Below are 144,179 nucleotides of genomic sequence, written 5' to 3'. Positions count from 1 at the left end.
GCCTGGTCCCTAAATTGAGACAACCGCTCCCTATAAAGGACATCTTGGGAACAACTGAGGATATTTGAGAATGATCATTTGGTCAATGCCATTAAATTAGTGTTGGTTTTCTTAGGTAGTACTGATATGGTTTTGTAGGAGAATGACCTTGCTTTAAGAAGATAAGGTTTTTAAATGTGAAGAGTTATAATGCCTCAGCCTACTACTGCCTTTTGGCAGAGAGGTGAGGGGGGAAAAAGGGAGGAAAGGGAATGAGGATGGGAGGAGAGGAAGAAAAAAGAGAGAAAGAAAGAAAACTAAAGAGCAAGAAAGAAAGAGGGAGATAAAGTAAAGGGAAAGAAAGAGAAAGATCAAAAGATGGGAGTAACTGTGACAAGGTGTTATGAACTGATAAAACTGTTTAAGAAGTGTTTTATTGTGTTATTTATCAACTATTCTGTAGACCTAAACTATCTCAAAATAAAATGAAATAAATGTTTACAAAAGAAAAAATAATATGCATTTAAATAGTTTCTCAGTTTCTTTAATCTTAGAACATATATAGTAAAAAGCACGATACGGGCACTATGCTCCTATTATTATTTATAAATATGATTCCAGATTGTTTAGATTCCAAATTGTTAGTCTCAATGAGCCCAAAAAAGATAAAACATAAGAAAATTTAAAAATAATAGAAATCATATTTTATGTCAGGAAAGCACAGGGGAAGGGGAGACAATTGAAGAGAGGTTTGTTGATAAATATTTTAATTGAAACAGATAATGCATGTGTCTTCTAAGGAATCAAAGAATGTAGATTGTTAAAATTATTGTTACAATAATGATATCTGAATCATCACTGACAACTTTATTCATAAATTTGAGACCAGCAGGGAAAAAAAATGGAATTTTAATAAAAAAATCTTGAGAATCTACTATATGCAAAAACAGAAATTATGTTATGAAAGGAATGATGTGCAGCTAATGTTTCTTATATAATATATTTAATATGTGCTTTGGAAATAAAAAATGAATGAATACTCAATATTTTGTGCTCCACTTATTAAATAAAACCAGAAAAGAGTCTCAATAAGTAATTTACATTTAGTTAACCTAAAAATGATGAATAATATTTTAAAGTGGAACTATTATAAAAATTGGACATATTTGGTTCAGATATTTTCCAAAATATAAGTACTTACAAATAGTCATAACTTTCACCAAGATATACAAGCAATGAACCAAAATAACCAAATCTGTTACTTTGTTAGAAAAGTGTATATGATACAGAAACCCACCTTAGAGTCAGTCTTTTTTTGATATTCAGAATATAGATCTCTCACTTATTATCTGTTAATCACTGCAATTTACATATATCTCTCAGTCTTAACTCCCTCTTCTAGGAAAAAGAATAATACTTCTAAATTTTTAAACACAGTGTGTCATATAAAAAGTACTCCATGTTATTTATATTACTGTTGCTATCCTTATTGAAAAGCAATCTTTAATCATTAGACCCAAAATATAAATAAGAAGAGTTTTAAAGGAGGTGATCGGAGAAGGCAATGGCACCCCGCTCCAGCACTCTTGCCTGGAAAATCCCATGGATGGAGGAGCCTGGTAGGCTGCAGCCCGTGGGGTCGCGAAGAGTCAGGCACGACTGAGCGACTTCACTTTCACTTTTCACATTCATGCATTGGAGAAGGAAATGGCAACCCACTCCAGTGTTCTTGCCTGGAGAATCCCCAGGGACGGGGAAGCCTGGTGGGCCGCTGTCTATGGGTTCGCACAGAGTTGTACACGACTGAAGTGACTTCACGGCAAAGGAGGTGATATAAAGCTTGTCACAATATGAATCACTTTATATGAAAACTATTAGCAATTACTTATATATGCAGCATTGGTTTCTTATAAAAATATATATTCTTTAATGGATAGAAGTATAAAGGCATAAATAAAACTTTCTCTAGGTTTCTTTCTGTTTTTATTGCCAAGGAAGAGAAGAGACAAAAGTTGAAAAGTGAAAGTGTGGAACAAGTGTGGTCATTCTAACTACAGACAGAAAGCTTATACTGGGCTCCAGCAGAGAGGGGTTATACCTACTAACAATCACCTTTTCAAGTGGCAGGAGACAAAAACTTCCCTAGGCTCCTTATGGTCTTTAAAGCCATTTCAGAATCTTTCACCAGATTACCATTATGTGCTTATGTTACAATAGTGAATATGCAAAAAGAAAAACAAGCTTTTGTTGGAGTGACATTATTTATAACCTTTAAATTAGTTCAATATTGTATTTTTCTTATATTTAATAATATTTAGAGAAGTTTATGTCCTCTTATATTTAGATTCTTTCTACTTGTGTAGAAAAATTAGTACAGAAAAACATAAGCTGAGCTGGACTGAAGGATGTTCTTTCATGTCCTCTATAATCAGCAATACTTTGTTTACTATGACCATGCACCTTTTTCTTCAGTTTTCAGAATTACTACACAGAATCTGCTATTATAGTATTGTTTCCATTCATTGTAAAAATGTTAACTGATTTATACTTTACAATATCCATGATATTTTTCTCACTCCCCTCAGAATGCCAGAAAACAGGGGAGCCTGGCATGCTGCAGTCCATGGGATCGCAAAGAGTAGGACACAACTTAGCGACTGAACAAGCTCATTGGATCCAGTAGAATGAGTGACTTGATCGGTGGAGCAGTAGTGGAAAGAACAGTGAGCAAGTTTTCCATAAGGTCTCTTCTTTTTGTTCAGATTGATATAGGTCCAAATTCAGAACAGAATAATCATGTCTATCCAATCCTAAGACCTCTATTTTTTAATATGTTTATATTTCTGAAATCAGACAATGTATAATGCCAAATAAACTCACTGGCCATTTTCTTTTCTTTTTTTTTTTCCTAAAAGGCTCTTTTAAAATAAATGAACATCATGCAATTGATGTTTTCTGAGTATCAGGAACTACGGCTTGTAGGTTTCTATGATTACTAGTTAAATAATCTTGTCATAGGACATACTTTAGAGAAGTAATTGCTTTCTATCTTAGAGAATTTATTGGCTTTCATCTTCTAGTTAGTCATACCCAAGGTACCCTTCTGAATAATCCAAGATTGCTTCATACCCTAGGTTGCTGTATAAATAGATGAGGCCAGATGAATGACTGAAAGCAACTAAGTCTAGGCCAGCCAACAGCTGGCCTACTACGTGATAAGACATGATCTGCTCCCAGTGCTTTATACAAAGTTACCAACTGAACCAAAAATATCTCCTTTTTTTCTTTTTTTGGCTGAAGAGAAAGAAACTCTGTGGAAACACTCAGCATACAGCAGGGGAAAAAAAAGGAAGGCAAAAGACGTGATGAAAAGAGGAGAATAAAGAGAAAATGAGATAGATATGGGAAAAGAGAGCCAAAAAGAACCAGACTCTGTCAGTTAGAACAACAGCAGCCTACTTCTGAAGAGGCAACTACAGATATGAATGCTGGGCCATTAGTCTGCTATTGGACTACCAGAGTGATATGTGCCCTGAATGACATTCCAGTTCTTTCCAGTTCCTAACTAGCTGATTGTGCAGATGTTCTAAAGGATGCTCCTGTTTCTCATGACACCCTCTGAAAAAAAACGCTTCCTTCACTTTCTTATTTATCCCAAAGTTAGCTCCTATTACCTAGGCTGTCTAGTTATGACTACAGAGGAATAAAGTGAAAGTGAAAGTGTTAGTCACTCAGTCATATCCGACTCTTTGTGACATCATGGATTGTAGCATACCAGGTTCCTCTGTCCATGGAATTCTCCAGGCAAGAACACCAAAGTGGGTTTCCAGTCCCTTCTCCAGAGAATCTTCCCCACACAGGGACTGAACCCAGGTCTCCTGCATTGCAGGCAGATTCTTTACCATCTGAGCCACAGAGAAGCCCCACAAAAGTGAGAAAATAGTATTATTAACATACATAACTCAGCTGAGTTAAAGTGGGGAATACCAATGTGTGCCCAAGAATTTTTAATCAGTCTTCATAACCCTAAACAAAAGGTTCTATTATTGTGATATATTCTGGCCAGAGCCCACAGTAGGACACTGGCTCAATTCTAGTGATGCTTTTCATCCATATACTTTGTTACCTGTAACTGACAACCAGGATTATAAAGTTTTGATTTTCCCTGGCTATGAAACCAGATGCCATTTGTCTGAGAATTTCAGGTTAAGTTCTTAGACAGAGAAAAATAGGAGATTAGATGCTTCTACATTTAAAGAGTGTTGTGGCATCAGTCAGTATAGTGCAGGAAAGAAAAAGTCACTCCAGGGATTCAGAATGGGAGGAAATTTAAGATTTTTCAGATTTCACAACTATCAGAATGGATGGGAGAATAATATTCAAGAAAGCCACTACTAATTTTCAACAAATTTGGAAGGACAAGTATTACAAGGAAAAGGCCATCAGAGACTCCATCTACCTACAGCACCAAAAGGAGGAGGAGGATGCCTGAAGGTGCTAGAAAACCTCTCATCTGCCAACTGCCAAGACCCACATACCTACATTAAAGCTCTCACCAGAGAACAATGGCTTTCTCTCTCTTCAGTTTTCCTAACCTTCTGTGAGTATTGGCAGAGTCAAACTCACACTGTGCTGAAAAAGGATTCTGGGAAATATGCTTCCCAGATTTCTTCCTTCAAACCCAAGGGTGAATATAAAAGACAGGAGATGGGAGGATATTGACTTGACAGCAGACAGTCCTACAAAGCAGCTAAGGAGTTTCCAGGCTTCGGAGCTTAATAAGCCTTATAGGGCTCTCAAAGGTAGATAAGATGTTCCTGAGATGACCAACTCATCAGTGGTCTTGAGCCTTTAGAAAGCTAATTATAGACTTAGAGAGAAAATGCTTTTTCTCTTCCTAATAGAGGAAAAAGGTAAGTGCTTGATCCCTCCCCCACCCCACTACATCCACTTGAAGAGTGCTTACTGGAGCTGCACTTAACTGCATAAGCACCTCACACCCTGGCTCAATGCTTGCCAAGCAGTCAAACCAGACAGGAAGTGCTGGGTCTGCCATTTCACTGAAGAAAGTGAAGTTAGAGAATTTATTAATTAAAAAATTGGTGTGTTTGGCCCTCTTCCTTAACCCTTGGCATATGCCTGCTTCCCAACAGAATCTGAAGGTAGAATGTTGGTTGAGCAACAGCAGAAAGACTAGGGAAACCAGTGATAAGCAAAACGTACACACAGCATTCACATGGCAAAGATGAGTGAATTTCCCATGGGTCTGAATGGAGGTCATAGAGGTAAGCAGGCTGTGAGCCATTGTAAAAGAATTTTGCTTTGAAGATAGCCCATAAGTGAGGGGATACCAGTAGTACAGAGTAATGGATAGATCTCTGGGAACAGAAGCTGAGGTTGTACCAATATATCAGGCAGAAAACACATTGCACATATCAGTGATGTGTGGCCTATTAGAAAACCTTCAGTTGATCATTTAAGATGCTCCACATAAAAGAGACCAGCAGCCAAATGATACACCATTTTGCCATTTTTCTCCTATTTCTTCTCCTTAACTTCAATATATCAAAGAAAGAAGAGAAAAGCAGAAGACTGTGGAAGGAAAAGAGAGTTAAACACGGCTTTTAAACCCTTCCCTGTTATGGGTCTCTTAGCCACATGTCAAACCTAAGCATAAGGAGAGGAGAAAGAGTTGAACTGAATGTGAAATTTAGAATTAAATTCGAAAATCCTGGGTATTTAATATTTAAAATGCATTAATATTAGGTGGCTCAGTGGGTAAAGAATCTGCCTGAAATGCAGGAGATGCCAGAGATGAGAATACAATCCCTGGGTCAGGAAGATCCCCTGGATGAAGGCATGGCTGCCCATTCCAGTATTCTTGCCTGGAGAATTCTATGATCAGAAGAGCCTAAAAGTAAGTAAAGGATGGGCTCATTACATAAGTAAAGAGAGAGTGAGGGGCCACTGAGTGTACATATTTGAAGACAGGAGTCAAAGAAAAATTAAAAAAAAAATTTTGTTTACACTCCACTGTGCTCTGTGTCTTCAATAAAAATGTCTATTCTTATTCTTTAAGCATTTCTCTTCCTTTTTTGTAACTTCTATATATTTTTACACATTTGAGACAAATTTTACATACAGTAAATTTCCCATTGTGGGTGAATTTTAACAACTGTATGTGATCATGTAACCTTCATCATAATTAAGTCACAAATATTTTTAATACCCTAAAATTTTTCCTTGTGCCTCTCTGCAGCTTAGTGTCTGAACTGAGCCCATCACCTAATTTCTGATCTTTCTGCCACCTTTTCTAGACGGTCATACATCTGTACTTAGAAAGAATATAGTATTTTATGTTTGACTTCACTTAGAAAATATTTTTCAGATTTATCTAAGTTGTTTAATGTAACTGTATTTTGTACTACTTTATTGTTGAGTATATCACAATTTGTTTGTCCATTCACCAACTGAGGAACACTTGAGTTCTTTCCAGGTTTGTATTTTTAAGAATAAAGCTCGTGTGAACATTCAAACACACAACTTTATGTGGACATAGGTTTGTATTTTTCTTGGGTGAGATTGTTGGGTCATGTTGCTAGTTATGTCCTTGTTTTTGCATTTATAATTAATTATAATACCTATCCCTATTGGTTTTACTCCCTTATAGTAGAAATCATTTACTTAACAAACAAATAATTATACAAAATTACCCCCCCATTCATCTTAAAGTAATAGCTTTTTCAACTAATATTTTTTCCCTTTTTTCCCCCAAACTTTTGAAAAGTCCACAATTACTTAACCTACAGACATAGTGAAGTGTCTCCTTACTGTTGTGATAACAGTGTCACATTTATTCTGATGAAGTCTATTAGCTAATAAAAGTAATTTATTGTCAATTAAATGACCTCAGTGTTCAAAGTTATATTTTTACTTTTAGGGAAATAATCTACATTCATGCATTTTAAAACTCTGTATAATGAGAACTGGGCATCAGAGAAATTTGTAGGCATCATCAAAACTTGTGGGACTCAGGAAGGCTCTCAGAGATGAAGACTAGACATTGTGACTCTACTACAGTACATCTGAGCTGATGTGGCACACCCAGACTGAAAAGGGGATATTCTTAACTTTCTCTATGGAAAATGCTCAGGCAAGTTTTGAGAAGTCCTACATATATCAACTTAAATTTTTTTAACAAGCTTGCAAGATATACACAGTTAATGAATTTCTAAAGAGGCTAAAATATGAAGCAACTGAAATGAAGGAAGTAATGCATCACACAGCTCTGCCTCTTGTCTGATTTCTACACTGAGAATGACACATGTTCAAACATGTGAACAGAAATCCAAGTAGCACCTTTATTACTGACTATGGCTAATTTGAACACATGGCTTAAGGATTGTTATTCATATGGACTTTCTAATAGTACTTCCCTGACAAAGACATGTCTGCCCTCAGAAAAACACAGTCCTTTCCAGGCAACGGTGGAACTTTTACTGCTAGACTTACCAAAAGGTCTAGAAAGCAGGTAAAAGCTCAGGCTCTTATTAATAAGTTCCCAAAGAGAAAGCAGCAGAAAATCATCTAAGTTACACTCATCAGATCATTCACATCTTCTCCCCTGGAGAGCTGAGGGTAAGGAAGCTGAAAGCAACAAAGAGAGTTAGTTTCTACTTGGAAGCATAAAGCCAGAAGAAGGTGGGTTCCCCATTCCTAATTTCTTCAGCTTTATATTTGTTTTACTTCTTAAGACTATGGCTAACCAAAAGTTTGGCTTTACCAGTTGGGGAGGAAGTCAGCTGCTTATTAGTGCAGTCCTGTAACTATTTCATCATACTGTTGTTATAATCCCAACCATTGTTTCCGTATGTATACTCTTGGGTCCCACTATCGAATAAGTTTGATTTTGCTGCTGGATGGCTTGGAAATAGGTCAAAAGAGCACTTTTATTAAATTAACAACAAGGCCACTCTACCCTAGGCTGAACTTCTATTCCCTAATCTATTTCCCATCTCAAATTAAGTCTATCTATGCTGTTCAACACATTTTGAGAGGTCTATTTATTTACTATTTTACCAAATATGAACTGGGAGCCCATGGCAGGCACTGTTAGAGTACAAGACATTAAAAAGTAAATAAAACATCATTCCTGCCTTCTTGAAACGTGTATGTTGTAGGAGAAAAACAGAACATACCTATAAAGATGTAAATGTACAGTATGTTAGGCTGTGATTAGTGGGACAAAAAGAGGGGAATGGGAGAGAGGGAGAAAGCAGGAAAGTTACTGAACGATAAATCATTCAAGGAAGATTTCTTTGATGGAGTGACATTTGCACAGAGACTTGAAGGAAGAAAGAGAGAGTACCCTGTGTTTGTCTGGGAAGGGTTCATTCATAGCACAGGAAACAGAAAGTACAAAGGCCCAGAGTGAATGTCTGGAGGGGAGTGACTAAAAGGAGCTGAGAATGAAGAGGTGGAGAGAAGGTGAATCACACAGAGCTGTGCAGACCCCCCTGAGGGCTTCTGCTGTTACTTGGAGTGAAGCTAAAATGAGAAGCTATTAGAAAGTTTGAACATATAAATGTCATAGTGAAACTTGCATTTTAAGTGAACTGTACTGACTTTGGTTTGGAAAAAAGGTTGTGATGAGGTAAGTATAGGAATAGTTAGAGGTATGCGAGGGATTTGGGGGCTTGGATCAATATATTCATAGTAAGGGTGATGAAAAGTGGTACAATTTCTGGGTCTATTTCAAAGATAAGTGAGTAGAATATTCTAATACTCTGCTGTGGATGATGAAAAGGAGAGAAGAATTAAAATTCTAACCTAGGCAGTGAAGAAAGTAGCACTTCCATTTTCTACAACAGGGCATACTACTAGAAGAGCAGGTTGGGTGATGGAGCTGATGGGGTGAAAATCAGATGCAATTTCAGAGATGCAGTACCTGATGTACCTGTTAGATAGCCAAGTAAATATTTTGAATAGATAATAAGAGTTCGCCAGAGAAATAACGGGACTCACTAAAGAGATGGCATTTAAAGGTGTGAGCTCAGATGAGAACATGAAAGCAACAAAGACAGAAAATGATAGGACCGATCAAGACCTCCAGGACACTTTATCATTAACAGGCTACACTGAAAAAGATCATTCAGCAATGGAGCAGAAACATGTCAATCCACATCTGGTTCATAGCTCATGTTGCCCAGGCCAGTGAACCAGCTGAGGCTTGAAGGAGCTGGCAAATAATACCGAGAGGCAGAAGAGTCAGACATATTGAAATAAAAGCATCTGAGAGAGTTGGGGAGTATTGCTCAAGTATGTACAAATGATAAACTACCTAATATTGACCCTTAGCTAGCACAGAATCCACAGACTTTGAAGGAAAGATTTGCTACGTTTAATTTATCATGACTTTAAGAATGGTCCAATGCACATACTGTCTAAAAGCAAACAGATCCCAAAGAAGAAAAGGTAGAAGCGACCACATTTTCCCCAAACTCACGTATTAGACAATTTCTTTTGTCATTCCCTAATGCAGTACTTTCAAATCATTGGTGAAAGGGGGCGACTTTAACCACCAGAAGACATTCAACAATGTTTGGAAACATTTTTTGGTTGTCACACTGGGTGGAGGTGCTACTGGCATACTGAGCAGGTAGAGGTTGGCCTGCTGCTAAACCTCCAGCAAAGCATAGGATATCCCCCTAGCCCTTCACAACAACAAATTATCTGGCCCAAATGTCAGGAGTGCTATGGCTTAGAAACTGCCCTAATGTGAAGGCTTAAGGAGTTATGTAGAGTTAGTTTTCATAGTTATTTATATTTCTAACTTAGAGAAATATATTATTTTTAGATTTCAGTTTTTCCCCACTCAGCATTGTTTTTTAATATTGTGGTAAAAAAAGTGTATATACATATATATATATATATATGCACATAGAGAGAGAGAGAAAGCTTCCCTAGTGGCCCAGTGGAAAAAGAATCTGCCTGCCAATGCTGGAGATACAGAGGATGTGGGTTCCTGATCCAGGGTCAAGAAGGTCCCCTGGAGGAGGAAATGGCAACTCATCTCAGTATTTTTGCTGGGAAAACCCCATAGACAGAGGAATCTGGCAGACTACAGTTCATGGAGTTGCAAAGAGTAGAACACAACTGAGCATGTGTGAAAATATACACAACATAAAACTTACCACTTTAACCCCTTTTAAGCATACAATTCAGTGCCACTGAGTATGTTCACATTGCTATTGTGTGATTCCACTTATATGAGGTATCCACAGTAGTCAAATTCAGAGTAAACACTGTTTTGAGTATACATTTATTTCACTAAATACTATAGGAGTCATTTCATGTAGCAGGGATATAGAAAGAGTTAGCTTCAACACTTCTGGAGGATCAAAACACACAGAGAGACAAAAAAGAGGTTATCCATGCATAAGACCCATCTATCTAAAAGGTAACTCATATGGAAGAAGATGAATCTTAGGGCTAGAGCAATAAAAGGGGAAAGAAAACAAGGAGCTTAGAGGAAAAGATTTCATGAAGCTGGTGCTCAGACTTCTCCGGTGGCGGCGGCCACCTAGTAGTAGTAGTGCTGGTCGCTAGGTAGTGTCCGACTCTGCGATCCCGCGGACTGTAGCACGCCAGGCTCCTTTGTCCATGGGATTCTCCAGGCAAGAATATGGGAGTGGATTGCCACTCCCTTCTCCAGAACATTTTCCTGATCCAGGGATCAATCCCGAGTCTTCTGCATTGCAGTCTGTTTCTTTACCGTTTAAGCTACAGGGAAGACTGGGGAGCCCACCCAGCCACTGCTAAAATCTGTAGGAGGGCTCAGGTACTGAGGATGCCGTGAGAAGCTGGAGGCTGACCCAAGAAGGCTTGTTGCAGTAACTATGACACATACAGGAAGATCAAGAAACCAGGATCAGGGAATACTTTCTGTCTTCCTTTTATCCCTGCCTAATCACTTCTTCTCCTGCTCATCCTCAGTCACTTCTGTCATGTTTGATTCTGTGGGACCCTATGTACTGTAGCCCTCCAGGCTCCTCTGTTCATGGAGCTCTCCAGGCAAGAATATTGGAGTGGATTGCCATGCCCTTCTCCAGGGAATCTTCCTGACTCAGGGATCGGACCCTCATCTCCTGAGTCTCCTGTGTTGCAGGAAGATCCTTTACCCACTGAGCCACTTGGAAAGCCCAATAATTTCTTCTAGTGTCTCCTTTTGTCAGAATCTAAGATAGAAAGATATCTTTCAAGGAAGAGCAGTTTGTAGCATCCTAGCTGTGGTATTACAGAAAAAACTGTAGAATGAATGTCAAGTTGAAGGATGAGGTATATAACAGCACAATACTTGTAAACTATTGCTATTAACTAGCACATAAAATACACCTTGCTATGCATCCACCATATTTCACTTTTGAATTTACCTATTCACTCTCTCAGATTGTCCCCAACTACCTGCCACCACAACTTATGATGAACATTTTACTCTAAAATAGAGCTAGCTACTAGATCATAGAGGTTATGAATATTTATTTTATTCAGTAGTTCCAGATTAATCTTTAGACTGTTTGAACTTCTTCAAAATCACACCACCCATCAGTAAAGTTGAATCTTTATACTGGCAATTTTTAATAGAAGTATCATGATGGCTTTATTTGATTTCTCAGCAGAACCTTTGAAAAAATTAGAACAATTATTTAACTCTATTGAAACCTAGAATCAATTGATGTTACAACTTTTCTGTGTTGCAGCTCCTCACCTCCAAATTTCTCACTTGTGCCTTTACCTAGAAAATATGTTCATCATCACGGTCACCACACTGGGTTCACTTACACCATTGTACTTGCATTTGTTTACCAGGTTATATCCAACAGTATCTACTGCATTCCCATACCCAGACAATTAACACGATGGAGAAAACACACAACCAAGCTTATTGGTCCCATTTAAAATTTTGATCACTAACTCAAATGGACTGGCTAACAACAGACATGTAGAGAATATTCACTGAACAAATTAAATTAAAATTTGCTAATAATATACTAAATTGTATAATCTATTCATAATTAAAGATAAGAAAGTTAAAATTATAAGATGCTATTGTTATTAAATTGGCAGGAGAAGATAACGCTTGATGACACTTGGTGTGTGAAACAAGCATTCTCTTATCCTTTCAATTCATTCTTTTGATAACACGTATTTACTAAGTTGCCTTCATATGCCAGGCATATTTCTAGGCAGTGTGAGCAGGAACCAAACTAGGTGATGTCTCTTACTCTAAAAGTTAACACTTTAGAAGAGAGAAGGAAAACAAACACATAACAACATGTCAGATATTGATAAAAAGAAACTAATCTAAGTCAAAGGATAGATAGTAATTAACAGAGCAGTATGTTCTCATAAGATGGTCAGGGCATACCTCTGTGAAACAGAAGCCTAATGAAATAAGGGAGAAAGTTATGTAAGACTATATGGCAGAATATCCCAGGCAATTAAGACAGCAAGTACAAATATCCTGAGGTAGTAGTATTTTGGGCCTATGACAATAGTGTGGTTATAGTAAAATGGATAATGGAATAACAGTATTTATGAGAGTAGAGAAATAGCAAAGGCCAAGTCAGGAAGGGAATGACAATAAACTTATTTAATTCAGATTCTTCTGGGATTTATAAGTTTGCTCTTCAGTTCAGTTCAGTCACTCAGGCATGTCCAACTCCTTGTGACCCCATGGACTGCAGCACACAAGGCTTCCTTGTCCATCACCAACTCCAAGAATTTACTCAAACTCATGTCCATTGAGTTGGTGATGCCATCCAAAAATCTCATCCTCTGTTGTCCCCTTCTCCTCCCACCTTCAATCTTTCCCAGCATCAGGGTCTTTTCCAATAAGTCAGTTCTTTGCATCAGGTGGCCAAAGTACTAGAGTTTCAGCTTCAACATCAGCCCTTTCAATGAATATTCAGGACTTATTTCCTATAGATTGGACTGGTTGGGTCTCCTTGCAGTCCAGGGGACTCTCAAGAGTCCCTTCTCCAACACCACAGTTCAAAAGCATCAATTCTTCGGCACTCAGCTTTCTTTATAGTACAACTCTCACATCCATGCATGACTACTGGAAAAACCATAGCTTTGACTAGACAGACCTTTCTTGGCAAAGTGATATCTCTGCGTTTTAATATGCTGTCTAGGTTGGTCATAGCTTTTCTTCCAAGGAGCAAGTATCTTTCAATTTCATGGCTGCAGTCACCATCTGCAGTGATTTTGGATCCCCCAAAATAAAGTCTCTCACTGTTTCCATTGTTTCCCCATCTATTTGCCATGATGTAATGGGATCAGATGCCATGATCTTAGTTTTCTGAATGTGAGTTTTAAGCCAACATTTTCACTCTCTTCTTTCACTTTCAGCAAGAGGCTCTTTAGTTCTTCTTTGCTTTCTGCCATAAGGAACCATGAACTTCCAGAGGTTCAAATTGGATTTAGAAAAAGCAGAGGAACCAGAGATCAAATTTCAACATCTGTTGGATCATTGATAAAGCAAGACAGTTCCAGAAAAACATCTATTTCTGCTTCATTGACTATGCCAAAGCCTTTTACTGTGTGGATCACAACAAACTGTGGAAAATTCTTCAAGAGATGGGAATGCCAGACCACCTGACCTACCTCTTTGAGAAATCTGTATACAGGTCAGGAAACAACAGTTAGAACTGGACATGGAACAACAGACTGGTTCCAGACTGGAAAAGGAGTAGGTCAAGGCTGTATATTGTCACCCTGCTTATTTAACTTATATGCAGAGTACATCATGAGAAATGCCAGGCTGGATGAAGCACAAGCTGGAATCAAGATTGCCAGGAGAAATATTAATAACCTCAATTATGCAGATGACACCACCCTTATGGCTAAAAGTGAAGAAGAACTTCTGGTTCCAGACTGGAAAAGGAGTAGGTCAAGGCTGTATATTGTCACCCTGCTTATTTAACTTATATGCAGAGTACATCATGAGAAATGCCAGGCTGGATGAAGCACAAGCTGAAATCAAGATTGCCAGGAGAAATATTAATAACCTCAATTATGCAGATGACACCACCCTTATGGCTAAAAGTGAAGAAGAACTAAAGAGTTTGCTCTTAGAAGAAGTATACACTGGTAGAAAATACTCAAAGGATCATTTGGTAATATTTATCAAAATTAAAAGGACACAGACTCTGAATCAGCAATTCTAATTCTTTACACTCAGAAATAGCCCCACAAGTGTGAAAGATTTCTGTACAAATATTTCTATTTCAATAATGTGGGGAATAAAAATGGAAATAAACTAAATGTTTATTTGTAGGTGGGTGACCAGACAATTTATCATCTGAACTGGGATAATTCCAAGAATTCATGAAAGAGCTGTTTGCAATAATGCAAGGATACCACACATAAACCAGAACTGTCCATGGAACACAGAAGTGTTTACTATCATGTATCAATAACAATTTATCTATCTTCATAGAGATTGCTTATATAAAACTTTGATTGAAAAAGAGATATACAGAGATATAAAGAGACATAGATACACATACATATAGCCTTATGCAAGAAAGCATTTCCAAAAAGATTAAAAAAAATTAGTTGTTTGTCAGTTGCTTCATTTGCTATTATTTTCTCCCATTCAGAAGGCTGTCTTTTCACCTTGCTTATATTTTCCTTTGTTGTGCAGAAGCTTTTAATTTTAATTAGATCCCATGATATGGGGTGGCAGGTGGGAGGGGGGTTCATGTTTGGGAACTCATGTACACCTGTGGAGGATTCATGTCAATGTATGGTAAAACCAATACAGTATTGTAAAGCAAAATAAAGTAAAAATTAAAATTAAAAAAAAAATAGTGAGCTCTGGGAAATGGGATATGGGGAGGAGGAAGAAGAGTTTTAATTTTTAAAACATTATTTTGAATTTTTAGAATTTTTGTCCATAAACAGAATAAAAAGCTAACAGATCATGTTATTTGAATGGTCTGCTCTGCATTAAGAAGAGCCCATTGAATGGCTCATTAATTTTTTTTCCCTTCTGTCATCTTTCTATAGCTACTGATTTCCTTTCCTCTCTGCCAAAAGCATGTTTTAATTTCAATTCCAATCATCTCAGGCCAATTAAATAACACCTTAACAATACTGTAGAAGATCTTTTAAACAATATCTGCTTAAGTGACCTGAATTATCCACATTTTCCATTTTGTTAATACAAATGGATCTTACTGCTAGCAGACAAGTCAGCAAGTTTCTAACCCACTTGCCCATTTCTGTTCCTGTGAATTGGGCTGAATGTTTCCTAAAGCTTCAGTTGTGTTTGTAATCAATTTAAATTAGTGGCATTTGTCTTAGTAATTACATAATTTTATTAAATAATACTTCAAAAACTGATGATCATGTGTGTGTGTATCAATGATACATGCTTTGAGAAATAAGGTAGACAGAAAAACAACAACACAAAACCCCCAATATATCAAAATGGGTAAGGACAAGAACTGTGATGAAACTTGTGGGAGAGTATAGAGAATTGTTAATTTTCCAGTCAGACTGCTTCAGGATATTTAAATTTCTTTACTTAAAAAAAAATCAAATTTGGAAATGATAAACACTGTCTTTATAAGCATAGTTTAGGTGAGAAAAAGAAAGATTCAGAATAAAAAGCCTTGGCCCTACTTCAAAAGCTCTATTTTTAAATTAAAATATGGAGTTTGAAGTGGCTATAAACTTATGATTGTCCTTTTTGGCTGACTGTTCCAATTAACAGTTTCAATCCAAGTTTCACCAATTGTTTTTTTCTCTTTAATCCTCCAACTCAAATATTCCCTTTTCCATGAAAAATTTCCTGAACTTTCATAATTGCTTCTAAAGAATCAATTATCTATAGATGATTTAGAACAATAGACAAGAACAATAAACTCTTTCTAGCCCCAGCCTCTCTATTAAACTTCATAATTTCACTTCTGCATGCTATATCATTCATTCAAAGAATGGCATTCATTCAGTCCTTTAAAGAAATATTTACTGAATGCCTACTGAATGTGAGGAAGTATACTATACACTTGGAAAACAAGGAGTTAAGTTCTTCAAAGAATTCAGTTTAGTGAAAAGACTAATTAATGAAAAAATAATTGCAATTATTAGTTGCAATAAAAAGTAGGCATTGCTATAAGATGAATAAACATGAGCTGATGGAGGTACACACAAGTCCATCCTTATACAGACATCTCAAGCAGAACACATCCCAAACCACACGTATTATTCAAGTTTTCTTTCTCTTCAGTTTCCATTCAAGTGAAGGGTACCACAGTCCACCCAAAGCAGAAAGCTACACATCCAATAACAAACCATGTTTTATCAATCACATCACTTAAAGATTACTTTACTGCACTCATCAACTCAAAAAGTCCTTAATTCTGGTCCTCATCATTTTTTCCTTGAATAATAAAATACAGTTATCTACCTTCTTCAAATTAAGCTTCTTTTCCTCTGGCTTTATAATTGACAAATAGAATCATAAAATGTTGAAAGTATACAACATGATGATTTGATATAGGTATATACTGTGAAAGGATTCCCACCATCAGGTTAATGGATACATCTATTACCTTATATATTTACTTTTTTTTAATGAGAATATTTACATTCTACTCTTAGGGAATTAGCTGTAGTCATCATGTTATACATTAGATCTTCATACCTTTTTACCTTAAAGCTGAAAGTCTGTACCCTTTTACCCACCTCTCTCTATTTCCCCCACCCCCAGGTCCTGGTAACCACTTTTCTACTTTATTTCTATGAGTTTGACATTTATTTTTCAGATTCCAGTTGTAAGTTACGTAGTATCGGCCTTTCTGTCTGGCTTATTTCAGTTAATATTTCCTTCTCATTCATCCAATTTGTAAATGACAGAACTTCCCTTTTTTAAGACTAAATAATATTCAGTTACATATTATAATTACATAATATTGGTATTTTCTTTATCCATTTATTTGTTGATATACACTTGGGTTGTACCTACACCTCGCCTATCGTCTAATGTGGCAATCAGCATGGGAGTACAGATCTCTCTTTCAGATAATAGCTTTGTTTCCTTTGGATATAAATCCAGAAGCAAGTTTGCTGGTTCATACAGTAGTTTTACTTTCAGTTTCTTGAGGAACCTCCATATTGTTTTTCACAGTGACTATTTAAGTTTATATTTCCACCAACAGTGCACAAGGGTTTCCTTTTTACCACATCCTCTCCAACATTGTTATATCTTGATTTAGATAATAGACATCCTAATAGGTGTGAGGTTGCAGTTTTGATTTTCTATTTCCTGACAATTAGAGATGCTGAGCACTTTTCATGTTCCCAAAGGCCACTTGTGTCTTCTTTAGAAAATGTCTATTCAAGACCCCTGCTCATTTTTTAACGTTTGTAGTTTTGGGGGTTTTTTTTGTTTGTTTGTTTGTTATTGAGTTGTGTGAGATCCTTGTGTATTTTTAAAAATTAACTCCATATCTATACAAATACCTTCTTCCATTTCCTAGGTTGACTTTTCATTTTGTTGTTTGTTTCCTTTGATGTGTAGAAGTTTTTTCATTTGATATTGCCTCATTTATTTTTGGTTTCATTTTGCTTTTGTTGCTTTGCTGCCCTTTTTTTTTTTTTTTTTTTAATTGGGCTTTAGGGATTGGGATGGGGAATGCCTCTGTTAACTTATGCCCCACTAGGAAGATGTCCATTCTAACTTTCCTGGGATAGCTTTCGGAGCTTTTTCTTTATCTTGGAGCTGCTGCTCTTGCTGGCAGCAGCCTCTTAAGGTCCACTGCTGAATGGTTCCTCATTGGAAGACGATTTCCACTTTTTCTTGGGGACCCTCTTGTTTTCTGACTCATCAGGGTCAGTAACTGGTTCCTCTTTGGGAAAAGATTTCTTCCTCTTGGGAAGACTTCCAGTACCAGCTGTCTCTTCAAAATCACTACTAATTAGCTCTTCCTTGGGAAAAGATTTCTTTTTCTTGGGTTTGGAAAGAGACAGATGGGTCTTCCATTCCATTCTCCTGAAGAGCCTCCTGGGGCTTTTGCTTTTTCTTCTTTTTGGGTCTTTTACTTGTCTCCTCACACTCCTCTGGGGCACTGCTATTTTCTGAAGAAGCCAGGGCAATTGCAGCCAGCTTTTTCTTTTCCTTCTTCAAGCGTTTCTTCTGTTTTTCAAGCTTTCTAGTAATCTCAGCAGCCGCTTCTTCTGCCTGAACCATTGCCTCCTTCATGACATCCAGATTCTTCCAGGGAATCTCTCCAATCTCATAGAAGGACAGCCACTCCTCAACTTGTTCTCGAAGCTTCTCCCAAAAAACACTGGTGGGCACTTCAGAGAAGCAATCGATTCGTGAGGCAATACTGCATTTGTTTGCCAGGTATCAGGAGATGCGACCTTTGTTCTTGGCAGCTGCTCGGCCAATGAATGTAGAGTGGAAAATGAGTCCATATTTTAGGGTGTTATCCCTTGTCTTCAAGGCTGTGGAAACTTGGTCCCTTTGCTGGGCCCAGGGAATCACTCAGACACCAGGACTGGCCATCACTGTTGCTTTGCTTTTGATGTCAAAAACAAACATCGTGAAATGAGTGTCAGGGAGCTTACCGCTTGTTTTCTTCTAGGAGTGTCACATTTGTAGGAGTTTAAATTTCATGTTCGAATCTTTAATCCATTTTTGACTTGAATTTTGTGCATGGTGTAAGGATCCAGTTTCATTCTTTTGCATGGCTATTCAGTTTTCCCAACACTATTGAAAAGACTGTCCTTTTCTCATTGTATGTTCTTGGCTCCTTTGTCAAAAGTGTATTGAGCATATATGCATATGTTTATTTCTGAGCTTTTTTATGTTAATACCACACCTCTTTGATTACTATAGTTTTGAATTATGATTTGAAATGAGTAAGTGGGATGTTTCAAGCTATGTTGTTCCTCAAGAGTGCTTTGGCTATTCAAGGTCCTTTGTGGTTTCCTAAACATTTTAAGACTCTTTTTTTTTTTTCTATTTTTGTGAAAAATGACATTTGAATTCTGAAAGGGATTATATTAAATCTGTAGATAACTTTGGGAAGTGTGGACATTTGAAAAATATTAATTATCATGAGTATCTTCTGATACCTTCTTCACTGTGGCATCTGGAATGTTTCTCCAAAGGGTAATTGTGGGCATACCTCACTCCTGTTTTCTCCTTCCATGACTCTGCATTGCCTTCAGGATGAAGGTCTACCTCATCTCTGATCATGCTTCTGCTTGTACCTTTCTTTCTTATGATTATACTAAATTTGATTGAGAATTAAACTTTAGAACATTCATAAACTAAGCATATTCATTAAAGAATGTTTTAAGTAGTTTTTCTCATACCTTCTGCCTCTCAACACACAGCACTGCAATTGCAATTTCCTCTAGAGCCAATCACAATGAATACATTGCAATCACAGATTTAGAAGCATGGCATGCCTTCATGGTTACATAGTTGACTGATTATGTGGTCCAATTTGGATTTAAGCCATTGTTTCACATGGCTCCCTTCCCTGAAATTAGGATAATAGCTCCTGGAGGGCAGACCTTCGCAGAATTTGATCAGGGCTTCTCTTAGACATAACCCAAACAGCAGAAGAATTAGTACAATCCTTCAATAGCTGGTATAAACAGTTATAAAGTACAATTTTGATATTTTCCTTTTAAATTATGAAGTTCATGCAACGCTTAATTGCTATTCACCTATAAGATATCTTCAGTGTCTACCATATAAGAGGCACTACTCTAAGTGGTAAGATTCAAAGATTAATAAAGTGTAGACTCCCTCCTAAGTGGAATAAGCATAAAGATAAGTATTGTCAACATTCTCCAATAATAAAGATGTGGGTAAATTATTATTTCTTATGCTAACATGTCTAATCTAAAAGCTACATATAGTTAAAATCATTTTAAAATTTATTCATTCAATTACAACATAGTCTTTGAATTTCTATTTTGTATTAGGTACTATATAAGGAACAATGGGAAAAGAGGTGAACAAAAAGCATAAATAATACCCTTGTTTTCACATTCAAATAATAATCAGTCTAGTCAAAGATTATGTTATTGAAATGGTTAATTCAATGAATACTCATAACTATGTTAAATAATCTAATGTAGAAACTCATGATCCTGGAAGAACATTTAACAATGGGATTAATCTCATCAACACTGGTCAGGGAGGGCATTCTTGAGGAAGTGATGATGGAACTTAGGTCTAATGAGTAGCTAGAAGTTGACTAGACAGGGAGGCGAGAGGGTGCTCCTGGTAAAGAAACCAGCTTGCACTAGGACCCTGTGAAAGGAAGCAGCACATTGTAAAAAAACCTCAAAGGACCTGATAGGCAATCAAGTTGGAGTAGAGAAGGCAAGGAAAATGAGGGTATGGAGCATTTCAAGGCACTGCTAATGGGTTTTATGCAGGGATAGGAACAGCATGGGAGATGGGTCTGAGGAGAAATGAATGGAGCTGGGAGTACTATAAACAGTTGTGTTCTGTCAAGATAACTGGCTACCCTAGATAGAAATGATGAGGAGGGACAACAGTAACTGTGGGGAGGCCTTCAGGGGGCTTTCACAAGGGTCCAGGTGTGAGGTGACAATGCTATGAAGCAAGATGGTACTAGTGCCTATGAAAAGAAGGTGAAATTATGAATATAATTAGGATGTAAAATTCTTAGAACTTATTGATGAATTAGTGAGGGAAAAGTAGATATCTTCTGATTTGGTAACATAAATGAATGGTGCTACCATTCTCTAAGATATGTGTAAAAAGTCTATCCACCAGATTCCTTTTCTCTTATTGTCTTTTTTTTAATGTCAAATGTCAAATAGGGTCAAAAATGCATTTTTAAATATTAACTCAATATTAATCTAATATATTTCTCTAATTTATCTTGTAAGAAATGAAATTAATCAACTTTAAAACACGAGAAATTACTTAACACATTACATTTGCACAAAGGGTAACAAGCAAGTGGCTTATCATGGTTTGGCATCTGACCAAGCCTACAATTCTATCAGTAGTTCACCAGCCTGATATCATCCAAACATAAAATATCCAGAGATGGTGCCTGAGCTTTGGCTGGAAGATGATGCCCGAGTTAAACAAAGGATTCTTAAATAGGACTGGTATCTTAGAAACCAACTTATGTCTTAAGCTTTGTACTCTAGAAGTTAAAAAAAAGAGTTAAGATTTGAATTAATTAATATGTCAGCTCTCATTCAGTTCAGTTCAGTGCCGTTCAGTAGCTCAGTCATGTCCGACTCTTTGCAACCCCATGAATCGCAACATGCCAGGCCTCCCTGTCCATCACCATCTCCCAGAGTTCACTCAGACTCACGTCCATCGATTCGGTGATGCCATCCAGCCATCTCATCCTCTGTCGTCCCCTTCTCCTCCTGCCCCTAATCCCTCCCAGCATCAGAGTCTTTTCCAATGAGTCAACTCTTCGCATGAGGTGGCCAAAGTACTGGAGTTTCAGCTTTAGCATCATTCCATCCAAAGAAATCCCAGGGCTGATCTCCTTCAGAATGGACTGGTTGGATCTCCTTGCAGTCCAAGGGATTCTCAAGAGTCTTCTCCAACACCACAGTTCTAAAGCATCAATTCTTCTGCGCTCAGCCTTCTTCATAGTCCAACTCTTGCATCCATACATGACTACTGGAAAAACCATAGCCTTGACTAGACAGACCTTAGTCGGCAAAGTAATGTCTCTGCTTTTGAATATGCTATCTAGGTTGGTCATAACTTTTCTTCCAAGGAGTAAGCGTCTTTTAATTTCATGGCTGCAGTCACCACCTGCAGTGATTTTAGAGCCCAAAAGAATAAAGTCTGACACTGTTTCCACTGTTTCCCCATCTATTTCCCATGAAGTGATGGGACCAGATGCCATGATCTTCGTTTTCTGAATGTTGAACTTTAAGCTAACTTTTTCACTCTCCTCTTTTACTTTCATCCAGAGGCTTTTTAGCTCCTCTTCACTTTCTGCCATAAGGGTGGTGTCATCTGCATATCTGAGGTTATTGATATTTTTCCTGGTAATCTTGATTCCAGCTTGTGTTTCTTCTAGCCCAGCATTTCTCATGATGTACTCTGCATATAAGTTAAATAAGCAAGGTGACAATATACAGCCTTGACTTACTCCTTTTCCTATTTGAAACCAGTCTATTGTCCATGTCCAGTTCCAACTGTTGCTTACTGACCTGCATACAGATTTCTCAAGAGGCATGGAAAAGAAATGCAAAAAAGCAAAATGGCTGTCTGGGGAGGCCTTACAAATAACTGTGAAAAGAAGAGAGGCGAAAAGCAAAGGAGAAAAGGAAAGATACAACCATCTGAATGCAGAGTTCCAGAGAATAGCAAAAAGAGTTAAGAAAGCCTTCTTCAGTGATCAATGCAAAGAAATAGAGGAAAAGAACAGAATGGGAAAGACTAGAGATCTCTTCAAGAAAATTAGAGATACCAAGGGAACATTTCATGCAAAGATGGGCTCAATAAAGGACAGAAATGGTATGGACCTAACAGAAGCAAAAGATATTAAGAAGAGGTGGCAAGAATACACAGAAGAACTGTACAAAAAAGATCTTCATGATCCAGATAATCACGATGGTGTGATCTCTAATCAAGAGCCAGACATCCTGGAATGTGAAGTCAAGTGGGCCTTAGAAAGCATCACTACGAACAAAGCTACTGGAGGTGATGGAATTCCAGCTGAGCTATTTCAAATCCTGAAAGATGATGCTGTGAAAGTGCTGCACTCAATATGCCAGCAAATTTGGAAAAGTCAGCAGTGGCCACAGGACTGGCAAAGGTCAGTTTTAAAGAAAGGCAATGCCAAAGAATGCTCAAACTACTGCACAATTGCACTCATCTCAGATGCTAGTAAAGTAACGCTCAAAATTCTCTAAGCCAGGCTTCAGCATTACGTGAACCGTGAACTTCCTGATGTTCAAGCTGGTTTTAGAAAAGGCAGAGGAACCAGTGAATAATTTGCCAATATCCGCTGGATCATGGAAAAAGCAAGAGAGTTCCAGAAAACATCTATTTCTGCTTTATTGACTATGCCAAAGCCTTTGACTGTGTGGATCACAGCTCTCATTAATGCAGTTAAAATCCCTCAAATTATGGACATTATAGGAGATATGCTTTCTTCTAGGAAATATATTTGTGTTAAGAATAAAATGAGTTATAATGAATGATACCCACTCTGCAATTTCATTTTTATTTTTAATTAATTTTTATTAGAGTATAGTTGCTTTATAATGTAGTGTTAGTTTTTGCTTTACAGCAAAGTGAATCAGCTATATGTATACATATAATATATATCCTTTATTTTTTGGATTTCCTTCCATTTAGGTTACCACAGAGCACTGAGTAGAATTTCCAGTGCTATACAGCATTCAATCTGCATTCCAAAAACTTTATAATCAATTTGGAGGACAGATTTAATTCCTAAATTCAAAGGCAAGGGTATCCTGTAAGTTGACTATCAGTGTTAAAGATTTTGTAAATGAATATTATATTTTTGGAAAAAAATTGAAAAATAATAGAAATTTAATATGAAACCATTCTTCCATATTAAACAGGCTGAATACAATAATTTTTTAGGCTAGTTTCTGATTTTGAAAGAAAGATGCTGCTGTTGCTGCTGCTGCTAAGTCGTTTCAGTCATGTCTGACTCTGTGCGACCCCATAGACGGCTGCCCACCAGGCTCCCCTGTCCCTGGGATTCTCCAGGCAAGAACACTGGAGTGGTTTGCCATTTCCTTCTCCAATTCAGGAAAGTGAAAAGTGAAAGTGAAATCACTCAGTCGTGTCTGACTCTTAGCGACCCATGGACTGCAGCCTACCAGGCTCCTGTGTCCATGGAATTTTCCAGGCAAGAGTACTGGAGTAGGGTGCCATTGCCTTCTCCATGGAAGAAGGGTAATAGGAATATAAAGGGAGGAAAAAGAACTTGATGGTGATGATGATGATATTGATGTTGATAACAGTAATGAACAATAGTAAGGCACTAACTACTAGAATACTATACATGGATTAGCTCCCAAGAACCATTAGGGGCAAACACTATTACTACTGTCTTACAGATGAGGAAACTGAGGCATAGAGACATTACATAGTCTGGTGTAAGTGAGGCACCTGGGGGAGTTAAGCAGTCTTAACCTAAGTAATCTTTACAAATCTGTGCTTTGAGCCACTAAAATCCCTTTCAGGTCTTCCCTGGTGGCTCATCTGGTAAAGAATCCACTTGCAATGTGGCAGACCTGGGTTCAATCCCTGGCTTCGGAAGATCCCCTGGAGGAGGCATGGCACCCACTACAGTATTCTTGCCTGGAGTGTACCTGTGGACAAAGGAGCCTGGAAGGGGTCCATGAGTTTGCATAGTCAGACACAACTGAAGCAACTAAGAAACAGCAGCACCAGTCTCTCTTAATGGTAACTTGATTTCAGAATCACTTAACTTTGGTGTTATCATGCTGTTAGAAGTTTTGAATGGAAATGGAGTGGGACAAAACATTCGTTTCCCTGATGTATCCTACTGTGAATCAGCCCCCCTACCCCACCCCCCACACACAAAATAACTAAACAGGAAGCAGTGTACTAATTCAGTTTGAGATGGATTTTCCCCCTTTAGGAAAAAGCTCCCCCATAATTCACTACTAGGCAGAGATTCCAGTGTAATTCAGGACAGATATATTTAAATGCAATAATTGAAAATTTGGACTTGACTTTTTATCTCTGTGGTACACTGTGCACTGTGGCCTGAAAGGCAACAGCATGCTGCTAGGAAGAATTTACTAGTGACTTTTTCTCTGGAAAAAAAAAAGAAAAAAAGGAAAAGCAAACTGTTGGGGCATCCTAAATGTAACATATTATTCCCAAAGGTGGCTTTGGGCTGTTCTTTATACTGCTCACCTGAGCTCATTAATTAGTGTTTCAGTATTTTTTTGGTTCCTGGGGATATGAGGCAATGTGGTGTAGTGGGGAAGGTTTGCTACCAACCTGACAAGATGGGCAGGTTAACTCCACCATTTAGCAGCTCTAGTACTTGAGCAAGTTATGGTAACTTCTCTATTATTTGCTACTCTGATATGCAAAATGGATATGTTAAATGTGACTAACATCTAAGCCTTTTTTGGAAGACAAGTTGTACATACATCAATAAGTGTATTATATTAAAATAATTATATATACATATATATTTTTTAAGTTCTTAAAATAGAGCCTGACACATAACAAATACTCAAGAGATGCTCACAATTACTACTATTATCTGACCTTAAAGTAATAGTGCTAGTGTCTGCAAATAAAGATCCAGGACGATATTTATTTATAAATAAATCCTAACTTTTGGAGAGGATAAAAATGTGCCTTTTTTATTTCCAGACTTTTAAAGAAATCATTTCGGGCATAATAAAAGCATCTGAGAGTGATTTAGATTTAACTATTTCATTTTTTAATTAAAAATTGCTCAGGGGTTATATTGACTGCAAACATGGTAAAGAGAGACTGCTTTCCAGACAGCAGCCTGGAGGTTATTGCTGAGTGGGTGTCCATGATCCCAGGCTATGTACCAAAGCTCTGACTGCTTTGTGTCAAAGTAGAAGAGTAATTGACATTCTAGTAAACACAGGTTGAAAAACGACCTTGATTTTCACTTTGTCCCTGACTCAGCAGGACAGTTGTTTCTTCTATCTTTTACCTGGATGAATAAAGACCATAAAATACGATTTTAAAACAAAACCAACAATATCCTCATGGGTATACGCTGATCAAAAGCCTCGTATGTGTTTGCTACCCTTTTTTTAGTGTTCTAATTTCATTTATTGATATGAACAAATATGAATGTAATTCCTCAGAGGTTGTCTGCCTCTAGTCTAAATAAAATACTTCATAAATTATATATACATGTAAAAAGAACATAAACTCAAAAGGCACTAGTATAATATACACTTTTCCATTCAAAGAAAGGTATGGAAATTCTATGACCTGATATTTTAGTGCTAAAATGAATGTTGGTTGTTTGTGTGCTAAATTTAATGATTTAATCATTTGTCTCTTTCCTTCTATCACCAAAATCTAGTATTCACTGACAATTTTCTCATTTGTTTATATGTCATACAACAGAATTCTTAAGAGTTAACGTCATAATGGGTTTTTCTAGACTGATTATTTGCAAGGCTGAAAGCACATTACCTTACTACTTTCCCTTGCAAATAGCACATCAGCCATCCAAATCTGGCATATTATCTGGATTCTTTGACGTCGTCTGATGTCTCTGCTGATGACTGGGTGCTGGTGGCAAAGTCTGCAGCTGATACATTTATTAATTTCTTGCCTTGGTAGGACCTTTGTTGACATGTAAGATCCAGATAGAAAGCCCCATCTTATCCATAATGGCTACTCTGTCAGGTGGTATTAAACAACCTTGTCACAACTGCATATAATGCAACTTGCAAAATATTTTGAAAATCATCATGCTCTTAATACGCTGGTAAACTTACGATTCAACGTAGTTTCAATTCTTCAGCTACTTTTTTGCCATAGTATCTCATCAACTTTATAAGAACAATGTCTTTTTCTTGCTTAAATGGTAAAAATAAAGCATTAAAATCATAAATTTAATATTATTCAGAGACTTTAATAAGCAAATATTTAAAATAGCCATTTGAGTAGATAGTCATTACGCAAAACTGCTAGAATTCCTAGAAACTTCAGACATCATTAAGACCAAGAGAAGCAAATTTAAGAGATAGAGGGCCCAGATGTAAATAGCAGGTAAGTGTGAGACAACATGTCCTATAATATGGTAAAGCAGAGAGTATGGCCAACAGAAGAGTTCACACCTCTTCTGAAGGGGCAGCCTCTAGTTACTTGTTGCCATAGAGAAATGCCAGCTCTTTGCGGCCAGCTCATTTAATTCTTTGATAGAAAGAAATTTTGAATCTGCGTGAAATTACTTATTTTTTTTAATTGCAGGTTAATTTAAAAATTAAACATTGTGAGTGTAAAAAATGAAGCTATCTTTAGGTATGATAAAGTTTATAGGTTGTCTGTTTATAGGTCACATTTTTAGAATAATATATTAATATTACATATGAAGTAACTAATAATCCCTCCCCCGAATTCAGTAACTTGCCTAAAGTAATGAAAATATATCATGGCAACCCAAGTTTTTCCAAATTACCATCTTCTGCTCATATGACTTCATTATACTGACCTTATCATTCCATGACATAATTTACAAGGTTATCGTTATAATAGCCAACTTGAATAAGTAACTATGTGTGTGTGTATGTGTCAAACAAGTATATGTCAAGTGAATTATCTTTATATATTGTGTTGAGTTCCTATATATTTCCTCATTTAATTCTACCAATCAGCATCTTTGTACTAGGAAGGAAAACTGGAAGCCAAAGTCTTATATATTCAAAAATGAAGAAGGAAGAGTATTAAGAACCAAGTACAGAATTTGATACATTTAAAGCCTAGGACTGGCTCTAATATGTTGTTTAAGGGAAAGATGGGTATATATTTCTTACTTAAAAGCAGAATCTGGTGATTGTCATAATACTAACCTACAGAAAGTTACTGCTTTTTATTTTTCAAGCTATCTTTATGTCCATTATCTTCCAGTATGTGGCTTTTTCTGTAAGAAATGGTTATCCTTTGAAACTCTAGTCTCATATTCTCTTACTGTCTTCACTATTTAAGTTTCCATCCTTTATGTGCTTCTCTGAAAAGTGAAAGTGTTAGTCATGCAGTTATGTCTGACTCTTGTGACCCCATGCGCTATAGCCTGCCAGGCTTCTCTTTCCATGGAGTGAGTAACCATTCCCTTGTCAAGGTGATCTTCTTTACCATGTGAACACCAGGGAGGCCCATATGCTTCTTTAGTATACTTTATGCTTATTTTTTTCATCACTTAGAGAATCCTCTAAATTTTCACTTAATTTTCTATCCTGCAATTTCTCAACTCATAAAAAAATTGTTTCTCCACTTTCATCAAGTTTACAGTCCTCCACTCTACCAGCTGAACTGTAAAGTAAAATAAAGTAAAAAAAAATTTGTTTCTCTATCAACTTATTTTAAAACTAAGGAAAGAAAAATAGAAAAATACATGGCATTTAAAATAAAACAACAGTCTGCAATGGTTGACAGGATATAGACATTGGGCAATGTAAAACTACATTGTGATGTTGCGATATGAACATTGAAGCTCTTCTATGTAATATGAGCATGCAAACACACAAAACAATAAAATTATAAGTATACACATATAATATACACGTAAAGTACATATGTATCTAACACTTAAAAATTGATTGGAATACACAGAAGAACTGTACAAAAAAATATCTTCATGACCCGGATAATCACGATGGTGTAATCACTCATCTAGAGCCAGACATCCTGGAATGTGATGTCAAGGGGGCCTTAGAAAGCATCACTACGAACAAAGCTAGTGGAGGTGATGGAATTCCAGTTGAGCTATTTCAAATCCTGAAAGATGAGGCTGTGAAAGTGCTGCACTCAATATGCCAGCAAATTTGGAAAACTCAGCAGTGGCCACAGGACTGGAAAAGGTGTTTTCATTCCAGTCCCAAAGAAAGGCAATGCCAAAGAACGCTCAAACTACCGCACAATTGCACTCATCTCACATGCTAGTAAAGTAATGCTCTAAATTCTCCAAGCCAGGCTTCAGCAATATGTGAACCATGAACTTCCTGATGTTCAAGGGGGTTTTAGAAAAGGCAGAGGAACCAGAGATCAAATTGCCAACATCCGCTGGATCATGGAAAAAGCAAAAGAGTTCCAGAAAAACATCTATTTCTGCTTTATTGACTATACCAAAGCCTTTGACTATGTGGATCACAATAAACTGTGGAAAATTCTGAGAGAGATGGGAATACCAGACCACCTAACCTGCTTCTTGAGAAATTTGTATGCAGGTCAGGAAGCAGCAGTTAGAACTGGACATGGAACAACAGACTTGTTCCAAATAGGAAAAGGAGTGCATCAAGGCTGTATATTGTCACCCTGCTTATCTAACTTATATGCAGAGTACATCATGAGAAACGCTGGACTGGAAGAAACACAAGCTGGAATCAAGATTGCCGGGAGAAATATCAATAATCTCAGATATGCAGATGACACCACCCTTATGGCAGAAAGTGAAGAGAAAGTCAAAAGCCTCTTGATGAAAGTGAAAGAGGAGAGTGAAAAGGTTGGCTTAAAGCTCAACATTCAGAAAATGAAGATCATGGCATCCGGTCCCATCACTTCATGGGAAATAGATGGGGAAATGGTGGAAACAGTGTCAAACTTTATTTTTTGGGGGGGCTCCAAAATCACTGCAGGTGGTGACTGCAGCCATGAAATTAAAAGACGCTTACTCCTTGGAAGAAAAGTTATGACCAACCTAGATAGCATACCGAAAAGCAGAGACATTACTTTGTTGACTAAGGTCTCTCTAGTCAAGGCTATGGTTTTTCCTGTGGTCATGTATGGATGTGAGAGTTGGACTGTGAAGAAGGCTGAGCACCGAAGAATTGATGCTTTTGAACTGTGGTGTTGGAGAAGACTCTTGAGAGTCCTTTGGACTGCAAGGAGATCCATCCAGTCCATTCTGAAGGAGATCAGTCCTGGGATTTCTTTGGAAGGAATGATGCTAAAGCTGAAGCTTCAGTACTTTGGCCACCTCAGGTGAAGAGTTGACTCATTGGAAAAGACTCTGATGCTGGGAGGGATTGGGGGCAGGAGGAGAAGGGGACGACAGAGGATGAGATGGCTGGATGGCATCACCAACTTGATGAACATGAGTCTGAGTGAACTCTGGGAGTTGGTGATGGACAGGGAGGCCTGGCGTGCTGCGATTCAAGGGGTTGCAATGATTCGGACATGACTGAGCGACTGAACTGAACTGATGCTCATGGTAAGAATTCCTTGGTAAAAGGGAAGAAAGTTTGGATTTATATTGGTTGTAAAGTGAGCTTTAGATATATTTATGTCTATGAATCTAAGTATCCATTAAAAGGAGAAAAAATTATATAAATATGGTAGTTAATTATTGATCATAGGGATATATGCTTGTTATATTTTTCATTTTTTTTCTGTAATTCTGAAAAAAAGTAAAGTTTTCATATAATTTTGAGTAATGCTATTATTTCTATGCAATCTTTTTTTCTCCATTAGACTTTAAAAAAAAGTCACCAGCAGTAAAAAGAACCAACCACAGGTTAAAGTGCTAGTCGCTCAATCATGCTTGACACTTGGTGACCCCCATGGACTGTAGCCAGCTACAGGCTTCTTTGTCCATGGAAATCTCTGGGCAAGAATACTGGAGTGGGGTGCCATTTCCTTCTCCAGTGGATCTTCCCAACCCAGAGATTGAACTTTTGTCTACTGTATGGCAGGCAGATGCTTTACCATCTGAGCCACCTGGGAAGCCTCAAAACGTTAGTCACATCTTGACTCTATGGTCACAAAAACGTCTATGTACCAACCTATGTCCAGATCTACTCTCTAGTGTAAAGTTTTGGCTTAATGCAAGCGAGATGGTAGACTCAGACATGATAATACTTTTCCTACAACTCAATAGACATACTAAAATTTATTTAAAAAGTAAAGTATATCAGTGTCAATACCACTCTTTCTAAGTAGTATAATAAACAACAGGCCTGAGCTCTCATTCAAACTACCCTCTTTTCCTTCTACTCTAGGAAGTGGGACTAATGGCCAGTGATCCCTAAAGCAGTTCTTCCATCCTGTAACATTCTGCTTTTCTATAAGATTCAGTAGCCTCTATGATAGATCCTTTTCCACTCTTGCCAGGTTTGGGGTCTTCCCTATAAATTTCTCTGGAATTCGGCAGGAAGTAAAAGAAAGGAGAGGGCTTTGCAAGTGGCTCAGTAGGTAAAGAATCCACCTGCAATGCAGGAGACACAAGAGATGCAAGTTCAATCCCTGGGTCGGGAAGATCCCACAGAAGAGGGCATAGCAACCCACTCCAGTATTCTCGCTTGGAGAATCCCATGGACAGAGGAACCTGATGGGCTTCAGTCCATAGGGTTGCAGATACAACTGAAGCAACTAAGCATGCATGCACAGAAGAGAGAGGAAAACTAATACGTGCTAAATAGTTGCATTGGAACTAACATTTTATACATGGTATTTACTCAGTTATTAAAATATTACTAAAAATATAGACACTGTTCTCTCCATTAATGAAATAAAGAACGGGGGTTCATGGAGGTCATAGCATTATTAGAAAGACTACAGTTCTTATCTAACTCCCAATCTGATATTTTATACAAGGAAAATGCTTTCAGTGTTCACATTCCAAAGCTGTTCACCAGAATTCATCGAGTGATCTTAGTGTTGTAATAGAGCTGTTAATTATCTTCTTACCCCTTACAAGTTAGCTTTCTAGGAAACAAGGATGACATATTTAAATATAAACCGGGTGTTCATTGGGACTTCCCTGGTCACTCAGAGGTAAAGAATCTGCCTGCCAATGCAGTAGATGAAGTTTCAATCTGTGGGTTGGGAAGATTCTCTGGAGAAGGAAAGGGCAACCTACTCTGGTATTCTTGCCTGGGAAATCTCATGGAGAGAGGAGCCTGCAGGGCTATAATCCATGGGGTCGCAAAAAATGTCAGACACAACTTAGAGACTAAACAATAACAAGTGTTCATTAAAGGGGGCAGCAGAATTCGCATTTAAAAAAAAATATCCGTAAGTGATTCTGATAGATGAACCTCTGCCTCTACCTTGTTGAGAATCTGTGATTTAGACAGAAAGGTTAGAGGCATGACTCTTTAAACACATTACCATCATCTGCTGCTGCTGCTGCTAAGTCGCTTCAGTCGTGTATGACTCTGTGCAACCCCATAGATGGCAGCCCACCAGGCTTCCCCATCCCTGGGATTCTCTAGGCAAGAACACTGGAGTGGGTTGCCATTGCCTTCTCCAATGCATGAAAGTGAAAAGTCAAAGTGGAGTTGCTCAGTTATGTCCGACTCTTAGCGACCCCATGGACTGCAGCCTACCAGGCTCCTTCATCCATGGGATTTTTCAGGCAAGAGTACTCTAGCAGGGTGCCATTGCCTTCTCCATCTAGTGATCCCCAAAAGAGGTAAATGACAAGGTGACTGAGCAAATTTAAGATCTCTCATTTCACTGAAAGCTGATTGCTCTTTTGCATGCTTTTGCTCACTATTTGCCCAAGACAAGGGATCATTTGATGTTGTAAATATTGTTTGTTTGGGTAACAAACCATGCACATACTTATTGCTCCTGTTGAGTGTAACTGAACCTCATTTGATGGGCAAAGTGGGGAAACAGTTCAGTAGGCCTTCTAGCACTCATCTCTACAATAAACTTTAAAGATAACTTTACATGGAGAAAGGTTAAATTATGGCAAGAGAACTGGGTCAGCTCAAGTAGTTGGCTTTCAGAGCAGGTAAAGTATTTAAGGAAGCAAATAAAATCATAATTTAACCCCATCTTTGAAAAGCATTATTTGCAAAGTTTTTAATTTGATGTCTACATAAAAATTGCTTACATATAATGAAACCTTAGATGTGCTCATTTTCACAAACAGTATAAATGAGAATATATAAGGCTTTCTTATTAGCAATTTACATATTTATCTAAACAAAAAAGATTAGACTTGTGTACTAAATTCTGTTCACTTTTGTTAAACCGGGTTGTGCATCCCCCAGTTCTCGATCATTTAGGATTCTTTCTTTTTTATCCTCCTATTTTTGAAAATGTGGGCTTATTAAAAGTAGTTTGCCAGTGACTAAGCCAGCACTCAAGGCATATTTGTCTTAGTCAGCTCCCAGTTCAGTTAAATCAGAAATCCGTGGGGGTGGAACCCAGGCAACTGGATTTTACAAATCACACTAGGTACAGCCAGTTCTAATGTGCAGCCAACATTGAGAACCATTCATATTTATCTCTACACTGACCATCTGAAGCCTGCCAGCTCAATAGAGTTTACAGAGACGCTGTTCTTGCCACAAGCATCTCCAAATAGCTGAATATTTTCTATGGCAAATATGAAGGGGAAGATCAATTAAGATCATTTTTCTGAGAACAGTTAGCTACATCTGTTGCATTAAAATAAATTTGAAAGGTGGATGAATCCCAAAGAAGAGATCATATTTATTTTTATCGGTCTTTTAATAGCCTGTTTTACTAGTGATGCTTTTGAACTGTGGTGTTGGAGAAGACTCTTGAGAGTCCCTTGGACTGCAAGGAGATCCAACCAGTCCATCCTAAAGGAGATCAGTCCTGGGTGTTCATTGGAAGGACTGATGCTGAAGCTGAAACTCCAATACTTTGGCCACCTCATGCGAAGAGTTGACTCATTGGAAAAGACTCTGATGCTGGGAAGGATTGGGGGCAGGAGGAGAAGGGGACGACAGAGGATGAGATGGCTGGATGGCATCACCAACTCAATGGACATGAGTTTAAGTGAACTCTGAGAGTTGGTGATGGACAGGGAGGCCTGGCGTGCTGCGATTCATGGGGTCGCAAAGAGTCGGACAAAACTGAGTGACTGAACTGAACTGAACCTACTAGTGAAAATTTTAATACGTTGTTTAATGAACCAACATTTTACAAATAAAAGACAAGAAATATTTTTTACAAAAGAAGACACTGCCACCTACCATTATTTCATATTTGCTTGTTAGTAGATGCCTTAAACACATCTTCCAAATGTATTGTTTTGAATGATATACCAGTACTACATGAAATATACTATTTATTTAAGTTTTCAAAAATAAGTCTCACCTCATTCCTCAAAAAATAAAATACATAAATACTATACATAAAATGTGTTGTTACATGTTTATTGTTCTTAGATTATAATTTTATTTGTATAGCATTATAGCTAACACCTTTAGAAACTTAAATATGATATTAATTTTATAGTATTACAAATATAATTATAAAGTGTCAATTTTTTTTTAAACTACAGAAATTGACACATTACTATTAACCCCCCAGATGTATGTATGTTGTAGGTTCACACACAAAAAAAAAACGCAGCCCCAGTTCAATAGAGTGAAAGCAAAGGCAACAGTTATTAAAAGGTAGATACGCTGGAGTCACATTTCTGAGACAGAGAGCGAGGGCTTGGAGAGAACACTGTGACACACACTGAAATATCAGCAAAGTGAAGAGATTTGAAAAATCATTTTCACATGTATTACCTCGTTGTGATTTCTATTATTTCTATAACCTTAATTTTATACAGTTAAGAATTTTAAGTATGTTTCTTAACCATTATATAGAATTATATAGATGACATTCTGTGTTGTTTTCTCCTTTTGTCGCTAATGACAAGACTGAACTATTGTTCTGGTTAAATTAGATGAAATTATAAATTATTTAAAACAGATGAGCAAAACTCAATGTAATGCTTCCCTATTCTATTCTTCTGAGGTCTACCTCCATTTACATGATGCTAAATATCTAGAGACTCAAAAAAAGTGTATTTTTATTGTTATTATTTACCTCACATCAACATTATTATAAGAGAAACTTAGAGTTTTTGTTTACAGAATAAATAATACAATAGGGATTCTAAACATTATTTGTAATTTTCTGAGTTCTTAAAATAAAATGCCACCAGAATACATGCGTTTCATTTAAAAGATCTTTTAGCTCAAGTACCTTCAGTTATAATTTGGCTTGGCTCAGCACTTGGTGGCAATACATTTAGAGACTGAGAAAAGGGATTTATTAAATTTTGAGCATTCTGCTTTATTTTTGTGACAAAATTTCAGTATAAATTTACATTTCTGAACATACATGTAAGAATTCCACCAGTAACAAAATCTATAATCACCTCTAAGCTTTCCGAGTGTTTCTAAATTATATGTCATCAGTGTATTTTTTTTAGCCACATCCTAAACTCCTACATTTGATTTATTTTTCAGAATCCCTCACCAATGTGTTGTTGGAAACCCTTTTGATCTCTGGATGTCTTTTTAATATATCTTTATGTAACTGTTTTAATTGCAACTAAGCCAATTCACCTATGAAAATACATTCTTAAATAAGCTCACTTTTCCTCTGAGGCTCTCATACTAAATTGGGGATGAATTATATCAGGGAATCATCCATGGCACATTAACAAATGCAGTACGATTATTTGGCATCTAAACATTACATACAGACCTCTGTTTATCCCAAAAGCATTTCCTAAAGATATCTTCACCTGACGAGGAGTTAAAAATATAATTCATCAGGAGATGGAGACATATCATTCAGAATCCAAACTTCCTAACAGAGGTAAACTGTTCTCTTGCTTTGAAATGCAAACAAAATGCACTAAGTACAATGGGAGGGCATTCAGTGTACTAAGTACAATGAGAATAGTCTAAAAGACATGCAAATATATCAGATGATTTATCAATTTCATTTTCCCATGGCAAGTTTTCTTAGAGTCTTCTTTCTGCTTCAAACTAGACTTTAACTTCTCTAAGCCTGGAAATATCCTCAGACACTGTTTGCAAGTCTGTTTGCAATCTCCTCCTCTCAATCGTCTTAATTAATTATTTAACAGCAACAAAAATTAAAAGATGGTTACACATGGACCGACAGTGAAAGTACAGCATAAACCAGTACTGATGATTAGTCCATCTATTCACCTGAGGGCAAAATATAAGTAAAAAAGGAAGTAAAACCATCTTCTCACAGTTACTTGACACTACATGATTTGTCTCCATTCCTACATAAAATTAGTTCTTCCGCCTGGAACCTTCTTCTCTTGAATAGAGACCCTTTGTTTATACCACGTATCCCTCCAGCTACCTCTTTCCATTGAACTCTTTATAGTAAAACACTGCCAAATCTTAAACATTGTCTATCTACAACTTACACAAATTGTTACACAGTTGAAAACTTCTTACTTTATGACACATTTTTCTTAACTTAGATTCTGAGATGCTTCTAGTTTTCTTCCTGCCTCTAGTCTCTTCCCTGAAGTCTACATTGCAGGTTCCTCCATCATGTCTGGACCAATGAATATCAAAGTGTTCCAAATAAGTTTTTGTTTTTCTCAAAGTACATATCTTCGTTGTCAATTTACCTAGATCTATGGTTTCACAAACTATCATTGTGCTAGAGACTCCCAACTGTGTATCTCTAGTCTTAACCAAATTCTCATTTTCCCAAAAAGGGATAACTTTCCCTAGGTTAATCTGCTTCACTTCAGTAAAATATGTTTCTGTTCTACCAGAAGTTCAGGCCAAACCTAACCTGTACACTCTTAATTCTTATCTTTCTTCTTCATATCCCATAGCAAAGCCTCTCAGCTCTGCTTTCCAAAGTAAATACCTTTTCTAAACTTTTCTTAACATGTCCACCATGACTTTAATCCAAATCTCTGTTACCTTCCATTCAGATTACTGCCAAATTCTCATTTATTCCTACTTTTTCTACATTTACCCCATTGTAGTAGCCATAATCATCCTTTAAGAGAGAGATCAGATTATTTTACAACACTGTTCAAAGCCATTCATGTTTCTCTACCATATTTAAGCTAAAACAAACTCCTTATGATTGGTAGAAAACATCCCTTGCCTACTTCAATAACCACTCATGTCTCTGCCTCTCACTGTTTGCTCGCTTGAAAACATCATTCTTGTTTCCACTTCAAAGATTCTAAACGTGTTCTCCCTTCTTTCTGAGCTTCTCCTTATTCCAATAGTCACATGATACTTTCCTTTTTACATTTATACATTTACATTATATCTTTGGGATTTACTGTGTAGAACAGAGCAGACCACTGACCTCAGACTCTTTTGAACCATTTACATAAGTGGGAAATAACTTTTATAGTTTTTGAACAATCGTATAATTTTTCAGTCTAATTGTACAACAACCTAACTAAAGAAATAGGTATCAAAGCTGTCCAAATTTCTGCCTTAAGGAGATGAATGCTAAACCAAGTACTCTTGTGTCAGATGAACATAGAGCATAAATATTATTATGAATTCCTATGTTTGCAAATATAAGCCTGCTGCTAAGCCTCATATGTTAAAGTATAGAGCTGTTACAGTTGTTTAATTTGCTTTGGGAGGAGTTGAGGAAGGACTCTAATCTCTTGTTTGGAATTTGGTAAGTAACCTTCTAATTGAGTAAAAGTAGAGAGGAGGCCTGGAAACCCAGCCACTCCAAATACACACTTTCAATCAATTCTCTGACATTTATCTCTGTGTATCATACATATCTTCTGAGATATCTTTGGCCTTTTAGGTTATTTTGGTAGTAAGCTGTTAATACCTTTGTGGACACTTGTTATGGCTTCCTCTTATCTACTAATTCAATAATCACTCCATTTCCTTTTTGGCTTAAAAAAAAAATCAAATTGTTCATCTGGTCTTGTCTATGTCACTATTTCCTTTGTCTTTTTCAGTTGTATCACTTTTGAGCCTTTACTATCTATTACTCTCATTTAAGTGAGGTTTAAGGAGAACAAGGAGATAATTGATAACTAGAAGTTACTAACTTCAAATATACCTAAACATCTTCCATCCTAAAGCAAAGCACACCCACTTGAAAAAAAGAAAGCCTCACAGGACATTATAACCCTTTCATGATGCCATTCAATTTCTCACCTTTCCTTTAGAGTGGTAGTTCTCAACTGGGGACAATTTTGTTCCCCAAGGGAACAACTCAGTTCAGTCAGTTCAGTCGCTCAGTCACGTCCAACTTTTTGTGACCCCATGGACTGCAACATGCCAGGCTTCCTTGTCCAACACCAACTCCCAGAGTTTGCTCAAACTCATGTCCATCGAGTCGGTGATGCCATCCAACCATCTCATCCTCTGCTGTCACCTTCTCCTCCTGCCTTCAACCTTTCTCAGCATCAGGGTCTTTTCAAATGAGTCAGCTCTTTGAATCCAGTGGCCAAAATACTGGAGTTTCAGCATCAGTACCAGTCCTTCCAATGAATATTCAGGACTGATTTCCTTGAGGATGGACTGGTTGGATCTCTTTGCAGTCCAAGGGACTCTCAAGAGTCTTCTCCAACACCACAGTTCAAAAGCATCAATTCATCAGCACTCAGCTTTCTTTATAGTCCAACTCTCACATCCATACATGACTACTGGAAAAAACATAACCTAGACTAAATGGACCTTTGTTGGCAAAGTAATGTCTCTTCATTTTAATATACTGTCTAGATTGGCTATAACTTTTCTTCCAAGGAGCAAGCATCTTTTGTTTCATGGCTGCAGTCACCATCTGCCGTGATTTTGGAGCCCCCCCTAAAAAAGTCTGACACTCTTTCCACTATTTCCCCATCTATTTGCCATGAAATGATGGGACTGAATGCCATGATCTTAGTTTTTTGAATGTTGAGGTTTAAGCCTATGTTTTCACTCTCCTCTTTCATTTTCATCAAGGGGCTCTTTAGTTCTTCTTCACTTTCTGCCATAAGGGTGGTGTCATCTGCATATCTGAGGTTATTGATATTTCTCCTGGCAATCTTGACTCCAGCTTGTGCTACATCGAGCCCAGTGTTTCTCATGATGTACTCTGCATATAAGTGGGTCTAGTAAGATCTTTACAACCATGAGACATTCTTTTGATTTACTGCAATAAATAACTTAAAAAGTATATAATTCCCTTGCTAACACTAGCAAGGTGGACACTCTCCATCCCTCTTCTGATGTCTGTGTCAGAAGCTTTCTCTGTCCCTTTTCACTGTAATAAACCTCTGCTATGCAAAATCTTTTGAGTGATCAAGCCTGGTCATGGCCCTACAGCTAAATCATCTTCTTCAGAGATCATAAATCTGACAACATTCACTGTAAGCTATCACTGGTAAGGTCATGCTTAAAATTTTGCATGCTAGGCTTCAGCATTGTGTGAACCAAACTACCAGATGTCCAAGCTGGGTTTAGAAAAGGCAGAGGAACAAGAGATCAAATTGCCAACATTCACTGGATCTTAGAGTAAACTAGGGAATTCCAGGAAAATCTACCTGTTTCATCATCTACACCAAAGCCTTTGACTGTGCGGATCATAATAAACTGTGGAAAGCTCTTAGAGAGGTGGGAATACCAGAGCATCTTACCTGTCTCCTGAGAAACCTGTATGGGGGTCAAGAAGCAACAGTTAGAACCCTGTATGGAACAAATAATTGGTTCAAGATTGGGTAAGGAGTAAGGCAGGGCTCTCTGCTATCATCTTGTTTGTTTAATCTATATGCTGAGCACATCATGAGAAATGCTGGGCAGGATGAATTACAAGCTAGAATCAGGATAGGAAGGGGAACAACAACAACCTCAGATATGTGGATGATATCTCTAATGGCAGAAAGCACAAAGGAACTAAAGAGCCTCTTGAGGAGGGTGAAGGAGGTTGAGTGCAAGAGCTGACTTAAAACTAAACATTAAAAAAAGAAAAAAAACTGAGTTCATGGCATCAGGCCCTATTACTTCATGGCAAGTAGAAGGGAAAAGGTAGAAGTAGTGACAGGTTTCCTCTTCTTGGGCTCCAAAATCACAGTGAATGGTGACTGCAGTCATGAAATCAGAAGATGTTTGCTACTTGGTAGGAAAGTTATGACAAGCCTAGACAGTGTGTTGAAAAACGGAGACATTACTTTTCTGACAAAGGTCCATATAGTCAAGGTTATGGTCAGTGGTCACTTATGGTTGTGAGAGCTGGACTGTAAAGAAGGTGGAACACCGAAGAATTGATGATTTCAAATTGTGGTGCTGGAGAAGAATCCTGAGAGTCCCTTGGACAGCAAGAAGATCAAATTGGTCAGTCTTAAGGGAAATCAACGCTGAATACTTGTAAGAATTGTTGATGAAGCTGAAACTCCTATATTTGGTCATCTGATGCAAACAGACAACTCATTGGAAAAGTCCTGATGCTGGGAAAGATTGAAGGCAGAAGGAGAAGAGGGCATTAGAGGATGAGATGAATGGATAGCATCACCAATGCAATGGAGATGAACTTCAGCAAACTTCGAGAGATGGGAGGGAAAGGGAGGCCTGGTGTGCATGGGTTTGCAAAAAGTCTGACCTGACTGGCTGACTGAACAACAACAGGAACAGTGATGGAAGCTGTAAACATTTGGTGAGTAAATAAAAGGGGCACAGAGATATAGCCACTGTCAAATTCAGCTTAGCATCCTATTCAGGAAATGACACTATCTTTAAAGCTAGGTGACAACAATTGGCAAAGATGGGTTTATGCTGTAGCAACATAATAAGAATTATGTTAAAAAGAGTTTACACTCCAAACAGTTATGTGTTATGGACCTCAGAACAAAGCACCTGGTTTCATGATGTAGAGCATTTAATTTATTTATTTTAATATTATAGATAAGACACACTACATATGTTATATAAGTAATTAAGAATGGAAACAAAGTATATAAAATAGAGTCAACAGATATTTTACAGATAAAATCGACTTCACTGGATAGGAAACGCTTAGAAATGGCAAACAAAATTGATCACCTCTAGGAGAAAAGGGGAATGACTGAAAAAAAAACAAAAACAACAAAAAAGACTTCCTAGCTTAAGTAAGTATATGCATTGGATCAGTCCTGAAATAATCTGCTTAGCCTATTTTAAGCCTCCTCACCTACACACATATACCCACACAATCTGACACACAAACAAGTGTGGCATCTTCCTTTCTAAAATCTTATTTTGATACTTCAGTACTTCAAACAATATTTGTCAATAGAAAAATGTCACCATCCCCATCTAAAATGATACTGGGAATCTTCTGCAGAAAAAGTTAGAAACATGGTTGGATTGTTCCCCCCTAAAATATCAGTTTAGCCGGTTGCTACTTTTGCCTCCAACTCTTGCCCATCTTGCTCATTATCTATCTGACATTCAATTGAATTACAAGTTTTCTTTGACCAATGAATAAATAATGAGTGAAATCCTTTCGGTTACATACAACTATAAATCAGAGTCAAACAAAGCAACCTTTTGAACCATCAGAATCACTGACTATGACCCACATGTCTCATGATCAAAGAACCAGGCTTTTAGTTTTCTTGTACTAACTATATTTAATATATTTTAGAGGTAAAAATCCATTGAAAACTATGAACAGAATATTAAGATGAACGTGGTATCCTCCATGGAATAAGCATATTATATCCACATGAAAATGAGCATTTGATAATAAAAAGAATATAAATATGAAGCTCAAAACATCAAAGTGTTTGATTTCAATCTGGGAATCAGTGCATATAGATAGCAATAAAGCCAGGGTTGTGCTTGAGACTGTCCAAGGATATAACCAGAAAAAGAAGAGAGACCGGCTAGACAGAAAGACAGACAGACACTAAGGATAGGCCTGTGTAATTTAGGCTTTGAAGGAATATGTAAAGGAATAAGGACAATTCTGAGGAGACTGAAGATGGAAAGGAGAAAAATTGTCCCAGAAGCCCAAGATAAAATTTCAAGAAATGTTCATAGGGGCATATGGAATTAAAAGACAATGACTTCTTTAAATGATCCACTAAAAGAGACAACTAGAGATTATTATTAGTAATCTTACCATGAAGATGAACAGTATAGGGAAAGATACTTTGAAGTTGTCTTATAGAGTGTTTTTTGCTGTTTTGTAAGTATGTTGTTTGATATGATTCAGTAAAAAAGGATTATGTAGGTTATAAAAATGTAAAAGTTAATACAAAGTAAATTAGGAAATTTCTTACAAAGTTTAACATAGATTTTCTACCCTATGTCTGAGTAATTTCATTCTTGTTTGTCAAAAAAATATATATTTCCATAAAAAAACTGTGATCATGATTGCTCATTAGTAACTTTATTTTTAATAGCTAAAACCAGACCCAACCCAGGTTTCAGTCAACTGGAGAAACAAACTGTGGCATATTTGTATGACAGAATAGTACTCAGCAATTAAAAAGAACAGAGTACTGATACATTCAACAGCTGGCTAAATTTCAAAAATATATGAAGTAGAAATAGTCAATGCAAAAGAACAGCTATTGTGTGATTCCATTTATGTGAGCTTTTATAATAGGGAAACCAAATGATCATGACAGAAATAAGAATAGTGTTACTTCTGAGGCTGTGAAGGATCAACTGAAAAGGGAAATTTCCAAGGATGGAATTGTTCTGTGTTTTGATAGAGGTGTGGGTTAATACAGTTGCATGCACTTGTGAAAACTCAAACAACTTTACACTTAATATTTCATTATACCTAAATTGTTCTTTTAATCAAAGGGAAAATAAACTAAATGTTAATGGGAAGATGATATTATAGACATTTATCTGCATTGAGAAGGGTAAGGAGAGATATCTAGGGATGAGGAATATCCCTGTCTGAGGGAAAGTTCCTTTAAATTAGGCTGAGGGAAAATTCCTTTATATAGTGTTAAGACCATGGAACTTGAACATGTTAATATTATAAAAAAGAGCAAGGGAGAGGGAAATGTCCATTTTAAAGAGAGGGCATTGATAGAGCAATATCCCAGAGTAGGCAGAGGGGAATTGAATTCAAATTACTAAACATGTTTTACTTTTCTGCTCTGAAAGGCCACAAAAGAGACAGAGCAGGCTCAGATTTAGGGACTTAGTCTAATTAATTTATAGTGGGTTATGTAACCAGTCATGAGAAGAGACTAAACATAAAAATTTCATTATTTGGGCCCCATGTAGTCCTCACAAGGATAAGAGGACCTCTGGGGCCTCTGTAATTGACTTCTAACAAGACAGATTATTTTGATCATGTTAGAGACTTGAATCTGAAATGGGCTCTATCCTGAGCTACTTCTTTGGTTAGGACTCAGCAATGGCAATGCTTGTCTAAAATTGTTTTTATAGAAGGAAAAGTCAAGCACTGCCAGAAACTTTGCACAGGAATTATAGTGGACTGTGGAGACTGATGCAAACCTAAATTGCCAGATGCATTTGGAAAGAGCTGATGTATCAGAATATGAAATGTTAACTTAAGCATGAGCCTTTTCATCTTATTGAGTTTAATGAAAAAGTTACTTGGGTATCTGTAAAACAACAGAAAATAAATGGGAAATATCTAGACAATCAGTAAGACATTTTGGCAAAGTTACATCATAGCCTCATAAACTTTGAACCTAATAGAGTATGTTGACCATAATTATTAGGGAGAAATGAATGGGTAGAAAGCACTCCACGTATGTTTGCAGAGTGCTATTTGAAATTTGAGAGTGTATGAGAATGACTAGATAATTTCAAAGAACAATACTGGTTTAAATAATGACGATAGGTCCAACACTCCAAAAACAATGCTCTGAAGTGGCTTCATTGAAAATTACTTACATTTGAAACTATGGATTAGGAAACTTCAGTAAATAGACTAAATGGAAACCATCTAAGAGGAGACTGGAAATTAGAAATAGGCTCAAAAACAAAAATATAATAGGAAGAAAACTTGCATGCTTATATTGAACATTTGGTCTCATTAGGAACAAATCTCTACATCATCATTTAAAAACCCTGGCTATGTTTTGCTGTAAAAAAATCCACTTTTAATTACTTATTTAAATTTTATTATTTCAAAAAAATTTCTGTCATTTCCACTTAGTAAAACAGACATTGAAATTCTATAGTATTTTTATATCACTTTTTCATATTACTTATGGCATATCATGCCGTTTTAAAACTACAGGTATAAATAATGCAATGACATGGGATTTTATTTTTATAATAGAGGATACTACAGTATATAAAGAATCAAGCCACTATAAATCTAGGAGGTTATGTTAGTCTGCTGAGGTTGCCATAACAAAACATCACACACTGGGTGGCTCAAACAACAAAAATTTATTTCTCACAGTTCTAGAGGCAGCAAGTCCAAGATCAAGGCATCAGTGGTTTTGATTTCCCCTCCTTGACTTGTAGACCTTCTCACTGTGGCCTCACATGGTGTCACATGGTGTTTTCTCTGTGCCACTGGAACCCTGGTAGCTTTCCTCTTTTTCTATGGCTACCAGTCCTGTTGGGTTAGGGCCCCACCCTTCCTTATGTCTTCACTTAACCTTAATACCTCTTTATAGGCCCCGTGCCAAGATACAGTCACCTCAGGCATTAAGGGTTTCTACATATGAATTTGGATGGGGAAGACAATTGAGTTCATAAAACAGGTTATGTCAGGTCCAATATTTGAGGGGCCTCTAAGACAACAAATAGGTAGTGACTAGGGACGGTTGAAGGGTGGATAATACAGCTAATATTAAGAAAATATCTTGGTTCTAGACCAAAATATTGGTCTACATTTGCTATTAGTCTAGGATTTGCTAATCCTACAGATTAGCAAATGTGTCTTTATAAGAATATCTTCTTACCGCTCACCCTATAAGAGAACTGTTTCAGACTACTCATTTCTTCCCACCCTGGAGAATTGAATTTTACCATTTCTCTAGATGAAAGCATATGAATATGAACTTTCATAACTTAAGTGCCTCCTACGTAGAGAGGGAAGTTTTCATAAGGTGTTATAACTGATCATGTTTTATCTTGGTACCTTTTGGACAATCAGATAGATTGTGATAAAGAGTGGGAGTGCCTTATAATTGCCATGTGATGGGTTTAGAAGTAAGCCAATCCAGTTGACATTTATAATTAGATTGTGATTTTTTTTTCAGCATCAGCTGGTAGACCCAGACACTCTGTCAGTCTTAGCCTCTATAATATTTCCTATGAGCAAGTACAAACTGGTTGAAGAAGACTAGAGAAGGAAGGAAAAATCTAGATTTCTCTGGCTTGAGATCTGAATGCAAGGTGAAGTGTATCACACTCTTTGATAGTTTAAAGCAAGTTTTCTCAACCTAAGCACTGGTGTCACTGGGCCCAGATAAGTATTTACTATGGAGGGAGGGGGGGTACTGTTCTATGTGTTATATGATGTTTAGCAGTATCTCTGGCTTCTGCTTACCAGATTCCAGTGGTATCTTTAGCCATGACAACTGAAATTATCTCCAGATATCAGTAGAATATGCAGCAAAAAAAAAAAAAGCAAGACTAGATGTTCCCTTTTAATATCATTTTTAATTAAAAAAAATGAAATTAAAAGATGCTTGCTCCTTGGAGGAAAAGCTCTGACCAACCTAGACAGCATATGAAAAAGCAGAGACATTACTTTGCCAACAAAAGTCTGTCTAGTCAAAGCTACAGTTTTTCCAGTAGTCATGTATGGATGTGAGAGTTGGACTATAAAGAAAGCTGAGTGCCAAAGAATTGATGCTTTTCAACTGTGATGCTGGAGAAGACTTTTGAGAGTCCCTTGGACTGCAAGGAGATCCAACCAGTCCATCATAAAGGAAATCAGTCCTGAATATTCATTGAAAGGACTGATGCTGAAGCTGAAACTTCAGTACTTTGGCCACTTGATGCAAAGAACTGACTCACTGGAAAAGACCTTGATGCTGGAAAAGATTGAAGGCGAGAAGAGAAGGGGATGATAGAGGATGAGGTGGTTGGATGTCATCACCAATTCAATGGACATGAGCTGGGTAAGCTCCAGGGCTTGGTGATGGAGGCCTGGCATGCTGCAGTTCATGGGGTCGCAAGGAGCCAGACATGACTAAGCAACTGAACTGAACTAACTGAACTGGGAGGCTAAGTAAAGCAGATTGTCATCCTCATTATGAGTAGGTCCTATACAATCTGTAGGAGACCTGAATAGAACAAAAGTCAAAGTAGGGGAGAATTCACTTCTCTGTCTGGGCTATTGTGTTTTCTCCTCCTTTCACACTGTTTTATAACTAGTACATTGGTTTGCTCCTCCACTCAGACTGGAACTTAAACCATCAGTTTTCCTGCTTCTCAGGCCTTTAGGATGTGAACTGAAACTATAGCAATGGTTCTCCTGGATCTTCAGCTTGCAGATGGCAGATTTTAGAACTCTACAGTCATTCTAGTGGTGTAAGCTAATTCATACACACACACACACACACATATATAATTCTATGCATGATTCATATAAATACATATAATTCCTATATATGTATAAAATTCCTATATGCATGCATATATCCTCTTTCAACCTCCATAATCACATGATCCAATTCTCTATTTATCAATAAATTTAAGAAAGTGGGGAAGGGAGATTCTTTACTTCTGGCATTTGTTGGCAAAATTACTAATTAACAAAGTGAGAAAAAATTAATAAACTGAATAAATTTTCTGTACCAAAAGTATAACCATACCTGACAGTAAATTTATTTCATCTTTTCAGAAGACTGGTTTTATAAGAAGAGGTAGCCAGGTGGTCTAGGTAAAAGTATTAGAGAGTATAATATGTTTTCCTTTATTTACAATTCTTTTATTCCTAAGGGAAACACTTTTCAAATAAAGCAAGATATACTCTTTCATTCCAAGAGTGAAAAAAGTATTCATATCAAAATGATGAAACTGGTATCTTCCTTCTTTTTATGCTTCAGGATGAAATGAAAATACCATTTTGGCATGCTATCTTCTTTCCATGCTTATTCTGTCATTCTGCCAGCTTATTAGTAGGTAAAAATTAATGGGAAATAAATTAGTAATATCCAACCTAGAAAACCTATGTAAGGAAACTAAGGTAAAAAAATTGGTATTAGTAGAGGTTTTTAAGGCACCCAGAAAATAATAAAGAAGACTGCAGTTAGAAGGAAAAAAGTTGCCCTGCTTTCTTTCCTTTTTTCACTTTAACTAGTAGTGTCCAGGTTGCCAAACAGAAATTTGGATGAAAATAAAATCTTATATTAAATGGCACCATTTTTCAAATCTACTTGTTTTTCATTCTTTTTACTGAAACTCACACAAAAAGAGCCTTCTATACCAATAGAATGAATTCTTCAGTTTTTATCCCTCACTAATCCATCCATCTAGTTGTCCAGTACTGGCTCAGTAAATTACAGTAAATTCATTTTCATTTTCAATGCAAAGTTTGACTGAAATCTGAAAGGCAGTTTCTAGAACTTAAATAATTATTTAGAGGAATGTATGCTAAGAGAACAAGATTGCAACCATATTTTTGCTCTGAAACTTTGTCCAGGTTCTTATCTCTTTAGTAAGATCCATTGACATCTCAAAGTTAGTAAAGAATACTGAACATAGTAATAAGCTCTGATATTTTAATGAGGCTTGCTAAAGTTTACTGAGCATAGTCAAATTTCTAATTAGGTATTTATTTTACAGAGAAAAAATGTCAATGATGGGGATAATTTCAGAAATAAATTTATGAGAGATTGAGATCTAAAAGTAAACTGATTACCAAAATCTATTTTTGGTTTAATGAAGGCTTTATCTTCAATATTAAGTAGTGCTAGCATTTGTTTCATGTAACTTCCTATACTTTATATGGGCAACCATGATGGCTCAGATGGTAAAGAATCCATCTGCAACGTACAGATCTGAGTTCAATCCCTGTGTCAGGAAGACCCCTGGAGAAGGGAATGGCTACCTACTCCAGTATTCTTGACTGAAGAATCCTATGGACAGAGATGCCTGGTAGTCTACAATGCATGGGGTCACAGAGAGTCAGACATGATATGTTCCTCAAAGCAATCATTATTATAATATCTGAGAAGTGACATTTTGTGGCTACCCATTTGGCAAATATTTGAGAAACTATAACAAAAAAGTGGCTTTTTGTTTTGTTTTTGTTGTTTATTTTATAACTAAGGTTTTTAGAGTTGAAAGGGATCTTGTGGCTAATTTGATTCCCACACTAATTTTACAGATGATGGAAAGTTAGCTTCCAAAAAAAAATTTTTTGATTTTATACATCACTGAGAATTCACAGCAGAACCAAGGGTATACTGCACTTTAAAAAAAAAGTCTATTACACTCTTATTTTTCTGTGGAAAATTCAGTCCTCTTCAAAGAAAAATGAGGCAGAAGTTTAAAGTTTCCTTTCCCTTCTTATCCCCCTAATTCTGGCTTGTGGTTATGTTTACGGTTAACTTGCGAATTCATTTGTTTTGTTCATCTGATTGCTTATTTTTCCTTGGAAGATTCAGTTTGGATTTCTTCTGAAGGTTTCATAAATGCATAACTAGGAAACTCTCCTATGATGAGCTTTTGTCAAAACTTAATTCAGTTGGAAATGTTCGTAAATAAGTTAATAGAAAAATCACCCCATTGGTGGGTTAAGGAACCATTCCCAGAATCACATTGTCAGTACTCAACCATGCGACTTTGTGCATGATGCTTTCCAAACTAAATGAAAAATGTTATAGCAGAATACCTATATATTCCCTTCTAGCTAACAGTTCTCTGATTCTATGAAATTGGCACTAATACAAGTAACTGTTCTTGAAAAGACAACATTTTGTAAATCAAGGTTTATCTATCATTCCAAAAGAATAATCTAGGTGCTCATTTAATTACCAGAGAAAAGAAGAATGAATCAAGAAATATTTTCTTTTAGGAAAAGTTTGCAAAGAGATACATATACATACAGAAAGAATGAATAGGCTGAACCAAGTGGAAATGACACCCAGAAGTTAGAAAAGGCAGAAGAACCAGAGATCAAATTGCTAACATACTCTGGATCATTGAAAAAGCAAGGGGATTCCCCCCAAAAATATCTACTTCTGTTTCATTGAGTATGCTAAAGCCTTTAACTGGGTGGATCATAACAAGTTGTGGAATATTCTTAAAGAAAGAGGTATAACAGACCACTTTACATGCCTCCTGAGAAACCTGTAGGTAGGATAAGAAGCAACAGTTAGAACTGGACATGGAAAATCACTGATTCAAAATTTGGAAAGGGGTACATTAAGGTTGTATATTGTCATACTGCTTATTTAACTTCTACAAAGAGTAGGTCATGTGAAATGCAGGGCTAGATGAATCACAAGCTGGAATCAAGATTACCAGGAGAAATAACAACAACCTCAGATATGCAGATGATATCACTTTGCTAGCAGAAAGTGAAGAGGAACTAAAGAGTTTCTAGATGAGGGTGAAAGAGGTGAGTAAAAAAGCTGGCTTAAAACTCAGCATTTAAAAAAACTAAGATCTTGGCATTTGGTCCTATCACTTCATGGCAAATAGATGAGGAAAATGTGAAAACAGTGTCAGATTTCACTTTCTTGGGCTCCAAAATCAATGTGGGCAGTGATTGCAATCACAAAATTAAAAAAACACTTGCTCCTTGGAAGAATAGCTAAGTCAAACCTAGACAATGTTTTAAAAAGCAGAGACATTACTTTGCCAACAAAGGTCCATAAAGTCAATGCTATGGCTTTACCAGCAATCGTGTATGGATGTGATAGTTGGATCATACAGAAGGCTGAGTGCTGAAGAACTGACAGTTTTGAACTGTGGTGCTGGAGCAGACTCTTGAGAGTCCTTTGGACTGCAAGGAGATCAAACCAGTTATTCCTAAAGGAAATCAGTCCTGAGTATTCATTGGAAGGACTGATGCTGAAGCTCCAATACTTTGGCCACTGGATGCAAAGAGCTGACTCATTGGAAAAGACAGTGATGGTGGGAAAGATTGAAGGCAGATGTAAAAGGGGATGACAGAGGATGAGATGGTTGGAAGGCATCACTGATTCAATGGACTGAGTTTGAGCAAATTCAGGGAGATAGTGATGGACAAAGAAGCCTGACGTGCTGCAGTTCATGGGGTTGCAAACAGTCAGACACAACTTAGCTATTAAGCACAATGTCTTTTACCACGGTATCTATTCATTTGGATCATGTGGAGCTTACTCATTAAGATTTCTCAAAGATGAGAATAAATTTTCTTTGTTCTGTTTTAAATTTACAATATAAGGAAAGGTGTCATATAAGCCAACAAATGCTGCTATTTATCTTTCCAGTCTAGTGCAAAAAAATCAGAAATTCCAGTAAAAATGTGAATGGATTTTCTGTAGAAACATTAGAAGCTGGAAAGTGTTGAAAAGTAGAATCCCATTTGGAATATGAGTACCAAGTATCTCAGTAAATATGATTATTTTTAATGTTGTTCAAACCTGAGTTCCAAAATGTTTTCAGCAATTTTCTTATGAATAAAAAATAGAGAAAAGAAAGAAAATTAAGTAAGACAAAAGGGGCTTAAATTTGGCAGTGCTGCTTTTGGTCATTGTTAGTTTATTCTATCCATACTGAAAAATGTAAATATTTTGAAAAAAATAGTGATTTAAAACACTGGTAGATAAGTGATTATACAAGTGATATATTCCTTTTGTCAAAATCCTAGTTAATTTTATAAGTAATGAATAATGTTTCTCCGAATGTAAAGCAGAAAATGCATAAATTAACACAACATATTCAGAGGATAATCGTCTTAAAATTATGGTTGGAAAATGATTGAAAAATATTTTAATTTAAATATTCAATGCCAGTTCTTTGAGAAGATAAACAAAATTGACAAACCTTTAGCCAGACTCAACAAAAAATAGAGAAGAATCAAATCAACATAATTAGAAATTAAAAAGGAGAGGTTACAACAGACAAAACAGAAATACAAAGGATTATAAGAGACTATTATGAACAACAATATGGCAATAAAATGGATAACTTGGAAGAGACGGACAAATTCTTAGAAAAATGTAATCATCCAAGACTGAACCAGGAAGAAATAGAAATTATGAACAACCCAATTACAAGTGCTGAAACTGAAGCTGTGATCAAAAATCTCTTAAAAATCAAAAGCTCAGGATCAGATGGTGTCATAGGAGAATTCTATCAAACATTTAGACAAGAGCTAATGCCTATCCTTTTAAAACTCTTTGAAAGAAAAATGCAGAGGAAGGAACACTTTCAAACTCATTCTATGAGGCCACCATCACCCTGATACCAAATCCAGAAAAAGACAAAAAAGAAAACTACAGGCCAATATCACTGATGAACATAGATGCAAAAATTCTCAACAAAATTTTAGCAGACAGAATTCAGCAACACGTCAAAAAGCTCATACATCGTGATCAAGTTGGGTTTATTCCAGGGATGCAAGGATTCTTCACTATATGAGTACCAATGTGATACACCAAATTGAAAGGTAAAAAGCATATGATCAGATGCAGAAAAAGCCTTTGACAAAATTCAGCACCCATTTGTGATTAAAACTCTTTTTTTAAAAAGGGCATAGAAGGAAGCTACCACAACATAGTACAGGCCATATATGATAAGCCTACAGCAAACATTATCCTTAGTGGTGAAAAATTGAAAGCATCCCCCGCTAAGATCAGGAACATGACAAGGGTGTCCACTTTCACCACTATTACTTAACATAGTTCTGGAAGTCCTAGCTTCAGCAATCAAAGAAGAAAAATAAATAAATGGAATCCAGATTGGAAAAGAAGTAAAGCTCTCATTGTTTGCAGATGACATGGTATTGTACATTGAAAATTCTAAAGATAATATCAAAAATTACTAGAGTTAATCAGTGAATTTAGCAAAGTTGCAGAATACAAAATCAATATACAGAAATCACTTGCATTTCTACATACTAACAATGAAAAATCAGAAAAAGAAATTAAGGTATCAATCCCATTTGCCACTGCAATAAAAACAATTAAATATCTATGAATAAATTTACCTAAGGAGACAAAAGAACAGTACACAGAAAAGTATAAGACACTAATGAAAGAAATCAAAGACCTCATAAACAGATGGAGAGATATTCCATGTCCCTGGGTAGGAAGAATCAATATTGTGAAAATGACTAAGACTCTTGAGAGTCCCTTGGACTGCAAGGAGATCCAACCAGTCCATTCTGAAGGAGATCAACCCTGGGATTTCTTTGGAAGGAATGATACTAAAGCTGAAACTCCAGTACTTTGGCCACCTCATGCGAAGAGTTGACTCATTGGAAAAGACTTTGATGCTGGGAGGGATTGGGGGCAGGAGGAAAAGGGGACGACCGAGGATGAGATGGCTGGATGGCATCACTGACTCAATGGATGAGTTCACTCGTCACTCGAGTGAACTCGAGTCTGAGTGAACTCCGGGAGTTGGTGATGGACAGGGAGGCCTGGCGTGCTGCAATTCATGGGGTCGCAAAGTGTCGGACACGACTGAGCAACTGAACTGAACTGAACTGAACCAAATGTAATCTACAAATTCAATGCAATTCCTATCAAATTACCAATGGGATTTTTCACAGAACTAGAACAAAAAATTTCACAATTCATATGGAAACACAAAAGACCCTGAATAGCCAAAAGCAGTCTTGAGAAAGAAGAATGGAGCAGGAGGAATCAAGCTTCCTGACTTCCATTAAACTACAAAGCTACAGTCATCATGACAGTGTGGTACTGGCACCAAAACAGAAATATAGAACAATAGAACAAGTTAGGAAGCCCAGAAATAAACCCATGCACCTATGGGTACCTTATTTTTGACAAAGGAGGCAAGAATATACAATGGGGCAAAGACAGCCTTTTCAATAAATGGTGCTGAGAAAACTGGACAGCTACCTGTAAAAGAATGAAATTAGAACACTTCTTAACATCATACACAAAGATAAACTCAAAATGGATTAAAGACTTAAGTGTAAGACCAGAAAGTATAAAACTCTTAGAGGAAAGCAGAGGCAGAACACTCAATGACATAAATCAAAGCAAGAGCCTCTATGACCCACCCCCTAGAGTAACAGAAATTAAACCAAAAGTAAACAAGTGGGACCTGATTAAACATAAAAGCTTTTGCACAGCAAAGGAAACTATAAGCAATGTGAAAATACACACAAAAATACACTTTTCTCCCTTAAAATGGGAGAAAATAATAGCAAGTGCAACAACTGACAAAGGATTAATTTCCAAAATATACAAGCAGCTCATACAACTCAATACCAGAAAAACAAACAACCCAATCAAAAAGTGGGAAAAAGACCTAAACAGATATTTCTCCAAAGAAGACATACAGATGGCTAACAAACACATCAAAGGACACTCAACATTGCTCATTATTCAAGAAATGCAAATCAAAACTATAATGAGGTATCATCTCACCAACCAGAATAGCCATCATCAAAAAGTCTACAAATAATAGATGCTTGAGAGGATGTGGAGAAAAGGGAATGCTCTTGCGCTGCTAGTGGGAAGGTAAAACTGATACAGCCACTATGGGAGACAGTATGGAGATTCCTTACAAAACTGGGAATAAAACCACCATATGGCCCAGCAATCCCACTTCTAGGCATATATCCTGAGGAAACCAAAATTGAAAAGGATACATGTATCCCATTGTTCACTGGAGCACTACTTACAATAGCTAGAACACGGAAGCAACCTAGATGTCCATCGACAGATGAATGGATAAAGAAGTTGTGGTACATAGACACAATGCAATATTATTCAGCCATAAAACAGGATGCATTTGAGTCAGTTCTGATGAGGTGGATGAACCTAGAACCTATTATACAGAGTAAAGTGAGTCAGAAAGAGAAAGATAAATATCGTACTCTAACACATATATACAGAATCCAGAAAAATGGTACTGAAGAATTTATTTACAGGACAGCAATGCAGAAACAGACATAGAGAATAGACTTATATATATGAGGAGAGGGGAGGAGAGGGTAAGATGTATGGAAAGAGTAACATGGAAACTTACGTTACCATATGTAAAATAACCAATGGAAATTTGCTGTTTGGTTTAGGAAACTCACACAAGGGCTCCTTATCAACCTACAGGGGTCAGATGGGGAGGGAGATGGGAGGAAGATTCAAAAGGAAGGGGATGTATGTATACCTATGGCTGATTCATGTCGAAGTTTGACAGAAAACAGCAAAATTCTGTAAAGCAATTATCCCTCAATAAAAAGTAAATAAATTAACCAAATTTAGGACAAGAAAAAAAAATCTATGAGCTATCTTACAAAATGCTATAACATCTGACTGCAGTGGGAAATTGTGCTTTCATCATATCTACACCCCATCACTTACAAAATGCTCTGTCGAAAATCTGTTTCAAATATTATCTAACAGAACATTTTGATATTTTAGCCTTTTTTGGTTTATTTTTGTACTTTTTTTGTTAACTGAGAATGGGTTAGCTCATTCTTGACCACCCAGGTTATATAACCACGTCATAGATAGCTGTGTAAATTCTTAAAAACAAAAAAGATAACTATCTGTTCTGAACAGTTCAACCCTAAGAAAAATTATTGGTTCTCTCAAGGTTTTTACAGTTTCATGATTTTTGTGTTAAAAAGCTTTAGGAAAATATTGCATGTTGATATTTAAGATAAAAATATTATATATTTGAAAATGTATATTTAATGTGACATTTCCTCATTGTTGGGTGGAACAGAGTTATGGGACTCCAGGAATGGTTATGCTATTATTATGCCATCTTTTTCTCTATCTAGAGGGAAATCACTCTGTATATATTCTCTTTTGTAGCCATATTTCAAAAAGACACCCTTAAATGATGAGGGCAACAGAAATAAATTTATTTTATGACTCTCTTCCTGTCTTTTGTATAACTGTATCCCTTATATATAGAAAAATATAAAGAACTCTCTGCTGAGAGATTCACAGCCATTTATGGAGTAGGGGTAGGGGTAGGGGTAGAAAATTTAATCCTGTAGTATGTTTCTGTTTTGCCTCAACTGTCAAATTCAATGCCTGATTTTAGACGTTTCAAATACTGAGCACCTACCCTCAGTAATTCCTTTTTAAACTTAAAAATATCTTCCTCTTTCTTTAATTAATGTGTAAGTACTTCTAGTAGATATGAATGGTGTAGTAGAGTTAGTATATAATTATAATAGTAATCAAAATGTCTAGTTTTTGGAATCCCTTTGTAAATTGAGAAGAGAAATGCCCTTATTAGAACAAATTATCTCTGATTTTAAATTCTAAGCCAGAATACAATAAGTATGATCCTTTGGGTTGTACTCAGGAAGTCTCCTGCATTGAAAAAAAATTGAAAGATACATCCTAAGGGCAGGTTAAAGTATAAGGCTAAATGATCTATTACAGTCTAAGGGGTGAAAACTACACACCAACATTATATGAGATGAAAGAAGTCAAAGAAGGGACGTTATCATGCTCTGGAGTCAAAGAGAACCAGCAGCAAAGAGCAATTCAGCCTGTGTTTAAGTAAGGATCTCTGCAACTTTTCCCATGGGAAGAATTGTGGTTAACACTTTGATGAATTTGTAAGACACAAAGAAAATTATCCTCCCATCACCTCCAAAATGGTTCTTGCTGCTGCACAATGCTCTTTACTTCCTACTTATTGACTTAATCCTATGTGGGTCTCTAAAATATAAATATTCCTATGAATGTATCAATAGTACGTAAGTCTGAATGTTTTCCAAGATGTCTTTACACTGAGACAGTGGCTGAGAACTTCAGAACATTTGACAGGGCATTGAGGAGAGTTTGAGGTTAGAGAGAAGTGAAAAAAGAGAAAAGAAGGAGGAAAGATGAAAAGAAAGGTGATGTTTATGGATGGCAGGCAATATGTTGAGAAGAATATTAGTGTCACACTCTTAGAAATGGTTCAGGTGTGAACTAATATTTCAAGTGTGAATGGTTCAGGTGTGAACTAATTAAACCTTGCTTTTCTAGGATAAAACTTACATTATCACCATGTACTGTTCTCATCACTCAGGATCTTAGTTATTATATTCATAAATGAGATTGACTCTGATTTTCCTTTATCATATTATTCTTGTCTAGTTTGATCATGCTTGGGGCTGGTGCACTGGGATAACCCAGAGGGATGGGATGGGGAGGGAAGTGGGAGGGGGGTTCAGGAGTGGGCACTTATGTACACCCCTGGCGGATTCATGTTGATGTATGGCAAAACCAATACAGTATTGTAAAGTAAAAAGAAAAAAAAAAGAAAAATAATAAAGCAAGCTACATAATTAAAAAAAAAGAATTTATAAGCTTTCTATTTCATGGAAGAGTCTGCATAGAACAGAGTTCATCTGCTCCATTAAGTTTTAGTATAATTCACCTATATAAGTTCTTGGATCTGAGAAGACAAACAACAAAACTTTTCAATTTCTTCACTTACCAAAGACCTGTTCTCAATATAGACTGGTTATAGGTGCCATTCATTCTACCTTATTGAACCTGGCAGTCAGTAGAAAAAGCTGCAAAAATAAAATAGAACATAATCAAGAATTTTAGTAGTACTAATGATTAAATAAAATCATATATTTGGTTATGCTTATGCTTTTCATTATGCAAACACTAGTGGGAGTTACAAAAGATTTAACCAAATATATAAACATTGAATTTAGTTAATTTTTTTCACTTGAAATATCACCTTGTTTAGTAATTTAGTTCTCACCAGCATTGTGATTTTGAAGTTTTCTAAGAGTTAGGCACATGCAGTCTTTAATCTAAGGCATTAAAATGCAGCAAAGTGGTTTTTTTTTTCAGTCTAGTTTGCTTTATTTTTTTAATTTTTTTAAAAAAATTATTTATTTATTTATTTTTAATTTTAATTGGAGGCTAATTACTTTACAATATTGTGGTGGTTTTTGCCATACATTCACATGAATCAGCCATGGGTGTACATGTGTTCCCCATCCTGAACCCCCCTCCCACTTCCCTCCCCATCCCATCCCTCTGGGTCATTCCAGTGCACCAGCCCTGAGCACTCTGTCTCATGCATCAAACCTGGACTGGCGATCTATTTCACATTTGATAATATACATGTTTTAATGCTATTCTTTCAAATCATCCCACCCTCACCTTCTCCCACAGAATCTAAAAGTCTGTTCTTTACATCTGTGTCTCTTTTGCTGTCTTGCATATAGGGTCATCGTTACCATCTTTCTAAATTCCGTATATATGCATTAATGGTTTTAAGTCAAACTTTCTGCTTTGAGATTTTCTTCACCCACCACCTTTATTGAACTTGAAATGTTTTTAACTTTCACATGGTATTAATTTTAGTATATTTATTAAATAGTTATTTTCCTTTTAATATAAAACATACTTCTTTTTAGAGAAGAGAAGAAATGAAAGATTTTTCCTTAAGTCATGTTAGAAACTAGAATAAAAAGGTTTGTGGCAAGGTAGAGAGTGTTAATATTTCTGGTATTTTGTTGGTTAGAATTTTCTTAATAAAAATAAACTTTTTGACATTATCCAAGGAAAAATAACATCACATTTTCTAGATGACAAAAAAGAAACTTTGAGAAAGTTATCATGATTTTTTTCAGTTTGTGCTTTTTTAATGTAATTACAATTAAGTGCTATAAAATTCTAAGATATTATCTTTATAATATGTGGAAGCAACAGTAAATACTGTGCTATTCAGATGTTTAGAAATTTGCTCGTTGCATGTCAGACTGTAACTGATTTGGCATTTTATAACTTTGATAGTAACATGAAATTATAATCTGAGTTATCCTTTGAATAGTACTTGAGAGTTTTCTATGATTTTCATTTTCTTTGTTTTACTTGATCCTCTATAATATATCTGTAGTAGCTATCTATAACTATTGATACATGTCATATCAAGTATTTCTAATGGTTTTCAACAAATGAAGAGAGTAAGATTGAGAAAGGTAAATCACATATTAAGTGGCAGAGTTTAGACTGGTATTATCATCACGTTTCTTCGAATTCAATGATTTCTATAAGACTGTAAGCAATGGTAATGCACTATAATGGCATGCAGAGTCAGAAAGGAATATGACAGTAATAATAGGAATGCTGCTGCTGCTGCTAAGTCACTTCAGTCTTGTACAACTCTTTTCAAAACTATGGACTGTAGCCCACCAGCCTCCTCTTCCATGAGAGTCTCCAGAAAAGAATACTGGAGTGGGTTGCCATTTTTCTCCACCAGGGGATCTTCCCAACCCAGGGATCAAATCCGCATCTGCCGTGGCTCCTGCATTGCAGGCGGATTCACTACCGATGAGCCACCAGGGGAAGCCCCAATAATAGGAATAGATATTAATAAAGTTTGTGTCCTGTGCTTTATATATCATATCTCCCTTCATGCTAATAATAACTGTGAGGGAGAAAAACTTATCACCAATTACCAGATGGGGACTCTAAAATGTTAATTAATTTTCCCATAGTCATTAATTTTCCAAAGTCAACCCAATCATTTTGGTTGTGTGACATAATATTTTCAACTCCAAACCAATCAAAATGAAGATGCTTAAAATATAATAGGAGGTCCAAGTTTTAAACATGAACATGTCAGTTTATCTGAGATTTGAAAACCATTCATTTCAAGTAGATATTTGAAGTTACAAATATGTTTCATATCCTTGATACTTGTCAATTTTTGACAGTCCAAAAAATAAAGGAAAAGGGTAAGAACAATATTCTAGAATTTTATGAAACTAATATCAGGATCAGCTGATTCTCAGTTTTATTTTTCTTAGCCAATTCATATTTAAATTAGTTCCATTAGCTCCATTTTCCTTATTAGAAGTTAGCACTAAAATTTTCTTGAACTCACATCTATTACTTTGTCCTATAAAATTAGAAAACAGAACAAAAAGAAAGGAGAAAGCTAATATATCCTGTTATATGGGATATTGTTGCTTTGAACATTTTAAGACAGAATTTATGTGGAACCAGATTAATTTTAAGGAACTCCCTGTGGGTTCTGTTTGTTGTTTTGAATTGCTTTAATAGTAAACTTGCATTATTTATGTTTATTAATATTTAGAATGCACTCTGCAAGGATGATTTTCATCTGAGTTATAATTAGTCTCAGCTGATGAATGCAATAAAATGATTATAAACAACTTTGTGAGATCATTACCAGTGTCGTGGGAGAAAATGTTAAAACACTGCTCCAACATTTTACCTTCAAAGATTCACTGAAATGAGCTTCAACCCATTTAAAACCTTACTGAAATCACATTAAATTCATTTTCTCCCTCATAAAGTTATTGAACTTCACATACTAGTTCACTCTTCCAAAATCCAACTCATATCTCTTCTGTTGAAAACCTTTAAACATTATGTTTGTTATGCATTCCTGAATTTAAAGGTACACTTTTTGTGAAATGTTTAGAAAATATAGAGGGATAAAAAGAACTACATAAATATTACCCACAAACTTATTATGCAGAGAAAACAATCACTGAATTTTTGGCCTATTTCCTTCTAATTAGGACATATGAAGATTTGAGTATTGGTGTACTATTAATATATGCATGGTCTATGAACTTTACATGACTCAGTTAATATTTGATGTAGAATATCCTATAAGTTATTTTCACTTAGCTAAAACAATATTATAAAACAATGCTATGTTTTTATAGCTTATTTATTTAAATAGTTTTCAAAACTTTTTGTTAACTAATAATACAGATATAGCATAGTGAAATTAATCACTTAACTGCGGTAACTTTAAGTGGTGTTTTAGTGTGTCAGCATGATGAATGATACAATAATGGTAATAGACTTATTTGAATATTTCTGTTGCCTAGATAAATAAGATTTTTGAATCAAAGCTTATCACATTAAAAATGTAGAGTTTTTGTATATATTATAAAGTTATAGTCCAGAGAAACCTTATTTATTCACATGACTACCAATATTTTGAGAGCACTTGCCTTAAGAATGCTAAATACCATCTTTAACAATATTTATATATTTAATAAATGAGTTTTACATATTATGCTTAATCTATTTTATTCAGCTATTTATAATAAGTGTTCTCTTCATATTTCAAATAACCACTTACTATTTCCCAAATATTTTAATATAAATTATGTTTATAAAAGTTTTTAATTTTTTAAGAATAGATTCCAGAATGTTATCTAATATAGTTTTGTTATTGATATTTTTAAAAGTCACATAATGGACTGATTTTTGATATTTTTTAGCTTCAGCACCATTAAATATATGTATGTTTCACTTTTGCTCTCTTTGTTTTTTTGTCATTTAATTAAAAGCATAAGTCTACATTTTTATTCATTCTATTTCATAAAAGAGTCTGTACAAAATGTAAACACCTCTTAAGTACACCTTTTGTGGTAGTCCTTGAATTCTGATAAGTTGGATTATTTCACTTTTTATGAGCTAAAACAATAATTTTAGTCAACCAATAGAATTTATTTGGGATTATTTGTATTTTTAGCCAATTTGCTTATATTTTGTTGCTACATCTGTAGCTAAGCAATGATTATGATCACAGAAAATGACATGGACAATTAGTTCTGTCCACTATCACACAAAATTATAATTTTTCTCTAGGCATTTTCTGGCTATTGTGTGCCACAAGCACAATTTATTTTATTGATATTATTGATTTTTTCCAACTATGTATTAATTTCTTTCTTGATAAACTCATTGCAACGTATTCTCTTTAGCCAAATCTCTTCATATTTATTTCATGCTTAAGTCCTGTTTTTTTCTGTCTCTCTCTTGCTCTCTCACACTCTGTTCCTACCTGAATTGCTAAAATCAGTATGGATATGACCACAACATTTTTATCTTTGGTCTTGATCTCTTCACTGAGCCTCTCAAATCTATTTGACATCTTTATTGGGATTATCAATCAGCAAACTTCAATGTACATGTTGAGAAGAGAATCCTTCTTCGTTCAACTTAAATGTCATTTTAAATTCTTGTCCTTTTTCCCCATCTTTTTTCACCATCTATATTCTGTGAATCAACATTACACTGTCAGTTCTATCACCAGATAATATTCCCAGCTTCCAGAATATACCTTTCTCTAATATTCCTTTTTCAGCCATTACAGTAAGTTAACTTGAACCAAGTCACCATTCTCTCTCTCCAGCACCTCTGAAAAATCCTCCTATATGATATCCCAGTTTTCCTTCATTTAGATTTTTTTTATGTTTTATACACCACTTCTACCAAACACCCTTCAACGGTTTCCCATTACATTTAGTATACAACCTAATGTTTTGTCTTGTCCTGTGTTATATCTGGTCTTCTTTGGTGACTTAGAGGTTAAAGAATCTGCCTACCAATGCGGGAAACTGGCATTCAATCCCTGGGTTGAGAAGATCCCCTGGAGATGGGAATGGCAGCCCACTCCAGTATTCTTGCCTAGAGAGTTACATGGATAGAGAAGTCTGGTGAGCTACAGTCCATGGGGCAGCAAAGAGCAGGACAGGACTGATTGACTAACACACACACTCGTGTTATTTCTAGAACCTGTTTATTCATTTTGTGTTATCTTTTAGCACTCCCACCTTTATTCTCTCGTAGGGAGTTTTCACTTTTTAACCTTCCCACTCTGACAATTCTTTCCCTAATCTTTGCACAATTGCTTTCTTTTCTTCATGTGTTTAGTTGCTCAGTCCTATCTGACTCTTCGTGACCCCATGGACTGAAGCCTGTCAAGCCCATGTGCCATGGGATTTCCTAGGAAAGAATACTTGAGTAGATTGCCAGTTCCTTCACCAGGGGATCTTCTTACCCTAGAGATCAAACCACTATCTCTTGCACTGGTAGGTGAGTTCTTTACCAGGGAAATCCCCTCTCATTACTTCAGTTCAGTTCAATTCAGCTCAGTTGCTCAGTACTGTGCGACTCTTTGTCACCCCATGGACTGCAGCATGCCAGGCCTCCCTGTCTATCACCAACTCCCAGAGCATACCCAAACTTATATCCATTGAGTTGCTGATGCCATACAACCATCTCATCCTCTGTCATCCCCATCTCCTTCCACCTTCAATCTTTCCCAGCATCAGGGTCTTTTCAAATGAGTCAGTTCTTCGCAGCAGGTGGCCAAAGTATTCCACTTCAGCCTCAGTCCTTCTAATGAACATTCAGGACTGATTTCCTGTAGGATGACTGGTTGTATCACCTTGCAGAACAAGGGACTCTCAAGAGTCTTCTCCAACACCACAGTTCAAAAGGATCAATTCTTCGGTGCTTAGCTTTCTTTATAGTCCAACTCTCACATCCATACATGGCTATTGGGAAAACCATAGTTTTAATTAGATGGACCTTTGTTGGCAAGGTAATGTCTCTGCTTTTTAATACGCTGGCTAGGTTGGTCATAACTTTTCTTCCAAGAAGCAAGAGTCTTTTAATTTCATGGCTGCAATCACTATCGGCAGTGATTTTGGAGCCCCCCAAAACAAAGTATTTTACTGTTTCCATTGTTTCCCTACCTATTTGCCATGAAGTGATGGGACCAGATGACACGATCTTAGTTTTCTGAACATTGAGTTTTAAGTCAACTTTTTCACTCTCCTTTTTCACTTTCAAGAGACTCTTTAGTTCACTTTCTGCCATAAGGGTGGTGTCATCTGCATATCTGAGGTTATTGACATTTCTCCCAGCAATCTTGATTCCAGCTTGTGCTTCATCCAGTCCAGCATTTGTCATGATGTACTCTGCATATAAGTTAAATAAGCAGGGTGACAGTATACAGCCTTGACATACTCCTTTCCCGATTCGGAACCAGGCTGTTATTCCATGTCCAGTTCTAATTGTTGCTTCTTGACATGCATACAGATTTCTCAGGAGGCTCAGGTCAAGTGGTTTGATATTCCCATCTCTCGAAGAATTTTCCACAGTTTGTTGTGATATACACAGTCAAAAGCTTTGGCATAGTCAATAAAGCAGAAGTAGATGTTTTCCTGGAACTCTCCAACAGATATTGACAATTTGATGTCTAGTTCCTCTGCCTTTTCCAAATCCAGCTTGAACATCAGGAAGTTCACAGTTCAAGTACTGTTGAAGCCTGGCTTGGAGAATTTTGAGCATTACTTTGCTAGCACATGAGATGAGAGCAATTGTGCAATAGTTTCAGCATTCTTTGGCATTGCCTTACTTTGTGATTGGAATGAAAACTGACCTTTTCCAGTCCTGTGGCCACTGCTGAGTTTTCCAAATTGCTGGCATATTAAGTTCAACACTTTCACAGCATTATCTTTTAGGATTTGAAATAGCTCAACTGGAATCTCATTGCTTAGATCTCACCAAAAATGGGACTTTCTCAGAGAGGCCATCTGATTATCTTTCCTAATTCAGTATCTCCCTTCATTTTGTCCTTGACTCACATGTTTTATTCTGCTTATAGATATTATCTTACAGAAAAATTTAATTATGTATTGATTATTAAATTTTATCCTTTTTATTAGAATATTATTTTGATTAAGAGCAAGGACTTGTGAAGCTTATACATTTTATACTCCTGGTGTCAAAAATAAAGTGGTGTCTCTAACATGAAAATCTACCATACCTTTATTAGGAATTATAAGTTGTATTAATATATGATGATACTTTTTTATATTATTTAAGGCTGTTTTGTTTTAACTTCAACTAATATTCATATTCCATTTCAGGATGTTTTACTTTGCCCAATGTAATTTTGCCTAGTGTTTAATTTTCAACCATTTTTTTTTTTGCCTAGTTTTAAATTTCAACTTCATTTTGTTTTAGGTATCTATTGCAATCAGCATGTAATTAGATTTTGTCTTATAAGACAATTGGCAAGACATTCTGTTTTAGTAGATAAGTTTAAACCAATTATGTTTATTATCATAACTGACAACTTCTATCATATTTCTCCATGCTTTTGTTTTTTACTGACTTCTTGTTGATTCCTTTGTTTTTTCCTATGATTAATCTTAGCAATTCAAAGATATTAGGTTTATTTTATGTCTACATATGCTTATAAGTCTTATTCATTATTCTACACATGGTTTTACAGTTGTCAGAAATTTACATGTAAAGTCAAATTGTAAGTCACTTTCAGGAAAGTTGGGGGCTCCAGAATGTTTGTCTTATAGTGATCCCTTACTAGTTATTTTTAGTGAAATCTGAAACTTCCAAAGTATTGTTATTCTTTTATAAATTTATTATTTGTTTCTGTAACTATTCTCTCATAGATTATTTACCATACATAGCTATTTTTCTACTTCCCCTTATAAAATTTTAAGATTTTAGAATAATTTTTAACTCCTCATCAATACCAGTACATTTTTCTATGAATATGTAATTATTATTTAAAATAATTAAATATTGATTATGAAAGTATTGATAACTTTATTCTATATGCTTAATGTAAAACATAAAACTAAAATATTAACCCACAATAGCATGATGGGAAGGTTTGACTCCTTGCGACCCTGTGGACTATAACCCGCCAAACTCCTCTGTCCATGGAATCTCCCAGGAGAAAAAAAGAAAAAATGAAGTGGGTTGCCATTTACTTCTTTTACACAGTAGAAGCCTAAATCTCAGTCTGCTACTTACAGATCAAGTACCCAGTCAGTTCACAAATTCAACCATATGCAATGAGGTATATGTAAATATCTTCATAACTTAGTTTTTACCAAGCCATGAAAATGCACATGCTGTTTTAGATCCTGAGGTGTTTTGCAACTTCACTTTTTTCTCCCCTTCTTCATTATCATTAATAACAAACTGAAGTTAAAATTTAAATTAAGATGACTGATAAGGTCAGTCAGAAGTTGAAAGTAAAAGAGATGATTCTGCTGGTAAAATGAATAAAATGAATTATGAGAATTTCAAAATACAAATGCATAATTCAACATTCAAGTTTCATACTTCAAATATTAGCTTGTTTCTTCATTTCAGTAGTTAATTTACATAAACTTTGCTTTGTTAAAAGTGAATACACAGTTAGAAAAAGGTCTTGTTTATTTCAGTGCTTTGCTTGTGATCACTAAGAAGATTTTATGCTCTGAAGATATATGCACCACCTTGAGTGGTCAAAATAAAGTTATATCAGAACTCACTTATGAATTTAACATAATTATTTTAATTTTATATATTAAGAACTGTATTAAGCCTCCCACAGTAATCTTTAGTCTATTTGTTATTGGATATTTCCATGTAATTTGACATTTCACATGCTGAAATTACTGCATAACGACAGTATGTATGTTTCTAAGTAAAAAGCAAAACAAAACAAAATACCTTTCATTTTCCTGATCAATAAGAATTGCTCCATTTTGGCAAATCAGGTGTGCTAATTGTGAAAATGTAAAATTTTTGCCTAGACCAAATTTATTACTATAGAAAGCGATCTCTGCTTATCTAGGATCTAACAACGAAAAGCCTTAAAATTTTAATTTGGTTTCTTAGTAGATAATATTTATATACTTAGTATGACTCAGCACACAATTTAATCATGGTAGAACTGATCATGTAGACTTAATGTGACACCATAAGTACTATAAAGGGAAGCTTCAGTTCAGTTCAGTTCAGTCACTCAGTCGTGTCTGACTCTTTGCGACCCCATGAATCGCAGCACCTCCCTGTCCATCACCATCTCCCGGAGTTCACTCAAACTCTTGTCCATCGAGTCGGTGATGCTACCCAGCCATCTCATCCTCTGTCATCCCCTTCGCCTCCTGCCCCCAATCCCTCCCAGCATCAAAGTCTTTTCCAATGAGTCAACTCTTTGCATGAGGTAGCCAAAGTACTGGAGTTTCATGGTTTAATTATAGAATAAGAGATTTTAATAGGGCTTGAGATGAAGAGATAGGACAACAGCATGGGATCAAAAGTAAGAAATTCTATTTGAAAAAGTTGTTCTTGTTCTTCTACCTATGATCAACACGCAGCAAAAGTAATCCAAAGAGAAAAACACGCATCTGGGATCACTGCTGAGACTAAAGAACAGGTTACAGACTGCACGGATAGTAAGCAGAATATCTTCATTTTCTTGCAGTAGGTCCAGAAGAAATAAACCAGGCTATATTCAGCCAGTTTGAGCGAGGTAAGACAGAGGGTAAAACAATAGGAATCTCGTAGATTTACGGATCTCAGTTCATCAGTTGCATTTTCCAGTTCCATTAATTTAGCCAGTGATTTATTATTTCTTATATCTTCTTTTCTAATAATTAAGCTTCATAATAAAACTTTGACCCAAAAATGTTTGCTAGATATTATGCACTCGGTACTAAGAACCTGGTGCAGTGATAAAGACACCCCCAGTGTATCATATACCCACAAACCATGGTCTCTTTATGGGGATAATAACCTGAGCCCTTTGTTGCAGCAACAGTCAAATGGAAACTGTACATTCAATTGATCCTGAGTTTTATAACTTCCACATCATTATATATTTGCAAAAGATTCAGAATGTAAATTCACTTCAGAAATAAACATGATTTCAAGTATAGTACTTAGAGAATAATTAAATCCAAAGTGCTTAAAAAATGATTTTTTTCTGCTTTCAAATGATCACATACTTTAAAAAATTATTTTAATTCTATGAGATAAACTTTCTGTCTGAAGCTCCACTACCTCAGTTTCACTTTTGTTCCTCTGGATTCCTACAGACCTCATTCATTATATATTTCATTAGTTTAGCTTTTAACTTGTAGTGCATTATATTATTAGTTTCCTGGATCTTACCTTCTGTTCAACTTAATTGTAAGCTTTGTTATGGCAGAGTGTATGGTTTATTTCTACTTATGCCTGTAACCCTCAATGTACCATATTCATATAGCTAGGTAAAATAGTGTTTAAATTCTGCAATATTTCTTTAATATTCTGTAACGTTTAATGTTATTTAAATACAGATTTGATGAGTAAAAAATATTTTCTCTATTCACCTGGAGAAAATGTGAAATAAAAATTTAAATATGTACCAGAACTTTGATATTTCTGTATATACATTATCACTTAAGTGGGGCTGGTTTCATTTTTAAATGGCAAGGTTCCCGACCTACCAAGACACATTTGAACTTGGTTTTAAATTGTGATTTATGTAAATAATATCTCAACTTAGAACTCCTAATTTTGTGTATCTTTAATTCATACCCATTTTGAAATACAAGAGATGGAATATTACTTAGTACGACTTGAAGTACTAGCTAGCTACATCAAAAAAAATCTCCAATATGTAGATTAAAAGCGCTGGAAGCCCTATTCTGTTTAGCTAACTGATCTATCTCTATGTCAGTAAGCTTCTTAGATCTCCCTTCTTGCATATATTCACCTCAGTCTTTTTGTGGAGCATGATGTTATCATCAGTCAAAAATATGCTTTCCAACTTTACACCTCCAAAAATTCACCCAGTTTTAGGCAGAGAAAATAAGCTCCCGAAGATGAACTGCTGGAAAGAGAATGCTACTGTGTTAGCATCACTCATTCTCTTACAATTACTTCTCAATTGCCAAAATATACAGTAGTCAGCCAGTGTTCTCTTTTCTCTTTAGATTTCTTGCTCATATATCAACAAAATGATTTGTCTTATTTACACAAGTATCTGTGAAAGTGTGACCTCTTCAAAGGTTTTATAAAATACTAGCTATAAACAAAAACACTCAGAAATGACAGCATTACCCAGCTCTTCTTAGACTTGTTACTGCTGAACTCTTTGTATATGAAAGGTGTTCCTAAAGATTAGGGTAGGGGAGGAGGGTTGTCCTTCCTTCATTTACCCCTTCTTCATGCTGGACAAAATACTACTATCTTGGGTGAAGCCTTTGCCAGGAGTCATATACTGAGAATAAAAGAATAGCAAGATAGAAGAAGCTGAGATTTTTACATGAAATAGAAGAAACAGCTATCTTAAGTTACTATTATGTTAGGTTGTCTGAAACCCATACCTAAAATAGGACTTGAAAGAACTATGTCTGTATTCTCAATACCAACACATACTGATTTCCCAATATATATTTATCAGATGAATAATGCTATGATACTTCATTGGGTTACCAAACTGCACCTTTTTTTTTTTAATTTTCTTTTTCTAAATTTATTTATTTTAATTGGAGGCTAATTACTTTACAATATTGTAGTGGTTTTACCATATATTGACATGAATCATCCACAGGTGTACATGTGTTTTCCATCCCCTCCCACATCCCTCCCCATCCCATCCCTCTGGGTCATCCCAGTGCACTAGCCCTGAGCACCCTGCCTCATGCATCGAACCTGGACTGGCAATTCATTTCACATGTGATAATATACATGTTTCAATGTCATTTTCCCAAATCATCCCCCCCTCGCCCTCTCCCACAGAGTCCAAAAGACAGTTCTATACATCCGTGTCTCTTTTGCTGTCTTGCATAGTAAAGTAATGCTCAAAATTATCCAAGCCAGGCTGCAGCAATACGTGAACTGTGAACTTCCAGATGTTCAAGCTGGTTTAGAAAAGGCAGAGGAACAAGAGATCAAATTGCCAACATCCGCTGGATCATGGAAAAAGCAAGAGAGTTCCAGAAAAACATCTATTTAATCTTGATTGACTATGCCAAAGCCTTTGACTGTGTGGATCACATAAACTGTGGAAAATTCTGAAAGAGATGGGAATACCAGACCATCTGACCTGCCTCTTGAGAAATTTGTATGCAAGTCAGGAAGCAACAGTTAGAACTGGACATGGAAAAACATACTGGTTTCAAATAGGAAAGGAGTACATCAAGGCTGTATATTGTCATCCTGCTTATTTAACTTATATGCAGAGTACATCATGAGAAATGCTGGGCTGGAAGAAACACAAGCTGGAATCAAGATTGACAGGAGAAATATCAATAACCTCAGATATGCAGATGACACCACCCTTATGGCAGAAAGTGAAGAGGAACTAAAAAGCCTCTTGATGAAAGTGAAAGTGGAGAGTGAAAAAGTTGGCTTAAAGCTCAACATTCAGAAAATGAAGATCATGGCATCCAGTCCCATCACTTCATGGGAAATAGATGGGGAAACAGTGGAAACAGTGTCAGACTTTATTTTCTGGGGCTCCAAAATCACTGCAGATGGTGACTGCAGCCATGAAATTAAGAGACGCTTACTCCTTGGAAGAAAAGTTATGTCCAACCTAGATAGCATATTGAAAAGCAGAGACATTACTTTGCCAACAAAGGTCCATCTAGTCAAGGCTATGGTTTCTCCTGTGGTCATGTATGGATGTGAGAATTGGACTGTGAAGAAAGCCGAGCGCCGAAGAATTGATGCTTTAGAACTGTGGTGTTGGAGAAGACTCTTGAGAGTCCCTGGGACTGCAAGGAGATCCAGCCAGTCCATTCTGAAGGAGATCAGCCCTGGGTGTTCTTTGGAAGGAATGATGCTAAAGCTGAAACTCCAGTACTTTGGCTACCTCATGCAAACATTTGACTCATTGGAAAAGACTCTGATGCTGGGAGGGATTGGGGGCAGGAGGAGATGGAGACGACAGATGATTAGACGGCTGGATGGCATCACTGACGTGATGGACGTGAGTCTGAGTGAACTCTGGGAGTTGATGATGGACAGGGAGGCCTGGCGTGCTGCGATTCATGGGGTCGCAAAGAATCAGACACGACTGAGTGACTGAACTGAACTGATATAGGGTCATCGTTACCATCTTTCTAAATTCCATATATATGCATTAGTATACTGTGTTGGGGAGAAGGCACAATGGCACCCCACTCCAGTACTCTTGCCTGGAAAATCCCATGAACGGAGGAGCCTGGTGGGCTGCAGTCCATGGGGTCACTAGGAGTCGGACACGACTGAACGACTTCACTTTTACTTTTCACTTTCATGCATTGGAGAAGGAAATGGCAACCCACTCCAGTGTTCTTGCCTGGAGAATCCCAGGGACGGGGGAGCCTGATGGGCTGCCGTCTCTGGGTTCTCACAGAGTTGGACATGACTGAAGTGACTTAGCAGCAGCAGCATACTGTGTTGGGGGAGGTGGCAATGGCACCCCAGTCCAGTACTCTTGCCTGGAAAATCCCATGGTTGGAGGAGCTTGGCAGGCTGCAGTCCATGGGGTCACTAAGAGTCAGACACGACTGAGCGACTTCTTTCGCTTTTCACTTTCCTACATTGTTGAAGGAAATGGCAACCCACTCCAGTGTTCTTGCCTGGAGAATCCCAGGGACGGCGGAGCCTGGTGAGCTGCCGTCTATGGGGTCATACAGAGTCGGACATGACTGAAGTGACTTAGCAGCAGCAGCAGCATACTGTATTGGTATTTTTCTTTCTGGCTCACTTCACTCTGTATAATAGGCTTCATTTACATCCACCTCGTTAGAACTGATTCAAATGGATTCTTTTTAATGGCTGAGTAATACTCCATTGTGTATATGTACCACAGCTTTCTTATCCATTCATCTGCTGATGGACATCTAGGTTGCTTCCATGTCCTGGCTATTATAAACAGTGCTGCAATGAACATTGGGGTACACGTGTCTCTTTCAATTCTGGTTTCCTCGGTGTGTATGCCCAGCAGTGGGATTGACGGGTCATATGGCAGTTCTATTTTCTGTTTTTTTAAGGAATCTCCACACTGTTCTCCATAGTGCTGTACTAGTTTGCATTCCCACCAACAGTGCAATAGGGTTCCCTTTTCCCCACACCCTCTCCAGCATTTATTGCTTGTAGACTTTTGGATAACAGCCATTCTGACTTGTGTAAAATGGTACCTCATTGTGGTTTTGATTTGTGTTTCTCTGATAATGAGTGATGTTGAGCATCTTTTCATGTGTTTGTTAGTCATCTGTATGTCTTCTTTGGAGAAATGTCTGTTTAGTTTTTTGGCCCATTTTTTGATTGGGTCATTTATTTTTCTGGAATTGAGCTGCAGGAGTTGCTTGTATATTTTTGAGATTAATTTTGTGTCAGTTGCTTCATTTGCTATTATTTTTTCCCATTCTGAAGGCTGTCTTTTCACCTTGCTTATAGTTTCCTTCATTGTGCAAAAGTTTCTAAGTTTAATTATATCCCATTTGTTTATTTTTGCTTTTATTTCCATTAATCTGGGAAGTGGGTCGTAGGGGATCCTGCTATGATTTATGTCAGAGAATGTTTTGCCTTTTTTTTCCTCTAGGAGTTTTATAGTTTCTGGTCTTACATTTAGATCTTTAATCCATTTTGAGTTTATTATTGTGTATGGTGTTAGAAACTGTTCTAGTTTCATTCTTTTGCAAGTGGTTGACCAGTTTTCCCAGCACCACTTGTTAAAGAGATTGTCTTTTCTCCATTGTATATTCTTGCCTCCTTTGTCAAAGATAAGGTGTCCACAGGTGCATGGATTTATCTCTGGGGTTTCTATTTTGTTCGATTGATCTATATTTATGTCTTTGTGCCAGTACCACACTGTCTTGATGACTGAAGCTTTGTAGTATAGCTTGAAGTCAGGCAGGTTGATTCCTCTAGTTCCATTCTTTCTCAAGATTGTTTTGGCTAATCAAGTTTTTTTTTTTTTTTTTTGTATTTCCATACGAATTGTGAAATTATTTGTTCTAGTTCTGTGAAAAATACTGTTGGTAGCTTGATAGGGATTGCATTGAATCAAAGATTTCTTTGTGTAGTATACTCATTTTCACTATATTGATTCTTCCAATCTGTGAACATGGTATATTTCTGTCACGAGCCAGCACAGGAGATCCCACCCATGACAAGGTCATGCGGAGAGACCTGATGGGGCAAGGTGAGTCAGGTCTCAAGGGGTCATCTGCCTGAGCACCTACTCCAAAACCAAAATCTGTCTGTTTACCATCTGCTCTACTATACTCTTCTGACATTACAAGGGGCTATCCCCTTCCACCTTTCTCTGGAAAAAGTTAACTTAGAGCTCCAACTGGTCTCCTGCATATGAATGGAGTGTCTCAGCTTAAATCCCTCTGATGGCTCTCTAACTTGCCTGACAGAGACTTTTACAACTTGTGATTGTTTACAGCCCCCCAACTGCGAGAGGCACGAAGCTTAAAACATCTTAAAGATATAGAGCCTTTTCTAAAAAGCTAAAAGTTATATTGGTGATGGGTTTCACTGTTGAGTCAATGGCTGCTGCCAGGCCTCCATATTCTTTATCTTTTAGGCATCTGGAGGATATTAATCAATGTAATTGGGATATAGAAAAAGGAATATGGTAGTTTTCATGTTAGCAACACTAGACTTTTGAGTTAGTGAACTTTCTCTTTGTTATAAATCACTGTACTCCTCTTTCCTTGTTATAAATTGTTGTGTCCTTGCTATATAAGAACGTAACCTTAATTAGTGCTTTCTGAGAGTGGCATCAGACTTTAGTAAGAACAATACTTTTAAGGCAAATAAGTTTTCTGGTTGATGGACCCTTATCAGAAAAGGGCCGTAAAATGCTAATAGGCCTCCTGGCCAGAAGATGATGTAAATCACCTAAGACTTGTGTATACAGCTAGGTATGCAGAGAGAATGCCTGGTCTTGATAAGAGTCAGGGCTGCTGACGCTGCATAACTTTGTATTATCCATTGATGTCTATGTACAACCAAAAGTATAAAAAGCTTTCCTGGACAATAAAGGATGGACCAGTTTCTCGGGCCAGTTCCTGGAAAGAAAGACTGGTTCCCCCGTGTCTTCCTTTCTTTCTTACTCTATTTTCTGGCTGATTCCCGTCTGGGGCATAAAGGCTATCCATGTCTACTTATTTGCCTGGGCTTCTAAGACCCACGCGAGAGGGAGCCCAAGGCAGGGCACCCTCCACTATTCAAGTGGGCGCCTGTGGCCCTACGTAGATAGTTCAAGTTCCTTGTCTCAGGGCTTTATTGGCTATCTACATAAACCAAGGAATACAGCTTCTTTCCTCCTCTAAATTTCCCACTACACTATTCTTTCCTAATCTCTCTTTATATCCCTAAATCTATATCTCTCTCTTGCCACACCGCCCCCACTTCAAATTACCCTGGATCCACTGGGGCTGGACCCCAGTATATTTCTCCATCTATTTGTATCCTCTTTGATTTCTTTCATCAGTGTTTTATAGTTTTCTGTATATATATATGTCTTTTGTTCCTTTAGGTAGATATATTCCTAAGTATTTTATTCTTTTTGTTGCAATGGTGAATGGAATTGTTTCCTTAAAACTGTGCCTTTCTAAAGAGCTACTGACTGAAAATTCTTACTCATAATTTCACTCTTCCTTTTCCACTTCATTATCTGCTTGTATATAAAGAAGACATCCTACTTCCAGAGAAAAAGTAATAAACTGACTTAATTACTCTTTTCTGATTACAGACCTTTGTATTTTTATCTGGAACAAGTCATCATAGAAGAAGAAAATGTCCAGTTATAAGGAAAATACTTATCTTGTCACAAGAACATAGTTAGGGTCTAGAGCACACACTTACAGTTCATCTTCTTATTCCTACCATTATCATTTTAGAAACTATTCCCAAGATTTCTCATATACTTTTAATGCATTAAAATTAGCTATAAAATAGTTATGTGTGTGTGTGTGCATACATACACATACACATATATGTATATATATATATATATATTTTTTTTTTCTTTTTAATTCTTGGTTAAAAAGTCAGTATATAAGTTATTTGAAAGGAATGACCTCATGAGTGTTTAGGAGAGCATCCACCTTCCTATGGTTTCTATATAAATCCAGAAGAAACTTTCAAAGTCTGCCAATGCTGCCATTAAAAATCTGTCCCTAATAAAAATGTTTTCTGCATTGGGGCTGGGAAGGTTGAGAACCACTTCTTAGTTTTCTAAAGGTATTCATAGGAAATATTAATATAAGGAGGAAAGGTGTCCAAAATTAACGATTCATTTTGAATCCAAAGAAAGCAAACCCCAAGGGTCACATGCACATAAGTTACAGTAATAATATTTGATATATAGGAAATAAGTGAGCTTAGATGAATTTACTTAGCCAATAAAAGTTTATAAAGGCACAATGTGAAAAGGCAATACCAACACAAAAATCTCTTAGAATTTTGTTCTTTATTATGTCAAGACAGGGTCACTTGTTTATTTTAAAATGAGATAAAACAAGCGCAGTGTCCTGAACAGCTAAACCGAAAAAAAAAAAAAATGACCTCAGCACTGTAAGACAATTTACAAGTACTAAAACAAAAGGCCTCCCAAGTTTTGGCCTCTAATGAATGGAATGTTCTTGGCTGTTTTGAGATAGGATTTTGACCACTTTGTTTCTGCTTTTCTTCTGATTGGATAGACAAGTCAGGGCCACATAAGCTACTTAAGCATCTGGCAGGCAGGTTGCCTGAACTGATTTATCTGGATTTAGGATCACTTCATGAATTGCTCAATGGAGTATTCATACACAACTCCAAAGTGACATCAGAATAACCCAATATTTCCTTGGAAATATCAAGAGAATACTCTTTGCATTATTTTAACCTTCGGAACTGAAGCTTTCCCTTCTGGAGGTTAAGAGGAAAAGTTTTAAGTGAATCCACTCAAAAATAGATATCCTATAAACAGATCTTATATCAAAACTTAAGATTTCAAGCTAAGTGCTCTTACTAATTGCCCATTACTTTCGGAAAATGCTGATATTTAGGCCATGTTTTCATGAGTTTTGAAAGTCATATTTTATTTGAACCTATAGAATTTATGAAATGAAGTTAATATTAAATAAAAATACAAAATAACCAAGAAATAAAAGAGTTCATTTTGACACATGAGCCATTTCTAAAGAAGTTCATGATAGAGCTGTAACAAGAGATGCCTTTAGAAAAATAATCATTCAAAGCAGAGAATGATTTTTAGAGTTTCAAAATGCCCCCTTTCCTTTTCCTATTATAGTTCTTTTCTCCTATAGTTGTCATATGGATGAAGGCTCCAAACATCAAAAAAGAGTCATCTGGACTTCTGTGTTGAGCCACAGTTTTGGCCTTGTTTTTTTCCTATAATTTCACCTCTGGTACTGATGATTCAGAAAGTGGCTCTGTTCTTGGTGCTCAGGTGTTTTGTTTCGATTTTAGTATCTGCTCATGTGAGGCCGTTTTGCATGTAACAGAATGTATTAATGTAGTCAGTTCAGTTCAGTCACTCAGTTGTGTCTGACTCTTTGCAACCCCATGAATCGCAGCACGCCAGGCCTCCCTGTCCATCACCAACTCCCGGAGTTCACTCAGACTCACGACCATCACGTCAGTGATGCCATCAAACCATTTCATCCTCTGTCGCCCCCTTCTCCTCCTGCCCACAATCCCTCCCAGCATCAGAGTCTTTTCAGTACCTCTTATGTGACAGGTATATCTTAGGTTCACATACTCTCCTACAGATTCTTTTCCAGTAATACTTAGTGCTATGTCTAATATGAAATAGAGAAAGAGGAGGGAAAGAATTGGTTCACACAATTATGGAGGCTAAGAAGTTCCCAGATCTGCAATTGGCAAGTTGGAGACCCAGGAAAGCTGGCAATGTGAATTGCAATTTGAGGACAGGAGACCGTCTCGGTTCAAACAGGCAGGCAGGCAAAGCTCCCTCTTACTCAAACTTTTTGTTTCTGTCTTCACTTGCTGTATGCAGGTTTTCAGTTTAGGTCATCTGTCACAGGATGAGGCCTACTCACATTAGGGAGAAACAATCTCCTTTACTCAGTTTACTCATTCAAATGTTAACGTCATTCAGAAACAGCCTCAGAGTCACACCCAGCATAATATCTGACAATATCACATCATTCACATCAATTTATGGCACAATCAAGCTGACGCATAAAACAAACCATCACACAGGGCCTAACTGGATATATACAATGAAAATATGGTTAACTCAGTTAGCATAATACACTTAACTCAGATAGAATTTAAAGCTAACAAAAAGACAGCTTTATCAAAACTTGCCACCCTGGTTGACCAGAGTGACTAAAATTTCATCATTATGTATTTGTTCCACTGTATTAGACATCATATGTGGTTTTAAAAATCTAAATGTCTCTGGATCACAGATATCTCTCGAGAATATATTTCACTCTCTGAATCACTATCCCCATTGCCAGATGAAAACAGTAATAAAAATAGTAGTTGTTAAATGGCAAACACTACAATAAGTGCTTTCATATGTAGTCAGTGCTATGAAGTACACACCATCACCATGACCATTTTAAAGACAAAGAAACCAAAGCTTCACAATATTGAGTAACTTACCTGTTTACCTGGTGAGTAGATAAAGCTGAGATTTAAATCCAGGACTATTTTGTACCAAAACCTTAGTTCTTAACCACAATTCTGTGTGAATTCTTTTCTAAATTAGTTGTATGGAAAAACACATTTCTCCTGTCCCACACCAGTTAAGTTGTTAAGGACAGGGAAGCCTGGTGTGCTGCAGTCCATGGGGTCACAAAGAGTCGGACACGACTGAGTGACTGAACCCATACACACCCCCAAATAACGACAGATATGAATGTTTTTAAAGGTAACTGATATGATAGTGGGAACATATTTGAAAAGAATGAGCCATGAGGTAAAGAAATGTTTCTTGGTTTGTGACTTTGGGAAATTTACTGAACATCATTGATCTTCATTTGTTTTTATATATAAAATGGATAAATATCTCTTATCTCCTAGAATCTAATTAAGTGAAATGCTGAAAGTAGTTGTTATTTATTACTTGGATAAAAAATGAAAGTGTTGCTCAGTCATGCCCGATTCTTTGCAACTGCCTGGATTGTAGCTCTCCAGCCTCTTCTGTCCATGGAATTCTCCAGGTAAGAATACTGGAGTGGGTAGCCAGCCCCTTCTCCAGGGGATCTTCCCAACCTAGGGATCTAACCTGGATCTCCTACATTACAGGCAGATTCCTTGTTGTCTGAGCCACCAGGGAAGCCCTATTACTAGGATAAAATTTGTAAATCAAGAGCAAAATAACACAGTGATTTTTTAAAAGAATATTAACATAATTTACATACTTCTATTTTTGTTGGAAAGTAGGGTGGAAATAGATGAAAAGAAAAAGAGAAATGGTGGAAACTATGTAGTGTTTAGCAAAACTAGGAGACAGTGAGAAAATCAGCCTTCCTTGTGGTAGAAAGTTTGTCAGTAGAGAGAAATAAGAGATAATGTGGGAAGTGTGTGTAAGGGACACACAGGCTATAACTTCCAAAGTAAAGTATTTGGTTTCTTCCCATTAAGTTATGGGGTTCCTCGAAAGTTTCTTCATGTGGAATGGATCATAAGACAGAGGATTTTAATACCATAGTGATGTATAGATAGATAATAGAAATGATAGTATGAAATTCTGATACGGGTTGAGGAATCAGAGTGACCTGATAGCCCTGAGATTAGAAAGTAAGAAATCAGCCTGAAAAACAAAGGGTAGGGAAGATCAACAAGGAATTCAGAGTGATCAGAGATGGAGGAAAAGTTGTTTCAAGTTTTCAGTCTTAGATCACTAATGACTAACAGTTGTTATTAGTAGAAATTATGAGAACAGTTTGTGCTGATTTGACAAAGAAGAAAAATATATACTAAATCTGAGGCAGAGGTGGGAATACTGATTGGAAATATCCTATGTGAAGGTGAAAAGTTGGAAGTGGGACTTGAAAGAGAAATTGCAATATATCTTCTTGTTAATCATATGGAAGTGACCCTTGAGGCCAGGGAAATTAATCTGTTGAGAAAAGACAATTAAGAGAGATCATAATATAAAAATCTAGACATAGTTAAACCACACTTCATTTTCTATGTTGCAAAGTGTAAAATGTTTTGAAATGAAGGAAAATGGTCTTGCTGGGTGAAAAGCATCTATCAACTAAAAACCATTTATGCTACCACAGATTAGTCCTCCAAATATAAAGAATGCATTTATTTTGATGTATTACAAAGAAAGTTGACCTTTTAATATAGAAATGACATATTAGGACATTATCAAAGAATTCTCTCTTTAAAATAATATATTTATTTTCTCAAACACAAGAGACGGTGTCATTAAAATGTTCAAAATTAAAGGTTTCAAAACTATTCCCCCAAAAGTATCATTTTTCTTTGTTGTGTTGTTCATCGGGTTTTCTAGGTAAGAATACTGGAGTGGGTTACCAGTTCCTACTCCAGGGGATCTTTCTGACCCAGGGATTGAACCCATGTCTCTTGCATCTTGTACATTGGTAGGCAGATGGTTCCCACTGGTGCCACCTGGGAAGCCCCTTTTAAAATATCTTTGATGCAATGTTTTTATTATTTAACACTCTAAAATAATCCCATTCTTCCTTGATATAGTTGTTTTAATAATGGGACCACCCTGCTTTTATAGAACAGTTAAAAATTCATGTTGAACAATTACAATGCACCAAACTTCTTACTAAATGCTTAAAAAAATAAGGTAAATTATATATATATATAAGCATTTGATCCTAGCTTCCCTGCTGGCTCAGATGGTAAAGAATCAACCTGCAGTGCAGGAGACCTGGGTTCAATCCCTGAGTTGGAAAGATCTCCTAGAGAAGGAATGGCTACCCACTCCAGTATTCTTGTCTGAAGAATTCCATGGACAGAGGACCCTGGTGGACTACAGTCTATGGGGTCACAAAGAGTCGGACACAACTGAGTGACTAACATACTTAAGAATTTGGTTAGTACTAATAACTTTAGTAGGGGCTAATCTATCCATTCAAAATGCAAGAATCCTTGAGCAACTACCTACCCAAGAGTAGCTGTTATTTTTTAGTATGTCTGGAAGGACCTAGACTCATCCCTTTGATATAGTAACTAAATGATCTTATCAATGCAAAACCAGCAACACTGAGAAAATGAAAGAGGTGATATTATTTTATAAATAGTTAGCTGATACTTTTAGAAAACATTTAAGTGCTATTTTATAAAGAAAGAATTCCTTGTAACAATGTTCCTTATGGCTGAGTTTCTTTTAGCCATGTTTTTGCCAGGGTTTCGATAAAGCTGCTAGTATTGAAGCTTTGGATAAACAACTTACAATTAGCCTTTTAAGTTGGCATATTCCCTGAACTCCATTAAAATGATATATGTGAAAAAATACATTTTTATGGTATCATTCATTTTATATCATCATCCAAAGTTTAATCCTGGACATTGATATCGATGGCCTAAATATAAAAGATGGATTTAACTTTAGTTACATTCTAATATCTTAGTTTCAATGTTTTCCTTCCCTCATTTTTAGTTAGTGGCTTGAGCACTGATTTTCTAATTATGTTCCTTATTAAAATGCCAGCAAAATAAAATCATCTTCTATGAGATTTCAGATGCATCCAGTGGTTGTAGCCAATGATCCATGAAAAAGTAAAGGCAAAATATAAAATGTAAAACCGCATGAATTAACATCATAGAACCATTTATATTTTTAGCTATAGGTAGGTATTTTTTACTGATTACAAATAAAGTTACCAAAGTATTTGGTAAAGTAAAGTATTTGGTTAGTGTTGAGTTTTTTGATGTATGAACAGCCTTCACTACTTTAGAGTAAATGTTCAGAAGTAGTAATGCATAACTATATAATAGAAGTACGTTTAGTTTCATATGGAACTGCCCAACTTTTCCCCAGAATAGCTATATAGTCAAAAAGTTCTTTTCAGGACTATCCTGTTTTTAGTCCTCAGGCCAGAGAGACTGGGCTTTTCTTAGGACTGTTTTATTTTGTTCTAGTCTATGCTCACTGACATTTCTAAATTGTGGTCTGCTTTAGTATCCAGACCAGGACATATATGTCCTTCCTTAGGCACTCTTCACTACAGCACCCCGTCCATTTTCTCCTTTCCACCAAGTAGAGTCTTCTGAGAGTTGATTTATGCATTGTGTTCAGTTTTAGCTGCAATTAGTGGAAGTGAGCTGGTGGAATGTGCTTACTCCATCTTGTCTAGAATTAAAATAATCAGTTATGACCATTTATATTGAATTATCTTGCAACATGAGAAAATTCATGCATTTTAGAAAGTCAAGCCTATCATGCTAAAACAAATTGGTTTTAGCTACTCTATACCTCAGTTTCCTCCACGTAAACATATGTGTCCCAACATCTCACATTACAGGAAGACTTGACATTAGCAGTTCTGAGCACTCCACGAGTGTATCAAGGGCACAGGAGGATTCACTTTAAGAATGAAAACAAACTTCCACATGGCTGTCTTTTTTCAGCTCTGTGCAAATTCACAATTTAAAATTCCATTTAATTGAACTGAGAAAGTGCCAGCCTCTCCACCCACATGCCCAAAAGCCATTCTGCTCACACTTTCTTGTTTGGAGCACTATACTTTTATCCCCTGCTTCGAAGGAACTCACAGGACATCTGTCAAATAACCCCACAGAAGCTTTACACCAGGGTGTTGAAAATATTCTTTTAAAAAAATCTGTTCCAAAGCCGCAACATTTTAAAATTAGCATCAGTGACTCACAATGCATTGCCATTAATATCTATTAGTAGAGTTTAACTTGTCAAGTTTTCACATTGCTGCTAATGACTATATATTACTTAGAAGCTAGTAATTTGTGCATAATGGATGTACAGTATACTGATCTCTTTTATAGCTATAATTTATCCACTGTGTGTTTTTAATAAGGTCATTATTTGATATAATTACTAATATGTGAAAATACATAATATATAATATATCCACAGCTATTTACTATACTTATTAGTTAAAAAATGAAAAAAATACATTTCCTTGGAATTCTTAAAAGACATTAATATTATTTAAAGAAAAAATATAGCTAAATAAAATATGATTTTTTATCTAGATATATAAACACATTCAAATCATCTTTTTTTATTTAAATTTATTTTAATTGGAGGCTAATTACTTTACAATATTGTACTGGTTCTGCCACACATCAACATAAATCTGCCACGGGCCTACATGTGTTCCCCATCCTGAACCCACCTCCCACCTCCCTCCTCCACCATCCCTCTGGGTCATCCAAGTGCACCAGCCCCAAGGATCCTGCATCTAACCTGGACTGGTGATTCATTTCTTATATGATATTATACATGTTTCCATGCCATTCCCCCAAACCATCCCACCCTCTCCCTCTCCCACAGAGTCCAAAAGACTCAAATCATCTTACATATTGTACTAGTTGGGGATATACTAGTTGGTTATATGATATTCTTTCCCTGTATTCCAATGCAACCTTTGGCTCTTAGAAGTAAAATAAGATATGAAAGATCCCATGAAGCCCTGCTCTAAATATGTCAGTTTATTAATATGTAGTTTATATGTTTGTTTGTTTGTTTTAAGCCATAATAAAGCCAACTTGTGTTTGAAAGTTTAAACTCTATGGAAGATCATGTTTTCATTTTTATTTTATATGACAATTACATAATGTATCAAATTTCTTCTCCAGCTAGTCTCATACAATAAAGCAAAACAGAAGAGCAAAGATTTGGTCCAATGTAAAAGGAGTATCTGTGATATCTCAACTGATTTCCATGAATATTTGGCAAGAAAATCTCTGTATAACTTTGAAAGATTTTTCTTTTTCTGAAAGGACAGCTATTAATACTATGGAGCTAGAAGCAGAGACCTTAGAAGCTCATGTATCAATTTGACATTTTTCTTTATGAAATAAAAAAGAATTGCACGTGTGCATGCACACACACATATTTACACACAACCTAAAAGTAAATTTTCACTCATGAAACCAATAACATAGTAAATGATCCACATTCTAATTAACAAAATACACAATCAACAATTATTTTTCTTCTATATGGTAAAAAATGATTTAATGACTTAAATCAGTATTAGCTAGAGCTTAATCATATGATCTTGAGTCAATGATAAAGCAAATCATCCTAAAAATACAAATAAAACAATAATTGTATGGTAGTGATAAAGCTGCTTACTATTATTTTTGGTTCTCTTCCTTCATGGTACTTGAAAGTATTGTACTTTCAAGGATGCCTGATCCTTGTAAGTGAACTATGGTCATATGCCTTGTTTTGACTAATAGAATTAAAGTGAAAGTGACACATGGAAGGTGTCATGTGAAGCATTTCATTGTTAGTCTTAGACTTCACTTCTTTTAGCCTAGAAATCTTGAAAGCATATATTGATAGGAAGGTCAATACTAAATCATCATATAGACAGCTGACTTAGTAAATCACTTAAATTTGTAAGGGACTTTGTGGGAAGCAAAAACAAGCCTTTATCATTTTTATGTCACTGGGCTTTTGGAGTTTCTTGTTAGGAAAGCATAACCTATCCTATACTGACTAAGCCCATTGGTACTGTGGAAATAAGAGGATTAACATTTACTGAGTGAGCCTAGGAATGTGTTTCCTTGGTGGCTCAGACTGTAAAGAATCCACCTGCAATGCAGGAGACTCAAGTTCAATCCTTGGGTTGGGAAGATCCCCTGGAGTAGGAAATGGCAACCTGCTCCAGTGTTCTTGCCTAGAGAATCCCATGGACAGAGGAGCCAGGTGGGCTACAGGCCATGGGGTTACAAAGAGTCAGACATGACTGAGTGACTAAAACTTTCACTTTCATAGGAATGTGCTAGAAGTTTTTGAAAGATTAGTCAATTATTCTTTAAAACAATCCATATAGGGTTATTATTAGTATTCTTGTTTTACAAATGGGTTCTCAACACAATTTTCTCACATGCCATTAATTGCTGTGGCACACCTCTCAACTCCATTTCTGATGAGTTCCATTGATAAAGTAGATGGTGTAGTTTCATACTTTGTAATAAATATCAATTTTCTACATAATCAAGGACCATCCTTGTTCCCTGTCTTTGTCTGCTTTAAATGTTCAAAGGGGTGAGCTATCTGAAGAGAAATGCATAAGAGGTGTCTATACCCCATCCTCATGTGTTTTGTTTTCATATGGAGTGTAAAAGATTCACACACACACAAATATCCACGTAAATCATACTTCCTGGATGTATCCACTAAGTTCACATATTCAACTCATATTTATGGACAAAGAAATATATTAAATTGGTTTGGCACTGAACTCTAGGCTGAGAAGAGTTATTACTAATCCAGACTGCCACTTAACCAGTTTTACGACACTAGGTAAGCTTTCCATCTTCTCTGTGCTTCAGTTTCTTCACTTAGGAGTGTGACAGTGCATAAGGTCTACAGGAGGATTTTATAAGGTAATCAATATGAAAAGCTTAAAACACAGATGGACACATAAGAAATAGTATTATTATATACTATGTGAACAGAAAATAAAAATGGCATCATGTTATAATTATTTTGAGCACTTGCATTATGCTAATGCTATTCCTGGTACTTTTTCTAAATTACGCTTTTATATCTTCATGATGACTCTGAGACCTCATCATTCTTACACTCATTCTCATTTCATAGGTGAAGGAAATCACATTTCAAGATGTAAATAAGGATTTTAATTCTACTTTTCTTGACTTGTTCTCATCTCAGAGTCTAGGCTTTACCTATGACAGTCTTAAGACTAGTGACCATGATGCATAAAAGACCAAAAAGATATAAGCTCAAGGCCTCAAGAATATTAACCTGGATATTGTTAGGACAAGAAGGAAGACCACTGTAATGCGTGATGTGTTATAAGATATATAAAAATGAAGTATTGTGCCAGTTCTGAGGAATGAGTTTGCTTCTGAATGGAGCAGATGGTTACATGGAGAAGGAACTTTTGGAATTTCAGCAAGCTTAGAAGGATAGGCAGAATTTTGACAAGTAAAAAGGATGCAAGAGCATCCCTGGAGAAAGGAACAGCAGGAAAAGGGATCTTGAAAAAAAAAGTATAAAGTATAGAGCATATTAAAAATAAATCTAGGACACTTGAATGCATGTAAGTATTTTTAAGTAACTAAGATTACAATTATTCTCAGTAGATGATAGTATAATTCCTATTAGCAACTGTATTTATCTGTTTCTGTGTAATCCAGAAACTACTAGCTTGAAACAACAAATGTTTATTGCTTCACTTTTCCTGCAGGTCAGGAATTTTAGAGAGGCTTAGTTGGGTTGTTTGGGGTGAGGATCTCTCAGAAGGTTGCTGTCAAGATGTTGGCTGGCGCTATGCTCTTCAAAGCTTGACTGGGACTAGAGGATATACTTCCAATTGATCTACTCACTTGTTATCAGGATGCCTCAATCTCTTGACATGGACCTCTGCCTTGGACTGCTTAAGTGTCCTGATCACATGGCAGCTAGCTCCCCCAAGAGTGAATGACTCAAGAAAGACAAAATTTGGAAGTCATGTATTGTCATTTCTTTAAAATTCTGGTGGTCATGCAGGTCATCCCTATTAATTGTGGGAAGGGAGTTTATTAAGATGGGAATGCCAAGAAGTGAAGCATCACTGGGGATATTCACAAAGTTGGCTGCCATAGCCATCCTTTATACTTAAAGTAAATTCATACACCCTACTTAAAAAACGTATTAGTATAAGAAATCAAGAAACGAAGTCAGGAATCATAGTAAAATGCTATCTAACAAGGATATCTATTGTCAAAAACTCACCCAATAGCATGAAAATAGAAATAGCTAAAGTTTTCTTCTCTTTTATATACATAGTCTTCCATATTTTCTATCTCACCAAATTTTAAGCACTATAGATAGGTCTTCTTAACTATCATAAAGTGATGATCACAAGTGTGATTTCTATGTGTCTTAGTCCTTTATAACTATCTCTAATCAGATTTATTTATTCCTTTTTTTAAATAAATGGCACATCTGAAAGTTAGGAGATCACCATGTTTATTGGGTACAAAATCAAACACGAAGGATTTTCAGAATACTCATCTAGGGACAATTTATCAGGACCACTCACTGAAAGAATATAAAAAAAGACACAGCTGACTCTTGGGACTACCATGTTCTGAGAACTTACTCATTAAAATAGTTCAGGTAATGAAGAGGGGATAAAGTTAAACATTACCTTACTACAATATAAAAAATTTGAAAATAAAGCAGTCTAATAGCTGTTGCTTCATATTTTCTATCATTACCAGTCTTAGCTACATTCTCAAGCCACAGATATTTCCTACTGTTTTATCTGGCCTCTTGCTTTTATTGGCCCCAAGTTCAATCAAATGAACTGCTGAAAGTGAAACTCTTGAACTAACTCATATGCTGAACAATGAACTCAAAACAAGCCTAGGGCAGCAAATGGAATTTTAATTGCTCACTTGTATTTCTCCAGTGCCTTTTTCTCTAGATGACTGTGTGACAAGAGACCTCGCTGCATTCAGAAATTGTAGGACAAAATACCTAAGCATAAATGATAACCATCCGTGACCTTGATCTTGCTAGCATGTCTTTCTTTAGTCCAGGTAATGCTACTTGACACAGTCACCTGGAGGTATTAATAGATTATAGACTGCTCTTACTTCAGAGGGCTCTTGAAAGGGCAGAGTGGGAAATATAATCACATTATCTTTGCCATTATTGAGCACTGATTGAATGCCACCAGAGGGCTAGACATTACATACCAAGTATCCATTTTGCACACATTAGGAATTGCATATGCCTTTTACTTTAGAAACATATTAACATCATTGTTCTTTCTGTCACTTTTACTTTCATTTCCTATAGAATCCTTTTGGGACATCTTAGGTAGTAAAAACTCACTTGGATTGTTTTTCTAGAATGACCTTTCATCCTCCTTGTCAGTTTATCCCAGCAGGGAAATATGTCTGTTCCCAGAAATGATCTCCCACCTCAGCCATTTCTATATTGTCAGAGGGGCAAGGACTCAACTGATTCCCATACAGTTTAATGGAAAAAGTAAAAAGCGACAGCGAAAGATAACTGTTTGCAGCATTCGCTTACGTTTGACCATTAAAGCTGTTAATGTTTCAAAGGAACTATCATGGATCCTGCAGCATACTAGACACTTTTACATAAAGTACTTATTTTATATTTCTCTGCTCTTCCCCAGTAGCATATTAGACACCTACAGACCTGGGAGGCTTATCCTCCGGTGTCATATCTTTTTGTCTTTTCATACTGTTCATGGGGTTCTCAAGGCAAGAATATTGCAGAGGTTTGTCACTCCCTTCTCCAGCGGACTGTGCTTTGACAGAACTCTCCACCACGACCCATCCATCTTGGGTGGCCCCGCATGGCCTGGTTCATAGCTTCATTGAGTTACACAAGGCTATGATCCGTAAGATCATTTTGGTTAGTTTTCTGTGATTGTGATTTTCATTCTGGAGGCCGTGAGATTGTAGTTCTTGCTTCTTCTGTCTGCCCTCTGATGGATGAGGATAAGAAGCTTGTGCAAGGATGAGGATGGATGAGGATAAGAAGCTTGTGCAAGCTTCCTGATGGGAGCGACTAGCTGTGAAGAAAACTGAGCCTTGCTCTGGTGGGCAGGGCCATGCTCAGCAAATCTGTAATCAAATTTTCTGTGAATGGGTGAGGCTGTGCTCCCTCCCTGTTAGTTGTTTGGCCTGAAGTGGCCCAGTTCTGGAGTCTTCAGTATCTATGGTAGGGCTAATGGTGACCTCCTCTACGAGGACTTATGCCAACAAGCTGTGCCTCCCTAGACTGCTGCTGCCAGTGTCCCTGACCCCACAGCAGGCAGGCAACTGTTGACCCATGCCTACACAGGAGACCCCCAAACACTCACGGGAAGGTCTAGCTCAGTCTCTTGTGGAGTCACTGCTCCTTTACCTTGGTGTGCACAAGGTTTTTTATGCCCTCCAAGTATCTCTGCCTCCCTCAGTCCTGTGGAAGTTCTGTATTCAAATCTTGATGACCTTCAGAGTCATATTCTCTGGGGATTCCCAGTCAGTTTCCAGATCTCCAGGTAGGGAAATCTTATATGGGGCCAAGAACCTTCACAACAATGTGGTAACTTCTTTGATATGATTGTTCTCCAGTTGCAGCAGCTCTATGGTAAGGCTATAGGCTCTATGGTAGAGCTAATGGTGACCGCCTTCAAGAAGACTTAACGCCACAAGCTGCACCTCCCAGTTTGCTGCTGTAAGTGCCCCTGTCCCTGTGGCTGGCCACTGATGACCCACACCTCCTCAGGAGACCCTTAAACTTTCACAAGCAGGTCTGGCTCAGTCTCTTGTGGGGGTCACTGCTACTTTCCCCTGGGTCCTGGTGTGAAGAAGATTTTGTTTTTGCCCTCCAAGAGTCTCTGGTGGGTGTGGGATTTGATTTTAACATGATTGTGCCCATCCTACCACTTTGTTGCAGCTTTTCCTTTGTTCTTAGATATATGGTATCTTTCTTTGGTCGGTTCCAACATCCTCCTATCAACGGTTGTTCAGCAGTTAGTGGCGATTTTGGTGTTCTCACAGAAGATGAACATCATGTATGGATGTGAGAGCTGGACCATAAAGAAGGCTAAATGAAGCGAAGTGAAGTGAAGTCACTCAGTCGTGTCCGACTCTTTGCGACCCCATGAACTGTAGCCTATCAGGCTCCTCCATCCATGGGATTCTCCAGGCAAAGTTCTGGAGTGGATTGCCATTTCCTTCTCCAGGGGATCTTCCCGACCCAGGAATCGAACCCAGGTTTCCTGCATTGCAGGCAGGCGCTTTACCGTCTGAGCCACCAGGGAAGCCCCAAAAGAATGCTAAACACCAAAAAATTGATGCTTTTGAACTGTGGTGCTGGAGAAGACTCTTGAGAGTCCCTTGGACTACAAGGAGATCAAACCAGTCAGTCCAAAAAGAAATCAACCCTGAATATTCATTGAAAGGACTGATGCTAAAGCTGAAACTCATATACTTTGGCCACCTGATGGGAAGAGCCGACTCATTGGAAAAGATCCTGATGCCGGGAAGGATTGAGAAAAGGAGGAGAAGGGGACTACAGAGAATGAGATGATTGGATGGCATCACTGCCTCAATGGACATGAGTTTGAGAAAACTCTGGGAGATAGTGAAGGACAAGGAAGCCTGGCATGCTGTGGTCCATGGGGTTGCAAAAAGTTGGACACAACTTAGCAATTGAACAACAACTTATTTTATATACACAATGCCTAGCAAGGTAGGAAAATGTAGCATGTTACCGATGTTGAATCTGAGTTGCATAGAAATTTAGAAACTTTCCCAAGGCTGTATCAACAGAAAATAGTGGAGACAGTTTAGAACCTCTTACTGCCTAGCATAATACAGGCCTTTTTCATTGATAGGAATATAGAATGATAAAAAAAAAAAACTCAACAGCTAATTAAAGAGTTTTCTACCCCTAATTCTAGGATTATATACAATGAATAAAATGGATGGATAACATTATTTTAGCTATATTTGTTTTTAATTGATTGATGATTGCTTTATAATATTGGTTTGATTTCTGTCATACATCAGTATGAATTAGCCATAGGTGTACATATGTGCCTCCCTCTTAAAGCTCCTTCCCACTCCCTGCCCTCTCCCATCCCTCTAGGTTGTGACAGAGAAGTCACACAGCAAATTTCCATTGGCTATCTGTTTTTCACATGGAAGTGTATATGCTTTCATGCTACTCTCTCCATTTGCTCACCTTCTCCTCCCTTTCCTCCAGCCTTGTCCGTACTCTGTTGTCTATATCAGCATCTCCATTGCTGCCCTGCAAATAGGTCCATCAGTACCATCTTCTAGATTCCATACATATGTGTTGTGGTGGTTTAGTTGCTAAGTTGTGTCCATCTCTTGTGACCCCATGGATTGCAGCCTGCCAGGCTCCTCTGTCCATGGGATTTTTCAGGCAAGAATACTGAAGTAGTTTGCCATTTCCTTCTCCATATACGTGCTATTATACAATATTTGCTTTTCTCTTTCTGACTTACTTCACTCTGTATAATAGGTTATGATTGAGCAGTATTCCATTGTTTTATATATACATGTACCACAGCTTCTTTGTTCACTCATCTGTCAGCGGACATTTAGGTTGCTTCCATGTCCTAGTTATTGTAAATAGCACTGCAATGAACATTGGGGTATATGTGAATGTTTCACTTTTGGTTTCCTAAGGGTAAATGCCTAGAAATGGAATTGCTGGGTCATATTGTGGTTTTATTCCTAGTTTTTTAAGGAATCTCCATACCATCTTCCATAGCAGTTGTATAAATTTACATTACCACCAGTAGTGCAAGAGGGTTCCCTTTTCTCCACACCCTCAGGATGGATAAGATTCTGAATTTGTAAAAGCTAAAATTGGGAGTGTTTATTTCTTTAAGGATATTGTTATTTTAGGGAACTAGCCAAACATTCTAACACATAGGAAGGAAAAACGATAGTGGTTCCCTTTCATTGTGATTTGTTTCATTATTAGAGGCTATAGTGCTTGCTACATCAGAATGCTAAATACATACAAAAAGCCTAATCTCTTCTGAAGCTTCTATAATTTTTAAACCATCAAATAACATATTCAATTATTTTTTACTTTTTTGTTTAAAGGTTTATAACTTAGACAAAAATAACACTCTAGCATGATAATCATACTTGCCTTTACATGTTCACTTATAATAATTATCCCAATATTTTTACAAAGTCAGTAAAATGTAGTCTGATATATATTTATATTGTTATTTTTAGTATGATACTATATTACAAATATATTTCATTCAGTTACTAGTTTTTACAATAATTTACCTATGTAGCTGCACAACATACAGCTGAACAGCTTACTGAAACTGATTTTGATTCTCCCATTATTTATTTTACATTTAAATGTATTTTTTTTACAAACAGTATAAATACAGTTGAAATGAATATCTACTGCCATAAAAGATTTTCCTTTCTTTTAAACTGTTTCCTTAAGATACAACCTCTAGAACTAAACAAGAGCTAACAAGATATTATACACATGAAAATATTCTATAATATGTATTTTTAATATAGTTTTATAGTGAAACATTTTAAAAAACACTGAAAAACATCACCAAGGAACAAATTAAATTAGATAAGATAGAGTATTCTATTTCTTTGCCTTTTAACATTCTTGTCTACTTTTATTTTTACCAACTTCAGAGTATGTGTAGAGGGGGCAAATTTTTCAACAGTTAACTCATGTTACACGTGGGGCTCAATTCTCCACTTCAGGGGTAGAATATGTTACCCAAGTCTGACCAATCAGCTTCACACATGGTTCTTATCACTTACAGTACTTACAGTATTTATAGTATATTCTATGCTCCCAGTCTATTTTAAAATACACATGGCTATGTGTGTGTACACACACACACACACACACACACACACGTATATATGTATATACTGCTTGGTGTCTTGATTGCTTGTGTGTTAGTCACTCAGTTTTGTACGATTCTTTGTGACCTCATGAACTGTAGCCCACCAGGCTCCTCTGTCCACTGAATTCTCCAGGCAAGAATACTGGAGTGGGTTGCCATTCCCTTCACCAGGGGATCTTCCTGACCCAGGGATCAAACTTGGGTCTCCCACATTACAGGCAGATTCTTTACTGTATTAAAAATAAGTAATAAAAATGTAAAGCAACATTAAATATTTCCTTTCTCACACTTTCAGTAACAATGCTGCTGCTGCTGCTGCTAAGTCACTTCAGTTGTGTCTGACTCTGTGCAACCCCATAGATGGGGGCCCACTGTCTCTGGGAGTCTCCAGGCAAGAACACTGGAGTGGGTTGCCATTTCCTTCTCCAATGCATGAAAGTGAAAAGAGAAAGTGAAGTCGCTCAGTCGTGTCCGACTCTTAGCAACCCCATGGACTGCAGCCTACCAGGCTCCTCCATCCATGGGATTTTCCAGTCAAGAGTACTGGAGTGGGGTGCCATTGACTTCTCCAATCAATTCTCTACTGTTAGGTATTTATAACTGTAACATTTTTTAAAAATTATAAATGTATGATGAATATACACAGACATACATATTCACCATTTATTGTTCTAAATGGATATAGAACTCAAAAGGGCACATTATTAGAAATAAAACTGCTTCTTTAAAATGTATGCATATTTTAGGATAGATAAAATCTGCATGTTATTATAAAAATCTCATGTTATTTATTCTTGATACAAGGCTTTTGCTTATAATCTTTCTCTGATATTAACATTACCAATCTTGTTTTCCTTTATCCAATATTTTTGTCCACACTTTAAAAAAAATTTTTTTTTTTAGTTTTTATTTTTAAATTTTAATATCTTTAATTCTTACATTTTAAGTAACTATCCTCTAATTGGTAGAGCTGGATATTATTTCTGAACCAATTTGATATTCTTAGCCTTTCAGAAGAGCAAGTTCATTTTTGTATTGTTACATTGAATACACTAGTTTTATTTTTATCATTCTATTTTGACGGTTATCATATATCTATCTTTCTATATATATATATATATACACATATTTTCTTTTGCTTCAACTTTTTCCTATGCTTTTTATGTTGTGCAACACAAACTCTGGTTTTCTGTTCTTAAGCAAGTCATTTGCAAGGTATGCAACATACTTTAAATTCTAGTAATAAAGACTTGTAAATTTAAAAAACAGAATCACTGGACTAAAATTGTTCTATTTTCATCAACATAAATGTCAAGTAAACTCCTTTCAATGCTGGTCTATGCAAAGTTAGGCAAGTAAATCACTTTTCAGTTCAGTTCAGTTCAGTTGCTCAGTCATGTCCGACTCTTTGCGACCCTATGAATCGCAGCACGCCAGGCCTCCCTGTCCATCACCATCTCCCGGAGTTCACTCAGACTCACATCCATAGAGTCAGTAATGCCATCCAGCCATCTCATCCTCTGTCGTCCCTTTCTCCTCTGGCCCCCAATCTCTCCCAGCATCGGAGTCTTTTCCAATGAGTCAACTGTTCGCATGAGGTGGCCAAAGTACTGGAGCTTCAGCTTTAGCATCATTTCTTCCAAAGCAATCCCAGGGTTGATCTTCTTCAGAATGGACTGGTTGGATCTCCTTGCAGTCCAAGTGACCCTCAAGAGTCTTCTCCAGCACCACAGTTCAAAAGTATAAATTCTTCGGCACTCAGCCTTCTTCACAGTCCAACTCTCACATCCATACATGACCACAGGAAAAACCATAGCCTTGACTAGATGGACCTTTGTTGGCAAAGTAATGTCTCTGCTTTTGAATATGCTATCTAGGTTGCTCATAACTTTTCTTCCAAGGAGTAAGCGTCTTTTAATTTCATGACTGCAGTCACCATCTGCAGTGATTTTGGAGCCCAAAAAATTAAGTCTGACACTGTTTCCACTGTTTCCCCATCTATTTCCCATGAAGTAATGGGACCGGATGCCATGATCTTCATTTTCTGAATGTTGAGCTTTAAGTCAACTTTTTCACTCTCCTCTTTCACTTTCATCAAGAGGCTTTATAGCTTTTCTTCACTTTTTGCCATAAAGGTAGTGTCATCTGCATATCTGAGGTTATTGATGTTTCTCCCAGCAATCTTGATTCCAGCCTGTGTTTCTTCCAGCCCAGTGTTTCTCATGATGAACTCTTCATATAAGTTAGATAAGCAGGGTGACAATATACAGCCTTGACGTACTCCTTTTCCTATTTGGAACCAGTCTGTTGTTCCATGTCCAATTCTAACTGATGCTTTCTGACCTGTATACAGATTTCTCAAGAGTCAGGTTAGGTGGTCTGGTATTCCCATCTCTTTCAGAATTTTTCACAGTTTATTGTTATCCACACAGTCAAAGGCTTTGGCATAGTCAATCAAGCAGAAATAGATGTTTTTCTGGAACTCTCTTGCTTTTTTGATGATCCAGAGGATGTTGGCAATTTGATCTCTCATTCCTCTGCCTTTCTAAAACTAGCTTGAACATCAGGGAGTTCACGGTTCACGTATTGCTGAAGTCTGGCTTGGAGAATTTTGAGCATTACTTTACTAGCATGTGAGATGACTGCAATTGTGCAGTAGTTTGAGCATTCTTTTGCATTGCCTTTCTTTGGAATTGGAATGAAAACTGACCTTTTCCAGTCCTGTGGCCACTGCTGAGTTTTCCCAATTTGCTGGCATATTGAGTGCAGCAGTTTCACAGCATCATCTTTCAGGATTTGAAATAGCTCAACTGGAATTCCATCACCTCCATTAGCTTTGTTCATAGTGATACTTTCTAAGGCCCACTTGACTTCACATTCCAAGATGTCTGGCTCTAGATTAGTGATCACATCATCATGATTATCTGGGTCGTGAAGATCTTTTTTTGTACAGTTCTTCCATGTATTCTTGCCACTTCTTCTTAATATCTTCTGCTTCTGTTATGTCCAGACCATTTCTGTCCTTTATCAAGCCCATCTTTGCATGAAATGTTCCCTTGGTATCTCTAATTTTCTTGAAGGGATCTCTAGTCTTTCCCATCCTGTTGTTTTCCTCTTACTTTTTAACCTTGACTGTGTAGTTTTTATTGATATATCTCATACTTTTATCTTCAATTTTATTGTTAAATTATTGTTTATATACATCTTTGTTGGGGTTTTGCTCTGGTGGATCTAGGGTAATTTGAACAGTGGACAGAGTCGGCGAGGAGAGATTTATTTAATTAGAAACATAAGTTTTCTGCATACCTAGTTGTATACACAAGTCTTAGGTGATTTACATCATCTTCCAACCAAAAGGGCCAATTAACATTTTACAGCCCTTTTTCTGATAAGGGTTTGTCAACCAGAAGACTTATTTGTGTTGATTTTCCCAAAGTCTGGTGCCACTCTCAGAAAAACATTAAATAAAGTTACATTTTTACATAGCAAAGATAGAGCAATTTATAACAAGTAAAAGGAGTACAGTGATTTATAACAAAAGAAAAGTAATTAACTCAAAATTCTAGTGTTGCTAACATCAAAACTACTATATACCTTTTTCCATATCCCAATTACATTGATTAATATCCTCCCAGGTGTCTAAAAATAAAGAATATGGAGGCCTGGCAGCAATCATTGAATCAACAGTGAAATCCGTCACCAATATGATTTTTAGCTCTTTAGAAAAGGCTCTGTATCTTTAAGATGCTTTAAGCTTTGTGCCTTTTGCAGTTGGGGGGCTGTAAGCAATTCACAAGCTGTAAAAATTTCGGGGGAACCTGTTAGGCAAGTTAGGGAGTTATCAGAGGGGGTTTGAACTGAAACATTTCTTTTAAATGCAGAAGACTAAAGCCCTAAATTAACTTTTTCCAGAGAGTGTCAGAAGAGTGGAAAAGCACAGAACAATAAGGCTGGCAGATTTTGGTTTTTGGGGTACATGCTTAGGAAATTTTAGGCGGACACCCTGAGGCCTGACTCACCTTGCCCATCAGGCCTCTCCGCATGACCTTGTCATGGGTAGGATTCCTCAGGCTGGCTCCAGGCACACCTTAATTTCCAGAAATTATTGTTGACATTTTTATTGTTTTGTTACTTACATGTATAAGTTATTTCCATTTTATTCCATATTTAAATGTTTCTCTGTTTCTTTTATAATTTTTCTATCTTTCATATAATTCTTCATTTTAACTTTAATTTGTACTCTCTTTTCCCTTGAATGAAATATATTTTTAATTACCTAGGCTATATTCTTTACATATATGAGAGTCAAATGAGAATCATCAACTTTCATAAGTAAAATATTTCAAAATTACCATCTTGGTTTTGTTCAAATTCTGTAAAGTTCACTCATTATTTGTTACTAGGTACAAAGCTGTCTCTTCTTACTCTTTTTTAAACACTGTTGTTCCATTTTCTTCTGAATGTTTAAGGAATTTTTAATTCATTCTTTAAATTCAAATGTATCATTAGGTTATGTCATAGTATTTATTACTTGTTTATCTCTTCTCTGATCACCAGGAATCTATTTTACAGGCAGTTCTATCATTCTGTAAGACAGAAACGTTTTCTCCCATTATAACTAATCATGGATTCATGTCCAATTGTTCTAGGAACATTGTTAGGTATAACATTAGGTGTATTTGTTTTTTCGTTGGGTGTTAGGTTTTAGTCTCTCTGTCAGCTTTACATTTTGGAATAACTTCTTGCTTGGTCCCTACTCTCTGACTCAGTTTTCTTCAATGCAAATTCTTAATTTTGAGTAACGTCCTCCTAATTCTAGTGTGGTTATACCTATTTCTTTGCTGCTGCTAAGTCGCTTCAGTTGTGTCCGACTCTGTGATCCCATAGACAGCAGCCCAACAGGCTCCCCCGTCCCTGGGATTCTCCAGGCAAGAACACTGGAGTGGGTTGCCATTTCTCTAGGCTCTTTCTTAAACTCTTCCTGATGATCCCTTTTAGTTTCATCCTATAATCTACTTTGTCTTTTGTTTAACTTAATTAAGAAAACAAAATGCATAACACCATCTGAAAAACCTCATTTATATATAACAAATCCTATTTGAACATTTCTGTTCCTTATATTTTGACTGCTACATTTATTCACATCTTTTATATTGTACTTTTTCCATGAAGAATTGAAATGAAGTCCCTCAGTGATGTCTGACTCTTTGTGACACCATGGACTGTAGCCTGCCAGACTCCTCCATCCATGGAATTTTCCATGCAAGAATACTGGAATGGGTTGCCATTTCCTTTTCCAGGGATCTTCCTTCTCCAGGGATTGAACCCAGGTCTCCTGCACTGCGAGCAGAGTCTTTACCATCTGAGCCACCATAGATCCCATTCTTCTATATTCTAATCATTCATCCTAAAATGAGACAACTATCTCTTGGTATTTAACTTGTACAAAACAAGGAGTAAATACTTTTGTGGATCTTGACTTTATGATCAACTATGAGATGCTAAAATTCTCATCTAAAATTTAAACTTCGATGGCCAGATGATAAGCTTTCATGTTACTTTCAAATGACCCATCAGCTCTCAAGTGAAAGGAAACATATAGATTGCAGATATTCTTTTGAATACTATCCAACTTCTATATTAGGGCCAATCTTTGCAACCAGTTTTCTGTGTCCTGACTTCTATTCAAGTGATCAGATCCGGATTCTTTATTTATTTCAGTGATGGATTAGAGAAGGGCATCTCGTGTCATGATGGCTCATAAAATTCTCAGAAATGTGCATCACAGTCAAAATAAAGCGATCTTTGACTATGCATTCATTTTGGCTATGTTTGCATTTAGAATTACACCTACAACTATCTTTAAAAGTGGTAGCAAATGAGGTCAAACTAGAGAGTTCAATATTTCTACAAACCTCCTCTAAATTTGTCTGTTATTTTTCATTTCAACTATTTCTGAGGAAAGTAGAGATGGAATTCCTTCATTTACCTTGACATCTTTCCATAATGAGAATTGCGTTGAGTATAACATAAAAGAAATGTCATCAATTAGTTATGACCCAAATTAAGTAGGCTTAATTTTAAGACACAGAACACCTAGGCAAAACTATATCTGAATGAAGAAAAAACAAACAAACAACTGAAGGGGGAAAAAAATATTCCCAGCATTTTACAAGGGTGTTTTCCCACTCTGAGCAACAATCTGACAGCCATAAGCAGATAAGATTCTTTGAATCTCCCTATAAAATTACTAGGTAAATTTCTTTAGAAAGAAAAACCAATAAATCTTTAGACAACCTCTAAGCCAAAATTTATAAAATTATAATGATAGACAATAAGGTTCACATGTATAGTTTTAATTCTTAGTATCTGAACAAATCTTGTTGCAGGCTAAATCAATATGTCCATATACCATACACACCTTCCAAAGTATTCATCTGCAGTAATTCCAATGAATTTGATGGTAATAATAAAGAATTTACCTCCCTTCCATTTTCAAGCCACTGACAGTTTATTTCTGTTAGCAAGTATGTTGCCCTTTCTAAGGAAAACACTGGTCAACAATTTTGTTCTAGGTTATGGGAATGACCACGTCAGTAAACCTCACTCTGAATCCTTTCCGTATTCTAGGCAGAAGTGAGGGCTATATTTGGCTGTTGCTTTCTAGAGCAAAACAGGTCTTCCCTTAGATCTACTTTTACAACAATCCCTGCTACCTGCACACACAAAGATAGCTAAGCATACACATGGATGACTGCAAACCTTATATACTGGCTGAATGTGATAACTAATCCCATTTAGTAAAGAGTTGACTTTTAAATCACGATGTTTCACACATCCTAGTTTTCTAAGAATTACCCCTATTGCTTCCTAGAACCTGCCTGGATTTGATTGGACTAGAAAAATAACCATTTCTTTCTACTCCTATTATCTCCTTAATATGCAAAGTGGTGTCTGCAAAGAAAATGGGTTTGAAGCATGCCTCAAATCCACCACTTACTAAACTCTATACATTTTGGAAACTACTTAATCTTCTCAATTCTCAATGTCCTTACCTGCCTGCCTGTGCCTGTAAAGTCACTTCAGTCATGTCTGACTCTTTGTGACCCCATGGACTGTAGCCTGCCAGGCTCCTCTATCCAGGGGATTCTCCAGGCAAGAATTCTGGAATGGGTAGTCTTGTACTCTTCCAGAGGGTCTTCCCCATCCAGAGATCGAACCCAAGTCTCTTGCAGCTCCTGCAGTGCAGGCCCCCAGGGAAGCCCGTCCTTACCTATATGATAAAAAGATAATGTTTACTTTATAGGGTTTTGTGATAATTAGCTTGGATAACCTAGGTAAAAAATTTTATCTCAATTTCTGAAACTTATTCTGTGTTAAATAAAGTTGGTTTCCTGAAGAACAAGAGGTAAAGAAGACAAAAAACTTGAATTAAAACTATGCACACTTGATTTCTCTGCCATTATAAATTATTATAAGATATTGAGTATAGTTCTCTGTGATATATAGTAGGTCCTTTGGTTATCTATTTTATATATAGTAGTATATATGCTTTAATCCCAAAGTCCTAATGTATCCCTCTTTCATAGGTAGATACATAGATAGAATACATATCTATGTATACAAATATGTATAACTGAATCATTTCCTGTACACATGAAGCTAACGCAATACTGTAAGTCAACTATATTTCAATAAAAATGAATTTGAAAACTATGCACACTTGAAATACTTAATATTTCTGGAATTTTTTTTTCAGTTTTAAATTTTATTACTTTGTAAAAAAATTTTTTTTTTTCTGTTCCTTTCCTCCATTTGACATCATTAAAAGTTTTAAACACCACAAAACTGATTTGGCTATAAATGGAGAAACGGTACCCAAACCAAAATGAAACCGAAAACCCAGAGGACAAACAGAAAACCCTAAATAAACCCTCATGTTTGGTCTCGGGGGTTTACAAATCACAAGAACCATCAACTCAACCCCCATGCAACGTGACTCCTTGTAGAGCTGCTGGATTCACATCAACGACACAGGAGACCGCAAACAACATCTTTTGTTAATTAACACAGCAAGGGTGACACTAGGTAACTTTTTTTTTTTTTTTTAATACAGTACATGGTACACAGGGTCCCAGGAAAACCCTGCAGAAACCCTTTGTGGAGACTTGAGCCAAGCAACTGGCTGCTTATAAAAATATTGTGTTGCTACAAAAGTGTAAATTAATGCTACCGGTATTAAGAAACATTAAACACATAAAACTTATAAGGATTAAGAAAAATATTAACTAATACCTGTAGAAAACTCTGGCCTAAAAAAGATATTTTTTTGTGTGTTTCTTTCTTTTTGTAAATTTTTTTTTTTTTAAGATGACTTGAGTTTCTTGCACTCGAAGAGAGAGACACAGTCAGATGTGCCCATGGTATTGCCTAGAATGTCTTTAACTACTGAGAAAGGATGGGGGTGCACACATGTGGTTACTGAGTGGGGCCTGGGAGGGAGGCTTTCATAAGATTTACCTGATGTGAAAGAATCACCGACATGAAGTTATTGGGGTCGGGGGGGGGAAAGGTAGGGTCATCAGAGAACAACCGAAAATAATTTATGCTCTTTAAAAAATCTCTCTGCTTCAGGTGGTTGTACAAAATGACCTCCTGATGCTTGGAGTCTGAATGGCCCTGGACATACTGCCCAGTGGGTCTGGGAGGTTCCAGCCCCGTGGGGCCCTCTGTCTCCTGGCTGGCGAGTTCCAGCCCTGTGCCAGTCCACGAGCTCACTGACTGCTTTGGAACCCGGCTACCCCATCTGGGACCCTGTTTGGGTGAGAGGGAAGGGTACTAGTAGGGGACCAGCTGGCACCTGGGTTGTGGGAGGAGCCCCCCTTCTGGTTGGCCTCAGACTCCATGGTCTCTGCCAATCTGGACTTCAGGAAGCGCCACAGGGATCCCAGGCCCCTGAGGTTGCGGACAAGGCTGGGCTGTTCCCTTAAAAGGAACTTTGGTTCAAAGAGACGAAGGTGCCCGGTGGGACGTGTGGGTGGGGAAGCCCCCGGTGGGTCCTGATGCAGACACCCAACTGCAGACCTAGCACATCCTTCTCAGTACCGGAGTCGAATCTTTAAAGCAACGCCCATGGTGGTGGCGGCGGTGGGGCCATGAATATACAAACAGCAACCCAATGCCCTTCACCCTCATCAAAGCGGGAGCAGGTGCCTCTTTGCACAGAACCACAGGGCCCCTCTAGAGAACGATGGGGCCCCATGGACTATGATCCTCAAACCCAAGAGAGAGAGGAAGGAAAACAACAACTCAACAAGGTCCTCCAGAAAACCCCGAGAAGGGAGAACTGGGAGGGGAAACGCAAGAGGGAAAACACTGTATCATTGGTTCACCATAACTGGCCGAGCAAACATTAGCCACAGTGACGAGGGGGCAGGCCCCTTCCCGACTGGATAGAGGGGGCCAGGGCGGGGCCAGCAGGGCCCAGACAGGAGCTCCCCTCCCCACCTACTGTCTCCAGGGGACAGCCTGAGCCTTCCTTAGCCTCTTGGTTTCATCTAAGCCAGCAACCTTTCTAGAAGCCCTCCTCTAGGTACATCCCAGCCACAGAGGTGCTGCCGCTGTTCCCCAGGCAAGGGCAGAGCTATGAACTTGCCCCAGCTCCATGGGGGCAGAAGGAGACTTCCAGCTGTGCCCTGGATGCTCCTCACTCCATCTTTGCCAGCACACCCGTCGTCATGGCAACATCCCAGTACTGTCCCCTTCTGGGTCATTCCTCACGGGACCTCCCTTTTCCGTTAGCAGCCCAGGTTCGTTCCAAACCTTCCCTGTGAAGCTGTGGCCTCCCAGAGTGCCTGCAGCATCCCCGACAGCTCTTCAGGCGCCCACTTTCCAAGGAGTTTAGTCCAAGTTCAAGCACAAGCCTGGGTGACCCCTAAGGGCAGAGGGTCAGCTTCATGGCGGAAAACATGCCTTGCAGAGTTTTTCTCTGGTGCATCTTGAAAGTGCAGGAGAGAAAAGAGCAAGCTGAAGGACAGAAGGCTCACCAGGCTACAGAGCTGACATCTGAGAGAGTCCTTCCCAGAAATCGGGAGATGTATAGCTTCTCAACTGCGTCACTGGACTGCTCTCTCCTCACCAGGAAACCTCAGCACCCTTTTCCCAGCTAAGAGCCGAAGCCTGGATGCCAACCATGAAGCTGCCAGGCTGGGTGATGGCAGTGTCCTCGCTCACAGACACAGGAGGTGGTTTTCTATGCCATGAACCCTGAAATGAAGAGTAGCCACAAGGAGCTTCATCTGACGGCCCCTCTGTTTCCTGGTTTCTAGCTACCATCTGGAGGGAGGCCTGGCTGGTGGACCTGGGCAGAGGGAAGAACAATGTTGGCACAAGTCCAGGCATCCGTTCATGACAACTGGGATGGCACGCCTGCTCTTGGTGAAGCAGAGACCCCTCGGCTACTCCACACCTGTGGCACCATCCATGAAGCTATGGTCCTTGGCTTGGGCTTTGGTGGCGAAGCTGACTGGCCTCAGAGGAGGCAGGAAACCCTGCAGAGTGGACGTGTGTTTTCTCCGCATCCTCGCTGGGGTCCGTGCATGTCAGCAGCAAGGCCCCTTCTGTCCTGGGAAACACACACTTCTGGCAAACTGTGTCCAAGTCAGCAAGGCAGACTCTGCCTTGAGCTGTAGAGTCCCACAGTCCCCGGAGAAAACCCTGCCACCCAGGAGGACGACCAGCTCGGGAAGAATGAAGTGTACGATTACCTGCAGGAGCCCCTCTTCCAGGCCATCCCCGATCTCTTCCAGTACTGGTCGTGCGTGACCCAAAAGCACACAAAACTGGCCAAGCTCGCCTTCTGGCTCCTCGCGGTGCCGGCCGTGGGGGCCAGGAGCGGGTGTGTAAATATGTGTGAACAAGCGCTTCTCATGAAAAGGAGGCGACTGCTCAGTCCAGAAGATATGAACAAACTCATGTTTCTGAAATTCAATATGCTTTAAGACTTCCAGATTGAAAAAAAAAAAACAAAAGAAAGAGGTAAAGAAAAGAGAACGCTCAAAGAAGAAGGAAAAAATCCCACACAGCACTGTCGCAAACAAAGAAAAGGAATTTAAGTTCTAAACACTGTGGACCTCATTATAAATGCCCCCTGGAAACTTAAGTGCTTTTTTTCAGTGTGTGTGTGCATGTGTGTGCACGGGCAGCTCTGTGGCTCCTGAAGTGTTACACACATGTGCACACACATACTCCCCTGGTGCATGCATGCATGCCCCCTCGTGGGCGTGTGTGCATTAAACTGGGCGTGTCAGGAAAGCTGAGTGTTTGGGAAAGAGGGAAGACGCTTCACTTCCTTTTCTCAGTGAGGGGGCTTTAAAAGACTCCATTTTCAGGTGTGCAGATTGTACAAACTGATGTTGTGAAATGTTCAGGCAGCTGAGATCTGAAGTGACTTGACGCTCTCTGTCCTTCACCCTGTGGTCCCCCTACTGCCCTCCACCCCTGCCCCCAGTCTTCCTGACCCTATCACGCCCCACTCCTCCCCAGCTGCCCTGCCATGGATTCTCCAAACTGCATCAGATGGACAGCTTCTGCACTGGACTTTGTTCTCGTTCACCTTCAGGGCATTGAGCTGCTGCCTTTATGATACCCCTGGGTGTCAGGGGGCAGCTGCCTTAGAAACACACCTATCTGTCTCCCCAAATCAGGAAAGGAGACTTTTAAGAATATAAAGCTGACCTTTTGCTTTTTAATATAAGAGAGGAAAAAAACACTTTTTCAAAGAAGTATAAGATAACTGTCTCCACTCCTTAATAAATTTTTTCCTAACATTTTAGCAGTTTTTGCCTTTTTTTTTATTCCAATTTGATTTAGACTCTGCTAGGAGGCACTGAATGTCTATAACTTATATTTTAGAGGGTTTTTTTGTGTGTGGTTTTTTTTTTTTTTTGATTGCCCTTTTTGTTCCTTGAGTCACACTGTAAACTAGCTCATCTCAGTGGTGTATTCAGTATCCTGAGGTTTTTATCAACCTTCCCTGTATGGTCCAGTTTTCCTGTATTTGAAACAGCCAAGACCGTGAACTTGGCTGTGCTGTTTGGAGACCAGGAGAGGTATTGGAGTCACAGGTCTCTCAGACGTGGGATTTGGTGGAAGCCACAGAGAAACATGTGGCTTAGGAGTGCTGACTGTAAGTGGAAGACTGCCCTCCTGGCTCGCTGTGTCTGGTACTACGAATGTCTGATTTCTGTACCCAGAGTGCATTACACTACTTGCCGCGTCACTGACCCTTCTGGCTCAGCAGGGAATCCTGAGTAGATCCATGTTCACATCCATCACACTTCAGACCCACAACCTCCTCTTCCTCCCCAGGACCCCGGAGATTCCAGGGGTTCCACTGCCCACGGCCCTGGGGGTCCCCCACATGAGCCTCAGCCTTCCTTCTAGGATGGCAGTTGAGCACGGTGCCTTGCAGGCCCAATGACAAATGTTTGAGGGTGGAATGGCATTAGGCCACATTCAACTTGATGCTGTGAAAGATGGTTTTAGGCTTTTCTTCCTCTGTGAGCGGTTTAGGTTCCACACACTTAGCCTAAATGCCAAGAAGGTGACCCTTTCCCCTCTCAAGAGGTGGTTTTGTCAGGATCAGTGCTCAGCGTCCCACCCCACCTCTCAGTGAATATATACTGGTGGTCCAGTATCCCCTCGGTGCCCACCATCACGGGGGGAGCCATTTGCAAAGGCACATTCTACCATCCTGGGGGGCTGACCAAGTCCACCACATCCCTCCTTAGTAATAAAACATTGTTCAACTGCGAGATACCTCAATTTCAAAAAGCACTGTACAACAGCCCTCTCCCTACTCCCCAGTCCATGGCAGTAACGTTGGGGAAGTTAAGTTGATTTAAAAACTCAAGGCTTAGGATCATGGACCAGAACACTATTTCTGGAATTTTAAATCCTGGAAATTTAGTTTGCATATTTGAAGCTTCTAGTATTTTTGTTAATTATTAATTTAGGCTTGAATTATAACTAAACTAACTTTCTTTATATCAAAAATTATCATTTGATGATAAAATGTTTGTTAATATCCAAGTATTTTAGCTTTTTCAATTTTTGATTTATTTATAAACTGTAGATCTATATTTATTCACTGATAGTTCAGTACATATCAATAATTGATGAGTGAATAACTACCAATCCCTTGTATGTCAGATTTGATTATTTTCAAAAGTCAATTTGTAAATTTTTAATCTTAATTCTAAAAGTTTTACTTTTCAGAGAGAACTTATAACTCAGAAATCTACTTTCTTTTAAATATACTATTGGGTAAATAAAGACAATATACACCAATAGTACCTATCATGTGCCAGAAAGATTCTAAGATTAACATATTTAATCACCACAATTAATTTATGAGGTGGATCCTATTATTATCTCAATTTTCTTAAGTGGTGAAAATGAGATACTGAGAAATCACAAGTAATTTTCCGAGCTTCACACAGCAAGTGATAGAGTTAGGATAGCACCTCTCTCTCACCTAAATATACATTCAAGTTTCTGAAGAGTAAGTTTGCTTTTGAATGATTTCATAAGACCAAATTTTCTGTTCAGGATGAGAGGGTCTTGACTAATCCTACTTTCTGAATTATGGAAAGGACTAGAGACTAATACACAATCTTAGATGAAAGCTTGATGCAAAAAAAAAATACATATATACATATATATATATATATATATATCAACTTTGTTCATCAACACTTATTTAAAACCCCTCTGTTGCCATTGAGGGATAGTAAAGCACACAGTTAGTATATATATGCTGTCTCTAGCTGGAATACATCAAGAACTTTCCCTGATTACATAAATAAATGCAGTAATTGAGCTCATGCCTCATGTGGAAACTCATGTTCCTAGCAATTATTCTCCCTTAGGAAGATAAGTTTATTTATCAATGTCTACTTGCTACATGGTTCAAATAAATCTTTTTCTAAGTGAAGCATCTGACTTGCAGTCCATGACTATCTGGAAAACATGACCACTCAACCCAATCTAAGATTTACACCTTAGCTCAAAACATGCTCAAGTGCAATATCCAGCCTCAAGTCCTGGCTGACAAAATGTTGATCTTTTATTTGACATTAAAATCAATTATTGGGAAAAGGGGGAGCAACAGCCCTATTAGGGAAATTGCTGCTGATTTTATATCTATCACATCAAAGTGAACTGGATATTAATATTCTCATATTTTATTGTTAAAACATTTTAATTTCTTCTAAGTGTGCATTTCAGGTTGTGAATCGTTGATGAGAAACCAGCTCAGTAGTTCCAATTTGCATATGAAAGCTACAATATTGTGACATCTACCTGTCAGCAGGTACTGTACCCTCACCTGCATAAAGTCCTTTAATGTTGGGATCTAACTGAAGAATTACAGAAAATACAATATGTAAATAATATGCCTAAAGCTTATTTAAAATCTCTCCTTGATTTTCTGATTATAAAAAAGCAAGGAAGAGATATTTTCACTTTCTGGAATGACTTAAGAATGTATTCAACGTTGTTGGGCCAAAATTTATAGAAAGCCATTGGACCTTCCCATATGGATATATATTTAAATACTCTCTGAGTCTGTTTATTCTTTTTACTTCAAGAAAAAAGAACCTCCAACCATAAGCAAACTCTGTGCCCTGAGATTGTATTGGATATACTGGGCTGAACAAAATTAAAACGAACCTGAAGTTCCACTAAAACCTAGCTCTGTGCCCCCATCTCTGAATTCTTCAAGTTAAAGGGTTACAGAGAAAAAACAAATCATAGTAGCCGAGAAGTTAGGAATACTGATTCAAAGTCTCCAAAGTTTATTCAAGAGAGTAAAGTCAAGAAAACTAACCTCTCTGGTGATACGGCTCTCCTTCTCTTACTGAGGGATCCTCTTGACAAATACACACTGGTGAGCTTAAAGGACTTGGAGGAAATGTCTGATTCTGCATATCTTTCTTTCTTTTCCACCTGGCACAGCTACAGGATTTATACACACTCCCTTTGTTTTCCTCTCTCTGACTTCTCCACTAAGGAGGACACAGTGCTTTTGGCTAGTAGGTGTTTGTAAAAATAGACAATCTGACATTCAGTCATATACCCATCCATTTATTTTTCACCAACTATTATTGCTACAATAAAGTGATAAAATAATAAATCACTTTAAAATCACTTTAAAATACAATAAAATAAAGGGTCAGATCTATGTGACTCTGATCACTTATTAGCTATGTCAGTCAGTTAGTTCAGTTCCTCAGTCGTGTCCAACACTGCAACTCAATGAACCGCAGCACACCAAGCCTCCCTGTCCATCATCAACTGCCGGAGTCTACCCTAACCCATGTCCACTGAGTTGGTGATGCCATCCAACCATCTTATCCTCTGTTGTCCCCTTCTCCTCCTGCCCTCAATCTTTCCCAGCATCAGTGTCTTTTCAAATGAGTCAGCTCTTTGTATGAGGTGGCCAAAGTATTGGAGTTTCAGCATCATCAGTCCCTCCAATGACACCCAGGACTGATATCCCTTTAGGATGGACTGGTTGGATCTCCTTGCAGTCCAAGGGACTCTCAAGAGTCTTCTCCAACACCACAGTTCAAAAGCATCAATTATCTCGCTCAACGTTCTTTATAGTCCAACTCTTACATCCATACATGACCACTGGAAAACCATAGCCTTGACTAGATGGCCCTTTGTTGACAAAGTAATGTCTCTTCTTTTTAATATGTTGTATAGGTTGGTCATAACTTTCCTTCCAAGGAGTAAGTGTCTTTAATTTCATGGCTGCAGTGATTTTGGAGCCCCCCAAAATAAAGTCTGACACTGTTTCCCCATCTATTTGCCATGAAGTGATGGGACCAAATGCCATGATCTTAGTTTTCTGAATGTTGAGCTTTAAGCCAACTTTTTCACTCTCCTCTTTCACTTTCATCAAGAGGCTGTTTAGTTCTTCTTCACTTTCTGCCATATGGGTGGTATCATCTGTGTATCTGAGGTTATTGATATTATTCCAAGCAATCTTGATTCCACTTTGTGCTTCCTCCAGCCAAGCATTTTTCATGATGTACCCTGCATATACATTAAATAAGTAGGGTGACAATATACAGCCTTGACGTACTCCTTTTCCTATTTGGAACCAGTCTGTTGTTCCATGTCCAGTTCTAACTGTTGCTTTCTGACCTGCATACTGGTTTCTCAAGAGGCAGGTCAGGTGATATAGTATTCCCATCTCCTTCAGAATTTTCCACAGTTTATTGTGATCCACACAGTCAAAGCTTATGTAAACAAGGGCAAATTATTATTAGCTACGTAAACATAGGCAAATTATCTAACCAGGTGAATGCTATCATCTTTCATCATAGAATAAAAGCATATTGCAAGGTTTAAAGGATATTGCATATGAAAAGTGCCTAGCACAGTGAGAGTCTTTATCACAACTTGCATTCTTCAAATGGTAGCTTTAAAAATAAAAGGAAGACTTGCAAATCAGAGGAATGAATCAGCTTTAGTCAAAGAAATGTAGAGTCGGACATGACTGAGCTGAACTGAGCTGAACTGATGCTGTAGTTATTTTGTTGCTAAGTAGTGACAAATTCTTTGCAAATCTATAGACTGTAGACCATCAGGTCCCTTTGTCCATGAGGTTTCCCAGGTGAGAATATTGGAGTGGGTTGCCATCCTTCTCCAGCCCAGGGACTGAACCCACATCTGCTGCATCTCCTGCACTGGCAGGTGGATTCTTTACCACTGAGCCACCTGGAAGCCCCATCTTTCCATTCAGTTCAGTTCAGTTGCTCAGTCATGTCCAACTCTTGGCAACCCCATGGACTGAGCACACCAGGATTCCCTCTCCATCACCAACTCCCAGAGCTTACTCAAACTCATGTCCATTGAGTCAGTGATGCCATCCAACCATCTCATCCTGTTGTCCCCTTCTCCTCCTGCTTCGATCTTTCCCAGCATCATGGTCTTTTCTAGTGAGTCAGTTCGCATCAGGTGGCCAAAGTATTGGAGCTTCAGCTTCAGCATCAGTCCTTCCAATGAATACTCAGGACTGATTTCCTTTAGGATGGACTGCTTGGAACTCCTTGCAGTCCAAAGGACTCTCCAGAGTCTTCTCCAACACCACAGTTCTAAAGCATCAATTCTTTGGTGCTCATCTTTCTTTACAGTCCAACTCTCACATCCATACATGACCACTGGAAAAACAATAGTCTTGACTAGACAGACCTTTGCTGGCAAAGCAATGTCTCTGCTTTTTAATATGCTGTCTAGGTTGGTCATAACTTTTTTTTCCAAGGAACAAGCGTCTTTTAATTTCATGGCTGCAGTCAACATCTGCAGTGATTTTGGAGCCCCCAAATAAAGTGTGCTACTGTTTCCACTGTTTCCCCATCTATTTGCCATGAAGTGATAGGCCCAGATGCCAGGATCTTAGTTTTCTGAATGTTGAGTTTTAAGCCAACTTTTTCACTCTCCTCTTTCACTTTCATCAAGAGGCTCTTTAGTTCTTGTTTAACCTGGCTTTCTGCCATAAGGGTGGTGTCATCTGCATATTTGAGGTTATTGACATTTCTCCCTGTAATCTTGATTCCAGCTTGTGCTTCATCCAGCCTGGCATTTCACATGACAAACTCTGCATATAAGTTAAATAAGCAGGGTGACAATATGCAGTCTTTACATACTCCTTTCCCAATTTGGAACCAGGCTGTTGCACATCCAGTTCTAACTGTTGCTTCTTGACCTGCATACAGATTTCTTAGGAGGCAGGTCAGGTGGTCTGGTATTCCCATCTCTTGAAGAATTTTCCAGTTTGTTGTGATACACACAGACAAAGGCTTTTGCGTAGTCAATAAAGCAGAAGTAGATGTTTTTCAGGAACTCTCTTGCTTTTTCTATGATCCAATGGATATTGGCAATTTGATCTCTGGTTCCTCTGCCTTTTCTACATCCAGCTTGAACATCTGGAAGTTCATGGTTCATGTCTGTTGAAGACTGCCTGGAGAATTTTGAGCATTACTTTGCTATTGTGTGAGATAAGTACAATCATGCGGTAGTTTGAACATTCTTTGGCATTGCCTTTCTTTAGGATTGGAATGAGAACTGACCTTTTGTTTGCCATTAGGCATGTGAATTTGGTAAAAATAATCTCTCACAGGCTTTCTCTTAGGCTCTCACCATAGTATATATCTCCAAAAATAAGTGTGATATTTAAGTGAGATAAAGACAGCTAGATCATCTAACACATTTCCCAGCACAAAGTTAGTATATGTAACATGGCTTTAATGCATAGAAATGCCCTGGTTAGAACTGTATTTTCAAAAGCTAATTTTGATGGTAGTAAATCAGAAAAGAAGGTTTAGGAGAAAGTGGACACAAATATAATGCCATTTGTTTATTAAATAAATGTGTATTAACCACTTGCTAAATATGCCAGATAAATGCTATGAATTCAATAATAAACAGTAAGATGAAAGCCTTAGTCACATCTTGCTCATGGAAACACAAGGGTTAAGAAAAAGGGTGAAGTGTTTATTTGTTTGTTTTAACCTGGCATGATAATGTAGAAAACTGCTTATCAAACTTTTTCATTAAAATACCTGCAAAGGAAACAATGCATAACCTCAAAGGAATTGGTCTGCGGGATAAATCTAATAATATACAAAATACATGGCTCATACTAGTTTTTATTTTGTTATGCTTTTAATGTCCTTGTTAGACTCATAAAGTATAGATACACGGAATCCTGAATCACTTTTTCTCTTACTAGTCTTATTTTCCATCCTTTGCGACTCTTGTCACTGGTTCTCCAATCCTTTAACAGTACACTCATTATCTTAGTTTTTTCCCTAGCCCTTCTTTCTTCTGCTCTCAGACTGACTTCTTTACGTGTAACTTTGAGACCTCCTCACTTCATTCTCAGATCAACACCTTTAATCGCTATCATTGTCATGGTCATCATTCGCTGCTGGTAAGATACCACCATTCTTAGTACAACTAAGACCTTCTATTTTAAATATACAATGAGCTGCCTGATTACTTAGCAGTCAGAGTTCCTTAAGTAAGCTATGACAGTTGTCCCCAGGGAAAGCAAGTGTCCATGCAAACCATCATAATTAAGCTTAAAGTCAATTTTTCATTAATTATGGGCCATTAGTTATTTACAGTGATATTAGAATGGTATTTTTAAAATTGTTTTTAAGTGTAAAAGAGTATAAAGTAAAGAGTTCCCCTCTGTTCCTGTCACCCAGCATCCATCCTCCTTTAAGGTTTGGGCTGGGGGAGCAGAGTGTTTGCAATTCCTCCATGCATCTTTCACAGAATATTTAATACACTAGGAGTAAATACAATATGAACTATTTTACTTTCATTTTCTACGTATAGGATTGTTTTGACTTCATTCATCAGCTTGCTTTCTTCACATAATTATGTATCTTGAAGAGTGTCTTCAAACCCTTTTTTTACAGCTGCATAATGTCCTGTTTATGCATGGATCATAAACGTAACAGTTGGGTTATATTCAGTTACTGTAGTCAGAAAAAATTTTCGAAAGTTTCTTCAATGGTCGTTTTTGAGTCCTAAGCTGACAGGTGTTAGAGCTGAGAGCTCTAGAAGCAGGCAACCTCTATCTTCTCCTGAGTACTACTATCAACTCGGGAAGCAGTGCTTCCGGTTTCGTGTAGCAGCAGCACTGAAAATCAGTCTAATCTCACCTCCAAGATAGTTAAAATTGAATATATTGAAATACCAATGGAATTGTCTGTGTCTTTAGGGAACGGTGTGTTTTTACCCAGAAAACACTAAGCACAAATGAGTGAAAATAGAAAGCTACTGAATTTAGCATGTTATCTGATATTTTTAAAGTCAAATTCTTCAGGCTTATCTTCCCACTTCACGGAGTGTTTTCAGTAACATGTGTTCTTAAGTTTTCCATCCTAAAAAGTTTCTGCTTAAAAGGCCATGACATAAGATACAATTATTACTAAAATTAGTCTCTATGACACACACTAAAACTTTACTAGATATTTTCACATGCACTATTTAATTTTAAAATATGTGCTTTTTTCATTCTTGTGCATTGATTTTCAAGGTTAATACTAAGCTAGATATATTAAGACCTATGGAAATCCCCAAGCCCACAAACCCTAAATAATTTTTAACACTGCTAAATATAATACCCATATTATAGCTCCTGATTTTCTAGGTCTCAGAACAGGATAGTTTTTTCATTAATTCTTTGCCTCCAGCTTATCTTCAACCATAATTCTATTTTACTTAACTATATTTAAAAGAATCCCTTTAGCACTAGGGTAAACTTCATATAAACCAAGTAATTTTCAGTGGGGCTTACTTTTTAAAAAAGAAAAAAAAAGTGTTCAATTGGCTTTTAATGTTAATATTTAACTGCTTTAATTAGAACATATCTGGATAAATAAAATAAATTTTTTCTGCCAATATTCAAATAAGTAGATGTTTATTGTGTCTAAACCAAATGGATTAGACATGGGTACAGTTGGGCTTTTTCATTTAGTTGAGCCATTACACTGGGGATCATGAATACAGCCATGTTAGTGCAATTTCCTAGGTGATTTGGGAAAAATAGACTAGTTTTCTTTAATCTCCTCATCATCCATCAATACCTCTTACCACCGTTCCCATTCAGCAACCAAACATGTGTACATGAACAAACACACAGAGAAAGGGGCAAATTTGACAGCCCTTTTCTGTGTCTTGTAAACACTCTCCTTCATTACATCCAGGGAAAGATGAGATACAAAAAAGCAAATTCCAATTATTTGAGCAGTAGACTAAAACCCAGAAAGTCACTAGAAACAAAAGCAAAACCGAAACAGTAACAGGGTTGATGCATTCTGCATTTGGGCTCGGCCGCTTCAGTCATGTCGACCCTTCAGCCCACCAGGCTCCTCCGTCCGAAGTATTCTCCAGGCGAGAATACTCGAGCGGGCGGCCATCCTGCCTCCAGGAGAGGTTCCCAACCCAGCGATCAAACCCACATCTTCTGTGTCTTGGATTTCAGGTGGATTCTTTACCCACTGAGCCACCTGGAAAGCCTGTATTCTGCATTTACACAGGAAGAATCTCAAGGATTTCATTTTCAGGAGAAACACGTTGTGAGATTCTTTCATTTAGATTTTCAAATATAGACATGAACTCCAGCAGGCCTGAACAAATCTCTGGTGAAGAGAGAGCAGGCTAAACCCAGGATTTGAAGATGGGATTTAAACACTGGTGTTAGCCCTCAAATATCATCTGAACCCACTGACCATTTTGATTTTCAATTTTCTTACCAGTAAGAGTTGGAACAGGGCTTCCCTGGTGACTCAGATGTTAAAGAATCTGCCTGTAAGGAGGGAAACTTGGCTTTGATCCTCAGGTCAGGAAGATCCCCTGGAGAAGGGTATGGCTACCCACTCTAGTATTCTTACCTGGAGAATTCCATGGACAGAGAAACCTGGTGGGCTACAGTCCGTGGGGTTGCAAAGAGCCAGACATGACTGAGCAACTAACACACACACATAAACACACACATACACACATGAGTTGCAATAATGGTTGGAGCAGCAGTTTTCAAACTGGTGCAAAAACTCTCTTGAATAGCTAGGTCTGAGATTTTCACCTCTACAACAACTATTATATCAAGCTTTAAACTCAAAACCAAAACCAAAATTGTATTAACATATTTGCCTTTAGGTAGGATTTCACTCGAATAATGAATCTAGTCCAGTGAGTTTGAAAATCACCACGCTTAGGAAAAGTTTCCTTAACTAGTGGGTGTGAATGTTCTCTAGTTCTCTAATCAGGCAAAATCATAGTTATGTACAAGGCAACATTTTGATATACAAGCTGGAAAATAGTGAACTAATTGAGTAAAACTGAGGCTAAGGAACCTGGGAACATTAGCAAATTCTTGACATCATTTGTTATCTCTGTTACTTTGTTAACCTAGTGGGCTTATGAAGTGAATTTTTAGAAAATTTAAATCAAATTTCTCTTTAAAATCTTTCAGAAACTACTTTGGTTATTTTAGTTACCCTTTGGTAAAATTTATACTCCATGGCAAAGCAAAAAGACATGTTGTGACCTGGGTCCTGCCTTTCTAACCTTAATACCCATCAAGCCTCACAAAGGACACACTCTCCAACCTGTTCAAGCTACTGTACTTATAATTCCTGGAACTCACCAAGCTTTTTATTCATCTTCATACCTTTATATATGCTCATACATGCTGATGCTTCTTCTTAAACAGCTCAATTCACAGATTCCTCACCTTTTGATTAATGAAGAAATTTTTATTAATTTCCGCTGACCCTCTTCTCCACAGGCTGGATTAGATGTCACTCAAAGTGGCGATCATAAAAAATCTGAATTTTCCTGGAAAAGTGTTTATTCTTTGAGTTGTGATTTTGTTAATATTGTCTTTCTCCACCACTATGATGGAACTCTTCAAGAAGAGAGACTTTGACTTTCATTATCTCTTTCATAACATAGAAATATAGCAGGTGATCATTAAATGGTTCTTGATTAGATGAAATAATGATGGCATATCCTGAACTTATTATATCATATCCAGTTGGCCAAGGAATAAATGCTTTATGAGGTTTTACCTTCACATCCCACTAACTACAGTCATTTTCAACTGGAACATACCCATACACCCATTAATTCTAAGCTACATCTCTTTTTAACATTTTAATGTTTCTAATATCTGGACATAACGTACCATTGGTATTATTGACTGTCATTGTCCTTCAGTAAAAATAAAAATAGCCACTTCAAAATTGGCAGAATAAATGTCAGTGACTTAAAAGAAAATCTCAGAGACAATATGAAACACTGTTTTATCCCCTAGAAATAAGACAGTTGGGAGAGAGGGTTGGCAATGGGTGAATCAGAGGTATTTGTCATTAATGATGAAGATGGACTTGAAAGTTACCCAGTTTTAGATAACTACAAAGTTGGTTTAAGTCATGCCATGATGGCACTTAGTTCTTTCTGAAATATTTCCGAAAAGGACCTTGATGGGACAGAAGACTACATTATATGGAAAAAAGTGGACAGCAGAATTCTCAACAGAAAAGAGATTCTAAATGTGAAGTTAAATTCCTTAACCAATTTATTTTGCTCACCTCTTTTATATACACCCAAAATAAATACCTAAGTCAAATTTAATATAAAATGATTCCTTCACTTAGTATAAAGTAAAAAATCTGCGTTATAAGAAAGTACTATGTGAAATCTAATTAGTGGTGTTCTCCTTTGTTAGCGGTATATGAAATAATGGTGAGATTTCCAATTAGTGGTGTTTTAGATTTAGTTTTGTGGAATCAAATATGGGACCAGGCAATGAATGAGACATAATCTAAAATTTGGCCACTTTTGCCACTTAAGTAATTTAGTTCACAGCTTGAGTTTATTTAAAGTTATCCTATACTTTAAAAAATTACTTTATTCTAGTTCCTTGTATTTAAACTAAGTGATCAGTGAAACTGGAGGATAGCTCATGTGTTTATTACCACTCAAAAGAGACTGTAGAGATAATATGTTATATATTTTTTTTTACCAGTATTTGAAACTGTAGGGAAGGAATAAATATGCCAAAGTGGAGAGCTTACTAGACACTAGCATTGAACAGAACACTTGTATTTTAGTTATTAGTATTTCAAATCAATGTATCTATCCACATGACAAATTCACTATACCTACCAAATCACTTTCATTTCCCGACCACCACTTGACTTGGACTTTTAATGCCTTTATTTGTTTGTCTCTCAGTTCAGGGATAATTCTCTGGCAGTAAATAACTGGGATGGACATCATGGTGTGTTTCTCTTCAGCATATGCTGCATGTGGTACAACACTTCACGTTGGGCCAGGGATAGACTAAATGGATGGCTCTTGCCACTTTTTTTAATAAAAAGGAAAGAGCTTTTCTTTTAGGCATAAAGGATTTAGAATGAAATTTTAAAGAAAAATAACATAAATATAAATAAAACTCACTTGGTAAATATGCTTTAACATGCATATCACTGCTGTCTTTTCACTCTTAGACCTATGTGTTTGATAACTCAAAGTCTGCATTAGGATGAATTTGGTTAAAAATATTTCTCAATAAAAATATTGTAAAAAACAAAATTCAAGTTCCCCAGTGTTGGTACCCTTGGTTATAAGAAAATATAGCAAATGAAGAAATTGCTAAAATAGCTAAACCGCAACCAAGATTGCAAAAATTCTCAAGGACTGTGTGTATGTGAGAGAGAGATTTTACAGCAGGAAAGATAGTTCATCTTCAATGGGAATTTAATTATCGAGAACAAGCTCTTTAAAGAGGTCACCAGTGGACCAACTTGGCAGCCAGGAAATGGCCTTTCTTTCATGGAGACTGACTTTCGTCCCGCCTACCACTCCTTCCTTGTACCAATGTCAGCTTTCAGCTTATATCCAAACACTAACCTCAAACATCTTACTTAACTTCACACAGAGAAAGGATTTAATTAAATTTAAGAAATGCATTTTCTTCATTTTTACTGTATTTCACATCCTGTATTTTAAATCCACTGCTTGTTTCTATTGCTAAATTTTTGATATTTATTATGTTTTGGACACATAATATTATTATTAACAGAAAACATTAATTTGATTATTTTTATTATTACAGGAAAGAAAAAAGGCCTCCCAAAGGTTCCTTTGAAAAATTTAAATATGTACATATCTACATGTGAAATGTCTCAAAGTATATTATAGATCTTCTTTGAATGATAAAGAAAATTGTAAATCAATAGTGTGTAAATCCTATCTGACTTTTATCTTGAAAAATCAGTTATCCAAGGATAATCTTCTTCATTTCATATGTGTAATCTGAGTGATTACTTACTGGTATTTACTATGTAAATACCACATACCATTCTAGAATGGTTTCTTGTATGTACATTAAATTATTTGATGCTGACATCATATATATTTTATATTCAGGGAACTGAGATGCTGGGAAGCACATAGTTAATAAGTAGAAACCCTGGGATTTGAACATAGTCTGATGTGGAAAGTGAAAGGAAAGTGAAGTCGCTCAGTCGTGTCCGACTCTTTGCAACCCCATGGACTGTAGACTACCAGGTTTCTCTGTCCATGGAATTTTCCAGGCAAGAATACTGGAGTGGGTTGCCATTTCCTTCTCTAGGAAATCTTCCCAACCCAGGGATTGAACCCAGGTCTCCCACATTGTAGGCAGATACTTTACCATCTGAGCCACCAGGGAAGTCCAGTCCGATGTGGAGACCTTGCTATTATTCATTATATTATATGGCATCTTAGCCATTCTATATCATGTCTCAATTTGTTTAGCTTTCACTCAATTACTAAACAGCTCCTGTTCCACGTTTTCATATCTGTAAAAATGAAAGTTAGTCCAGATACTAAGGACCTCTCAACCTTCCAGCTATAAAACTAAGGGCTTGAGCAGTTGAGCAGAAGAAATAGCAAAAGTTTGAGTGCTCAAGAGCTCAGGAAAGGAAACACATTTGTTTGAGGAAAGATACTCCTGCACCATTATAGAATTTTCAAATAGACATTAACCAATTGAATAATTACATATTGATGACTTCCAAGGGCTTGACCAGTTACAGATGAAAAGGAATATTGCAGATTTCTAACCATTAAAACGTCTTATTCCAATATACAACAGACAATTAAAATATAGCATTAGAAGTTACTTCCCAGGCATAAACACTAAGCACAATGAGAATACCCAGGCGGACACTCAGACTTGGGGAGAGGGTAAATGCATTTGATTTATTTTCCTTGTTCTGATTTCAGAGGACATACTTATCCTGTATGACCTTGCTCTTGTCTCCATTTTTAATGTGCAAACTATAGTGAGTCAAAACAGTGACTTTTGAATAAATTAAGCTATATCCAAACCTAATAATCTACAATTTTATTTCATAGTCAAAGAAGAGCTGAACACTAAGTGTATACGGGAAACAAATGTAAACATTATTTGTCTTACATTGTCACATTTTTACTGGAAAAACCAATAGCTGTTATGTTTCAAATGCGATCCTTAATTTATTATAGCTATTACTGTGAGAGCCACAAAATGCTTGGGTCTAATGAATACATGTAAAAGTAGTATAACCACAGGCTTTATAAAATACAGGATTTAAAATCCTATTGTACTTAGTACTTCTGTTGTTAATGTAAATTCTCAAAGGTAGGTAATTTCCAGATTTGAGGGGTCAAATTAACAGTACTTCCACTTTGGCCTTTGTTTTGTACCAGCTGAGAAACAGAATAGGGATGAAGAAGACAGAGAGAAAAATGCCAGTATTACCATTAATGGAGATTTGGAACTGCATAGCTTATATAGATGAAAATGATAAGTTGCATGGCTATTCAGAGGTGTTATTCAAGAATTCAAGAATTCGATGAGAATATAGACTAGACAACTTTAATATTTCTTCCAGCTATATTAATGAGTGATTCTAAGCGTAATATGTTCAGTGGACTCTTTGATAGTCTTCATATTCATAAATAAATTCAGTTCAGTTCAGTTCAGTTCAGTCACTCAGTTGTGTCTGACTCTTTGCGACCACCTGGACTGCAGCATGCCTCCCTGTCCATCACCAACTCCTGGAGTTTACTCAAACTCATGTCCATTGAGTCAGTGATGCCATAAATTATTGGTGATGAATAAATTAGCATGACTTTATTGAGCACCTGGGCACTTAGCAAAGTGAAAAATAATAACAGATACATAAACATCAACAAAATATCTCAAAATTATCCGCCTATATATAACCCTTACCATTTCATAGTTTTCATTTAAGTTTTACAGAATAATATATTAAGCAAGCAGTTAAAAATATTTGCTTCAGCCAAATGTACTGACTTGAGAGATGAAAGAATATTAGTGAAGAGAGAAATTATGACGGTCTGCAGTAAATGGAGATGCCTCATATTGGGTAAGAGTTTTGATTTAAGGGATATAGAAGATCTGAAAGGGAAACAGAAAATACTTAACAGTGTAAGTAAACAACTGCATAGATATACATGTAGTGTGTGCTCAGTGTGTACTTGCTAAATGAGTCAAGGGACACGTTCAGAGGAGAGGGAGGGAATAATTTAAGGCTGGAACACAGAACCCATGATGAGGAAAAACAGATGTGACCTAGATCATGAGAGGTGAAAATGAACTTACAGATGCATAAGCAGCAGAAAGAGAAAACCCTCTTGTGTTCCTAAATTAGATCTTACATTAAAAATTATTTAGTAATATTATCCCAGAGGGGAGAAACTAGATATGGAATAAACACCAGAAAGGCTACAACAGGAATGCAGGTATAAAGCAAGGAAGACCTAGATTAGAAGGGCAGCAGTAGATATAGAAAAGAGAGGGTAAATCTGAGAGACACTTAACAGGATCAAGAGACTTTCTACAAAGGGCGTAGAGCTTATGCTTGTAGAATAAGCTTTTATCTTCACTAGAAAGTCTTTTTTATGACCTTAGTCTAAAACTCTGGGGAAAATGATAATGTATTAATTCATAAGAAAATCAGATAAATAGTTCTGGGTATTTTTCTTAGCTGTGAAATGTGAAATCCTGTTTAGAGGGGGGAAAGAAAGGGAGTTCTCTGGACCAGGAATAGAACTAGTTTATTTTCTCACTCCTCTTTGCTTCCAACTAGTTTTAATATTATGAGTGCAATTATAACCAAACAGGGAAAGAAAGACACACAGTGTGCCTGAATCCAGACTGAAAAGGGATCACAGGCTCTAGGATTAACAGAAGGCTCTAATTGGCTTTTCCAAGCAGATGAAAAACTGAGGTACATGCCCTTTGTAAACTGGGTTGCCTATAATTAGTCAAAGGATGGTTAGACTGTTTCATTGGAAGAAAAAGTGTGGGAAGCAATAAATTTCCTTTTCACTGCAACTTAAATCAAGCAAGTGTAAATGGTACCTGATCATTTATAATTCTTTTTAAGTGTCTCCTCACCATTCCACATTGTTTCCTATCATGTAGTTACAGTATGATACCAATCCATGTTATCATCACATTTACCTGACTCAAAATAGTCATATTAGATCTGATATTTTGTCTGTCAAAAATACATTATAAGGTACTACCTCCTTTCCTAAATGCAATCTGGTTGTATTTATAAAGGAAAAATTCAATCTTATTCTTGGGTAATCTTCACAATACCATACAATTCATTCCCGGTAGGCTCAGACAGTAAAGAATCTGCCTGCAATGCAGGAGACCCAAGTTCGATACCTGAGTCTGGAAGATTCCCTGGAGAAGGGTATGGCTACTCACTCCAGTATTCTTGCCTGGAGAATTCTATGGACAGAGGAGTCCATGTGTCGCAAAGAGTCAGACACAGCTGAGCAATCAACATACAACTTGTTAAAATACGATGTAACAGCTGAGTATGCCAATGATTTTAATAAGTTTTAGCTTTCATTAACAAAGTTGAAACCTGGAGAAAAGGATCTGTAGTGCGTATTTCTTTTCCTTGTTACATATGACAATGGATTAAATTATACTAATAAGATAGTAGTCCCTGTAAAACCAGCACTGGGCATCATTTTGCAATAAACAGAAACAAACGTCTATCAATTTGGTACTTGTCAGTTTGTGTTCTCGTGAACAACAATAACAACAACAAGGAGTAAGAAGAGCAAAGGTGAAAAAATTGCGATTTCAAAATTGCCTGAGTTGGAGTGTTATTTTGGAGCTCATTGGTAAGGTCAGCTGATGCAGGATTTCAAAGGCAATTAGAGTAAATCAAACCGCAGAACATCCCCTTGGGCTGGTTTGAAGATACCTTGGAAAGACGCTCTTTTTTTCCCCTTAACCCTGGTTGCTGCCACATCTAGCAGCTGCTTTCTTTTTGACAATTCGTCACTCCTGAAAAATGTTTGCAAGCAGTTTGGATAATTTCCAATTCATTCTTGCAGGAAATGAGGATTTGCTTCCTCACTTGGGATACCTGCTGCTAGGTTTATTCACTAATAAGCATGATAAATGTTTTAGCCTTTGATCAGTGCTAATTTAACAAGTAAGCTCCCCAGAAAAAAAAAGTCTTTGAGGCTCAGGGGCTCAAGACAGCACATGAGTTGGAAATATGATTGATTGTGTTGCTGTGAGAAATTTCCATAAAAAAGTTTTATCACACTGCTATGTTCTGAACAATTAAATAAAAAATGAAAGGTAGTTACCCTCTAAAGAAGGACAGAGGCAGCCCAGCAAACTTCACAAGACTTTTTACGAAACTGGCTCAGACCAATTTTCCAGAGAAATATCAGTCCTCTTTTTTATTAAATTTTGTCCTCATTACCTTATCCATTTCCTCTTTTTCTCATCCTGACTTATCTTCTTTACACATGATTCTTTTCTCTACCTGCTTTGCCAGACCTATAATTAATATTTTACATAAATTTTAACATGAGGTATATTATGAAAACTGAACAAATCAAATGGAAGAGAAATGGATATCTGCCACAAATGTCAGATATGACACTTGCATCAGCTAGCCATTGTCAAAGGGGTTCACATGCAATCTAATGTCTAAATGTGGAAGCCGCTGCTGTTTGTTAAAGAGTAGCCTACACATCCAGTTACCAAAGTAGACACCACTAAGGAACAAAGACAGAAGAGACCAAATTCCTTTCATTCCATATCAGATTTTTGAATTATCTTTAGCATTAGACTGTAGTCTTTCTCCACTATACAAAGAAATTATGTTTGCAGTTTACTGTGACAAATAGTACTGGACCTTAGATCAGTTCTTAGTACAGCAAAGGTTGTACTATAAATTGCACTTCAAATCAACATTTCAAACTACCTAATCCATGTTAAATAAAAGAGACAGAAATAAATGAGTCACTCCCTGCCATTCAGTACACTCAACAAAACACTCTCCACGGAGAAATAGGCATATAGATACATAGGCATGGATAGAACCTAGTCACTGGTAATCATCATTTTTTGTTATTAAGGTTTACATTGCATGTGACAAAATTGAGAAGAAATTCCGTTTTTTAAATTGGAATAAATTTGCTTTACAATGTTGTGTTAGTTTCTGCTGTACAATCAAGTGAATCAGTCATATGCATACATATAACCCCTCCCTCTTGGACCTCCCTCTCACCTTACCCTCATCCCACCCTTCTAGGTCATCACACAGCAATGCACTGAGCTTACTGTGATTTATAGCAGCTTTCTTCCCACTAGCTCTCTATTTTATACATGGTAGTGTATATGAATCACATATATATGTACGTATATATATATATGTGTATATATATATATATATATATACACACACACGTATATATCCCAATCTCCCAATTCCTCCCATGTTTCCCTTTCTCCCTGCGTCAACATGTCCATTTTAAAAGAAGAATCTGAAAAAGAAAGATGAGAAAGAAAACTTTGTCAATGGTCCAATGATACGAGGGGAACTAAAAATATTAGCTAAGACAACATAGGTATCGTTTACTATATATAGACCTAAGTGTGTGTGGTAAAAGCTTAACAACACAAAAGGATAGTGATTACCTCATGTAGCAAAGGAGAGAAGAAAGACAATAGAATTAGAAAAGGTTAAAAAGGGGCTTCTCTTATACTGTGTTGTTTCATTTTCAGAAGAACATAAGAACATTTCAGTACAGTTCAGTTCGTTCAATTCACTCGCTCAGTCGTGTCTGACTCTTTGCGACCCATGAATTGCAGGATGCCAGGCCGCCCTGTCCATCACCATCTCCTGGAGTTCACTCAGACTCACGTCCATCGAGTCTGTGATGCCAATCAGCCATCTCATCCTCGGTCGTCCCCTTCTGCTCCTGCCCCTAATCCCTCCCAGCATCATAGTCTTTTCCAATGAGTCAACTCTTCGCATGAGGTGGCCAAAGTACTGGAGGTTCAGCTTTAGCATCATTCCTCCAAAGAAATCCCAGGGTTGATCTCCTTCAGAATGGACTGGCTGGATCTCCTTGCAGTCCAAGGGACTCTCAAGAGTCTTCTCCAACACCACACTTCAAAACCATCAATTGTTCGGTGCTCAGCCTTCTTCACAGTCCAACTCTCACATCCATACATGACTACTGGAAAAACCATAGCCTTGACTAGACAGACCTTTGTTGGCAAAGTAATGTCTCTACTTTTCAATATGCTATCTAGGTTGGTCATAACTTTTCTTCCAAGGAGTAAACGTCTCTTAATTTCATGGCTGCAGTCACCATCTGCAGTGATTTTGAAGCCCCCAAAAATAAAGTCTGACACTGTTTCTACTTTTACCCCATCTATTTCCTATGGAGTGATGGGACCAGATGCCATGATCTTCGTTTTCTGAATGTTGAGCTTTAAGCCAACTTTTTCACTCTCCACTTTCACTTTCATCAAGAGGCTTTTAGTTCCTCTTCCTTTTCTGCCATAAGGGTTGTGTCATCTGCATATCTGAGGTTATTGATATTTCTCCCGGCAATCTTGTTTCCAGCTTGTGCTTCTTCTAGCCCAGCGTTTCTCATGATGTACTCTGCGTATAGGTTAAATAAGCAGGGTGACAATATACAGCCTTGACGTACTCCTTTCCCTATTTGAAACCAGTTTGTTTCACTTCTCTTCTTTTCATAGCTATGTGTAAGGCCTCCCCAGACAGCCATTTTGCTTTTTTGCATTTCTTTTCCATGGGGATGGTCTTGATCCCTGTCTCCTGTACAGTGTCACAAACCTCAGTCCATAGTTCATCAGGCACTCTATCTATCAGATCTAGGGCCTTAAATCTATTTCTCACTTTCTGTGTAACCATAAGGGATTTGATTTAGGTCATACCTGAATGGTCTAGTGGTTTTCCCTACTTTCTTAAATTAAGTCTGAATTTGGCAATAAGGAGTTCATGATCTGAGCCACAGTCAGCTCCTGGTCTTGTTCTTGTTGACTGTATAGAGCTTCTCCATCTTTTGCTGCAAAGAATATAATCAACCTGATTTCTGTATTGACCATCTGTCATCTGGTGATGTCCATGTGTAAGAATATGTAACATTTGTTAAATCTAGATGGTAGCTATACAAGTATTCATTAAATTTTTTGAACTTTTCTATAGATCTGAAATATTTCATAAATATGTCTAAATTAAATTTATTATAGTTCATACAATAATTACTCTAAATTGAAAAAAAAAAAAGATGCTGGTAAATGCTAAGTTCTCCAAGCCAGGCTTCAGCAATACGTGAACTGTGAACTTCCAGATGTTCAAGCTGGTTTAGAAAAGGCAGAGGAACCAGAGATCAAATTGCCAACATCTGCTGGATCATGGAAAAAGCAAGAGAGTTCCAGAAAAAAACATTTATTTCTGCTTTATTGACCATGCCAAAGCCTTTGACTGTGTGGATCACAATAAACTGTGGAAAATTCTGAAAGAGATGGGAATACCAGACCATCTGACCTGCCTCTTGAGAAATCTGTATGCAGGTCAAGAAGCAACATTTAAAACTGGACATGAAACAAAAGACTGGTTCCAAATAGGAAAAGGAGTACATCAAGGCTGTATATTGTCACCCTGCTTATTTAACTTATATGGAGAGTACATCATGAGAAATGCTGGGCTGGAAGAAGCACAAGCTGGAATCAAGATTGCTGTGAGAAATATAAAAAACCTCAGATATGCAGATGACACCACCCTTATGGCAGAAAATGAAGAGGAACTAAAAAGCCTCTTGATGAAAGTGAAAGAGGAGAGTGAAAAAGTTGGCTTAAAGCTCAACATTCAGAAAACGAAGATCATGGCATCTGGTCCCATCACTTCATAGGAAATAGATGGGGAAACAGTGGAAACAGTGTCAGACTTTATTTTGGGGGGCTTCAAAATCACTGCAGATGGTGACTGCAGCCATGAAATTAAGAGATGCTTACTCCTTGGAAGAAAAGTTATGTCCAACCTAGATAGCATATTGAAAATCAGAGACATTATTTTGCCAACAAAGGTGCATCTAGTCAAGGCTATGGTTTTTCCAGTGGTTATGTATGGATGTGAGAGTTGGACTGTGAAGAAAGCTGAGTGCCAAAGAATTGATGCCTTTGAACTGTGGTGTTGGAGAAGACTCTTGAGAGTCCCTTGGACTGCAAGGAGATCCAACTAGTCCATTGTGAAGGATATCAGCCCTGGGATTTCTTTGGAGGGAATGATGCTAAAGCTGAACCTCCAGTACTTTGGCCACCTCATGCGAAGAGTTGACTCATTGGAAAAGACTATGATGCTGGGAGGGAGTGGGGGCAGGAGGAGAAGGGGACGACAGAGGATGAGATGGCTGGATGGCATCACTGACTCGATGGACGTGAGTCTGAGAGAACTCCAGGTCTTGGTGATGGACAGGGAGGCCTGGCGTGCTCCGATTCATGGGGTCTCAAAGAGTCAGACACAACTGAGCAACTGAACTGAACTGAACTGAAAAGTTGTAATGAAATATGTAAGACTTTGACAAGTGGATGATTGAGTAGAATAACTTTAAGTAAATCTTAAGTGTAAAATTAAATCCAATTGGGGAAGTTACAATCAGAAATATTTTGATTGTTAGGTAAACCTGCAAGATCATTCAGTTATACAATAAGAACATATTTTGCCTTCTGAATCAGTGAGTTTTTAGAAATGTACAAGAGTACACTCTGCATTCTAACCACTTTGCATTCTGAGTCTATGAGTCAAAAGTACTCATTCATATAGAAACACATAAATTATGTAGTGTTAATGATTTTATTATCATAAATTGCAGTTAATTTGTTTTATAAGATTATACACTAAATGTTCTCACACTTTACCTCACTCATCCATTTTTAAGTAAACTGGGTAGCTCACAGCTAATGTGTAAGGGAAAACCTGTGAGAAACAATTGAAAACATATGTTCTAACCATTATTGATAAGAAAGTGAGATGAACAAATAAAAAAGAAAAACTTTTTACCTGATGAGGCCATTCCTTGTTATTTTTCTTGTTTTCAAAATTAACATGGGATATGTCCATATATACTCATAGTAAATTGATATCTTCTTTATCTTGCTTTTGGAAAATACACTGGATGTATTAATGTAAATTATTTTAGAACATGAAAATAAATGCATATAGTCAGATTCCACAGCATATCTACTGGAGTAAAAAGAATCTGACTTAACAAGAACTTCCATATATCACTTGCACTTCCTACTGGGAATTTCATCACACCTAATGGAGCAATTGAACTCCTTGAATCTAGAGTCACAATATAGTTGCCTTACTCTAGAGTAGCTGCATATATGGCATTCAATTACCTTAGAGAACTCATGAATTGCAATTTTTGCAGCAGCGGTAATAGATGGCATCATATCCTTTATTATGTTAACTTGTCAATCAAATTTATGTGCAATAAACAATAACAAGTTTTAAGAGAACTGATAAAGAGACCTAACAAAATTAATTAGAAAAAAATGACTTCATTAAAATACTATAACTCTTATTAATTGCCGAGTTGCTCTCATGTATGTCCCTTACTATAATGGATGTCAATTTGTAAATTCCAGAACATATTAAAAACTGTCTTCATTGTAAAAATTATAATGACATTGTTTACTTAAAAGTATATATTACTCAAGTGATTTTTCAGGAACAAATGACTTTTTGAGGAAGAATGAACCATTTAGCAGTACTGCCTGAAAGAAGAAGTGTTTTAAGGACACAAGAGATCACTTCTATATCACTTCAGCTTTGAGTCTTGAATTTCAACTACACAATTTGGGTTCTTTTGTATGTTTTATTATTTCATTTGAAAATAATTTCAATTTGCAGCAAAAGTGCAAGAATAAAAAAAGTACAAAGAAGACCTTTACTAATGACCTATTATAAATATTTTACTCCATTTGCTCTACTTTGTTGTTCAGTCACTTAGCCATGTCCAACTCTTTGCAACCCCATGAATTGCAGCACACCAGGCTTCCCTGTCCTTCTCCATCTCCTATTTGCTCAAATTCATGTCCATTGAATCAGTGATGCCATCCAATCACCTCATCCTCTGTCATCCCCTTCTCCTCCTGCCTTCAATCTTTTCCAGCATCAAGGTCTTTTCCAATGAGTCAGCTCTTCGACTCAGGTGGCCAAAATATTGGAGCTCCAGCTTCAGCATCAGTCCTTCCAATGGATATTCAGGGTTGATTTCCTTTAGGATTGACTGATTCATTCTCCTTGCTGTCCAAAGGACTCTCAAAAGTCTTCTCTAGCACCACAGTTTGAAAGCATCAATTCTTCAGTGCTCAGCCTTCTTTATGGTCCAACTCTCAATATCTGTACATGACTACTGGAAAAACCCATAGCTTTGGCTAGACAGACGTTTTGTTGGCAAAGTGATGTCTCTGCTTTCTAATAGTTGTCTAGGTTTGTCATAGCTTTCTTCCAAAGAGCAAGCATCTCTTAATTTATTTGCTCTCAATCTCCCTCTGTTTCTCTCTCAAATGAAATAAATACATGGAATAAATATGTAAAATATATAAAATATAAAATGTTTTTCTTTCAGAGACATGTTGGAGTAAAATTCTATACATCGTGCCCCTTTTGTTGTCATTCTTTAGTCACTTAAGTTGTGTTCAACTCTTTTGGGACCCCATGGACTGTAGCCTGCCAGGCTCCCTCTGTCCATGGCATTTTCAAGGCAAAGATACTGGAGCATGTTGCTATTTCTTTCTCCAACTGGTATTCCTGACCCAGGGGTTGAACCCAAGTCTCTTGCATGGCAGGCGAATTCTTTACCACTGAGCCACCCTTATTTACCCCTAACTATTTCTGAGGTATTTCTTAAGAATAAGAAATTACTCTTACATTACACAATATACTTATCAGTTTCAATAACAGTTAAAATTGACATGATATTTACCTAATTTACCATTTTATTACAATTTTGTCAATTGACCCGAATAACATCCTTTAAAATATTTTTTATATTTTTCTAACCCACAATACATTTAATATCAGCTACTTCATTCTGCTGTGGTTTCTGATCTTTGCGAAATGTATATTATTATAAATGTATATATAAATATCTCCTGAATGACACAGCATTAAAATAATTTTTACAATCATTATTGATAAAATGAAGAAAAACAACAAATTTTAAAAGCTCACAAAATCTCATTCGTAGAATTATTTCATTTATTCTTTTTCATTTTCAAGAAATCTTCTCCCAACAAACTTCTTAAAATTATATTTTACACTCCTTTTTTTTTAACCTATAAATAGGTCAATTTTCTGTCAACTATCTTTTGACTTCACAGATCCAGGCAAAACATTAGTGCAGTTTGTCGATGACTTCTGAAATCTAATGTCTGCTTGTACTGTAACTCTTCCTGATTATAACTTCAGAACTTTTTCTTGTATACTATCATCTTGATATTAGAATCTGTCTCTTACTTTGTCCCATTGATCCTGGTTCCCCTTTTTTTCTTCCCTACTTTTTTGATCAGCTTTATCCATCTCATTTGCTGCCTCATATTCGTTCAGTCTTAAAAACTGAGCTTTTAAACCTGCCTTTCGCAGTGTGGCAAAACCAAGGACTCAGCAATTACCATCATGTAAACAAAGTCACCAATGCGATGGACATGGACTAGTGCAAACTTGGGAAGATGATAAGAGACAGGGAGGCCTGGCGTATTACAGTCCATGGGGTCAAAAAGAGTCGGACATGACTGGGCACCTGAACAACAGCAACAAAACAAAATCAAAACAGATAACAAAAATCGAATCCACCCTGAATTTCAGCATTCCACTTTCAACTTGTCCCATCAGTACTTTAAATTCATTACATGCATGTTGCTGATGCTATGCCCTTGCAAGCTGACCTCACCCTTGCTCTGCTTCTTTTATTGTTCCATTTAGCTTTCCAAATAACTGAGACTTACTCATCACTCTTGCCCCTAACAACACCCAGGTTTCCCATTTTAAGCCATTCCATCTTGTTAAAAATCTAACTCATTATCACCACTCAAAACTATTACTCAAGCCAAGTCCTTTAAACCTTTCAACTCCTTTAACTGATCTCTATGAATCCATTTCTTTCCTCTTTCGTATTATATTAATAACATTAATCTAATTACAAGATCCTTTCACAACAGTATTCTTGCAGAGTACTTCTGATCATATTAATTCCTTATTGAAAAAAAAAAGTTCTCTGCATAGAGAATAAAGTACAAGGTTTTTGACCTGGTCATTAAATGCTTCAATGATATTGGCATCAATACATTGCTGAAAGGTTTTTGTTTTTGTTTTTGTTTTAACTATTCTGTAATGTACTATATATTGTATTCTCTCCATGTATCTCTCGTATCTTTTTTGCTCTCTCTCCACATTATCATGTTTCAAAACCCAAAGCAAATGTCTCCTTAGTCAAGCAGTTCCCTTTAAAGCTGCTGGATGGAATTAATCTCTGTAACCTAAGATTTTCCACTTAAATTGTATTGATATGCTACAGTTTAGGAGATATATATATATATATGTGTACATATATAACATATACATATAGTATGTATATCATATCTATATATACATACACACATATAGGCACAAATATATATATATGCATATAATAAACATATATCTAAGCATATATATGTATATGTGCTTAATAGGTATTTGTTTCTTATGTGTTAATAAAGTAGATAAAATATCAGATTATGAACTTTTAGTTTGGAAAGTATTTGTTACATAGGAATTTTAATTTTAAAATTATTCATGGTAATGATATTTGAGTTTTCCAAGTAGGAAAATTATCTCCACTCATTTTCCAAATTATGACAATTTTATATCTGAATTCTACTAGCTTTCCAATTGCGAGGGGGTTGAAACTTATTTTACCTCACAGACCCTTCAGTGTAAGCCCTCTGAACTCCCAGTGAGCAGATGTTGAAACACACTAGAGATCCACTACATGGACACTTTCATACATGTCCTGAGTTCCCCCTGAGAAGCATCGTGGCTAATCCTGTTGTAAGAACTCACTAACATCAGATGCTGCGATTGAGATGAATTTCCAAAGGTTAATGAACTATACATATGACTACAAATAGCAGCATGTTTTCCTTCAGCAATCAGTTTTTCTATAGTAGAGAGACTTCAGATCAGTGAAAGAACCTTCCTCAAGATTTCATCTCTAAGGAGGCTTTCAAGTCAATGAGCATTTCATGAGAAGTGAGTGCCTTTAATGACTGTCAATTACTGATGGTGACAATGTTACAGATTTCATACAGATATATTTATTTACCCTGAAAATACTTAGGAGTTTACAAAGTTCAAGGTCTTTAGTTATACCTTCACCATTTCATAGTTTATTCCATACTGAGCAGAAGGTATGAAGTGAAGTGAAAGTTGCTCAGTCATCTCTGACTCTTTGCAAAACCATGGACTGTGTAGCCCATCAGGCTCCCCCATCCATGGAATTCTCCAGGCAAGAATACTAGAGTGGATTACCATTCGTTTCTCCAACAAGGTGTGCAATACTATAATTTAGTAATTATTAAACTTGAGAGTGCATCAAAATACTTAGAGGGCTTATTAAAATACTGCAGAGGAAGTAGTTTGGTTCAGTCAGTCGTATCCGACTCTTTGCAACCCCACGGACTGCAGCACACCAGGCTTCCCTGTCCATCACCAACTCCTGTAGTCTACTCAAACTCATGTCCATTGAGTTGGTGATGCCATGCAACCATCTCATCATCTGCCATTGCCTTCTCCTCCTGCCTCCAATCTTTCCCAGCATAAGGGTCTTTTCAAATGAATCAGTTCTTCGCAGCAGGTGGCCAAAGTATTGGAGTTTCAGCTTCAGCATCATTCTTTCGAATGAATATTCAAGACTGATTTCCTTTAGGATGGACTGGTTGGATCTCCTTGCAGTCCAAGGGACTCTCAAGAGTCTTCTCCAACACCACAGTTCAAAGGCATCAATTCTTCAGCATTCAGCTTTCTTTATGGTCCAACTCTCACATCCATATGTCACTACTGGAAAAACCATAGCTATGACTAGATGGACTTTTGTTGGCAAAGTAATGTCTCTACTTTTTAATATGTGGTCTAGGTTGATCATAGCTTTCCTTCCAAGGAGTAAGAATCTTTTAATTTCATGGCTGCAGTCACCACCTGCAGTGATTTTGGAGCCCCCCAAAATAAAGTCTCACTGTTTCCATTGTTTTCCCATCTATTTGCCATGAAGTGATAGGACCAGATGCCATGATCTTAGTTTTCTGAATGTTGAGTTTTAAGCCAAGTTTTTCACTCTCCTCTTTCACTTTCATCAAGAGGCTCTTTAGTTCTTCTTTGCTTTCTGCCACAAGGGTGGTGTCATCTGCATATCTGAGGTTATTGATATCAATGAGATGGGTTATTACTAGAGTTATTGATTTAGTAAGTCTTTAGTGTGTGAGAACTTAAATTTTAGTAGGATGCTATAATCTGCATTTCTAACATGCTCTATGTGATATTGATACTGCTGGTCTAAGTACAATACTTTGAGAATCACTGCTCTGGTTCTTTGGTTTCAATTTAGTCTTGTATTGAAACCTAGAGAGCTTTCACATACCACCCTTTCACCTCTCCCTTCCCAGTCTGATCCAAGTCTCTGAAATTCTGAATGGTATAGGGTGTGGCCTTGTCATAGGAATTTTTAATGAAGGTGATTCATAGTTGGAGATATGATAATTAGCCTCTAAAGGGTTATTTTATATATTCATTAAGAAATCAATCCTCAAGACTTAAATAAGGACAGGTCATATCTTGAACAAATTAAGAGAATTATACAATGATATTTTATTTCTATTCCACATCAGCCAAGCCTTTTGTGGGGCAATAAAAACTCCTAAAGAATACACACTATGTATATGAAATGGCTACTGCTAAAATTTTAAAAAGAAATCTCTACAGCCTTGCTCTTTGGAAGAAAAGTTATGAGAAAACTAAACAATATATTTTTTAAAAAGCAGAGACATTACTTTGCCTACAAAGGTCCCTATGGTCAAAGCTATGGCTTTCCCAGTAGTCATGTACAGATGTGAGAGTTGGACCATAAAATAAAGCTAAGCACCAAAGAATTGATGCTTTCAAAATACAGCATTGGAGAATACTCTTGAGAGTCTCTTAGACAGCAAGGTGATCCAACCAGTCCGTCCTAAAGGAAATCAGTCCTGAATATTCACTGGAAGGACTGATGCTGAAGCTGAAACTCCAATACTTTGGCCACCTGATGTGAAGAGCCAGCTCATTGGAAAAGACCTTGATGCTGAGACAGGAGTAGAAGGGGATGCCAAAGGATGAGATGATTGGATGGCATCACTGACTTAACAAACATGAGTCTGAGCAAACTCTGGGAGATGGTGCTAAAGGAAAGCTTGGCATGCTGCAGTCCAGGGGGTTGCAAAGAGTTGGACACTACTGAGCAACTGAACAACAACAACAGTATTCATTATCTGATCAGGAATTCATAGAACCAAGTTGCTTTATGTTAGTACTTTTTTCACCAAGAGGTCTTATTAAAATAGAATCTTATCCCCAGAGTTCCTAGAAGTGGGACTCCTGAGTTTCAGTTATATTTTTAAAAAGTTTCCTGGGGATGATGGCCAGGTACCATGCCCTGAGGAGAATTACTTTGAAAATGAGAAGTTCAGCAAGACTCACGGTAAAAAGGCAGTTCTTGATATGTCGATCAACGAGACAAGTTATCTTGAACCTCTCACCCAATTGCCTTCAGGTGAATCAGGAATCATTAGCAAAGGTCACATGGATATGTATATAAGATAGAGACATTATATACTAATTCTGTATTAACTAAGTATGAGCTTATTAAAGGCTTACAGTTATATATTACATACTGAAATTCTTTTTTTGAATTACTGGCACAAAAAGTAAGTCAAATACATCATACATATTGAATAATTTGGTGGATTTGATTTAACCCAGATCCCTTTTTTAACTCTTTAGAAATGATCTGGATTTCTAGTCAGAGGAAAATAAGATGTCAGTGACAATCTGTCTTTATCACTGTCATGCTACCAAACCAACAAGTAGATTTTGGGGGATATCTATTATTGAAATATCTAAGTTTTTCAATAAATGAATGCTGAAATCTTTGAGTAGCCCCAAATTTGAGGATTGCTATTTACCTTATAATTTACCCATTCATTAATCGATGAACCAAACATTCAGCTAGTTGTTAATGGTAAAATTGATGCCAATTAAAAATAAAAGACATTATGCCTGTCTTCATGGAAGTTAATGGGGAAGTAGGCATTAATCAACTAATTTACTAGGTACATCATTACAAACTGTGATATTGTAATGATAAAGTTTATAAATAATTTACGTATTATGGATAATGTTTGAATACACACAAAACTACCTTGTGCTATCAAAGCTGGATAACCTGAAGGAGATAGCAAACATATCAATAGGTGTTTGAGTGACTGGTACATCAGGCCAAGAAGGTTTAAATCTCTGCCTCAACAAAATTATAAGTCAGTATGTGTCACTGACCTTCAGGGAATATTTATAATGATAGTAACTATGGGTATCAGAGCCAGAGAGGCCAAAGATCTACTATGCTTGGCCAAGGCGATATTTAAAGGGATATTTGCAATCTTAGGTAAAATTGCCTTTCATCAATTAGGAATTACAGGCCAATCTTTGTTTTCAATCAAAATCAATACATGTGACATTTTATAAACCATCATGACTAATTTAGGTTAAATAGCTTTAATCTAACAAATTATACTAATATTTGTACTCTAAATATGGTCCAGGAGCCCAAGAAATATGTTTTCAAGTAATTCACTAGTGAATGTAGCAATGATTTTAAATTACTGGTAATATAGGAGAAGGCAGGCTTATCTACGTTTACACACTTCATATTTTGCAATGCTTTCGTTAAACTATAATACAGACCGAAAATGGCATAAAATGAAAGTGCACAGGTCAATGAATTTTTACAAAATAGACACAGTGATTTAAAAAGATTTAGAAGATAATGCCAATCTTTCCACCACGTTGTACCAATTTAAACTCCATATGGCAATAGATGAGTATCCCAGTGACTTCATATTCTTGCTAACTCTCAATATTTCCTTCCATTTTAGTCATTCTGGTGAAATACAGTAGCACTGGATAAAATTGTGGTTTTATTTTACATGTCTCTGGGTGTTCTTTTCCTTGTGAGTTTTTTTAACTTTTGCATTGTCTGTCTTTTATTTTTGATTGGCAGAAGTTTAATATGTAGTTTGGTAGAAGTACCTTGTGAACTATACGAATTGCAAGTATTTCCTCCCGTTCTGTGGGATTTTTTTCATTATGGTGACTTTGCCTTTCCAGCACTCTATCTTCTACTCTGCAGCTTCAAAATCTGGCAAATGCATCAAGGCAAAACACTGCTGTTTATTTGAGCCCTCTGAAGTCACCAATTCTGTCACTCCAGCCCCATGAGTCCACCAACATTTTGTGGTTTCCTCATCCCATGACTCCTAGTAGTAATCTTCTGCTCTGGAAAAGTCTCTGGTCCTCATTACTTGAACAGCTCTTTGGTGCCATTATTCTTTTTAACAATTTCTTCCAGCTTTTCCATTTTTTCTCAGCTGGACCTTTTAGGTTTCAGAGGCCACACTATACTACCTGGACGTAGATGCTCCATACCACATACCTAAACTTATTTATAAAGTGCATCAAATATGGCTATATATATGTGAGAGACTAGATTACTGACTCAATTTCTGAGTTGGGAATGATGAAGAATACACAGTTCAAAGTAGACAGTGATAATTAAGAATAAAGATGGTAATTTAAAAAGCAGACTTTTAGAGATCAGATTATAATTTCAATTGTTTATTCTTATTTGTGTTTTGCTTTGTGGTCTGACATGCTTTTGAGAAGTAAAACACAGCAGCCATTTGGGAGCCAAGAGACACAGTTCTTATAGTCTGTCCTATAAATAATAAACTACCATTTCATTTTTCTGGACCTCTATCTTTCTGACCTATAAAATGAAAATGTTTATATGCATGTAAGGTATAGCTGACATATAGCATTAAGTTATCTGCAGGTGTAAAATGTAATAATACAATATTTGTATATTTTGTTAAATGATCACTGCAATAATCTACTTAATACCATCATCATATATGGTTACAACTTTTTCTCGTGATGAGAACTTTTAAGATCTACTACTCTCTTAGGAACTTTTAAATATGCAATACAGTATTATTAACAGGAAGATCCCCTGGAGGAGGGCATGGCAACTCATTCCAGTATTTTCTCCTAGAGAATCCCATGGACCGAGGAGCCTGGCCAGCTACAGTCCATAGGGTCACAGTCACTTAGTGAAGCAACTTAGTAGCACTATTAGCTATAGACACCATGATGTACATTATAGCTCCATGAGCTTTTATTCTGGAAATTTGTACTTTGTGATTGCCTTCACCCATTGCACTTACCTCTCAGCTCCTAGTAAGATGAGAACTTTAAGGTAAATCAACTACAGGGTCTTTTTTTGAATCTTTAAAAATTGGTTTCTGCAATATGTTCACATGTTTCTCGTTTGCAACTTATTTTTGAGTCTGGATAACAGAACTGAAAATATTTGTCATTTTGGGCAAAAGAAGAGGCAAGTAAAGGAGTAATTACCCTCCAAATTCATTGCTGGTTTGATATGACTGATAATGTAGTGTATTTTGGGGGGACATTTTAAAATATAATATACAGAGTAGTATAGCATGATAATTAATATAATATAATATGGAGAGAGAGAATATCATGACTCTAGAGCCAGAAGTTTCAAGTCCAAGTCTGAGCTTCAACACTTACTAAAGTTTGACCATGGGTCAGTTGCTTAACCACTCTGTGAATATTTTATATAAAAACTTAATGAATTAATATATGTAAAATTCTCACAACTATGTCAAATAAGAATTAATATAAAGTTGCTTAAAAAGAGATAAAAATTTATGTGTGTATACACACATATTTTACAAGATACAATTCACAGGAAAACATTTTGATATTATTTTTAATGACAAGAGCTAAATAATAGTTCCTAGTGGAAAATTTGTTTATTTTTTTCTGCAAAAATTAAACAACTGAATGTAGCCATGAAAATGGAATCTTGGAGCAATGCATTGCTTCTCTAAGTATGCATATCTGGGGTAAATTTTCCATTTATCTTCAGTAGGCCTCTGTCTTCTTAGTTCAGAATATGTCTCCATTGGACTCACAGTGTCACAGAAAAGGAAAAAGCAAAACAAAATAATCATTCCTCTGAATCTTCTACTCTCAATATTTAATAATCTTGAAACAATTTCCCCCCTTAGGGGAGAATAAAAAGTTTAGAGAGCTACTTTCATTATTTTTCACATCTTTCCGTCTTTTTTTCAAGTCTCAGTCAGACCCCTAAACTAAAATCCAGAAATACATCAAGAAAGGCAGATCTGATGTTGGGAATAAGAAGCCTTAAACCCTTACATCTATCCTCACTTCAAGTCCCCTGCAACGTTTCCCTTATCACTTGGTGTTCTTTAGTCCCTTGCAGAATCTGGCTTCACAGTCTGAAGAGTGATAGAGAAGGAATTGAGAAAGATTTAGGTAGAACTGAAGCCCAGTCTGTATTATCCGAAGTACCATATTAGAAACAATAGCACTTTATTTGGAACTGCCAGGCATTTTAAACTCTTTTTTGTTTTTTTCTCCCTAAAGCAGAAAATTAGAACTGTCAAGTTTTCAGTGGTAGTTGTTTTGTTTTGTTTCAGTTTCTGGATTTACTTTCAAATTTGCCACAGACTGTTTTGAAATCAGTAGATTAAAACTTCTTTTATAGGAACTTGTAATCATGGGAGTTGAAATGGCTTCTCAGACCAATTCTTTTTTCCCCCGTTTTTCTTTCTTCTGAGTCCTATTCCCCAGAAGCCCAGGATTTTTGTTACAAAGTTTCTCACACTGTTTCTCAAACTTAGTTTCTGTTCAGTTTTGTTTAGAAGCCTCATCTGAGTTTTTTCATCTCAGAATTCTATATGGGTCTCACTTTCCTTTCAGGAATGAAACTAAAGTTTGAAGTTTTACCTATAGTTGAATTTGAATGAAGAAGTTTTTCAGATCCAGGATAAAAGGATTTTGCCTAGAATTTGATCAGATCATGAAGAATTCACTCTAACTTCTGTTTTATTTTTTTGATCAAGATTAAACTGTAACAAAATGAAGCTCGGAGAAGAGGATGTGTTAGAAGTGAATTGAACACATAATATGAAATGGTTAAGGGCACTAGAATGTCAAACTTATGAATGATACTCAAAAGCAGTTGTGATAATATTAACATTCCACCTAGATTTCCCAGGGATCAATTTTATCTTTCCTGCATTTACTCCCCCCTCTCACCTTCTGTGTGTTTTTGCTTTTAATACTCAATACCTGTAGCTTTTCTTCAGCAGGTGTCCCTGAAGCTATGAAACCTACTTGCTCTTTACTTCTGAAGCTTAGAAGGCTGCAGTTGCCTGGGACTCCACTGTACCGTAGCTCAGACAGTAAAGAGTCTGCCTGTAATGCGGAAGACCTGGGTTTGATCCTTGGGTTGGGAATATCCCCTGGAGAAGGAAATGGCAATGCATTCCAGTATTCTTGCCTAGAAAATCCCATGGATGGAGGAGCCCGGTGGGCTACATACTATGGGGTTGCAAAGAGTCGGACACAACTGAGCAACTTCACTTTCACTTTTCTTTCCACTGTCCCCTAGGTGTCTTGACCCTTAACTAATTACTGACACATGCAAGGTCAGCTCTCTTTGCTTCAGGATGCACAACTCTTAGTGAAATTTACATTGTAGACATGCCCTGCAGGGTCATGCTGAATCCGCCCCTTTTAGAAGACCTTGCCTGAGATCTCATTCTTAATTGGCTTCCCATCCCCTTGTTCAACTTCCCTCACTCTTACTATTTTTCCCTGAATAAGTCTAGGCAACACTTTTTCATTATAGTTACTGCTTCTGGTTTACCCTAGCTAATACACAAGACAAGATAGATTATGAATGTCATCATTCACACCCCTTCATTCAACAAATATTTATTAAGAGCTTTCATTGTAAAAGTGCTGGGAAAAAAAAGAAGATTTTAGGAGAGAGCCTTTTAGTCAATGACTTCATATGTAATTAGTTAGTTGCTAGTTATAAGTGCTGTGAAAGAGAACATGTGGCTTTCTAAATTGCATTCATCAGAAGAAAATTGTTTATACCTATTCAAAGAGGCCTCAATGGACAGATCTGGGGGAAATGGATGGAAGCTACAAGAAGAGAGATTTCATCTGAATACAATAAAGAAATTTTTAGCTCTTTCCAGGGGTGGAAATGGGCTCTTATGAAAGATAAGGACTCCTCATCAGTGAAGGTATTTGTTAAGCCTCAACATCATTCACTGTTTTATCGATGAGACTCAAGCTTCTGTTAGACTAGATGTAGTTTTAGACCCTCACTCGACTCATTATGGTGACAGTACATAGTGATGAGAGAAAACAGCTCACAAGATACTAAAGGACTGCAGTTTGTCGACTGGCAGTAAATATCAGGGGGGTGTTCAGTGAAAAAGCTGACTGAAAAAATATTTAATAATCTTGCCATATAGTCTTTGCCATATTCAAACATGACTTTCTGTCATTATAATAGGCCTCCATAAAATAAAAATAAAATCTATACTTATTCGTAGAGTTGCTTCCCCTGCATTCAAAATATGGATGTAACATAGGCTTTTAAGACTCTGATATCATGATGGAAAGAAGGCAACTTGAGATCTGATGGCACTGATATTATCATACAAACTCATTTCATACAATTCACTGTCTTCTGTTGTACATTCACATTACATGAATATGATATGTTTCAAGTGTTATTGGGTAGATAACCACCATGGGTCTTCAGTAAAATAAACATATTTAAACTAGAAATAATGTGATATGTATTCATGTTCCATACAATATACAGAGCAAAATACATAAACTGAATGCTGCTGCTGCTGCTAAGTCGCTTCAGTCGTGTCCGACTCTGTGCGACCCTATAGACGGCAGCCCACCAGGCTCCCCCAGCACTAGGATTCTCGAGGCAAGAACACTGGAGTGGGTTGCTGTTTCTTTCTCCAATGCTGAAACTAAAAAGTGAAAGTGAAGTTGCTCAGTCGTGTCCGACTCTTAGCGACCCCATGGACTGCAGCCCACCAGGCTCCTCTGTCCATGGAATTTTCCAGGCGAGAGTACTGGAGTAGGGTGCCATTGCCTTCTCCGATAAAATGAATAAATTACATCAAATAATAAATATGTAAATGTTTCCCTTCATCCTATGTAAGTTTACTGAGGGAAGAAATCATGTCTATCTTGCTTTTTACTATATCTTTAATAATTAATGTTTGGCACAAACAGTAAAAACAAATAATTATTATTTGGGAAATAATGTAAGATAAAAATTTATGAATAAAAGTGGCATACATATATATAATGTACATAGAAAGGGTATTCTTACAAAGGGTAATTGTTCTTCATGAATTAGTTTTATTTATTTTTAGAATAATTATTTCTTTAAATTAGCAGAAAATTTTCCAGGCAAGAGTACTAATGCCAGATTCCTATGACCAATCACTGATATTTCACTTTTAGCTAAAATCACAAAAGAGGAATGATTTTATATCACATTCTCTTAGGTTGTAAAAATATTTTATTATTACAAAGTTTTAGATATTTTGGAGAATAAGAAAAAGCAACTCAAAAGCTTCAAGTGAATAACTGAAATTTTCTAACCAAGGAGCCTATACCTAAAAGTCCATAATGAGATCATTTCTGCATTAATGAGATTTCGGTGTGCTTTATGTTTTCGCCACCCTCCACCCGACCAGTGTCTTTCTACCCCATCCTTTGTCACCACTTCTGGAGCCAATGTGATTTTGCTCTAGTATAAATCATCCTCATTAGGTGAACTAGATTATGTTGATGAGTTCAGCTTGAGCTAGATTTATGAAGTGACACAAAGTTTGAAATCTCAATTTATTCCAGTCCTATGCATCATCTTCTGTGAGCAGTTTTATGATGCAGTAATTGGGCAATAGTTCAGCATTCTGATAGCCCCAGGAGATTCAATTCTACTAATAAAGAACATTTAAGAAGAATAACCATTCTATTAAAGAATACCCCAAATATCAATGCATTTATTTTACTTTATTTTTTAGTCTGAGAAATACTTCAATGCCTTTTTTTTTTTTTTCCTTTTCAGTCGACATTGTTCAAACTTGGAGCACTGACTCACCAAAGGGTTATCTAGAAGGCGTCAAGCTCCATTGGACTAGATAAGTTCTGTACATCACTGATTACCACCCTGATGACTTCTTTATTCAGGCCTGGAAGTCAGATTTGCTTCTTTGTATAGAAACTACAGGACCGACAGCACACAATGAATCATGCCTAACAACATGCTGACAAGCTGGCAAGAGACAGTCTGTACAGTGACAAATACAGCTGACAACAAGTGTACACATCTGTTTGGTAGGATTTATGAGAGAGGAATACAAACAAGAAGAAGATGGGTTCTTTGATTTTATAAGAGAATTTAGAGGCTCTTTTCTTTCTATCCAAATAACAGCAACATAAGGAATACATATTAGCCCTCAAGAATTATTTATTACAGGCACAACTACATTACAAATGGTATGTGCAGATTAGCATTTTGATTATCAAACTGCTCTTCCAAATATCTGATGAACAGATATTAGAATAGCTCTTAAAAATACTGATTATACACACATTGATGCTGCTATTTTTAACACCTGCTTGTACTAAAATATGAATCAGTTTCCATAGCCTTCCTTAAAGTTTAAAGGGAAGCATATAAAATGTATACATTCTTACCAGATTTTTCTCAGGGAGACAGAAACCCAAGCCTTCATTTTTGGGTTCAATTTTAGGTCTTAAATAAATAAAATTTAAAAGAAGGTCAACAGATTTAAATGCCCATAATTAGGTTTCAAATAGCTTATGCACTAATCAAGGTGCTCTCACAAAACATCATTTCTCAACCAGCCTGCTAACTGCAACATTTGTATTTGTCTATAAAATAAATGCTCTGCCATCAACACAATTAGTTCAAAGCACCAAAATTTTCTCAGTTCTGGAAAAAGTTTCTAAGTAAATATTATATATATATATATATATATATATATGTAATATATTTATATATAAATAAATAAATATAAATAAAATATATATAAATATATATTATATATATATATAAAATAGTAATAACAACAACAGCCACTAATAAAAAATAATAATAAATCTATTCAGAGTAGTTGTAATTCCCCTCCCTCTTGCAAGAGATTATATATCAGACTGAAAATGACTGGAGCACAGATAAACTTGCACAAATGGTAATGTGGACTGGAAAAGGTCCATTTTCATTCCAATCCCAAAGAAAGGCAATGCCAAAGAATGCTCAAACTGCCACACAATTGCACTCATCTCACATGCTAGTAAAGTAATGCTCAAAATTCTCCAAGCCAGGCTTCAGCAATATGTGAACCGTGAACTTCCAGATGTTCAAGCTGATTTTAGAAAAGGCAGAGGAACCAGAAATCAAATTGCCAACATCCACTGGATCATTGAAACAGCAAGAGAGTTCCAGAAAACATCTACTTCTGCTTTATTGACTATGCCAAAGCCTTTGACTGTGTGGATCACAATAAACTGTGGAAAATTCTGAAACAGATGGAAATACCAGAGCACCTGAACTCCCTCTTGAGAAACCTGTATGCAGGTCAGGAAGCAACAGTTAGAACTGGACATGGAACAACAGACTGGTTCCAAATAGGAAAAAGAGTATGTCAAGGCTGTACATTGTCACCCTACTTATTTAACTTATATGCAGAGTACATCACAAGAAATGCTGGGCTGGATGAAGCACGAGCTGGAATCAAGATTGCTGGGAGAAATATCAATAACCTCAAATATGCAGATGACACCACCCTTATGGCAGAAAGTGAAGAGGAGCTGAAAAGCCTCTTGATGAAAGTGAAAGAGGAGAGTGAAAAAGTTGGCTTACAGCTCAACATTCAGAAAACGAAGATCATAGCATCTGGTCCCATCACTTCATGGGAAATAGATAGGGAAACAGTGGAAACTGTATTTTTGGGGGCTCCAAAATCACTGCAGATGGTGATTGCAGCCATGAAATTAAAAGACACTCCTTGGAAGGAAAGTTATGACCAACCTAGATAATATATTAAAAAGCAGAGACATTACTTTGCCAACAAAGGTCCATCTAGTCAAGGCTACGGTTTTTCCAGTGGTCATGTATGGATGTGAGAGTTGGACTGTGAAAAAAGCTGAGTGCTGAAGAATTGATGCTTTTGAAGTGTGGTGTTGGAGAAGACTCTTGAGAGTCCCTTGTATTTCAAGGCAATCCAACCAGTTCATTCTAAAGGAGATCAGTCCTGGGTGTTCTTTGGAAGGACTGATGCTAAAGCTGAAACTCCAGTACTTTGGCCACCTCATGCAAAGAGTTGACTCATTGGGAAAGACTCTGGGAGGGATTGGGGGCAGGAGGAGAAGGGGACGACAGAGGATGAGATGGCTGGATGGCATCACCGACTCGATGGACATGAGTTTGGGTGAACTCTGGGAGTTGGTGATGGACAGGGAGGCCTGGCGTGCTGCAGTTCATGGGGTCACAGAGTTGGACACGACTGAACAACTGAACTGAACTGAACTGAATGTGTTGCATTGTTTTGGTGGCTTAGGCAAAAAAAAAAAAAAAAGAAAAAGAAAACATGTTTAGAAACATTAAAAAAATTTTTTTTTTTGTATTTTTTAATCAAAGTATATTCAAAAGCAGAGACATTACTTTGCCAACTAAGGTCCATCTAGTCAAGGCTATGGTTTTTCCTGTGGTCATGTATGGATGTGAGACTTGGACTGTGAAGAAGGCTGAGCACCGAAGAATTGATGCTTTTGAAGTGTGGTGTTGGAGAAGACTCTTGAGAGTCCCTTGGACTGCAAGGAGATCCAACCAGTCCATTCTGAAGGAGATTAGCCCTGGAATGAATAATGCTAAAGCTGAAACTCCAGTACTTTGGCCACCTCATGTGAAGAGTTGACTCATTGGAAAAGAGTCTGATGCTGGGAGGGACTGGGGGTAGGAGGAGAAGGGGAAGACAGAGGATGAGATGGCTAGACAGCATCACTGACTCTATGGACTTGAGTCTGAGTGAACTCCGGGAGTTGGTGATGGACAGGGAGGCCTGGCGTGCTGCGATTCATGGGGTCGCAACGAGTCGGACACGACTGAGCGACTGAACTGAACTGAATCGAAGTATAATTGCTTTACAATGCTGTGATAATTTCTGCTGTACAACAAAGTGAATCAGCTGTATGTATACATATATCCCCTCCCTGTGCGCCTCCCTCCCAGACCTGCATCCCACCCTCTAGGTCATCACAGAGAACCACTGAGCTCCCTGTGCTATATAGCAGCTTCCCACTAGCTATCTTCTTTACACATTAGTTGTGTTAGTTGCTCAGTTTTGTCTGACTCTTTGAGACGCTATGGACTGTAGCCCACCAGGCATCTCTGGATTCTCCATAGAATTCTCCAGGCAAGAATACTGGAGTAGGTAGGTAGCCATTCCCTTCTCCAGGGGATCTTCCTGACTCAAGGATTTACCCTGGGTCTCTTGCATTGCAGTCAGATTCTTTACTGTCTGAGCCACTGGGAAGTCAAGGGAATCTTCCAGATCAGGAATCAAACCCTTTGTCTCTGTGTGTCCTCTGAGTTAGCAGGCAGATTCTTTACCACTGGACCACCATGAAAGTACATATGTGTTAATGCTACTCTCCCAATTTGTCTTGATCTGAGCAATTTAGGGAGGGATTGGGGGCAGGAGGAGAAGGGACAACAGAAGATGAGATGGCTGGATGGGATCACCGAATTGATGGACATGAGTTTGAGTAAACTCTGGGAGTTGGTAATGGACAGGGAGGCCTGGCATGCTGAGATTCATGGAGTCGCAAAGAGTTGGACATGATTGAGTAACTGAACTGACTGACTGAGCTATTTATTCTTATAATTGTAGCTGTTGATTTTTTTCTTTTGTTGTTGTTGCTTGTTTCCATCAGTATTATCCTGGAAGATCTTTAATGGGAGAGCTTCTACTTTTCACATAGTAAATGCTTATTAATGGTTGATCAAATAAAATGACATCAGACTACAGTACAAGTGCCTAAAATGTTTGTCCCTACCCTGAATGACCACAACTCTGAACTTAGTTTCTGACGAAGTTTCTCCACTGCCAGTATCCTCAGAGAATAACAACTCTGGGAACAGAGAAAGGTTCTGAACATACTGAGCTATCTGTAATAGAATCAAGGACTTTTCCTCGTCTTCATCATTGTTTTAATCTCTAAATTTTGAAAAAAATGGCAGGGATATTATTCAGAAACCTCAATAACATATAAATATGTTTTCCACCAATTGTTTATATCCTGTTCCTCCTCCCTTCACGTGGAGACCAAGTGAATGGATGAACAAGGTATTAGGGAAAGATTGAAGTGTGAGAAGTCCTTTCTGTCTTTTCAGATGTTGAAGTATAATGGTCTAGTCATTGCTAATCCTTTAGATTAACAGTTGGCTCACATTTTCATTTATATTTCCATATAAGTTTCTTTAAAATAATTAATCACAATCATTGTTTTCAGGAAATCTCCAACCTGAAGCTGTGAGAAAAAGAGAAAATCTTCTTAAACAAAAAAAATAAGGATCTCAACTTCAAATCTATTGCCAATGGCTCTGTGCTGTATTGTTAAATTTTATAATTAGAAGTTTTAGAGAAAAAATAGAGCATAGAGATTATTTATGCAAGACATTTAATTTTCCTTCCCTCATTATTGGCACATGGTTCTACCAGCCAGTTCATTCTGCTTTTATTGAGTGAATTTCAAAGTCATATTTTATCAAATGTCATGTATTTACATAATTAGCATAATTACATATAAGTGTATAATTAGTGTAAATACATGTAATTACATTATTGTAGTATGCCATAATCTTGTAAAAAAGCTTTTTCTAACTTTACAAGCCAAAACATATGCATTGTGCAAGCATATTTGATAATTTTTGAGTCAGTATCTTTCTCTTTTTAATTCATTTAACTATATACCACATTCTTAATATAAGTGTTTGAAAGATAATTTTATCTTTATTTTTGCCAGTTGTTTCATAATCTTTTTTTTAATTTCAAGGAAAACAATAGATAATGGAAAAGAAAATATTCTTTCTCTACCTTGCATTTTAAGTTAGTATATAGAATAAGCAATCTTTGAATTCAAATGAAAACAGCTTTATATGCAAATTTCACTTGGATAGAAATTAATACAACTGAACTCATTTACTTGGCAACTAATGAGTGTTAATAAAAATGCTGGATGCCATCTTCACTATGCTGGTCTCCTAGTGCACCTGATTTAAGACAAAAAAAAAAAGTTAAGTAATTTTAAATATCGAACCAAAGAGAAATGGCCAGTAAACAGAGGAATTCACACCTGAAACACCATAAGCTCTTTCTTGCCAGTCTCTGTAAAAAGTTCTAAAAATGCTATGATAATCATTTTATTCCTTTACTACCACCCCATAATGATTCCCACATCAAGTATATCTCATTAAAAATGAAACTTGAATTTTTCTTCTTATTAATGCCAAAGCTCTAAGTCCATCACATCAACTCTGTTTAAGAATGGTATATTTAGTTAGCTATGGTGATGTTTATATACATATCTCTGCATGATATTGACAACTAGCAGATAAAATTATTAAGACAAGATAACTGTAGAGACATTTTCCTTATCTCATTCTCTGGAAAATAACTGAAAGATCACAACAAATATGAATGCAAAGTAGCAAATATACTTAACCCAAACCATAATATATAATGTTAAAAAGAGAAGGCAAACTGAAAAATTCACAGAAGAGACACATATTTAACTTTCATATTTGAAATCATGTGGGTAGTGACAAGATAGAGATTGCTTTGCTCTGAAATATTATTCAGAAACTAGTGGTACATCAACAGAAGGAAGAGTAAGATGGGTGGAAATTGGTATTTTAATGTCTGTAACATCATCAGATAATCTTCAGTTCCTATCTACAAGCTTATGCAGCTGGAGAAATGTTCATTTCTAGATTATAGATCAGAAATCTTGTTGAAATTGAACCAAACAGTTCTGAACATTGGAACTCGAGGCACAGAGGTGATTGATGGTGAGGTATTATACAAAGAGAGAGAGAGAGAGAATTAGAAAAATTCTACACCCTAAATCATGAAACATCTGGATCTCTTCCTTTCTGA

This window comes from Ovis aries, chromosome 2 (genome assembly GCF_016772045.2).
Source record: "Ovis aries strain OAR_USU_Benz2616 breed Rambouillet chromosome 2, ARS-UI_Ramb_v3.0, whole genome shotgun sequence".
NCBI classification, from domain to species: Eukaryota; Metazoa; Chordata; class Mammalia; order Artiodactyla; family Bovidae; genus Ovis; species Ovis aries.
The sequence above is the reverse complement of the archived record's forward strand: the minus strand, read 5'-3'. Positions refer to the sequence as shown.